This window comes from Dryas octopetala, chromosome 5 (assembly GCF_963921425.1).
Source record: "Dryas octopetala chromosome 5, drDryOcto1.1, whole genome shotgun sequence".
Taxonomy (NCBI): Eukaryota; Viridiplantae; Streptophyta; class Magnoliopsida; order Rosales; family Rosaceae; genus Dryas; species Dryas octopetala.
The window spans coordinates 2345898-2490076 of NC_141370.1; the positions used below are offsets into that span (position 1 = coordinate 2345898).

The 144179-nt window shown below is 40.5% G+C and overlaps 2 protein-coding genes and 1 non-coding gene across 3 annotated transcripts; 2 read left to right on the forward strand and 1 right to left on the reverse strand.

The window, feature by feature from the left end:
- Positions 1–7462: 7462 nt before the first annotated feature.
- Positions 7463–25258, forward strand: LOC147283542 (uncharacterized). Its single transcript, XM_086244013.1, has 5 exons — positions 7463–7559; positions 19423–19426; positions 19780–21631; positions 22556–24138; positions 24643–25258. The coding sequence occupies exons 1-5, from the start codon at positions 7463–7465 to the stop codon at positions 25256–25258; spliced, it is 4152 nt and encodes a 1383-aa protein (XP_086100139.1).
- Positions 25259–33950: 8692 nt separating this feature from the next.
- Positions 33951–104134, forward strand: LOC147283543 (uncharacterized). Its single transcript, XM_086244014.1, has 5 exons — positions 33951–34047; positions 34197–34419; positions 98656–100507; positions 101432–103014; positions 103519–104134. The coding sequence occupies exons 1-5, from the start codon at positions 33951–33953 to the stop codon at positions 104132–104134; spliced, it is 4371 nt and encodes a 1456-aa protein (XP_086100140.1).
- Positions 104135–142388: 38254 nt separating this feature from the next.
- LOC147283544 (small nucleolar RNA R71) lies at positions 142389–142495 on the reverse strand. The gene has a single exon (XR_015122716.1). It is a non-coding gene; the product is annotated as a small nucleolar RNA R71 (small nucleolar RNA).
- Between the last annotated feature and the right edge of the window lie 1684 nt (positions 142496–144179).

The following is a 144179-nucleotide window of genomic DNA, read 5'->3' on the forward strand; positions in this document are numbered from 1 at the left end:
CCTTCCATTCCCCAGGTGCATCTCCTGAGTATACCTCCTTTTTCTGTTGTATCTCTAGATCCCCTTCTTGTTCTTGAACTAATTCTTGCTCCAATTGAGGCTCAATCTGCATACTTGCAATCCTTCCATCATGGAGTACGTTGACTTTGTACTGATCCAAAGTCTGTAGGATCTCCCGTTCAGCCATCATTAAACTGGCTAGAGTGTTTTTCTTTCTGCTCAGTGCATCAGCTACTTTGTTGGCTTTTCCTGGATGATATTGTAATTCAAAATCATAATCTCTAAGATACTCCATCTAGCGTCGTTGTCGCAAATTCAGATCTCTCTGAGTGAATATATGCTTGAGGCTCTTGTGATCTGAGAAAACAGTGAATCGACCTCCATACAAGTAGCATCTCCAGATTTTTAGAGCGTGTACGACAGCGGCTAACTCCAAATCATGAGTTGGATAATTCTTTTCATATTCCTTCAACTGTCTTGATGCATAGGCTATCACTCGCCCATTCTGCATCAGTACACATCCGACTCCTATTATGGACGCGTCGGTGTAGACTTCATAAGGATCTTCATTGTTGGGTAAGACTAACACTGGGGCAGTTGTCAGTCGTTTCTTGAGCTCTTGGAATGCTTCTTCACACTTCTCGTTCCATTCAAACTTGAATCCTTTTCTGAGTAATCGAGTCATCGGGGTAGCAATCTTGGAAAAACCTTCTACGAACCTTCTGTAATAACCTGCTAATCCAAGAAAACTACGGACTTCTGTCATGCTCTTCGGTTGTTCCCAATTCAGAACTGCTTCGATCTTCTTGGGATCAGGAGATAATCCTTTTTCTAAGATGATGTGGCCAAGGAACTGTACCTCTTTCAGCCAAAATCCACATTTTGACTTCTTGGCGTAAAGTTGCTTTTGAAGTAATGTCTGTAGAACAATTCTCAGATGCTCTTCATGCTCTTCCTTACTCTTGGAGTAAATCAGGATGTCGTCGATGAAGACAATAACAAATTTGTCCAAGTATGGACGGAATGTTCGGTTCATCAGGTCCATGAATGCGGCAGGTGCATTTGTCAATCCAAAAGGCATCACAACGAACTCATAATGTCCGTATCCGGTACGAAAAGCAGTCTTTGGGACATCTTCGTCTCGAACTCTGAGTTGATGGTAGCCGGATCTGAGATCAATCTTTGAGAAGTACTTCGCTCCACTAAGTTGATCAAATAGCTCGTCAATCCTAGGCAATGGATACTTGTTCTTTATTGTGACTTGGTTCAACTTCCGGTAGTCTATGCAGAGTCGCAATGTTCCATCATGCTTTTTGGCAAATAGAACAGGGGCTCCCCATGGTGATATACTTTCTCTGATAAAGCCCTTCTCCTTCATGTCGTCTAATTGCTTCTTCAGCTCCACCATCTCGGCTGGTGCCATGCGGTAGGGCGGGATTGAAATAGGTTGAGTGCCTGGTACAAGTTCAATCTTGAATTCTACTTCTCTTGTTGGTGGGATTCCGGGAAGATCTTCTGGAAAAACGTCTGGGTATTCGTCTACCACTGGTATTGGTTTATCTTCCTTCTGCTTGGCTTGTGTGGAAATGATGAGTGAATAGCATAGCATAACTCTCTTGCTTTTGAAACAAACTCTCAGCAATGGGTTGATGGGTTGTAGCGGTTTGTGCAATCGGATGATCACCTCTTCTCTGTTACTCGTGACTACCTTCACTTTTCTTTTCTCACAATCGATCTGTGCCTGATTTTCTTGTAACCAATCCATTCCTAGAATAAGGTCGTAGTAATCCATGTTCAAAGGGTATAGGTTTGCTGTCAAGACTCGGCCTTGGACTACTAGTTGGCAAGATTGGTAAATTCTATCTACCTCGGTTGTTGTTCCAATGGGTGTACTCATGTGGATGGTTTCAGCTAAAGGTTCAGCATGCAATTCTAATTTCTCAGTAAAGCTAACAGAGACAAATGAATGTGAAGCACCCGTATCAAACAAAATTCTCACTTCAGTATTAAAGAGCAGTATAGTACCGTCAAGTGGGGCTTCTTCCTGGTTAGCTCTTACTGCAAAAACTCGTCCTCCTCTAGCTGGTTGTGGTCTTCCTCCGCCACCTCTTCCTTGTCCTCCACGATTGTTGGGTTGTGGTGGTGCATGTTGCAATGGTTGAGCTCTAAATGGTTGTGGTACAGCCTGTATCTGTGGTTGTGGCCTGGGGGCATTCTGCTGTGTTCTAGTAGGACAATCATTTCTGTAGTGGCCTTCACCTCCACACTGGAAACAAATTTGAAGTCTAGTCTTCTTCCAGTTTCTTTGGTTTCGGGAGGGTCCTCCCCTCTGAAAATTTCTTCTTTTTCCTAGTCTTGTTCCCTCAGACCTCGCAATTTCCCCTTTCTGTCTAGTTGCAAGGAAATCCTGCTCCTGAGCATAAGTAGCATCGACCACATCTTTGAAAACTGTAAACCTTTGACTTGCCAAGTATTGGCGAATCCCGTTCTTCAGACCTTGCAGAAATCTGACAGTCTTTGCCTTCTCATCATTCATGGTAGATGGGACGAAACGTCCAAGTTCAGTAAACTCTCCCACGTATTCAGAAACAGTCATGTTTCCCTGCTCTAGATCCATGAATTCCTTCATCTTTGTCCTCTGCAGTGGCTCGGGAAAATATCTGTCGTAGAACAATTCCCTAAATCCTTCCCAAGTCATAGTGTTAATATTTTCTCGGTGCCTAATGGATCTCCACCATCCGTCAGCTTCGCCTTCAAACACATGTGTAGGTAGCCAAATCTTGTACTCATCTGGTGCGTTAATCGACTCGAGCTTCTTCTCGATGTGCGTAACCCAATTCTCAGCTAAATCGGGTTCAGAACTTCCGTGAAACTTCATCGGCTTAGTCCTAAGGAAACGATCTAAGTACTCACCTCGTCGCTTATCTTCACGTTCAGAGGGAGTGAGACGGTTACCAGCTTGTTGAGCAAAGAAAGCCTGCATAAATTCAGCCATTTTTTGTGGGTCGAACCGATTATTGGCATTACTGTTAGTTCGATCGAAACGGGGCGGCATCTTGTCAGCAAGACTGAAAACAAATAAGGGAATGATTGACACAAATAATAGAAGGAACAAAAGTGTTTCAAGGGAAAGACTTATCGAAGAATGTGTTTGGGTGGAAACTTCAAAGGAATCTGCTGAATCGGCTCTGGGTTGGCATATCCTGCATATTAGTAAAAATAATCTACTAACAATCTTACAAAGTTATCTATTTATTTATTATTATTATAATTTTTTTTTTTTAGGTCGTACCGCTCTGATACAACTTTTTCTGTGACGCCCCGAAACTGGGAACACCACAGCGGCACCCGTCTTAAAGATCTTGAGACTATAATACCCCTTACCCCGAGTATTATATTCCCAAGCTCTCTAAAACGAGTTAAGCCCTTTTTATTGAAGAACCCGGGTTGGATCAGAGTAGTAAAAATACAACGGAAGAAATTACTGAAAATGCCTCATATTATAAATAACAGTAAAGAGAACCAACCCGTGAGGGTTATGTGTTTCAAATACACTAACCCTAATGCTACATAATAAAACAGTAGATAAACAGATATGTCAGGATAGTCCAACCCACGCTAGAGTGATTCAGTCTTCAACAAAGTGGTGCAACAAATTGGACTCATGGATAGCCATTGGGATATGCCACCTACGAGGATGAAAGAGAAACACCACCACGGATCCAAAGAAAGGATCTAAACCAGATAGCAAGACTGAAACTGACAAGCTGCAAGTGCCACACCCACGACCTCAATCTTGGTCTCCAATAACTGGATTATCTGCACTCACAAGAGTACAGTAGGGGGTAAGCGTCACATACGTTCATTGCTTCCCTCGAGGGAAAATCCTGGTTAGGTTTGAAGCAATACTCAAAAATATAGGATTTCAAGGAAAACAGTTTAAAAGCAATGCACACCCAAAAACAGGGTATCAATATCAATAATATTGTAACCAAAGCCAGTAATGATAAAGATAATTATGCCAATAATCAGTGAGTAAAGCCTTTGCATGCTCATACATCTTTTTCAGTGAAAATCCTTCTTGTCACGTGACATAGTTCAGAAACATACCTGCGACCGATCACATACAGGCCAACCGCCAGTATCGGAAATTCAACCACCACCTCGATACTGTGGTGAGAGTATCCATTTACCTGGTAATACCACATTGGTTAGCCTCCCCAGAAGGACATTCGACTAACCAGTCCGTACTTACCCCTCCGGAGGTTTAGGGGATCGAAACCCAAGGTCACAACACGTGCCCGTTACTCTCAGGTCGTCCAAGGTATCACACAGAAAATCACACAAATATGCCATACAAAAATCATGCACATTTTCTGTGAAAGACATTTTCATATACATATAGTACGAAAATAGGCAGGAAATCCAATAACCGGGATATGGTACCTTCCCCCTACCTGCTTTACCAAAGTGTGTCCCTTGCCTGATCTCTTTCCTGTGTCTGGGTCCCACTTGTACCTGTTGGGAAACTGGAGATCCGAATCCGACGACAGCTATTAGGAACGTACTAAACGTACTCTCGGCCTTGTCTGTTAAGACCAAGTAAAATTTAGAGGTTTGGCACTAGCGTAACTTGCTAGGCTTCTCTAAATTCTTGATTCGGCATGACCCTGCTCCCCGAGGCAGACAGTCATGTCAGACCGTGTGGTTTCTAAGTTTATTTTAATTTATTGTCGAGGAGGTTGATCAGATATGAACCTTACAACGTGACCAGGTCAGTGCATGGGGAAACTGAGGGAGCTCTGGCTCAGTACCCAACGCATGTATGCTCATGGACTGACCTTAGTCATCACGTTATTTGGTTACCACTGATATGTCCTCAATATTTATTAAGTTCATTTAATAACAACAGTTAAACGGCGTTTCGTCTATAACCACCACTTAAACAACATCAAATTAAATAAGCTTGGTTAAGGGTATACATGTTGAAGACTTCCCACGAGCAGAGTCTCGGTACTACTAGACTTGCTAAATAATAAGATTAAAATAGCCTAATTAACAAGAGATTTATTTAACAAAATTTTAGCAGAAATTCGACAGGGATCAAGAAATTACCTATGGAGCTCACAAATGATTTTTTTAAAACTTCATCAAAACATATCCTTCACACTACTAGAATTGAAGAGCTCGTCGCCACGATCGCGTAGGCGAAATCGGATCGTCGATCGGAGCTCCAGAACTCAAGATAAACTCAAAACAAGATTGAAGAAGAGAGAGAAAGGAGGAGAGAGGAGAGAGAAGCTCTCTCTTGAGAAGCGTGCGGCTGAAATGGGTGAAGAACCAGCAAGGGTGCGGCACTATTTATAGGAAGGCTTGACTGAGTCAACTCGGTCAACTCGGTCAACTCGTTGACTCAGTGGGTGGACTCACCACCAACCGTCGCCACGTGTCAAGTGGAGAGGCTGCCACGTGTCGCGGGCCATGCAGCTGGTTGCAAATGCAGCCGTCGGATCAGATGGGCCATGCGAGATCCAACGGCCCAGATCGTGCCACGTGGCGCGACCTTGTATTTCCTATTTTATTTTCTTTTTCCTATATTCCCCAACTTCAAAAATTAATTAAAAATAGCTCGGGACTCAGAAAAATACCCCGAAAAATACTACGGACTCGTATCGACTAGTACTAATTAACTATGAGGTCAAATTACCAATTTACCCTAAAAAAAATTTCGAAAATTTCAAGCTCCACAAACTAAGATAAAATGCTTTAAAGAAAAAGAAATTTTGGGAAATTTATAAAATAATCTCACGGACTCGGAATAATACGAGACGTGCTCCGTTGGGTTCGTGAATAAAAGTACCACCTTCTAAAGGTCTAACTTGGGTCAAAACTCTAGTTAAAGTTGGTCAAACAATTAAAGCTTAAGGTGAAAAATACGATTTTCCGCCAAACAAATTTCTAGAAAAATTCTAGAAATTAAAGAAAAATTCCAAAATAAATTTGGAAAATTTTGGGTCTCACATCTCCTAGTGTCATTAGGACTCCTTTCCCTAGTTGGGTCAGGTTTCCTAGTTCAACCAGGATTTCCTGCTTGAATCAGGATTTCACATTTCTGGCTCCGCAATGATGGTTCTGAACTTGATGTTTCCTAGTGTGACTAGGAATCCTCATTTGACTAGGATTTCTGTACTTTTCCTGGTTTGACCAGGATTTCACTCGTTTTCCTGGTTTGACCAGGAAATGTCCCAAAATGGCTCCATTTGCTTCTTTTTCTCATTTCTGCTTCATTTGACCTGAAAATACAAAAACAAGACAAGAAACACAAAATATCGAGTTCTAACACTCTAGGTTAAGGAATTAGTATCATAAAGTGATGCAAAATGCACACTCATCAATATCAGCTTCCAAGGATAAATTCAGTTCAGAGTTTGATTTACGGTTGAGGGGATTTAAAAATGGTTTTGAAAGACGAGATTTTTTAAAGTAGTTATAAAGCTGGAGGATTTCCAAGAAACGAAGTGTGTGAAATTAGATAGATGGTTGTTTGGTTGCTTGTATTGCATTTGTTTGCTAGGACTTAGTAAAGTTTAGGCTTGAATCGTGAGGACGGAAATGATAGTGCCTATGCTTTGAGGTTATTAGATTTAAGACGGGAATGATTTGAGGTTGAGGTTAATGGTTGACGTTTAGGCAATTGATTTGTCAGAGTATAATTATTATTATTGATGGAATATTTGGTGATTGAAGAATTTCGGACTTATGAAGATTAATTAGTTTCGCCTTGGATTTATTGCGAATATTTTGTGGATTGTAAATTGAGATAACTGACAAAAGTATTTTGAGGCCTTGTGATTTCTTATTAAGGGGTTATTTGTTTGAATGACCCGGTGCACCATAGATATGGTGCAGTGTGTTTAACTGTGTTTTTGCAGGTTAAGCAGGCTGAGGAGGCAGTGAGGAGAAGACGAAGCAGTGGGACCCACTTGATTTATGTAAACGATTTTAGACAGTGATTTAAACCGATTTTAGAAAGTGATTTTACATCAATATCTTTGGGTTCACACTCTGATTTAGTTAACGTATTTATTTATTATATTAAATGCATGGCTCATTCTTTGAAAAATGGTTCAAATAACAAGGTTTTCAAAATGTTTATGGGCCCGAGGTTCGGGGCGTTACAGATTGGTATCAGAGCGTGACCTGGCCGGAAGTGTGTGGATTGCAAGACCCAGGGACCAAGACCCTGAGTGGGCGGCTGCGCGAGGCAGTAGCGAGCTACCAGGTGAGGAGAAGTGAGTGATCCCACATTGCCCGGGTGAGGAATGGTGATGTTATAGAAAGTTTGAGAAAATCAGTTCAGAAAATGTTTGTGAAAGCCAGTTTGAGAAAGAAAATGATTTTCAAGTGATTTCAGAAAAGTATTTTATTTGAGCCATGAAAATGTTTGAGAATGTTTTGAGAAATGTCCCCTGCATTGCCATCGCCTCTCTCCTCAGCAAGTTCGGGAAAGTTAGAAGTTGGAGACTTAGTAAGAGGTTTGAATTTAGAAGAGTTGGAAGGTTTGAGTAAGATTATTTGTTAGAGAACAAAGGTTCAAGGGAAACAGTGGGAGTAGTATATTTTTGGTTGGTTGAAGGGTTAGTTGACCGTGTAAGTAGGGTTTTCGAGATTGTAGCTAGGTAGGACTTGGTTGTTGTTTGTTTGCTAGAACTCAGCGACTAAAGTTTTGCGATCTTAAGTGACAACGCTTCAGAAGTGGTTGAGCGATTCGCACATGAAGAGGAAAATTCTGAAGAAGGAGAATTCAGAGTCATCGAGAATTGTGGCAGGCTACTCGAGGAAATGAAGACTAAGTTGGTTGCACTCGAAGATCTTGGAAAACAGATGTGGATGGAACACGACAAGCTTTATACCTGCAGCTCTCAAGTGAAGTTTTCGATCGTCATCGTATTTTTTTATTTTTACCTTTTGCTTGCGTTATTCTCAATTTTCTTCTAAGTGAAGGAGTTTTTCTTTGACGTGTGATTTGTTGTTGCTTGTGCTTGTTGTGTTTGTGTGAAGTTATTTTCCGCTTTTACTTTCCCTTGGGAATTTCGAGGACGAAATTTTTTTAAGGGGGGTAGATTGTAAGACCCCGTATTTTTCAAGGAGTTATTTTAAATATTTTGTGAATTTATTTTAAAGATTTTGAGAATTTATTTGAAAATTTAAAAGGTTTTGGTTTAATTTTTTAATTTTTGTTTTAAATTGGGCTTGACCCAAAAGTTGACTTTTAAAACTAATGGACTTTCATCTTTGACTTTGGGCACGTTGGAAAGGTCACGGGTTCACGAGTTCGTATACACGCGGCACGCGTCAATCGGAGTTATGGTTTGAAAGTTACGGGAATTTGAAGTAAAGGGCAAACTTTTAAATTTTACAAAAGTGGGTTTTAAAACCAAAAAACCAGATTTTTATCTCATTCTCTCTCCTCTCTCCCCGATCCTTGATGAGTGTGCATTTTGCATCACTTTATGATACTAATTCCTTAACCTAGAGTGTTAGAACTCGATATTTTGTGTTTCTTGTCTTGTTTTTGTGTTTTCAGGTCAAATGAAGCAGAAATGAGAAAAAGAAGCAAATGGAGCCATTTTGGGACATTTCCTGGTCAAACCAGGAAAACGAGTGAAATCCTGGTCAAACAAGGAAAAGTGCAGAAATCCTAGTCAAATGAGGATTCCTAGTCACACTAGGAAACATCAAGTTCAGAACCATTATTGCGGAGCCAGAAATGTGTAATCCTGATTCGAACAGGAAATCCTGGTTGAACTAGGAAACCTAACCCAACTAGGGAAAGGAGTCCTAATGACAATAGGAGACCCCAGGGGCAATATGGTCATTACGAGAAGTCGAAATGGATAAGGAATCTCTCATTTTCAAGGAATCCTAGTTGCACCAGGAAATGTTGGTCAAGGTTCCAGAAGCTTCCAGAAGGTGGTGGACATCCATGGAAATGAATGGAGGGAAGAAATGAATTTGAATTCAAATGGAAAAGAGGGGCAAATGGGAAGTTAAAAGTGGAGGGCCCATGGGCCCTAGGGATGCCGAACCAAGATGGGCCATGCATGCACATGCATGGGCCCAAACCCTAGCAGCCCAAAGGCCATGTGCAAGGAGGAAGATGGCAGCCCATGCATGCGCATGCATGCCATGCAAACCCTAGCAGCCAAGGAGCCATGCGCAAGCCCAAGATGCAAGCCCAAGGTGGAAGCCCATGGAGTGAAACCCTAGCCCATCTTGTGCAAGCCACTTCAACCCAACACATGTGAGCCCAAAGCACATCAAGGTCCAAGACCAGCAGCCCATGCGCAAGGGAGAGGGCCCTAGCTGACTTGCATGCGCTACTTAAGCCCACAAGGACCAAGCCATGCCGCAAGCCCATATGCCTTAACCCTAGCTGATGCCGCAAGCAACAAGGACAAGGAACCCTAGCAGCCGCATGTTTCCTTCTCCTTGCCTCTCAAGGAATGCTTCCTCTATATATACCCCCTTCATTCAGAACCCTAGCATCACTTTTTTTCACTTCCTACTCCAGCCGAAATTCCCTTTTGTTCTCTAGTTTTATTTTTGCTGTTCTAGGTTAGTTTTAGTTTAATTCTTGTGAGGGCTAGCCGAAAGTAGAGAGAGAGAGAGGAGTGGCGTGGCTGCAAGGAAGGACACCCCTAAGCCGCAAGCCCTAGCTCACCATAGCCGTGAGCCAAATTGCTTGTGTAAGGTGCCTTCTCTTCCCTGTCTTGGCGCCCCTTCCCCTTGTTCCTTTTGATTTTCGTTCTAGTTTCTATTTTCATTGTTGGTTTATGCTACTGAAGTTAATTAGTTTATGATTCTGAATTTATTTAATGCATAGTTCGGCTTTTATTTAGTTGTTTATGTTTATGCAATTTAAATTATGCAAGTTAATTTAGTTGTTTAGTTGTGCCTTTAATTTTGCGTTTCTGATTTTCTTTAGCAAGCATGAATTGGGATTTCATTATTTATTGTTGTTTCTGTTTTTATTTATTTTATTTAATTATGTAGGTTAGTTATTCTATCTTGCATGTTAGTTGTAGGTTGATTAATGGATTTGCATGTTCTAACAAATCGTTTATCCGTCTCTTGGTCTGTTAGTTTGATGTTTGCATGTATTAAATTTCCACTATCTATTAGAACCCCCGTCACTAGTTGTTTGCAACCTTTGACTGGCCACCTTAGGGTAATTGCATCTAGTTTATCTGTTAGGTTTAGCTGTGAAATAGTCAAAGACACTAAACCACAAGTAACAAGGGAATAAGGGATTATTCTTGGGCGACCTCTATAAGGAAATAGTCAAAGCTTATATGTTGTGCATGTTTGACGTTCTCATAAAACTTAATGACTCCTGCATGGGTAACAACTGCCTTAGCTTGAACTAGGGAACATGTAGGTTAACTGGCTAAGGAAGGCCCAAGAAGCTCTTAGTTTATGCATTAGGAGAACAATGGCGAGAAAGTAACTAGCCAAACCTTTTTAGCTGTCAAACTTTAATATATTGTGTTCAAATTAACTGTCATTAGCCTTGGATGGTTATTGCATGCTTATCTGATTTGAAACTGAAAACTTAACATTGCAAGATAGAATAAAGTGTGTGTGCGTGTGGTGATGTGTGCGTGTGTTCCATCTTTCCAAAACCCCCCATTTAGTTATTCTAGTGATTAATTGCATTGATTTGTTGCTTATTAACCATTCCCTGTGGGATCGACCTCGTGCATGTACGCTTTGCTACTGATGCGATTCGTGCACTTGCGAGTAAACTTAGAATGAGGTAATTGCTTATTTTATTCTAAGAAAACACTTCAACAAGTTTTTGGCGCCGTTGCCGGGGAATGGTGTCTAATATCAATGAATTGGTGTAATTAGTCATTAGAATTAGGTTATATTAGCTAGATTTCAGTTTTTGTTAATTTTTAGTTTTTAATAAATGCCATGCCTTTATTTGCATTCTTTCTACTGATTGTGTGTTTTTCTCTTGATTAAGTGTGTTTTATGAACCCTGAACTTGTTGCAAGGTTGGAGAGGCTCAAGAACGAAGCTTTAGGTACATCACAAGTCAGCCCGCAACCTAGAGCATCAGATTCGAGTAGTGAAGAGACTGAGAGTGTCGACATGGCTGAAGCAAATGAGATGATGCCGCAGCCCCTGAGCCATTTTTCAGCACCCTCGCTGCCCACTCAACCATCGTGCATTCGGTATGCAACCATAGCCACTGATTTCGAAATCAAGAGTGGTCAGATACACTTGTTGCCGAGCTACCATGGGCTGAATGGGGAGGATCCGATCCACTTTTTGAAGGAGTTTTCCGGGGTTTGTGAAGCCGCACAGTTGAGGGGTCTGAATGCCGATCAGTACCGTTTGAGGATGTTCCCTTTTGCGCTTAAGGACAAGGCAAAGAGGTGGTTGTATTCGCTGCCCAGTGGTTCCATTTCGACATGGGATGATCTTTCGAGCAAGTTCCTGAACAAGTTTTATTCCATTTCCAAGACGAATTCTATTCGGAAGGAGATCCTTGGATTTGTGCAGAAAGCGGACGAGCCATTCCATGAGACTTGGGACAGATTTAATGAGTTACTTACTAGCTGCCCACACCATAACCTATCTCCTTGGTATGTGATTTGTTGTTTTTATCAGGGACTATTGGAGAGAGACCAAGCCAAGGTGGATTCGGCATGTGGTGGTGCATTCATGTCAAAAACGGAGGATGAGGCTACAGAATTGTTTGAGTCGCTTTCTTTGAGTTCTCAACAATGGGATTCTAATCGTGCAAGAGGAGGACCAAAGAGAGGGTTGTATGAGGTAGCTGATGTGCCAAACACCATGGAGGGACAGATTTTGGAAATCAAGACTATGGTGTAGAAGTTATCTTTGGCTCAAGAGAAGATGATGGGTATGCAAGAACAAGGAGGTGATGTGGAACACGTGAATCAGGTTGGGAGTTATCCTAGGGTGCCATATGATCCATTTTCTAACACTTATAACCCTGGATGGAAGAACAACCCTAATTTCAGGTGGAGCAACAACAATGGACAGCAAGCTAGTGGGAGCACCAACAAGCCATATATGCACCCTAATGCCGAGAGGTCTAGTTTGGAGGACAAGATTGCTCAGATTGCTCAAAGCACCACTTCCCTTGCTCAGAGTACCAATGCCTTCATGAACCGTACCGAGCAGCAGATGCAAGCCAATTCGAAGGCTATTGCACACTTGGAGAGTCAAATGGGTCAGATTGCCACTACTTTGGGTCAGAGAGAGAAGGGGAAATTGCCAAGCCAGCCCATCGTCAACCCGAAGAATGAGGAGCATGTAAATGCTATTTTGAGGACTACTCCAAGAAAGAGAGTTAGAGTGGTCAAGACTAAGGAGGTGATTGAGATCATGGATAGTGAGGAAGAGAAGGATCCGGAAATGATAGAGGAGAAAGCTGATACACGTGTGATTCCCCTCATTCCGGACATTGATATCACCAAATTTCCAGCAACCATGAGGGAGTTGAAGTCTATTGAGAAGAAGGTTGAGGAGCAGGGGCATAGTCACAACGTTCCTAGAGAGATTTGTGGTTATCTCTTTGCATCTTTTCCAAGCAAGAAGAGGGATCCGGGCTCGTTGGTCATACCATGCAGCATAGGGGAGTATAAGATCGCCAATGCCTTAGTTGACAATGGCTCAGCTATCAATGTCATGCCGCTGGTTGTGTTCGAGAGGCTTGGATTTGTGGAGGCTGATTTGCAACCATTTGATTTGGACATTCGCTTCGCCAACTCTTCAGTCGAGAAAGCCCGTGGTATGCTTGTGGATGTTTTGGTTAAATGTCGTAAATTACTAATCCCCTCTGATTTCATAGTGCTAGATGTGCCGAGACTTCCGGGCGACGTTTCGATTATTCTTGGGAGACCATTTTTGTGCACCTCTAACATGGAGTACAAAGCATTGGAGAGTACCATGAAGATTCGGCACTACACCAAGCAAGAGGTGTATTTGCTCACTTCCGAGATGCCAGAAAACGAGGAGATCACTTTTTATGGAGAGGAGAAGTCAGAGATGGAGAGCTTCTTCAGTTCGTTCTAAGGGAGTGCCGAGAGTAGCAATGGCAAGAGGAAGAGGAAAGGACGCAAGTAAAGGAGATGGCAATGTCAGGCTGAAGACAGAAAAACAAGCGCTTATTGGGAGGCAACCCAAGTTTTTGTTTCGAATAATGGACGAGGAGTCATCGAGGACCAAGGAGGCCGCGCCTACCCTTGGAGTGTCCACGCTTGCATACGCAAGTAAACAGTTTCTTTATTTCGCTTCATAAGACAATTTTTCATTTTGGTGTGTTTATTTGGTTTTGGATACTTGCAATTTCCCGTTTCGCTTAATTTGATCATTCTTACATTTATTTCATATACATTGAGGGCAATGTATCATTTAAGTGTGTGGGGAAGGGCAATTGTCATTTGTTAGTGTTTTTAGGTTAGAACAAGTGTTTAGGGTGTTTTAAGTGTTTTGGGTGTTTTCAGAAAAAGAAATTTTTTTTTTTTTTTCGTTTTTAGTGTTTTTAGGTTAGGAAAAAAAATTTTCTTTTGTTTTTAAACTTAGGGTGTCAAAACCCACATCAAAATGCACGTTTTCATTAGATCTCATTCACCTTAGTGATGGATGTGATTCTTTAGAAGTGTGCGACATTGTTTTAAAAACAAAAAGTTTTTGAGTCATTTTGGTTGTTTCAGGTCGTTTTGAGTCCCCAACTAATTGATTTGAGTGTGCATGATTGTTATGAGCATGTTTTAGTATTGTGTGTATATTTGGTGTTCTTTTCATTCTAATAGTGTTCCATAACATATCTTGCAATTCTATGTCATTTGGCCTTGTTGATATGAATTTAGGTTGTGATTAGCATTACTAATGATTATATGCATAATAGAGTAGACTTGCATGACCTAAGTGAGCTTTTGAGCCCTGTTCTTCAATTCTCGAGTGTTGCGCGCCACTCTGATTCTATCATTGTCATATAAGTCGTTGTTTTGATCTCATTGTCTTTCATTTGGCCATTTGCTTGGAATATGCATAATCTTGAATCAATAAGCTAGAACTCTTTTCTTGTGTACACAAAGCATGTTGTATTTGCATAACTCTTGAGAAATGAATTTAGGCCCTGTTTGTGTACCCCATAGCCTGAAAGCCTACCCATTACATGTTTTATCCTTAGTTACCCATTTTGAGCCTCTTAAGCCGTCTTCTTTGTTACCTTACACCAAACCCTAAGTTTGGGGGTGCTACACCCCTTTTATCCGTTTTACCCTCTTTATGGTATTGCAAGTTGTTTATATGTTGATTGAGGTGAAAAAGAAGTGAAAATGCATAGCTTATACAAAAGAAAAAGAAAAGAAATCAAAGAATAGAGATGGGACGGTTTCAAAAGAAAAAAAAAAATGAGCAAAAAGAGTTCAAATTAAGCTATGAAGTGCAAAGAAGCAAAGTGTACCTCAGAATGTTCTATTGATGCTTGCAATTCCATGAATTTAGCCTTTGTGTTTCCGTTTCATTACCATACCCTATCCTAGCCTAAGCCTTCATTATAACCCTATTAAAGCCCTAGCTGATATCAAGAGGTGTGTATTATACTTATGTGGAGTCTATTTAAGAAGGGAGCCTATGGTTATTGATTCTATTTCAAGCATTTGGATTCCTTTTCATGAGATCAGTATTCTTTCTAAAATGTGCCTTTATTTCATGTACATATGTGAGCTAATTGTTTTCGTTACATATTTCCTCTCACATATACTTTTGAGTGCACATATCAACCCAATTCTTGAGTATTTATCATTGAGAGTATGCCATAGTGAGGATTGGAGTTGAATCTATTATGTATGTATTGATTTAGTTTTGTTTGTCTAATACTTGGATTTGTGTCAAGGATGGCCTATATGACAATAGAGGAGCGAGGTATGTTATTTGAAATGTTATTAGAATTTGGAGAATACAATTTATATGCCTTGCTTTCCTATGTGATTAATGGTTGTGCGCATGAATTCAGTTGTTGGGATGTTGGAGTCAGTCTTGAGTCTTTTCTTTCTTTTATTTGCTCGAGGACTAGCAAAATCTAAGTTTGGGGGTGTGATGAGTGTGCATTTTGCATCACTTTATGATACTAATTCCTTAACCTAGAGTGTTAGAACTCGATATTTTGTGTTTCTTGTCTTGTTTTTGTGTTTTCAGGTCAAATGAAGCAGAAATGAGAAAAAGAAGCCAATGGAGCCATTTTGGGACATTTCCTGGTCAAACCAGGAAAACGAGTGAAATCCTGGTCAAACCAGGAAAAGTGCAGAAATCCTAGTCAAATAAGGATTCCTAGTCACACTAGGAAACATCAAGTTCATAACCATTATTGCGGAGCCCGAAATGTGAAATCCTGATTCGAACAGAAAATCCTGGTTGAACTAGGAAACCTAACCCAACTAGGGAAAGGAGTCCTAATGACACTAGGAGACCCCAGGGGCAATATGGTCATTACGAGAAGTCGAAATGGATAAGGAATCTCTCATTTTCAAGGAATCCTAGTTGCACCAGGAAATGTTGGTCAAGGTTCCAGAAGCTTCCAGAAGGTGGTGGACATCCATGGAAATGAATGGAGGGAAGAAATGAATTTGAATTCAAATGGAAAAGAGGGGCAAAATGGGAAGTTAAAAGTGGAGGGCCCATGGGCTCTAGGGATGCCGAACCAAGATGGGCCATGCATGCACATGCATGGGCCCAAACCCTGGCAGCCCAAAGGCCATGCGCAAGGAGGAAGATGGCAGCCCATGCATGCGCATGCATGCCATGCAAACCCTAGCAGCCAAGGAGCCATGCGCAAGCCCAAGATGCAAGCCCAAGGTGGAAGCCCATCTTGTGCAAGCCACTTCAGCCCAACACATGTGAGCCCAAAGCACATCAAGGTCCAAGACCAGCAGCCCATGCGCAAGGGAGAGGGCCATAGCTGACTTGCATGCGCCACTTAAGCCCACAAGGACAAGGCCATGCCGCAAGCCCATATGCCTTAACCCTAGCTGATGCCGCAAGCAACAAGGACAAGGAACCCTAGCAGCCGCATGTTTCCTTCTCCTTGCCTCGCAAGGAATGCTTCCTCTATATATACCCCCTTCATTCAAAACCCTAGCATCACTTTTTTTCACCTCCTACTCCAGCCGAAATTCCCTTTTGTTCTCTAGTTTTATTTTTGCTGTTCTAGGTTAGTTTTAGTTTAATTCTTGTGAGGGCTAGCCGAAGGTAGAGAGAGAGAGAGGAGTGGCGTGGCTGCAAGGAAGGACACCCCTAAGCCGCAAGCCCTAGCTCACCATAGCCGTGAGCCAAATTGCTTGTGCAAGGTGCCTTCTCTTCCTTGTCTTGCCGCAGCCCCTTCCCCTTGTTCCTTTTGATTTTCGTTCTAGTTTCTATTTTCATTGTTGGTTTATGCTACTGAAGTTAATTAGTTTATGATTCTGAATTTATTTAATGCATAGTTCGGCTTTTATTTAATTGTTTATGTTTATGCAATTTAAATTATGCAAGTTAATTTAGTTGTTTAGTTGTGCCTTTAATTTTGCGTTTCTGATTTTCTTTAGCAAGCATGAATTGGGATTTCATTATTTATTGTTGTTTCTGTTTTTATTTATTTTATTTAATTATGTAGGTTAGTTATTCTATCTTGCATGTTAGTTGTAGGTTGATTAATGGATTTGCATGTTCTAACAAATCGTTTATCCGTCTCTTGGTCTGTTAGTTTGATGTTTTCATGTATTAAATTTCCACTATCTATTAGAACCCCCGTCACTAGTTGTTTGCATCCTTTGACTGGCCACCTTAGGGTAATTGCATCTAGTTTATCTGTTAGGTTTAGCTGTGAAATAGTCAAAGACACTAAACCACAAGTAACAAGGGAATAAGGGATTATTCTTGGTAGTGGGGTTGGGCGACCTCTATAAGGAAATAGTCAAAGCTTATATGTTGTTGTTGATGTGTTTTCTTAGAATAAAATAAACAATTATCTCATTCTAAGTTTACTCGCAAGTGCACGAATCGCATCAGTAGCAAAGCGTACAAGCACGAGGTCGATCCCACAGGGAATGGTTAATATACAATAAATCAATGCAATTAATCACTAGAATAACTAAATGGGGGGTTTTGGAAGATGGAAACACACGCACACATCACCACACGCACACACACTTTATTCTATCTTGCAATGTTAAGTTTTCAGTTTCAAATCAGATAAGCATGCAATAACCATCCAAGGCTAATGACAGTTAATTTGAACACAACATATTAAAGTTTGACAGCTAAAAATGTTTGGCTAGTTACTTTCTCGCCATTGTTCTCCTAATGCATAAACTAAGAGCTTCTTGGGCCTTCCTTAGCTAGTTAACCTACATGTTCCCTAGTTCAAGCTAGGGCAGCTGTTACCCATGCAAGAGTCATTAAGTTTTATGAGAACGTCAAACATGCACAACATATAAGCTTTGACTATTTCCTTATAGAGGTCGCCCAACCCCACTACTGTTAGGTCCTTAAATGTTTGCATTTTAGGCCCTCTATCTTCATGTATTTAGTACTTAGTCCCTATATTTTATGTTATTTATTTGTGTTTTTCTCTTTTGTAGGTGGAAAGCCCATAGGAATTAAATGGATGCAAACCAGCCCATTTCGAGCTTAAATGAATATTTGTTGTTTAAAGGGAAGCCCAAGATCAAGAGAGGGTCCAAGAGCATGACGAAATGGAAGCCCAGCCCAAACCACATAGGAAGTGGCGTGTGTGCTAAGAGAGAAGGGCTGGCCGCACCTTGCAAGGCTTTCCCTTCCTAATTGGGCTCTAAAAATCAGATTTAATATAACCTGATTTATTTCATTTTAATTCCTGATTTATTGGAGGCCCATTAGGGGAGGAAATCAGCTGCACCATGCGCAAAAGAGAGAGAGAAACCCTAGGGCCTTGCGCAAGTCACTTAAGCCCAAGAAGCCAAGCCCTAGCAGCCGCATCTTCTTTCTCCAAACCCTAGCTGGCCGCACATTCTTCTTTCTCCAAACCCTAGCTGCTGCACACCCTTATATATACATCTCTTTCTATCATTTTAGGAGTGGAGACACTTGGAAAAAATCAGAAAATAGAGAGAGAGGGGCTGCTGGAGGCGTGAGCTCTCCTTGGGGTGTTTTTTCTTCTTCTTCTTCTTTTCTTGTAATTGTTAGATGATAAACATGATTTCGTGGCTGTTCTTGTTCTCTAGCATGAACTAATCACGTTTTCTAGGGCCTAGGATTAAGCCCTAGGCCGAATTTTCAATGGATTGGTGATGTAGTTGCTGTTTCTTTAATTCCATGGATTTGATGATTTTGATTTCACTTTTATCATTGTTCTCTATGTGTTTATAATCCTTGATTGATCACCTAGGGTTATTGCATCTAGAATTTAATCAATTTAGGGTGAGGACAACCAATCAGCCCTTAATACAAGTGATAAACAACTTAGGATTTAGTAATTGGCTGAATTCTAATTGTGTGAAATCAATACTAATGCACCTAAGGTAGACGCCATGCCTTAGGGTTTTATTTGCATTCATAATCTCACTTGTGTGTTAATGGACCTTGCTGCGTTCTTAGGTAGATGCCATGCCTAGGTTGCATTTAGGGTACCAAACTAGGGTAGACGCCATGCACTAGTTTGTACATTTGGGGAATCATGCATTTCATGCTATGCCATAGGTGAATATGCGAATGCATTCATCAATAGGAATTAAAGGTTTCAGAAATTGCACCATGACATTGGATATGAGGTCTAGTGGTAAAGTCCTAGAGTCCTAGTATCATCTATCAATCTATTTTCACAAGATAACTTGCTGTTTCTATACTCTTTGCTAGTTGCGCATTTTAGTCTTTAAAGTTAGGTTTAATTTGCTGTTTTCAAGTCATACAAACTCCCTCTCATTCGTGTGTGTGTGTACGTGTGTTTCATTTCAAGTGAGCAGCTGCCCTAGGCGTGACAACTTGGGCAGCCACTCGTGTCTTGTTTTCTTGTTTCCTTTTAGCATACGGATTATCATTTAAAGATCAATAATAGTCCTCGTGGGATCGACCTTGCTTGCCATCTATATTATATATAGATTCGTGCACTGCGAGTATTTAAATTTAAAACGAACAGTTTTTGGCGCCGTTGCCGGGGACTAGTTTTGATCTTTGTGACAATCTTAGTGCGTTATTTTAGTGTTTTTATTTAGTGATTAATTGCTGTTTTCTTTTTATTAATTTAGTTTCCTTTCTTTTTGTTCTTGTGTCGTGAGTCACAAGTTAGGTAGGATTGTGTCTTGTTTTTCCTTCTTAACTTGTTTTGGTTTCTGATTTGGTTTTAGTTGTGCATCTGATTAGGAAGGTAAGTTTAAATTTAAATTCCTTGCCTTATTTGCATGATCTGATTTGGTGATTGTTCCTAATTAGTTTGGGCTAATTAATTTCCAAGTTAGGTAGGATTGCATCCAATTAGGGAATTTGAATTTGAATTGATTCTTGTTTTAGTTTTCTGATTTGATAATTTCCCTTTTAGTTTTTTCACTTTGATTAATTGATTTTCCTTTTCTGTTTTTATTTTTCGTTTTATTTTCTGATTTTCGTATTTATTTAGTTACATAATTTACTTATTTCAAAAAAAAAAAATCCGAAAAAAAAATTACTTTTCTTTCTTATTGTTTAATTGTGGTTCTAACGTGTTTGTCTCTTATTTTGTAGGTACTTGTGCATGTCCCAGCCAGATCCTAACAAGTCAATTGAGGACACTTATTTGGATGAGAGATTAGCCGAAATCAGATTGTTTTGTGAAAGGAGTAAGGCAGAACTAGTTCGAGCAGCAACACGTCTACCTTTGCCATCCCCTACACCGTCTCCTACATCTTCATCAAGCTCTCACCAATTTGAAAAAGTTATGGCCGAGGAAGACAACGTGGAACACATGGGGGATCTAGACATCCCGACCATCCCTGCTTCCCCTTCGAGCATTGCCTTGCCACCTGCTGCAAGAAATTATGAGCTCAAATCTTCTCACTTTAATATGCTACCCTCTTTTCATGGTTTACCTAGTGAAGATCCGCTAACTCACCTTAAAGATATATTTAATGCTGTGAGCTTTTTGCCCTTGACAGGTGTGAATGAGAATCAACTCAAGATGAGGGTGTTTCCTTACACTTTGAAGGATAAAGCTAAGTTTTGGCTGAATTCTTTGAAACCTGGATCACTGAGGACTTGGGATGAAATTGAGAAGAAGTTCCTAGAAAAGTTCTTTTCATCTCAAAAGACGGATATGCTGCGAGATAAGATTATGCAGTTTTCTCAACAAGATGAGTCATTCTCAGAGGCTTGGGAGCGTTTTAATACATTGCTACTTCAATGTCCACATCATGGACTTCCTTTGAACTTATTGATGCGCATATTTTATAAAGGACTAACCCTTGCGAGTAGGAATGCTGTGATTAATTTTTCAGGTGGTTCTATCAGGAATAAGACAGCCCAGGAAGCCTCTGACCTCTATGAAGAGATGGCAAGAGAAACAATGCATTCAGATACTCGAGGTAAGTGCGCTGGTGTTAATGAGGTCAATACTTCTAATAATCTTGCATCTAATGCGCAGATCGCTCGGCTGGAACGTAAGATGGATGTCATACTTGCCCTAAATCAGAAAGCTCCATCATTGGAGGTTTGCGCCATTTGTGCTACACCTGGACATGAAACGATTTCTTGCCCTCATGGTGCCGATTTCCCTGAGTTTGTGCAAGAACAGGCCAACATGCTCAACTCATATAATCAGAGGCCCAGGAATGATCCATTCTCTCCTACTTACAATCCGGGGTGGCGGAATCATCCCAATTTCAGGTGGAGTAATAACCAGAATCAGCAGCAGCCTCAAGGTTCATTTCCACAACAACAGGCACATCAGGGCTATCAACAACAACAGCCTCAGAAAAAGTCCTTGGAAGATTTGATTGCATCCATGGCTCAGAGCACACAGTCTTTCATTCAGAAGTCAGAGACACATATGCAGAAGACTAATAGGGCCATTGCGAATCTTGAGCAACAGATGGGCCAGTTAGCTACCGCACTGAATCAAAGAGAGCCAGGGAGACTTCCAGGGCAAGTGATCATTAACCCCAAGAACAATGAGCAGGTGAATGCAATTACTCTCAGAGGGGGTAAGATAGTTGGGAAAGAGGAGAAAGAAGTTGTGGAGGAAGGTGTCGAGTCAGAAGATGCACCTGAGATCATAGCCGAACCTGTTAAGGGTACCTTAGACTCTTCTGTGCCATCTTCAGGCAACCATGTGGTAGTTCCCAAGGGGTTTCCCTTACCTCAGGTACAATCTGACCCTTCTAAGTTGATTTCTATACATGCTCCTTTTCCTAGCAGGTTGCAGAAGGCTAAGAAAGAGGACCCTCTGAAGGGTGTTATGGAGATATTCAGGAAGGTGGAGATCAATATTCCCCTTCTAGATGCGATTAAGCAAGTGCCAAGGTATGCAAAGTTCCTCAAGGACTTGTGCACGAACAAGAGAAGGTTCAAAGAGTTCGAGACAGTGAAGGTCTCTGAGGAGGTTTCAGCAGTGCTTCAGAGGAAGCTACCTCACAAGCTCAAGGACCCAGGCAGCTTCACTATCCCTTGTATCATTGGGGATTGTAGGTTTGAGAAAGCTCTCCTTGATTTAGGTGCTTCTGTGAATTTAATGCCATTTTCTGTGTATGAGACTCTGAATTTAGGTGAGCTAAAGGCGACCTCTGTGAGTATCCAGTTAGCTGATAGATCAGTTAAGTACCCCAGAGGAATTTTGGAAGATGTACTTGTGAGAGTAGATGGATTGATATTGCCGGCTGATTTCCTAGTTTTGGAAATGGAGGCCGTACCTATGTATGAGGCACAATTACCCTTGATACTTGGTCGTCCCTTTATGGCCACTGCAGGTACAAAAATTGATGTTCAACAGGGTACACTAACTATGAATGTGCAGGGACAGACCATTGAGTTCAGAGTGTTTGAGGCACTCAAACTACCCAGTGATGAGCACGAGTGCTTTAGGGTGGATGTTATGGATTTGGTTTGTCAACAGGTGTTTAATGTGACTTGTAGCAGTGATCCGTTGGATAGAGCTTTGATTCATAGCCCTATGGCTGTGCATGAGGATGAGCAGGTTGCGAGCATTTTGGCTCACTTAGAAGCCGTACCCCGCTGTTCAGGTATGTATATTTCTGCTTTTGAGCCTTTACCTGTATCTGATACAAAACTTGTACCCTCTGTGTTGCAGGCACCTAAGCTAGAGTTGAAGGATTTGCCTGAGCATCTGAAGTATGCTTATTTGGGTGAGGGAAGCACATTACCGGTGATCATTGCTTCCAACCTCAATGCAGAGGAAGAAGAGAAATTGTTGAGAGTGCTGAGAGAGCACAAAACAGCAATTGGGTGGAGTATTGCAGATATCAAGGGAATCAGTCCCTCGAGGTGTATGCACAGGATATTGTTGGAGGATGGAGCTAAGCCGACTAGAGAGGCTCAGCGTAGACTCAACCCAGTGATGAAGGAAGTTGTGCTGAAGGAGGTGCTGAAGTTGCTAGATGTGGGTATTATTTATCCCATATCAGATAGCAAATGGGTGAGTCCGGTGCAGGTGGTTCCTAAGAAGTCTGGCGTTACAGTGGTCAGAAATGATGCAAATGAGCTGGTACCAACTCGAGTACAGACAGGGTGGCGTGTCTGCATAGACTACAGGAAACTTAACTCAGGTACTCGGAAAGACCATTTCCCATTACCTTTTATTGATCAGATGTTGGAACGTCTTGCAGGTCATAGCCATTATTGCTTTCTAGATGGGTATTCAGGCTACAACCAGATAGCTATAGCCCCAGAGGACCAGGAGAAGACGACATTTACCTGTCCCTATGGCACTTTTGCCTACAGGCGCATGCCCTTTGGCTTGTGCAATGCTCCAGGTACTTTTCAGCGATGCATGATGAGCATCTTTTCGGATATGGTGGAGCATATAATAGAGGTATTTATGGATGACTTCAGTGTATTTGGTTCTTCTTATGATAAATGCCTACATAATCTTGCTTTGGTTTTAGAAAGATGCCAGGAATGCAATTTGGTTTTGAATTGGGAGAAGTGCCATTTTATGGTACAACAGGGTATTGTTCTTGGCCATGTCATATCCAGTAGAGGGATAGAGGTGGATAAGGCCAAGGTTGATCTGGTAAGTAATCTTCCACCACCTTTGACAGTTAAGGATGTGAGATCGTTTCTTGGTCATGCAGGTTTTTACAGGCGGTTCATTAAGGATTTTTCCCAGATAGCTCGGCCGTTGAGTAGATTGTTGGCCAAGGAGGTGCCGTTTGAATTCAATGAGGAATGTCTAGCCGCATTTAATAGATTGAAGACTCTTCTCACATCAGCTCCAGTCATTATGCCTCCTGATTGGAGTTTGCCATTTGAGCTGATGTGCGATGCTTCTGATTATGCTGTGGGAGCTGTGTTAGGGCAGAGAGTGAACAAGATACCACATGTTATCTACTATGCCAGTCGGACTCTCAACGATGCCCAGCTGAATTATTCCACCACAGAGAAGGAGCTTTTGGCTGTCATTTTTGCTTTAGAAAAATTCAGGTCATATCTGATTGGAACTAAAGTGATTGTGTTTTCTGATCATGCAGCGCTTAGGTACCTTCTACAGAAGAAAGATGCGAAGCCCAGGCTGATTAGATGGATTTTGTTGCTCCAGGAGTTTGACCTAGAGATCAAAGATAAGAAGGGCTCAGAGAATGTGGTGGCGGATCACCTTAGTCGATTGGTGCACAGTTCTACTGCAGAGGAGGACGTCCTCCCTCTGAATGAGCGATTCCCAGATGAGCAGTTGTTCTCATTGTCTGTTTATGTTCCTTGGTACTCTGATATTGTTAATTATATTGTTACAGGAGAACTTCCAGGTGACATACAGAGAGCTCAGAAGGAGAAGCTCATCAGCACGGCTAAGTATTATATATGGGATGATCCATATCTATTTAAGTGGTGCCCCGACCAGATCATCAGAAGGTGTGTGCCAGAATCTGAGTTTCAGTCTATACTAACTTTTTGCCATTCTGATGCATGTGGAGGACATGGTGGAGCAAAGAAGACGGCCCTAAAAGTGTTGCAGTGTGGTTTTTACTGGCCTAGTTTGTTCAAGGATGCTTATACATTCTGTACCACTTGTGATAGGTGCCAAAAGTTGGGTAACATTTCTTCACGAAATCAAATGCCTCTTAACCCCATTCTTATTGTTGAGATTTTTGATGTCTGGGGCATTGATTTCATGGGCCCATTTCCGTCTTCCAAGGGTTATTTGTATATCTTGCTTGCGGTTGATTATGTGTCGAAATGGGTGGAAGCAATTCCATCCAAGACTAATGATTCTAGAGTTGTCCTCAGATTTCTTAAGGATCATATTTTAGCAAGATTTGGCGCTCCCAGGGCTATTATTAGTGATGGAGGTTCTCACTTCAACAACAGGTTATTTGCGGCCTTGCTGAGCAAATATGGTATCAAGCATAAGGTTTCTACACCTTATCACCCCCAGACAAGTGGACAGGCTGAGATCTGTAATAGGGAAATTAAGCAAATTTTGGAGAAGACTGTGAGCCCCTCCCTGAAAGATTGGTCAGATCGCCTCTTAGATGCTCTATGGGCCTATCGTACAGCGTATAAGACTCCCATTGGTATGTCCCCGTACAGGTTGGTTTTTGGTAAGCCATGTCATTTACCTGTCGAATTAGAGCATAAAGCATATTGGGCTATTAAACATTTCAATTTTAAGATGAACGAGGCAGGTGACCATAGGAAGCTACAATTGAGTGAGTTGGAAGAACTCAGGAATGAGGCTTATGAGAGTTCTAGGATTTACAAAGACAAGACTAAGGCCTACCATGACAAGGCCATTTTGAGGAAACATTTCGAAGTGGGTCAGAAAGTCTTGCTTTACAATTCTCGCCTCAGACTCTTTCCAGGTAAACTTCGTTCTCGATGGTATGGTCCATTTACTGTTACTAATGTTTACCCTCATGGTGCAGTCGAGGTCTGCAATACAAAGACAAAGAATACATTCAAGGTGAATGGCCATCGACTTAAGCATTACTTGGAGCCTAATTTGGAGCGTTCAGAGGAGAACATGCTCTTGGAGGATCCTGTTCCATTAGCATGATGTACTACCAAGTCTGGCTGAAGACTCTAAACTTAGCGCTGATTGGGAGGCAACCCAACATTTGGAGAGAAGAAACATTGCCCTATGGCTGTTTGCATGGATATCAGGGAGTTCTTAACCTTGTGCTTTCCTTTAGTTTTTTTTGTTGGTTGTGGTCTGTTTTTAGGTCATTAGAGTATTTGTCTTCCTAACTTGAATGATTCATTGCATGCTTAGTTCGAAACATTGAGGACAATGTTTCATTTAAGTTTGGGGGAAGAGTTTTAGGTTTAGGTTTTGAAATTTTCGTTCAAATTTTTGAAAAATACCAAAAATATTTTTGTTTTTGTGTCTTTTAGGTTCCTGTCCACCACTATGATGAATTGCAAATGCTTTGATCTTGCATACTTTGGTCGAATTGGTGAAACCAGTTCTTTTGATTATTCATTTGACATATAACTCATTTTGAGCATATTTAAGCTATCTTTGTGTGGATTACAATGCTGGTATAGTTTAGACTGAAAATGATTGCATGCTTGTATGATCTAGGCTTCTAGTGAACTTATATACCCCTTGTGAGATTCGAGCCTTAATTCTTCTGTTTTGAGGGTTATATGCTAATACTCCATACGTTCATTGAATATCTAGAGTTTGCATGATCTCATTATCTTTCACTTGATCAAATGCTTGAAATGTGCATCATTTTAAATCATATGATAGAACTTCCATCTCAATTTAATTGAAGCATGTTGTAACTACATGGAACCTAGGAAATGATTTAGGCCTTCTTTGTCTCGTTTGTGCCATTCTAGCCATCCTTTTTGTGTTCATTTATACCCCTAGTTGCCCTGTTGAGCCTTGTCAGCCTTTTTGCTTCTTAACCATGTTACCCGTGCCAGCCCCTAGTTTGGGGGAAGTACCTTTCCGTTGTGTGTATCTACCCATACTTAAGGGATTGTAGAGAACTGGTTTAGGATAATTGTTCATTTGTGTGCAAGGCTTGGGAATAATGTGAAAAAGAAAAGAAAAGGAATTGAATATGTTGCCGTGCCCAAAAGAAAATAGAAAAAAAAAAAGAAAAAAAAAAAAGAAAGTGAAAAGGGTAGGCATGTGTATCACAAGTGTGCAAATTCAAGAATGCAAGCCTTGTTGCCAAAGTGTATAAGAATGAAATGACAACGTAAAACCTGATTCTCTATGGTTCCCTTAAGTCTTTGTGTTTTCCATACCTTTCTTGTTAAAACCCTTCACCGTTAGCCCCATTACAACCCATATGTAAAAGTCCTATATGATCTTAGGTGAAGTGTAGTCTTAATGTGGAGATTAGATGGGATGGAAGCATATTGTATTTTGATTTGATTTCGGGTATTTGGTATCTTTCATGAGATCATTATTCTTTCACTTGTGCTTTCGTTCTTACATATATGTGAGTAATTTGAATTTGTTTGCATAAACTCGCTCACATATGCTTTTTGAGTGAATCACTATTTAACCAAAATCTCAGTGCTTTATTTTGTGAGTGACTATCTTTGTGAGAATTGAAGTGACACTAGTTGCTTGTGATTACTCAAGTTGCTTGAAAGTTCAGATTGAAAACTATGTTGATATTGTCTTACGCACATGATGCTTAACCTTGTTGATTGTGAGTTAATGTTGGCATTTGGTAATCTCTGGAACTAGTATGTAATCTATTTGATTGAGTTATGAATGATCAAGCATACCCGAGATTTTTGGTGGACGGTTAGGTTGTTTTTGGAGTCTTAGTGTAGTTTTGTTTTGTTTTGCTAGGGACTAGCAAAGGTTAAGTTTGGGGGAATTTGTTAGGTCCTTAAATGTTTGCATTTTAGGCCCTCTATCTTCATGTATTTAGTACTTAGTCCCTATATTTTATGTTATTTATTTGTGTTTTTCTCTTTTGTAGGTGGAAAGCCCATAGGAATTAAATGGATGCAAACCAGCCCATTTCGAGCTTAAATGAATATTTGTTGTTTAAAGGGAAGCCCAAGATCAAGAGAGGGTCCAAGAGCATGACGAAATGGAAGCCCAGCCCAAACCACATAGGAAGTGGCGTGTGTGCTAAGAGAGAAGGGCTGGCCGCACCTTGCAAGGCTTTCCCTTCCTAATTGGGCTCTAAAAATCAGATTTAATATAACCTGATTTATTTCATTTTAATTCCTGATTTATTGGAGGCCCATTAGGGGAGGAAATCAGCTGCACCATGCGCAAAAGAGAGAGAGAAACCCTAGGGCCTTGCGCAAGTCACTTAAGCCCAAGAAGCCAAGCCCTAGCAGCCGCATCTTCTTTCTCCAAACCCTAGCTGGCCGCACATTCTTCTTTCTCCAAACCCTAGCTGCTGCACACCCTTATATATACATCTCTTTCTATCATTTTAGGAGTGGAGACACTTGGAAAAAATCAGAAAATAGAGAGAGAGGGGATGCTGGAGGCGTGAGCTCTCCTTGGGGTGTTTTCTCTTCTTCTTCTTCTTTTCTTGTAATTGTTAGATGATAAACATGATTTCGTGGCTGTTCTTGTTCTCTAGCATGAACTAATCACGTTTTCTAGGGCCTAGGATTAAGCCCTAGGCCGAATTTTCAATGGATTGGTGATGTAGTTGCTGTTTCTTTAATTCCATGGATTTGATGATTTTGATTTCACTTTTATCATTGTTCTCTATGTGTTTATAATCCTTGATTGATCACCTAGGGTTATTGCATCTAGAATTTAATCAATTTAGGGTGAGGACAACCAATCAGCCCTTAATACAAGTGATAAACAACTTAGGATTTAGTAATTGGCTGAATTCTAATTGTGTGAAATCAATACTAATGCACCTAAGGTAGACGCCATGCCTTAGGGTTTTATTTGCATTCATAATCTCACTTGTGTGTTAATGGACCTTGCTGCGTTCTTAGGTAGATGCCATGCCTAGGTTGCATTTAGGGTACCAAACTAGGGTAGACGCCATGCACTAGTTTGTACATTTGGGGAATCATGCATTTCATGCTATGCCATAGGTGAATATGCGAATGCATTCATCAATAGGAATTAAAGGTTTCAGAAATTGCACCATGACATTGGATATGAGGTCTAGTGGTAAAGTCCTAGAGTCCTAGTATCATCTATCAATCTATTTTCACAAGATAACTTGCTGTTTCTATACTCTTTGCTAGTTGCGCATTTTAGTCTTTAAAGTTAGGTTTAATTTGCTGTTTTCAAGTCATACAAACTCCCTCTCATTCGTGTGTGTGTGTACGTGTGTTTCATTTCAAGTGAGCAGCTGCCCTAGGCGTGACAACTTGGGCAGCCACTCGTGTCTTGTTTTCTTGTTTCCTTTTAGCATACGGATTATCATTTAAAGATCAATAATAGTCCTCGTGGGATCGACCTTGCTTGCCATCTATATTATATATAGATTCGTGCACTGCGAGTATTTAAATTTAAAACGAACAACTACCAAGAATAATCCCTTATTCCCTTGTTACTTGTTGTTTAGTGTCTTTGACTATTTCACAGCTAAACCTAACGGATAAACTAGATGCAATTACCCTAAGGTGGCCAGTCAAAGGATGCAAACAACTAGTGACGGGGGTTTTAATAGATAGTGGAAATTTAATATGCGCAAACATCAAACTAACAGACCAAGAGACGGATAAACGATTTGTTAGAACATGCAAATCCATTAATCGACCTACAACTAACATGCAAGATAGAATAACTAACCTACATAATTAAATAAAACAAATAAAAGAAACAAAACAGCAACAAATAAATAAAGTCCCAATTCATGATTGTTAACGGAAATCAGAAACACAAATTAAACAAACTTAGAAGCATAAACTAAATGAAATCAGAAATGCAAGACACACAAGATTAAACGCATGCACTAATTAAAAAATCAGAAACATAAAGCAACTAGAACAACTACACAAGTAAATGAGATCACATAAATTAAATTGCATAAACATAAATAGCTAAATAATTTCAGAACCAAAGCTATAAAGGAATTAAAGAGACAACTAAATAAAACAGCAAACTAATTAAATAAAATCAGTAACATGATCCAACAATAAGAATAGATACTAGAAGGAAAAGGAAAACAAAAATCAGAGGTGCAACAAATGGGGGCTGCGGCAAGGAGGGAGGAAGAAGGAAGCACCTAGCACAAGCAATTGGCTCACGGCAAGGTGAGCTTGGGCTTGCGGCAGCAGGTGGTCCTTCCCTCTCACTTGTCACGCCACCCTCTTCCTAAACCTCTCTCTGAATTCGGCTCACCTTACAAGAATAAAAGTCTGAAACTAAAACCCTAAAACAGCAAAATAAAACTAAGAGGGAGAGAGAGAGTGATTTCGGCTGGAGGAGGAGAGAAAATAATGTTCTCTAAAAGTCTGAATGAGGGGATTTAAATAGGAGAAGCCTTCCTTGAGAGGCAAGGAAGAGCAAGTTGCGGCTGGCTAGGGTTTGCTCTCCTAGTGCCTTGCGGCTTCAGCTAGGGCTAGCTGATCAGGCCTTGGCGTGATGGGCTGCTCCCTTTTGGGCTTGAGTGGCTCACGCCTAGCCTAGCTAGGGTCCCTCCTTGGTGTTTGGGCTGGTAGTCTTGGGCTTTGGGCTTGCATGTTGGGCTTCCATGTTGGGCTTCAGTAGCTTGCACAAGATGGGCTAGGGTTTCACTCCATGGGCTTCCACCTTGGGCTTGTCACTTTGGGCTTGCGCATGGCCCCTTGTCTTGCTAGGGTTTGCATGGCATGCATGCGCATGCATGGGCTGCCATCTTCCTCCTTGCGTGTGGCTTTTGGGCTGCTAGGGTTTGGGCCCATGCATGTGCATGCATGGCCCACTTGGTTCGGCATCCCTAGGGCCCATGGGCCCTCCACTTTTGACTTCCCATTTTGCCCCTCATTTCCATTTGAATTCAAATTCATTTCTTCCCTCCATTCATTTCCATGGATTTCCACCACCTTCTGGAAGCTTCTGGAACCTTGAAAAACATTTCCTGGTGCAACTAGGATTTCTTGAGAATGAGAGATTCCTTATCCATTTCGACTTCTCGTAATGACCATATTGCCCCTGGGGTCTCCTAGTGTCACTAGGACTCCTTTCCCTAGTTGGGTTAGGTTTCCTAGTTCAACCAGGATTTCCTGTTTGAATCAGGATTTCACATTTCTGGCTCCGCAATGATGGTTCTGGACTTGATGTTTCCTAGTGTGACTAGGAATCCTCATTTGACTAGGATTTCTGCACTTTTCCTGGTTTAACCAGGAAATGTCCCAAAATGGCTCCATTTGCTTCTTTTTCTCATTTCTGCTTCATTTGACCTGAAAACACAAAAACAAGACAAGAAATACAAAATAGCGAGTTCTAACACTCTAGGTTAAGGAATTAGTATCATAAAGTGATGCAAAATGCACACTCATCAGTTGTGCATGTTTGACGTTCTCATAAAACTTAATGACTCCTGCATGGGTAACAGCTGCCTTAGCTTGAACTAGGGAACATGTAGGTTAACTGGCTAAGGAAGGCCCAAGAAGCTCTTAGTTTATGCATTAGGAGAACAATGGCGAGAAAGTAACTAGCCAAACCTTTTTAGCTGTCAAACTTTAATATATTGTGTTCAAATTAACTGTCATTAGCCTTGGATGGTTATTGCATGCTTATCTGATTTGAAACTAAAAACTTAACATTGCAAGATAGAATAAAGTGTGTGTGCGTGTGGTGATGTGTGCGTGTGTTCCATCTTTCCAAAACCCCCCATTTAGTTATTCTAGTGATTAATTGCATTGATTTGTTGCTTATTAACCATTCCCTGTGGGATCGACCTCGTGCTTGTACGCTTTGCTACTGATGCGATTCGTGCACTTGCGAGTAAACTTAGAATGAGGTAATTGCTTATTTTATTCTAAGAAAACACTTCAACAATCCTCTCCCTCTCCCGCGTGTCTCTCCCTCTCTCACTCTCGCTGATCTGCCATCGGCGCGTGGCGGCGCGTCCGGCGGCGGATGGGCTGGGTTTTCGGCCCACCAGCCTCGCCGTCCCTCCCTCTTCCTCCCCCTGGCCGCCGATCATCCACCTGAGCCACCATCGCGACGGATCGACGCGAAAACCGAGAGAGGCCCTCGCCGGTGATCTCCTTTTTCCGGCAACGACGGGACGCCGGACCACCTGGGTTCTCTTGCCCAGGCCCCGGCGAGTCTAGCCATGTCCTCCCCTAGCTCCGACGACCCCTCACGGTGGCAGATCGAGAAATTTCAGGCCGGCGGCTTCTCCGGCCAGTTCGAGCTTTTCCGGCGAGATTTGGCCCTCGATCCAGTTATGAGAAATGATCCTCTAGGTATGGGCTTTCTTTCCCCCTTGTTCTTGCGTGTCAATTTTGAGAATTTGGAGATCGAAAATTTTAGGGCTTGTACCCATTTCGGGTTTACCTTGAATTGAGCATATTTGAATGAATGCTGAGTTGATTTTGGTCCAATTGAAGTGCCTAGGTTGATTGGGGTTGATTTTAGTTGAAAAACCAATTTTTTTTAAGGATCTGTCGCCGCTGCCACCACTAGCTCCGCCACTTGTGGCGGCGGGTCAGCGGTTATTTGTCTCTGTTTGCCCATATTGAACTTCTAGGAGACCCTCCGAGGTTATTTGGTGAATTCTGTGAAATTTCTGTTTATATTTAAGTTGGTTGTCTGGTCCTAACAGGTACACGGGCTCGGGAAATCTCATTCCCGATGTCGTTATGCTGCCGGATTTTGTATCCGAGCAATGACACTGTGAAGGGTATTTCGGTCTTTTACGTAGTTGAACTGTGAATGATACTTATCGAATTTTAATGTAGAGTACTGTTATTGAATGGTCTGTTTTGTGTGTTTGTTGCTTTATGTTAGGAAGGCGAAGGGTAGGATTTGGATCATGAGAATGAATTGATGAGGATCTGAGGTTAAGGAATTAATTTGGAATTTTAGAGTTTGTCCTGAGGATAATGGCTGAATTAGGAAAGAAATGTTTATTGTCGAAGTAAATAATGATGATTAGGCGATTATTATACCGATTTGATCGAATTGAGTATTGAGAAAGAATTGATCGATTTGATCGATTTGAGTGACAAACAAGTGAAGGGTCGTGAGTAGGAATCAATCTCGGAAAGGTTTCGGGGTAGTTCGGAGTAAACAATGAGTGGATTTTGGCTATGATTGATTATTTATACAATGTTGTTTAAGACGTTGTGATTTGAGGAGAGACACCTCCTTTTGATGAGTGGGTTTGATAAGGAGAATTTAGAAAAGAATATTTAAAGGATGCTGTGTAAATGCACGTGTTGACCGGTCGAGCCTGCCTGTGTAAAATGCACGGGATTGTGGCTAGGATGTGAGCCTGCTCGTGTGGAATGACCGTCCGTACGAGATTGTGGCCAGGATACGAGCCTGCTCGTGTGGAGTGACCCTCCGTACGAGATTGTGGCCAGGATACGAGCCTGCTCGTATGGAATGACCCTCTGTACGAGATTGTGGCCAGGATACGAGCCTGCTCGTGCGGGGTGACCCCTCCGTACGAGATTGTGGCCAGGATTTGAGCCTGCCCGAGTGCGGGATTGTGGCCAGGACATTGTCTACAGTACAGGTACGAGAATGATGTGAGTTTTAAGAATAAGTGTTTCGAGATATCAGCTTCCAAGGATAAATTCAGTTCAGAGTGTGATTTACGGTTGAGGGGATTTAAAAATGGTTTTCAAAGACGAGATTTTTGAAAGTAGTTATAAAGCTGGAGGATTTCCAAGAAACGAAGTGTGTGAAATTAGATAGATGGTTGTTTGGTTGCTTGTATTGCATTTGTTTGCTAGGACTTAGTAACGTTTAGGCTTGAATCGTGAGGACGGAAATGATAGTGCCTATGCTTTGAGGTTATTAGATTTAAGACGGGAATGATTTGAGGTTGAGGTTAATGGTTGACGTTTAGGCAATTGATTTGTCAGAGTATAATTATTATTATTGATGGAATATTAGGTGATTGAAGAATTTCGGACTTATGAAGATTAATTAGTTACGCCTTGGATTTATGCGAATATTTTGTGGATTGTAAATTGAGATAACTGACAAAAGTATTTTGAGGCCTGGTGATTTCTTATTAAGGGGTTATTTGTTTGAATGACCCGGTGTACCATAGATAAGGTGCAGTGTGTTTAACTGTATTTTTGCAGGTTAAGCAGGCTGAGGAGGCAGTGAGGAGAAGACGAAGCAGTGGGACCCACTTGATTTATGTAAACGATTTTAGACAGTGATTTAAACCAATTTTAGAAAGTGATTTTACATCAATATCTTTGGGCTCACACTCTGATTTAGTTAACGTATTTATTTATTATATTAAATGCATGGCTCATTCTTTGAAAAATGGTTCAAATAACAAGGTTTTCAGAATGTTTATGAGCCCGAGGTTCGGGGCGTTACAGATTGGTATCAGAGCGTGACCCGGCCGGAAGTGTGTGGATTGCAAGACCCAGGGACCAAGACTCTGAGTGGGCGGCTGCGCGAGGCAGTGGCGAGCTACCAGGTGAGGAGAAGTGAGTGATCCCACATTGCCCGGGTGAGGAATGGTGATGTTATAGAAAGTTTGAGAAAATCAGTTCAGAAAATGTTTGTGAAAGCCAGTTTGAGAAAGAAAATGATTTTCAAGTGATTTCAGAAAAGTATTTTATTTGAGCCATGAAAATGTTTGTGAATGTTTTGAGAAATGTCCCCTGCATTGCCATCGTCTCTCTCCTCAGCAAGTTCGGGAAAGTTAGAAGTTGGAGACTTAGTAAGAGGTTTGAATTTAGAAGAGTTGGAAGGTTTGAGTAAGATTATTTGTTAGAGAACAAAGGTTCAAGGGAAACAGTGGGAGTAGTATATTTTTGGTTGGTTGAAGGGTTAGTTCACCGTGTAAGTAGGGTTTTCGAGATTGTAGCTAGGTAGGACTTGGTTGTTGTTTGTTTGCTAGAACTCAGCGAATACAGTTTTGCGATCTTAAGTGACAACGCTTCAGAAGTGGTTGAGCGATTCGCACATGAAGAGGAAAATTCTGAAGAAGGAGAATTCAGAGTCATCGAGAATTGTGGCAGGCTACTCGAGGAAATGAAGACTAAGTTGGTTGCACTCGAAGATCTTGGAAAACAGATGTGGATGGAACACGACAAGCTTTATACCTGCAGCTCTCAAGTGAAGTTTTCGATCGTCATCGTATTTTTTTATTTTTACCTTTTGCTTGCGTTATTCTCAATTTTCTTCTAAGTGAAGGAGTTTTTCTTTGACGTGTTATTTGTTGTTGCTTGTGCTTGTTGTGTTTGTGTGAAGTTATTTTCCGCTTTTACTTTCCCTTGGGAATTTCGAGGACGAAATTTTTTTAAGGGGGGTAGATTGTAAGACCCCGTATTTTTCAAGGAGTTATTTTAAATATTTTGCGAATTTATTTTAAGGATTTTGAGAATTTATTTGGAAATTTAAAAGGTTTTGGTTTAATTTTTTAATTTTTGTTTTAAATTGGGCTGACCCAAAAGTTGACTTTTAAAACTAATGGACTTTCATCTTTGACTTTGGGCACGTTGGAAAGGTCTCGGGTTCACGAGTTCGTAGACACGCGGCACGCGTCAATCGGAGTTATGGTTTGAAAGTTACGGAAATTTGAAGTAAAGGGCAAACTTGTAAATTTTACAAAAGTGGGTTTTAAAACCCAAAAACCAGATTTTTATCTCATTCTCTCTCCTCTCTCCCCGATCCTCTCCCTCTCCCGCGTGTCTCTCCCTCTCTCACTCTCGCCGATCTGCCATCGGCGCGTGGCGGCGCGTCCGGCGGCGGATGGGCTGGGTTTTCGGTCCACCAGCCTCGCCGTCCCTCCCTCTTCCTCCCCCTGGCCGCCGATCATCCACCTGAGCCACCATCGCGACGGATCGACGCGAAAACCGAGAGAGGCCCTCACCGGCGATCTCCTTTTTCCGGCAACGACGGGACGCCGGACCACCTGGGTTCTCTTCCCCAGGCCCCGGCGAGTCCAGCCATGTCCTCCCCTAGCACCGACGACCCCTCACGGTGGCAGATCGAGAAATTTCAGGCCGGCGGCTTCTCCGGCCAGTTCGAGCTTTTCCGGCGAGATTTGGCCCTCGATCCAGTTATGAGAAATGATCCTCTAGGTATGGGCTTTCTTTCCCCCTTGTTCTTGCGTGTCAATTTTGAGAATTTGGAGATCGAAAATTTTAGGGCTTGTACCCATTTCGGGTTTACCTTGAATTGAGCATATTTGAATGAATGCTGAGTTGATTTTGGTCCAATTGAAGTGCCTAGGTTGATTGGGGTTGATTTTAGTTGAAAAACCAATTTTTTTAAGGATCTGTCGCCGCTGCCACCACTAGCTCCGCCACTTGTGGCGGCGGGTCAGCGGTTATTTGTTTCTGTTTGCCCAAATTGAACTTCTAGGAGACCCTCCGAGGTTATTTGGTGAATTCTGTGAAATTTCTGTTTATATTTAAGTTGGTTGTCTGGTCCTAACAGGTACACGGGCTTGGAAAATCTCATTCCCGATGTTGTTATGCTGCCGGATTTTGTATCCGAGCAATGACATTGTGAAGGGTATTTCGGTCTTTTACGTAGTTGAACTGTGAATGATACTTATCGAATTTTAATGTAGAGTACTGTTATTGAATGGTCTGTTTTGTGTGTTTGTTGCTTTATGTTAGGAAGGCGAAGGGTAGGATTTGGATCATGAGAATGAATTGATGAGGATCTGAGGTTAAGGAATTAATTTGGAATTTTAGAGTTTGTCCTGAGGATAATGGCTGAATTAGGAAAGAAATGTTTATTGTCGAAGTAAATAATGATGATTAGGCGATTATTATACCGATTTGATCGAATTGAGTATTGAGAAAGAATTGATCGATTTGATCGATTTGAGTGACAAACAAGTGAAGGGTCGTGAGTAGGAATCAATCTCGGAAAGGTTTCGGGGTAGTTCGGAGTAAACAATGAGTGGATTTTGGCTATGATTGATTATTTATACAATGTTGTTTAAGACGTTGTGATTTGAGGAGAGACACCTCCTTTTGATGAGTGGGTTTGATAAGGAGAATTTAGAAAAGAATATTTAAAGGATGCTGTGTAAATGCACGTGTTGACCGGTCGAGCCTGCCTGTGTAAAATCCACGGGATTGTGACTAGGATGTGAGCCTGCTCGTGTGTGTTGAATGTTTTCTTAGAACAAAATAAACATCTATTTTATTCCAAGTATACTCGCAAGTGCACGAATCGCATCAGTAGCAAAGCGTACAAGCACGAGGTCGATCCCACAGGGAATGGTTAATACACAACAAATCAGTGGAATTAATCACTAGCATAACTAAATGGGGGATTTTGGAAAGATGGAACACACGCACACATCACCACACGCACACACACTTTATTCTATCTTGCAATGTTAAGTTTTCGGTTTCAAATCAGATAAGCATGCAATAACCATCCAAGGCTAATGACAGTTAATTTGAACACAACATATTAAAGTTTGACAGCTAAAAAGGTTTGGCTAGTTACTTTCTCGCCATTGTTCTCCTAATGCATAAACTAAGAGCTTCTTGGGCCTTCCTTAGCCAGTTAACCTACATGTTCCCTAGTTCAAGCTAAGGCAGCTGTTACCCATGCAGGAGTCATTAAGTTTTATGAGAACGTCAAACATGCACAACATATAAGCTTTGACTATTTCCTTATAGAGGTCACCCAACCCCACTACCAAGAATAATCCCTTATTCCCTTGTTACTTGTGGTTTAGTGTCTTTGACTATTTCACAGCTAAACCTAACAGATAAACTAGATGCAATTACCCTAAGGTGGCCAGTCAAAGGATGCAAACAACTAGTGACGGGGGTTTTAATAGATAGTGGAAATTTAATACGCGCAAACATCAAACTAACAGACCAAGAGACGGATAAACGATTTGTTAGAACATGCAAATCCATTAATCAACCTACAACTAACATGCAAGATAGAATAACTAACCTACATAATTAAATAAAATAAATAAAAAAAAAACAGCAACAAATAAACAAAATCCCAATTCATGCTTGCAAAAGGAAATCAGAAACGCAAATTAAACAAACTTAAAAGCATAAACTAAACAACTAAATTAAATTGCATAAACTAAAGGAAATCAGAACCATGCACTAAATAAATTCAGAAACTTAATTAAATAAATTCAGAATCACGAGCTAATTAATTCAGAAACATGAACTAACATGGAATCAGAAAACTAGAAGAAAAATTAAAGAAACCAAGTGAGAGGGCTGCGGCAAGGCAAGAGAGAAGGCAACCTCCACAAGCAATTGGCTCACGGCTGGGGTGAGCTAGGGCTTGCGGCAAAGGGTCCTCTTTCCTTGCTTCCACGCCACTCTTCTGTCTCTCTCACCCTTCGGCTAATCATCACAAAAATAAAAGCTGAAACTAAAAACCTAAAACAGAAAAATAAAACTAGGAGAAGAGAGAATTTTCGGCTGGAGTGTGTAGGTGCAAAAAGTCATTATAGGGTTCTGAATGAAGGGGATTTATATAGAAGAGCATTCCTTGAGAGGCAAGGAGGAGAAAACTTGCGGCTGCTAGGGTTTCCCTCTCCTAGTTGCTTGCGGCTTCAGCTAAGGTTAGCTGCATCAGGGCCTTGCGGCATGGGCTGCTCCCTTTGGGCTTAAGTGGCTCACGCCTAGCCTAGCTAGGGTCCCTTCTTTGCGCATGGGCTGGTAGTCTTGGGCTTTGGGCTTGCATGTTGGGCTTCCATGTTGGGCTTCAGTTGCTTGCACAAGATGGGCTAGGGTTTCACTCCATGGGCTTCCATCTTGGCCTTGTCACCTTGGCTGCTAGGGTTTGCATGGCATGCATGCGCATGCATGGGCTGCCATCTTCCTCCTTGCGTATGGCCTTTGGGCTGCTAGGGTTTGGGCCCATGCATGTGCATGCATGGCCCATCTTGGTTCGGCATCCCTAGGGCCCATGGGCCCTCCACTTTTGACTTCCCATTTTGCCCCTCATTTCCATTTGAATTCAAATTCATTTCTTCCCTCCATTCATTTCCATGGATGTCCACCACCTTCTGGAAGCTTCTGGAACCTTGAACAACATTTCCTGGTGCAACTAGGATTCCTTGAAAATGAGAGATTCCTTATCCATTTCGACTTCTCGTAATGACCATATTGCCCCTGGGTCTCCTAGTGTCACTAGGACTCCTTTCCCTAGTTGGGTTAGGTTTCCTAGTTCAACCAGGATTTTCTGTTCGAATCAGGATTTCACATTTCTGGCTCCGCAATGATGGTTCTGGACTTGATGTTTCCTAGTGTGACTAGGAATCCTCATTTGACTAGGATTTCTGCACTTTTCCTGGTTTGACCAGGATTTCACTCGTTTTCCTGGTTTGACCAGGAAATGTCCCAAAATGGCTCCATTTGCTTCTTTTTCTCATTTCTGCTTCATTTGACCTGAAAACACAAAAACAAGACAAGAAACACAAAATATCGAGTTCTAACACTCTAGGTTAAGGAATTAGTATCATAAAGTGATGCAAAATGCACACTCATCAGTGTGGAGTGACCGTCCGTACGAGATTGTGGCCAGGATACGAGCCTGCTCGTGTGGAGTGACCCTCCGTACGAGATTGTGGCCAGGATACGAGCCTGCTCGTGCGGGGTGACCCCTCCGTACGAGATTGTGGCCAGGATTTGAGCCTGCCCGAGTGCGGAATTGTGGCCAGGACATTGTCTACAGTACAGGTACGAGAATGATGTGAGTTTTAAGAATAAGTGTTTCGAGATATCAGCTTCCAAGGATAAATTCAGTTCAGAGTGTGATTTACGGTTGAGGGGATTTAAAAATGGTTTTCAAAGACGAGATTTTTGAAAGTAGTTATAAAGCTGGAGGATTTCCAAGAAACGAAGTGTGTGAAATTAGATAGATGGTTGTTTGGTTGCTTGTATTGCATTTGTTTGCTAGGACTTAGTAAAGTTTAGGCTTGAATCGTGAGGACGGAAATGATAGTGCCTATGCTTTGAGGTTATTAGATTTAAGACGGGAATGATTTGAGGTTGTGGTTAATGGTTGACGTTTAGGCAATTGATTTGTCAGAGTATAATTATTATTATTGATGGAATATTAGGTGATTGAAGAATTTCGGACTTATGAAGATTAATTAGTTACGCCTTGGATTTATTGCGAATATTTTGTGGATTGTAAATTGAGATAACTGACAAAAGTATTTTGAGGCCTTGTGATTTCTTATTAAGGGGTTATTTGTTTGAATGACCCGGTGCACCATAGATATGGTGCAGTGTGTTTAACTGTGTTTTTTCAGGTTAAGCAGGCTGAGGAGGCAGTGAGGAGAAGACGAAGTAGTGGGACCCACTTGATTTATGTAAACGATTTTAGACAGTGATTTAAACCGATTTTAGAAAGTGATTTTACATCAATATCTTTGGGCTCACACTCTGATTTAGTTAACGTATTTATTATATTAAATGCATGGCTCATTCTTTGAAAAATGGTTCAAATAACAAGGTTTTCAGAATGTTTATGGGCCCGAGGTTCGGGGCGTTACAGACAAGCAAGAGAAAGAAGGAGTCCAGCCTTGCCGCAAGCCCTAGCTCACCTTGCCGTGGGTTCCTCCAGCTTGCTAGGTGTCTCCTTCAGCCCCTCTTCTTGCCGCAGCCACCTTAGTGATGTGTCTCTTGGTTTTTAATTTTCTTTTTGTTTAGAATTCTGATTTTCTTTTTAGTTTGTGTTTATGATTTTATTATAAGTATGGATTGGGATTTTGTTTATATATTTCAGATTTATTTTTATGCTTTAATTATGTATTTTATTATTCTATCTTGCATGTTAGTTGTAGGTTGATTTTCAGATATGCCATGCTTTAACAAATCGTTTATCTGTCTCTTGATGAATTAATTTGATGTTTGCATGTATTTAATTCTCATTATCTGATTGAATCCGTCACTAGTTGTTTGCGTCCTTTGACTGGCCACCTTAGGATAATTGCATCTAGTTTATTAGTTAGGTTTAGTTGTGGACTAATCAAAGACACTAAATCACAAGTAACAAGGGAATAAGAGATTATTCTTAGTAATGGTTTTGTGCGACCTCTATAAGGAAATAATCAAAGCTTGTATGTTGTGCATGTTTGACGTTCTCATAGATCTTAATGACTTTTATATGAATAACAGTTGCCTTAAGTCCGCTTAGGGAACAGGTAAGTTAACTGATTATGGGAGGCCTAAGAAGCTCTTAATATATGCCTTAGGAGAACAATTGCGAGAAAGTAACTAATCAAACCTTTTTAGCAGTCAAACTTTAATACATTGTGTTTGAATTGATTTGTCATTAGCCTTGGATGGTTAGAGTATGCATATATGATTTGAAGTTGAAAACTTAACATTGCAAGATAGGATAATGGGTGTGTGCGTGCGGTGTGGTGTGTGTGTTTCATCTTTCCAAAAACCCCCCATTTAGTTATTCTTTTGATTAATTGAATTGATTTGTTGTGTATTAACCATTCCTTGTGGGATCGACCTCGTGCTTGCATGCAACTACTGATGCGACTCGTGCACTTGCGAGTATACTTAGAATGAGATATGTTTTTATTTTGTTCTAAGAAAACAATCAACACAAACAAATGAGATTATGAATGCAAATAAAACCCTAAGGCATGGCGTCTACCTTAGGTGCTTTAGTATTGATTCCACACAATCAGAATTCAGCCAATTACTAAATCCTAAGTTATTTATCACTTGTATTAGGGGCTGATTGGTTGTCCTCACCCTAAATTGATTAAATTCTAGATGCAATAACCCTAGGTGATCAATCAAGGATAATAAACACATAGAGAACAATGATAAAAGTGAAATCAAAATCATCAAATCCATGGAATTAAACAAACAGAAACTACATCACCAATCCACTGAATATTCGGCCTAGGGCTGAACCCTAGGCCGTAGAAAACGTGATTAGTTCATGCTAGGAAACAAGAACATCAAAGAAATCATGTTTATCATCTCCAAAATTACAAGAAAAGAGAAGAAGAAAAGCCTAAACCCTAGGAGAGCTCACGCCTCCAAGCTGCCGCCCCTCTCTCTCTTTCTCTGATTTTTGTCCAAGTCTGGGAACCCTAGAACTCAGCAAGAGTTTGGTTTAAATAGGTAAGTGTGGCTGATCCCTATGGACTTGCATGTAGCTGATTTCCTCCCCTAATAAGCCTCCAATAAATCAGAAATTAAAAGGAGATAAATAAGGTAATTAAAAATCTGATTTTCAGAGCCAAATTAGGAAGGAAATTCTTTGCAAGGTGCGGCCAGCCATTCACTTAGCACACACGCCACTTCTCTTATAGTTTGGGCTGGGCTTTTACTTCTTTCATGCTCTTAGACCCTCTCTTGGTCTTGGGCTTCTCTTTAAATAGCAAATATTCATTTAAGCTCAAAATGGGCTGATTTGCATCCACTTGTTACCTATGGGCTTTCCACCTACAAAAGAGAGAAACACAAATAAATAACACAAAATATAGGGACTAAGTACTAAATACATTAAGAAAGAGGGCCTAAAATGCACACATTTAAGGACCCAACAATTCCCCCAAACTTATCCTTTGCTAGTCCCTAGCAAAACAAAACAAAAACTAAACTAAGACTCTAAAAACAAAACCACCTAACCTTCCACCAAAAATCTCAGGTATGCTTGATCATTCATAACTCAATCAAATAGACTACACAATAGTTCCAGAGATTACCAAAATGCCAACACTAACTCACAATTAACAAGGTTAAAACATCATGTGTGTAAGACAATATCAACAAAGTTTTCAATCTGAACTTTCAAGAAAACTTGAGTAATCACAAGCAACTAGTTTCACTTCAATTCTCACAAAGATAGTCACTCACAAATAAAGCACTGAGATATTGGCTAAATAGTGATTCACTCAAAATGCATATGTGAGAGAGTTTATGCATACAAATTCAAATTACTCACATATATGTAAGAACAAAAGCACAAGTGAAAGAATAATGATCTCATGAAAGATACCAAATACCTGAAATCAAATCAAAATACAATATGCTTCCATCTCATCTAATCTCCACATTAAGACTACACTTCACCTAAGATCATATAAGACTTTACATATGGGTTGTAATAGGGCTAACGGTGAAGGATTTAACAAGAAAGGTATGGAAAACACAAAGACTTAAGGGAACCATAGAGAATCAGGTTTTACGGTGTCATTTCATTCTTATACACTTTGGCGACTAGGCTTGCATTCTTGAATTTGCACACTTGTGATACACATGCCTAACCTTTTCACTTTCTTCTTTTTTTTTTTTTTTTTTTTTTTTTTTCTATTTTTCTTTGGGCACAGCAACATATTCTTTTCATTTTCTTTTCTTTTTCACATTGTTCTCAAGCCTTGCAAACAAATGAACAATTATATAGAAAAAACAATTCTCTACAATCCCTTAAGTAAGGGTAAGATACACACAATTGAAGGGTACTTGTGTTGTTGAATGTTTTCTTAGAACAAAATAAACAACTATTTCATTCCAAGTATACTCGCAAGTGCACGAATCGCATTAGTAGCAAAGTGTACAAGCACGAGGTCGATCCCACAGGGAATGGTTAATAAACAACAAATCAATGTAATTAATCACTAGAATAACTAAATGGGGGGTTTTGAAAGATGGAAACACACACACACATCACCACACGCACACACCCTTTATTCTATCTTGCAATGTTAAGTTTTCAGTTTCAAATCAGATAAGCATGCAATAACCATCAAAGGCTAATGACAGTTAATTTGAACACAATGTATTAAAGTTTGACTGCTAAAAAGGTTTGGCTAGTTACTTTCTCGCAATTGTTCTCCTAATGCATAAACTAAGAGCTTATTGGGCCTTCCTTAGCCAGTTAACCTACATGTTCCCTAGTTCAAGCTAGGGCAGCTGTTACCCATGCAGGAGTCATTAAGTTTTATGAGAACGTCAAACATGCACAACATATAAGCTTTGACTATTTCCTTATAGAGGTCGCCCAACCCCACTACCAAGAATAATCCCTTATTCCCTTGTTACTTGTGGTTTAGTGTCTTTGACTATTTCACAGCTAAACCTAACGGATAAACTAGATGCAATTACCCTAAGGTGGCCAGTCAAAGGATGCAAACAACTAGTGACGGGGGTTTTAATAGATAGTGGAAATTTAATACGTGCAAACATCAAACTAACAGACCAAGAGACGGATAAACGATTTGTTAAAGCATACGAATCCATTAATCAACCTACAACTAACATGCAAGATAGAATAACTAACCTACATAATTAAATAAAACAAATAAAAGAAACAAAACAGCAACAAATAAATAAAATCCCAATTCATGCTTGTTAACGGAAATCAGAAACGCAAAATTAAAGAAATTAAAAGCATAAACAAATGGAACTCAACAACATGAATTGAAAGCAATAAAGAGATAACTAAATGAAATCAGATTGCAAAGATTAAATAACAACTAACTAAAATCAGAACCAAAGCTATAAACTAATTAAATTCAGAAACTTAAATTAAATAAATTCAGAAACCAATATCCAACATTAAATCTGAAACTAGAAGGAAAAAGAAAGCAAAAATCAGAGGTGCAAGCACATGGGGGCTGCGGCAAGGAGAGAGGAAGAAGGAGGCACCTAACACAAGCAATTGGCTCACGGCAAGGTGAGCTTGGGCTTGCGGCAGCAGGTGGTACTTCCCTCTCACTTGTCACGCCACCCTCTCTCTAAATCTCTCTCTGAATTCGGCTCACCTTACAAGAAAATAAAAGTCTGAAACTAAAACCCTAAAACAGAAAAATAAAACTAAGAGGGGGAGAGGTTTCGGCTGAACTAGGAGGAGAAAAAGTTATCCTAAAAGTCTGAATGAGAGGGATTTATATAGGAGAAGCCTTCCTTGAGAGGCAAGGAAAAGCAACTTGCGGCTGCTAGGGTTTGCTTTCCTAGTTCCTTGCGGCATTAGCTAGGGCTGGCTGCACCTTGGGCTTGCGGCATGGGCTGCTCCCTTTGGGCTTAAATGGCTCACGCCTAACCTAGCTAGGGTCCCTCCTTGGCGCATGGGCTGGTAGTCTTGGGCTTTGGGCTTGCATGTTGGGCTTCCATGTTGGGCTTCAGTTGCTTGCACAAGATGGGCTAGGGTTTCACTCCATGGGCTTCCATCTTGGGCTTGTCACCTTGGGCTTGCGCATGGCCACTTGTCTTGCTAGGGTTTGCATGGCATGCATGCGCATGCATGGCTGCCATCTACCCCCTTGCGTATGGCTTTTGGGCTGCTAGGGTTTGGGCCCATGCATGTGCATGCATGGCCCACTTGGTTCGGCATCCCTAGGGCCCATGGGCCCTCCACTTTTGACTTCCCATTTTGCCCCTCATTTCCATTTGAATTCAAATTCATTTCTTCCCTCCATTCATTTCCATGGATGTCCACCACCTTCTGGAAGCTTCTGGAACCTTGAAAAACATTTCCTGGTGCAACTAGGATTTCTTGGAAATGAGAGATTCCTTATCCATTTCGACTTCTCGTAATGACCATATTGCCCCTGGGGTCTCCTAGTGTCACTAGGACTCCTTTCCCTAGTTGGGTTAGGTTTCCTAGTTCAACCAGGATTTCCTGTTCGAATCAGGATTTCACATTTCTGGCTCCGCAATGATGGTTCTGGACTTGATGTTTCCTAGTGTGACTAGGAATCCTCATTTGACTAGGATTTCTGCACTTTTCCTGGTTTGACCAGGAAATGTCCCAAAATGGCTCCATTTGCTTCTTTTTCTCATTTCTGCTTCATTTGACCTGAAAACACAAAAACAAGACAAGAAACACAAAATAGCGAGTTCTAACACTCTAGGTTAAGGAATTAGTATCATAAAGTGATGCAAAATGCACACTCATCACACCCCAAAACTTAGATTTTGCTAGTCCTCGAGCAAATAAAGGAAAGAAAAGACTCAAAACTGACTCCAACATCCCAACAACTGAATTCATGCGCACAACCATTAATCACATAAGAAAGCAAGGCATATAAATGGTATTCTCCAAATTCTAATAACATTTCAAATAACATACCTCGCTCCTCTATTGTCATATAGGCCATCCTTGACACAAATCCAAGTATTAGACAAACAAAACTAAATCAATACATACATAATAGATTCAACTCCAATCCTCACTATGGCATACTCTCAATGATAAAACACTCAAGAATTGGGTTGATATGTGCACTCAAAAGTATATGTGAGAGGAATTATGTAACAAAAACAATTAGCTCACATATGTACATGAAATAAAGGCACATTTTAGAAAGAATACTGATCTCATGAAAGGAATACAAATGCTTGAAATAGAATCAATAGCCATAGGCTCCCTTCTTAAATAGACTCCACGTAAGTATAATACACACTCTTGAGATCAGCTAGGGCTTTTAATAGGGTTATAATGAAGGCTTAGGCTAGGATAAGATACTGAAATGAAAGGGAAACACAAAGGGCTAATTTCATGGAATTGCAAGCATCAATAGAACATTTTGAGGTACACTTTGCTTCTTTGCACTTCATAGCTTACTTTGAACTCTTTTTGCACTTGCGAGTAAACAATTATCTTTTCTCAGTCTAACACTCTAAAACGATGGGCTGACTTGGCAACTTCCCCTTCTCTCTCTGACCCAAAGTAGTGGCAATCTGACCCATTTGACTCTCCAAGTGTGCATAATCCAACAATAAAAGAAGAAACTAGAAGGAAAAGAAAACAAAAATCAGAGGTGCAACAAATGGGGGCTACGGCAAGGAGAGAGGGAGAAGGAGGCACCTAGCACAAGCAATTGGCTCACGGCAAGGTGAGCTTGGGCTTGCGGCAGCAGGTGGTACTTCCCTCTCACTTGTCACGCCACCCTCTCTCTAAACCTCTCTCTGAATTCGGCTCACCTTACAAGAAAATAAAAGTCTCAAACTAAAACCCTAAAACAGAAAAATAAAACGAGGAGGGAAGAGAGTGATTTCGGCTGGAGGAGGAGAAAAAGTCTTCCTAAAAGTCTGAATGAGAGGGATTTATATAGGAGAAGCCTTCCTTGAGAGGCAAGCAAAAGCAACTTGCGGCTGGCTAGGGTTTGCTTTCCTAGTTCCTTGCGGCATCAGCTAGGGCTGGCTACACCTTGGGCTTGCGGCATGGGCTGCTCCCTTTGGGCTTAAGTGGCTCACGCCTAGCCTAGCTAGGGTCCCTCCTTGGCGCATGGGCTTGTAGTCTTGGGCTTTGGGCTTGCATGTTGGGCTTCCATGTTGGGCTTGTCACCTTGGGCTTGCGCATGGCCCCTTGTCTTGCTAGGGTTTGCATGGCATGCATGCGCATGCATGGCTGCCATCTACCCCCTTGCGTGTGGCTTTTGGGCTGCTAGGGTTTGGGCCCATGCATGTGCATGCATGGCCCACTTGGTTCGGCATCCCTAGGGCCCATGGGCCCTCCACTTTTGACTTCCCATTTTGCCCCTCATTTCCATTTGAATTCAAATTCATTTCTTCCCTCCATTCATTTCCATGGATGTCCACCACCTTCTGGAAGCTTCTGGAACCTTGAAAAACATTTCCTGGTGCAACTAGGATTTCTTGGAAATGAGAGATTCCTTATCCATTTCGACTTCTCGTAATGACCATATTGCCCCTGGGGTCTCCTAGTGTCACTAGGACTCCTTTCCCTAGTTGGGTTAGGTTTCCTAGTTCGACCAGGAATTCCTGTTCGAATCAGGATTTCACATTTCTGGCTCCGCAATGATGGTTCTGGACTTGATGTTTCCTAGTGTGACTAGGAATCCTCATTTGACTAGGATTTCTGCACTTTTCCTGGTTTGACCAGGATTTCACTCGCTTTCCTGGTTTGACCAGGAATTGTCCCAAAATGGCTCCATTTGCTTCTTTTTCTCATTTCTGCTTCATTTGACCTGAAAACACAAAAACAAGACAAGAAACACAAAATAGCGAGTTCTAACACTCTAGGTTAAGGAATTAGTATCATAAAGTGATGCAAAATGCACACTCATCAGGCAACAAGTGTATCTGACCACTCTTGATTTCGAAATCAGTGGCTATGGTTGCATACCGAATGCACGATGGTTGAGTGGGTAGCGAGGGTGCTGAAAAATGGCTCAGGGGCTGCGGCATCATCTCATCTGCTTCAGCCATGTCGACACTCTCAGTCTCTTCACTACTCGAATCTGATGCTCTAGGTTGCGGGCTGACTTGTGATGTACCTAAAGCTTCGTTCTTGAGCCTCTCCAACCTTGCAACAAGTTCAGGGTTCATAAAACACACCTAATCAAGAGAAAAACACACAATCAGTAGAAAGAATGCAAATAAAGGCATGGCATTTATTAAAAACTAAAAATTAACAAAAACTGAAATCTAGCTAACATAACCTAATTCTAATGACTAATTACACCAATTCATTGATATTAGACACCATTCCCCGGGAACGGCGCCAAAAACTTGTTGAAGTGTTTTCTTAGAATAAAATAAGCAATTACCTCATTCTAAGTTTACTCGCAAGTGCACGAATCGCATCAGTAGCAAAGCGTACAACCACGAGGTCGATCCCACAGGGAATGGTTAATAAGCAACAAATCAATGCAATTAATCACTAGAATAACTAAATGGGGGGTTTTGGAAAGATGGAACACACGCACACACACTTTATTCTATCTTGCAATGTTAAGTTTTCAGTTTCAAATCAGATAAGCATGCAATAACCATCCAAGGCTAATGACAGTTAATTTGAACACAATATATTAAAGTTTGACAGCTAAAAAGGTTTGGCTAGTTACTTTCTCGCCATTGTTCTCCTAATGCATAAACTAAGAGCTTCTTGGGCCTTCCTTAGCCAGTTAACCTACATGTTCCCTAGTTCAAGCTAAGGCAGCTGTTACCCATGCAGGAGTCATTAAGTTTTATGAGAACGTCAAACATGCACAACATATAAGCTTTGACTATTTCCTTATAGAGGTCGCCCAACCCCACTACCAAGAATAATCCCTTATTCCCTTGTTACTTGTGGTTTAGTGTCTTTGACTATTTCACAGCTAAACCTAACAGATAAACTAGATGCAATTACCCTAAGGTGGCCAGTCAAAGGATGCAAACAACTAGTAACGGGGCTTCTAATAGATAGTGGAAATTTAATACATGCAAACATCAAACTAACAGACCAAGAGACGGATAAACGATTTGTTAGAACATGCAAATCCATTAATCAACCTACAACTAACATGCAAGATAGAATAACTAACCTACATAATTAAATAAAATAAATAAAAACAGAAACAACAATAAATAATGAAATCCCAATTCATGCTAGGATTTCTGCACTTTTCCTGGTTTGACCAGGATTTCACTCGTTTTCCTGGTTTGACCAGGAAATGTCCCAAAATGGCTCAATTTGCTTCTTTTTCTCATTTCTGCTTCATTTGACCTGAAAACACAAAAACAAGACAAGAATTACAAAATATCGAGTTCTAACACTCTAGGTTAAGGAATTAGTATCATAAAGTGATGCAAAATGCACACTCATCATGCACACTCAAATCAATTAGTTGGGGACTCAAAACGACCTGAAACAACCAAAATGACTCAAAAACTTTTTGTTTTTAAAACAATGTCGCACACTTCTAAAGAATCACATCCATCACTAAGGTGAATGAGATCTAATGAAAACGTGCATTTTGATGTGGGTTTTGACACCCTAAGTTTAAAAACAAAAGAAAAAGTTTTTTACTAACCTAAAAACACCTAAAAACACTAAAAACGAAACTTTTTTTTTTCTTTTTCTGAAAACACCCAAAAACACTTAAAACACCCTAAACACTTGTTCTAACCTAAAAACACTAACAAATGACAATTGCCCTTCCCCCCACACTTAAATGATACATTGCCCTCAATGTATATGAAATAAATGCACGAATGATCAAATTAAGCGAAACGGGAAATTGCAAATATCCAAAACCACATAAACACACCACAATGAAAAATTGTCTTATGAAGCGAAATAAAGAAACTGTTTACTTGCGTACGCAAGCGTGGACACTTCAAGGGTAGGCGCGGCCTCCTTGCTCCTCGACGACTCCTCCTCCATTATTCGAAACAAAAACTTGGGTTGCCTCCCAACAAGCGCTTGTTTTTCTGTCTTCAGCTTGACATTGCCATCTCCTTTACTTGCGTCCTTTCCTCTTCCTCTTGCCATTGCTACTCTCGGCACTCCCTAAGAACGAACTGAAGAAGCTCTCCATCTCTGACTTCTCCTCTCCATAAAAAGTGATCTCCTCGTTTTCTGGCATCTCGGAAGTGAGCAAATACACCTCTTGCTTGGTGTAGTGCCGAATCTTCATGGTACTCTCCAATACTTTGTACTCCATGTTAGAGGTGCACAAAAATGGTCTCCCAAGAATAATAGAAACGTCGCCCGGAAGTCTCGGCACATCTAGCACTATGAAATCAGAGGGGATTAGTAATTTACGACATTTAACCAAAACATCCACAAGCATACCACGGGCTTTTTCGACTGAAGAGTTGGCGAAGCGAATGTCCAAATCAAATGGTTGCAAATCAGCCTCCACAAATCCAAGCCTCTCGAACACAACCAGCGGCATGACATTGATAGCTGAGCCATTGTCAACTAAGGCATTGGCGATCTTATACTCCCCTATGCTGCATGGTATGACCAACGAGCCCAGATCCCTCTTCTTGCTTGGAAAAGATGCAAAGAGATAACCACAAATCTCCCTAGGAACGTTGTGACTATGCCCCTGCTCCTCAACCTTCTTCTCAATAGACTTCAACTCCCTCATGGTTGCTGGAAATTTGGTGATGTCAATGTCCGGAATGAGGGGAATCACACGTGTATCAGCTTTCTCCTCTATCATTTCCGGATCCTCCTCTTCCTCACTATCCATGATCTCAATCACCTCCTTAGTCTTGACCACTCTAACTCTCTTTCTTGGAGTAGTCCTCAAAATAGCATTTACATGCTCCTCATTCTTCGGGTTGACGATGGGCTGGCTTGGCAATTTCCCCTTCTCTCTCTGACCCAAAGTAGTGGCAATCTGACCCATTTGACTCTCCAAGTGTGCAATAGCCTTCGAATTGGATTGCATCTGCTGCTCGGTACGGTTCATGAAGGCATTGGTACTCTGGGCAAGGGAAGTGGTGCTTTGAGCAATTTGAGCAATCTTGTCCTCCAAACTAGACCTCTCGGCATTAGGGTGCACATATGGCTTGTTGGTGCTCCCACTAGCTTGCTGTCCATTGTTGTTGCTCCACCTGAAATTAGGGTTGTTCTTCCATCCAGGGTTATAAGTGTTAGAAAATGGATCATATGGCAACCTAGGATAACTCCCAACCTGATTCACGTGTTCCACATCACCTCCTTGTTCTTGCATACCCATCATCTTCTCTTGAGCCAAAGATAACTTCTGCACCATAGTCTTGATTTCCAAAATCTGTCCCTCCATGGTGTTTGGCACATCAGCTACCTCATACAACCCTCTCTTTGGTCCTCCTCTTGCACGATTAGAATCCCATTGTTGAGAACTCAAAGAAAGCGACTCAAAAAATTCTGTAGCCTCATCCTCCGTTTTGGACATGAATGCACCACCACATGCCGAATCCACCTTGGCTTGGTCTCTCTCCAATAGTCCCTGATAAAAACAACAAATCACATACCAAGGAGATAGGTTATGGTGTGGGCAGCTAGTAAGTAACTCATTAAATCTGTCCCAAGTCTCATGGAATGGCTCGTCCGCTTTCTGCACAAATCCAAGGATCTCCTTACGAATAGAATTCGTCTTGGAAATGGAATAAAACTTGTTCAGGAACTTGCTCGAAAGATCATCCCATGTCGAAATGGAACCACTGGGCAGCGAATACAACCACCTCTTTGCCTTGTCCTTAAGCTCAAAAGGGAACATCCTCAAACGGTACTGATCGGCATTCAGACCCCTCAACTGTGTGGCTTCACAAAACCCGGAAAACTCCTTCAAAAAGTGGATCGGATCCTCCCCATTCAGCCCATGGTAGCTCGGCAACAAGTGTATCTGACCACTCTTGATTTCGAAATCAGTGGCTTGATGAGTGTTCATTTTACGTTATTTTATGATACTAACTCCCTAACCTAGAGTGTTAGAACTCGATACTTTTGTGTCTGTTGTCTTGTTTTTGTGTTTTTAGGTTAAATGAAGCAATGATGGAGAAAGAAGCTAAATGAGGCTATTTTGAGCTAAAAATGGAAGAAATGGGAAAAAGAATCTTGAGGGAATCTGCTAGAAGGATCTGGAATCTGAAAGGAATCTTTGGAGAATCTCAGACAGAATCTTTTGGGGAATCTTTTTTGTCAAGGTTGACTTTTGGTCAAAGTCAAAGGTCAAAGGTCAAAGGTCAAAGTCAATGGTCAACCGTGCCACATCATCACATGACATGGACCACACATGCAGCCCATGCACTATGGGCCATGCGCATAACCCTAGCCCAAAGGACCAAGGCCATGCGCCTAAGCCATGCAGCCCAAGTCCATCACACCATGCAAGGTGGTAGCCCATGCACTAAAACCCTAGGGCCTAGGTGCATCCCATTCAGCCCAAGTCATGCAGCCATGCGCAAGCTAGAAGGGAGCAAGCCCATCACGCCACTAGCAGCCCATTCCAAGCTTCCTTGCGCCAGCCCACTTGCAAGTCACTTAAGCCCATCACGCTTACAAGGTTGCAGCAGCCCACATGTGTGTTTGTAAACCCTAGCCCAAGTCGACACACAAGGAGTCCTTATCTTGCAAGGAAGTCAAAACCCTGAAATCTGAACATCAAATTTCGACAGCAATTCTGTACTTCTCCAGAACGAATCAGGTAGCATGCCATATATGGTTGGAAAGATACGGATGTTAGCTTCGCAGGGAATTTTACGGATTTCGATTCCGAGTTTTCTAGCTCAAGTTATGGTCATTTTAGTGGAGGTAGCGCAGCAGTTCCGCGAGCTGAAAAGGAGTTACGCCCAAAAAAGAGCCCAAATCAGCCCAAGGCCCACTTTTGGCCGAAAATTAGAAGTCTTAAGGAGCAAGAAATTCACTTAAGCCCAGGTTCTTTTAATGAAACCCTAGCCGCACCTTGTCTTCAGCTTGCCTCCCAAGGAATCCTCACCTCACCTCTATAAATATATCCTATTCTCTCATTGTTTGGGGTTCCCATATTTTTATATTTTCAGAATTCAAAGAGAGAGGGGGAGGCCGAAATTCAGAGGGAGAGAGTGAGAGGGTGGCGCCACTTGAGGGAGAATGAGAGACCATGTGCCGCAGCCCTAGCTCACCTTTGCCGTGAGCCTCCTTGCTGCTATGTCTCTCCTCTTCTTCTCTCTTGTGCCGCTGCCACCCTCTTGTGATGTTCTTTGTTTTTCTTTTGATGCTCTTCTTTTTCTTTAGTTAATTAGTTTGTTCTTGCTTTCATTGTGGATTTAATTTTTATAATGGAAGTTAGATATTTTATTTTCTTTATTATTATGTTTTGAGTTTTTTTCTTGCTTTGCTAAGTTGGATGATGAAACTTTAATTGTGAGTTATGCAATGGTGACACTTGTGATTTAATTTCATGCATGTAGTAAATCCTTGATCTCTATTTAAATTGACTCTATTTGTTTTGCATCTTTGACTGATCACCTTAGGTTGCATGCATCTAGATTTATGTTGTGAAACTAAACAAGCTCGAAAGGATGATAGTTTCAGTAGGCAACAAGTGGGTATCCTAAGATAATATTCATGAGAAAAGGGATCATAGATGACATATAGTACATTAATTTGGAGCCATGCGCTATGTGTTTGTCACTCTCACAGATCGTAACGACTCTTGCATGGGTAACAGCTGCCTTAGCTTAGAACTAGGGAACATGCAAGTTAACTGGCTAAGGAAGGCCCAAGAAGCTCTTAGTTTATGCACAGTAAGGGGAGTAATTGCTAAAAGTGACTAGCCAAACCTTTTAGTAGACGAACTTTATTATATGCATTATCTTGAATTGCTTGGTTGTATTTCCATGAATTGGTGTGGATTCTGAATTCTTAGCATTGCAATTGTGTGTGTGTGTGTGTATGTGGTGTGTGTGAGTTTAACAATCTACAAACCCCCCCCCTGCCGTGTGTGTGTGTTTGGTGATTCTAATTGGTAAGTTGAATTGGTTTGATGTGTATTTACCTATTCCTCGTGGGATCGACCTCGTACTTATACGCTATGCTTACATGAGCGATTCGTATACTTGCGAGCTACAACTTGGTATTCGTTTTTAAATTCCAAGTAAAACAAGTTGTACAAAAAGGAGCAACATGGCTATGGTTGCATACCGAATGCACGATGGTTGAGTGGGCAGCGAGGGTGCTGAAAAATGGCTCAGGGGCTGCGGCATCATCTCATTTGCTTCAGCCATGTCGACACTCTCAGTCTCTTCACTACTCGAATCTGATGCTCTAGGTTGCGGGCTGACTTGTGATGTACCTAAAGCTTCGTTCTTGAGCCTCTCCAACCTTGCAACAAGTTCAGGGTTCATAAAACACACCTAATCAAGAGAAAAACACACAATCAGTAGAAAGAATGCAAATAAAGGCATGGCATTTATTAAAAACTAAAAATTAACAAAACTGAAATCTAGCTAATATAACCTAATTCTAATGACTAATTACACCAATTCATTGATATTAGACACCATTCCCCGGCCACGGCGCCAAAAACTTGTTGATGTGTTTTCTTAGAACAAAATAAACATCTATTTCATTCCAAGTATACTCGCAAGTGCACGAATCGCATCAATAGCAAAGCGTACAAGCACGAGGTCGATCCCACAGGGAATGGTTAATAAGCAACAAATCAATGCAATTAATCACTAGAATAACTAAATGGGGGGTTTTGAAAAGATGGAACACACGCACACATCACCACACGCACACACACTTTATTCTATCTTGCAATGTTAAGTTTTCAGTTTCAAATCAGATAAGCATGCAATAACCATCCAAGGCTAATGACAGTTAATTTGAACACAATATATTAAAGTTTGACAGCTAAAAAGGTTTGGCTAGTTACTTTCTCGCCGTTGTTCTCCTAATGCATAAACTAAGAGCTTCTTGGGCCTTCCTTAGCCAGTTAACCTACATGTTCCCTAGTTCAAGCTAAGGCAGCTTTACCCATGCAGGAGTCATTTAGTTTTATGAGAACGTCAAACATGCACAACATATAAGCTTTGACTATTTTCTTATAGAGGTAGCCCAACCCCACTACCAAGAATAATCCCTTATTCCCTTGTTACTTGTGGTTTAGTGTCTTTGACTATTTCATAGCTAAACCTAACAGATAAACTAGATGCAATTACCCTAAGGTGGCCAGTCAAAGGATGCAAACAACTAGTGACGGGGGTTCTAATAGATAGTGGAAATTTAATACATGCAAACATCAAACTAACAGACCAAGAGACGGATAAACGATTTGTTAGAACATGCAAATCCATTAATCAACCTACAACTAACATGCAAGATAGAATAACTAACCTACATAATTAAATAAAATAAATAAAAACAGAAACAACAATAAATAATGAAATCCCAATTCATGCTTAACAATTGAAATCAGAAACGCAAAACTAAACTATATTGAAACATGCATTAAATATAACCAAAGCTTTAAACTAATTAGAATCAGCAACTCAATTAAATAAATTCAGAAATATAAACTAGATAAATTCAAAACATAAACCAACATAAAATCAGAATTCTAGAAGGAAAAAGAAAACAAAAATCAGAGGTGCAAACACATGGGGGCTGCGGCAAGGAGAGAGGAAGAAGGAGGCACCTAGCAAGCAGGAGGAACTCACGGCAAGGTGAGCTAGGGCTTGCGGCAGCAGGCTGGTCCTTCTCTCTCTCACTTGTCACGCCACCCTCTCTCTCTAGAACCCTCTGAATTCGGTTCCCCTTACAAGAATTAAACTAAAACTAACCTAGAACAGCAAAAATAAAACTAGAGAACAAAAGGGAATTTCGGCTGGAGTAGGAGGTGAAAAAAAAATGATGCTCGGGCTCTGAATGAAAGGGGTATATATAGAGGAAGCATTCCTTGAGAGGCAAGGAGAAGGAAACATGCGGCTGCTAGGGTTCCTTGTCCTTGTTGCTTGCGGCATCAGCTAGGGTTAAGGCATATGGGCTTGCGGCATGGCTTGGTCCTTGTGGGCTTAAGTGGCGCATGCAAGTCAGCTAGGGCCCTCTCCCTTGCGCATGGGCGGCTGGTCTTGGACCTTGATGTGCTTTGGGCTCACATGTGTTGGGCTGAAGTGGCTTGCACAAGATGGGCTAGGGTTTCACTCCATGGGCTTCCACCTTGGGCTTGCATCTTGGGCTTGCATCTTGGGCTTGCGCATGGCTCCTTGGCTTCTAGGGTTTGCATGGCATGCATGCGCATGCATGGGCTGCCATCTTCCTCCTTGCGCATGGCCTTTGGGCTGCTAGGGTTTGGGCCCATGCATGTGCATGCATGGCCCATCTTGGTTCTGCATCCCTAGGGCCCATGGGCCCTCCACTTTTGACTTCCCATTTTGCCCCTCATTTCCATTTGAATTCAAATTCATTTCTTCCCTCCATTCATTTCCATGGATGTCCACCACCTTCTGGAAGCTTCTGGAACCTTGACCAACATTTCCTGGTGCAACTAGGATTCCTTGAAAATGAGAGATTCCTTATCCATTTCGACTTCTCGTAATGACCATATTGCCTCTGGGGTCTCCTAGTGTCATTAGGACTCCTTTCCCTAGTTGGGTTAGGTTTCCTAGTTCAACCAGAATTTCCTGTTCGAATCAGGATTTCACATTTCTGGCTCCGCAATAATGGTTCTGAACTTGATTTTTCCTAGTGTGACTAGGAATCCTCATTTGACTAGGATTTCTGCACTTTTCCTGGTTTGACCAGGATTTCACTCGTTTTCCTGGTTTGACCAGGAAATGTCCCAAAATGGCTCCATTTGCTTCTTTTTCTCATTTCTGCTTCATTTGACCTGAAAACACAAAAACAAGACAAGAAACACAAAATATCGAGTTCTAACACTCTAGGTTAAGGAATTAGTATCATAAAGGGATGCAAAATGCACACTCATCACTAACACCTTGAAGTTATTTCAGGTTAAATTTTGTGACATTTGAAGACTTCTAAGGTATTCATTTTGAATTTTAAAGTCAGCCCAAAACTACACCCGAGATTAATTGAGTCAGCTACATTGTCTTGGGCATAACTTTTTGGCTCAAGCTTGGATTGAGGCATATGACCTATGGTTGGAAAAATGACATCTAGGGCTTTCATTTGATATATTAAACGCAATTTTCTGGGTTATTTTGGGCACTCAAATTGTATTGTAAATTCAGCTCAAGAATTATAGCGCAAGAAGACAAAAAGTTCAAAAAACATATTTTTCATTTTGGGAAGATGCTTTACATGTGTTTCTACCCTCCTCTTTGCTCGCCCATTTCTAGTAAAGGCTGAATTCCATTTGGTCAAGGCTCCAAATAAGGTAATTTAGGCATCCATCCATGTCCACAACTCTTAAGGATCATCCAAAAAAAAGATGAAATATTCCCATTTTTGAACTCACCTAACCTCATCACTTCATTTCCTCTCATCCTAGCCGCACATCCCACTCATCACCATACATCACATCTCCCTTACTCTCTAAAATTTCGAATTCCCCTCTCCATCCTCTTTAATTTCACTCATTTCATCATCCATTTCATCATCTCATCTAAAAAACACACATCTCATCTTTCATCTTCCAAAACCCTAGCATTTTCTCATCTCTCTCCATCATTTCTTTTCTTCATCTTCCCTCCATCAACTCTTCCTCTCCAAAAAGCCAAACACCATCACAACACCCATCCACCATATTCACCACTATTCTTACAAGAGGAGCTTAGAGGCACTTGGGACAAGAAGCTATTTTGGGCATCCTTGGAGGAGTGACACCCCTTGGGAGCTTGGCTTTAACATATAGAGTTTTCTATTTTCCCTCTTATTTCCATTTATGTTTCAATTTGTGTTGTTGTTTGTAACTTTTATAGCTAATGCGTAGTTTCTTGATTTGGGGCTCAGGATTTAGCTCTAGCCCAACTATGTGATGATTTTGTGATTTGTGAAATAATGCATATTTGGATATATATGCTCTTATGCTAGTTTAATGATCATGACTTATATGTATGGACTCATCACTTGTGCATATTAGAAATGTTGTTATGTAGAAATTGGAGATTGATGAACTTTAGTTTATAAAGCAAGTTGCATAAGAGTGTGGTAATTTAAAAGCATATTGGTTGGATTGTTTTAATTGCTTGAATTTCTCATCCTTAGAACTTTATGCACCTAGGGTTTGTTATGGAATTAATGTTGAATGTTTTCTTAGAACAAAATAAACATCTATTTCATTCCAAGTATACTCGCAAGTGCACGAATCGCATCAGTAGCAAAGCGTACAAGCACGAGGGCGATCCCACAGGGAATGGTTAATAAACAACAAATCAATTCAATTAATCAATAGAATAACTAAATGGGGGTTTTTGAAAAGATGGAAACACACACACACCACACCACACGCACACACCCTTTATTCTATCTTGCAATGTTAAGTTTTCAGTTTCAAATCAGACAAGCATGCAATAACCCTCCAACGCTAATGACAATTAATTCAAACACAATGTATTAAAGTTTGACTGCTAAAAAGGTTTGTGTTGATTGTTTTCTTAGAACAAAATAAACATCTATTTCATTCCAAGTATACTCGCAAGTGCACGAATCGCATCAGTAGCAAAGCGTACAAGCACGAGGTCGATCCCACAGGGAATGGTTAATACACAACAAATCAATTCAATTAATCAATAGAATAACTAAATGGGGGGTTTTGGAAGATGGAAACACACGCACACATCACCACACGCACACACCCTTTATTCTATCTTGCAATGTTAAGTTTTCAGTTTCAAATCAAATAAGCATGCAATAACCATCCAAGGCTAATGACAGTTAATTTGAACACAACATATTAAAGTTTGACTGCTAAAAAGGTTTGGCTAGTTACTTTCTCGCAATTGTTCTCCTAATGCATAAACTAAGAGCTTCTTGGGCCTTCCTTAGCCAGTTAACCTACATGTTCCCTAGTTCAAGCTAAGGCAGCTGTTACCCATGCAGGAGTCATTAAGTTTTATGAGAACGTCAAACATGCACAACATATAAGCTTTGACTATTTCCTTATAGAGGTCGCCCAACCCCACTACCAAGAATAATCCCTTATTCCCTTGTTACTTGTGGTTTAGTGTCTTTGACTATTTCACAGCTAAACCTAACAAATAAACTAGATGCAATTACCCTAAGGTGGCCAGTCAAAGGATGCAAACAACTAGTGACGGGTTCAAATAGATAGTGGAAATTTAATACGTGCAAACATCAAACTAACAGACCAAGAGACGGATAAACGATTTGTTAAAGCATGCAAATCCAATAATCAACCTACAACTAACATGCAAGATAGAATAAATAAACTTACATAATTAAAATAGAAAAGAAAATCAGAATAATATAAATAAATTCCCAATCCATGTTGGAAAGCAAACTAATTAAACAAAACAATTAAAAACTAGAATTCCAAAAGAAAAACAAAGAAAACATCACTAAGGTGGCAGCGGCGGCGGCACAAGGTGGCAGCAGCGGCGGCGGCACAAGTTGGCAGCGGCTTGACTCCTTCCTCCTCCTTCGGTTCAGCAGAAAAATAAAGAAAGAGAGATGATGGTGGCTGCGGCAAGGGAAGAGAAATAATGGGGGCTGCTAGGGTTCCTAGGGTGCGTGAGAAAAGAAAGAGAGAGAATGGAGGCTAGGTTGTGCGGCAAGAAAGAGAGAGAGACTAGGCTAGGGTTTCTGAAATTTCAGAGAGAGCTGCCTCTCCTTGAGTTATAAAGATATATTTATAGAGGAGAGTGGGGCTGAGATTTCTCTTTCTCTTCAATGTGGGATAAGTGCATTCCTTGCACACCAAGACTTATAATTTTCGGCCAAACATGGGCCTTGGGCTGATTTGGGCTCTTTTTGGGCGTAACTCCCTTTTCAGCTCGCGGAACTGCTGCGCTACCTCCACTAAAATGACCATATCTTGCGCTAGAAAACTCGGAATCGAAATCCGTAAAATTCCCTGCGAAGCTAACATCCGTATCTTTCCAACCATATATGGCATGCTACCTGATTCGTTCTGGAGAATTACAGAATTGCTGTCGAAATTGGTGCTCTATTTTCCAGGGTTTTGACTTCTTTTTCAGCTAGGATTTCTTGGGCTTTCTCTTTGTTGGCGTGATGGGCTAGGGTTTCCTTTAAAAGAACATGGGCTGGCTGCAACAAGCAAGTGGCGTGATGGGCTTTAGGGATGCATGGCTTGCATGGCTTGGGCTCTAGAGTTGGCGCATGGCTTGCATGGCATGCGCATGCATGCATGGGCTGCCACCTCACCATTCTTGTGGATTTTGACTTCACCTAGGCCCAAAGCCCAATTGACTTCATGACATGATATGGTTGACCCTTGACCATTGACTTTGACTTCCAATTTTACCCCTCTCTCCTTCTTGGATTCGAATTCATTTCTTCCCTCCATTTGATTCCATGGATGTCCACCACCTTCTAGAAGCTTCTGAAACCTTGACTTGATTGAGTTGACTTTGACCAACCTTTCCTAATCCAACTAGGATTTCTTGTAAATGAAAGATTCCTTATCCATTTTGACTTCTCGTAATGACCATATTGCCCCTGGAATCTCCTAGTGTCATTAGGACTCCTTCCCCTAGTAGGGTTAAGTTTCCTAGTTCAACCAGGAATTCATGTTCCAATCAGGATTTCTCATTTCTGACTCGACAATGATGGTTCTGGACTTGATGTTTCCTAGTGTGACTAGGAATCCTCATTTGATTAGGATTTCAGCTCTTTTCCTGGTTTGACCAGGAATTGACCCATTTTCCTAGTTTGACCAGGAAATGTCTCAAAACGGCTCCATTTGCTCATATTTCCTATTTATGCTTCATTTGACCTAAAAACACAAAAACAAGACAACAGACACAAAAGGATCGAGTTCTAACACTCTAGGTTAGGGAGTTAGTATCATAAAATAGCGTAAAATGAACACTCATCACACCCCCAAACTTAGATTTTGCTAGTCCTCGAGCAAAGAAAATAAAGAAAAAGACTCAAAGACTCAAAAACAAACTAACTTTCCCAACAACTGACATCATGAGTATGACCAACAATAACATAGTAAAGCAAGACATATATAACATTTATTCTTCAAATTCTAATACTGCTTCAAATAACTTACCTTACTCCTTCATTGTGCATATAGGTCATTCTCTTCATAACCCAAGTGTTGGACAAGCAAGAAATAAATCAACATATACAAAATAGATTCAACTCCAATCCTCACCAAGGCATACCCTCAACAATAAAGCACTCAAGAATTGGGTTGAATTTTACACTCAAAGGATATGTGAGAGAAGTTATGTAATCAAAGAGAAGTAGCTCACATATTAGCATGAAAGATAGGCACATTTGAAGGAAACAAGATCTCAAGGAAGGGAAAATCAAAACACTTGAAATAACATCAATAACCATAAGCTCCGTTCCCTCCTAGACTCCACATTAAGAACTGCACTTCTCTTAAAATCAATTAGGGCTTCATAGGGGTTATAATGAAGGCTTAGGGTAAGGTATGATATTGAAATGAAAGGGATAAACAAACGGCTATAAACTATGGAATTGCAAGAACAATAGAACATTCTGAGGCATACCTTGCTTCTTTGCACATCATAGCTTGAACTTGAACACTTTTGTTCACTTCTTCTTTTGAAACCGTCCCTACTATTTCTTACTTTCTTTTTATTTTTCTTTTTTTCTTTTTGGGCACGGTGTACATACAATCTCAGCACATTTTTGTATAAGCTATGCATTTTCATTTCTTTTCCACCTCAATCAATATGTAAAACACATTGCAATACCATAATAGGGTAAAACGGGTAAAAGGGGTATAGCACCCCCAAACTTAGGGTTTTGGTATATAGTATGGGTAAACAAAGAAAAAGCTATAAGGCTCAAAAGGGTTAGCTAGGGATAAAACACATAAGGGTTGGCTTTTTAGGCTATAGGTAAAACAAACATGGCCTAAAATCATCTTCTAAGATTCATGTAGTTATAAACATGCTTTGCCTAGAATAAGAAAGAAGTTCTAGTTCATTGATTCAAAAATATATACATTTCAAGCATTTGATCAAAAACAATGAGATCATACAACGACTTAAATAACAAGAAAAGAATAGAGTCATGTACAACACTCGCGAAATGAAGGACAAGGCTCAAAACTTCACATGGGTCACATAAGTCTACTCTAAGATGCATATGAATCACTAAATCAAGCAAATCGCAACTCAAGTTCATGAAAATAAGGCCCAATCACATAGAATCATAAAATAGGTTATGGAACAATATTAGAAAAAGAAGAATACATATCATAGACACGATGCTAAACATGTTTCTCAAAAGTCATAAACAATCAATCAACTTGTTGGGGACTCAAAAACTAACCAAAACACACAAAAGACTCAAATCACTTTAAAAACAATGTTGCAACAAGGTTCTAAAGATTCAATTCCATCATTAGGGTGGAATGAATTTTAGAAAATTGCATTTTGATGTGGGATTTGACTCCCTAAGTTTAAAAACAAAAGAAACAAAACCCCTTTTTTTTTTTTTTTTTTTAAATACCCTAGAGGACCAGACCTCTAAAGCCAAAACAAAATTTTTTTTTTTTTCAAAATTTAGAAACTAAAAACCTAATAAACAAGCTACGACACCATTGCTTTCCCCCCAAACTTAAATGATACATTGCCCTCAATGTATACAAATTAAATGCATGAATGCTCAAAATAAGCAATAGGGAAATTGCAACCAAATAAACACACAAATGAAATAAGATGGTCAAATGAAGCAAGAATAGAGGAATTGTTTACTTGCGGATGCAAGTTGGACACTCCAAGTGTAGGCGCGGCCTCCTTGGTCTATATTGATCTCTTGGATTCTTGAAAAAGCTTGGGTTGCCTCCCAATCAGCGCTTAGTTTACTGTCTTTCAGCCTGACATTGCCATTCCTCTACTTGCGTCTTCTCTTCCTCTTTCTCCCATTGTTGCTCTAGACATCTACAAAAGCAAACACCGAATCAGTAGAGAATATGCTTGTAAAGTCACGACATTTATTTAAACTAAAAACTAACCAAAAAACAAATCTAACTAATATATCCTAATTCTAATGATTAATCAAATCAATTCATTGATATTAGACACCATTCCCCGGCAACGGCGCCAAAAACTTGTTGATTGTTTTCTTAGAACAAAATAAACATCTATTTCATTCCAAGTATACTCGCAAGTGCACGAATCGCATCAGTAGCAAAGCGTACAAGCACGAGGTCGATCCCACAGGGAATGGTTAATACACAACAAATCAATTCAATTAATCAATAGAATAACTAAATGGGGGGTTTTGGAAGATGGAAACACACGCACACATCACCACACGCACACACCCTTTATTCTATCTTGCAATGTTAAGTTTTCAGTTTCAAATCAAATAAGCATGCAATAACCATCCAAGGCTAATGACAGTTAATTTGAACACAACATATTAAAGTTTGACTGCTAAAAAGGTTTGGCTAGTTACTTTCTCGCAATTGTTCTCCTAATGCATAAACTAAGAGCTTCTTGGGCCTTCCTTAGCCAGTTAACCTACATGTTCCCTAGTTCAAGCTAAGGCAGCTGTTACCCATGCAGGAGTCATTAAGTTTTATGAGAACGTCAAACATGCACAACATATAAGCTTTGACTATTTCCTTATAGAGGTCGCCCAACCCCACTACCAAGAATAATCCCTTATTCCCTTGTTACTTGTGGTTTAGTGTCTTTGACTATTTCATAGCTAAACCTAACAAATAAACTAGATGCAATTACCCTAAGGTGGCCAGTCAAAGGATGCAAACAACTAGTGACGGGTTCAAATAGATAGTGGAAATTTAATACGTGCAAACATCAAACTAACAGACCAAGAGACGGATAAACGATTTGTTAAAGCATGCAAATCCAATAATCAACCTACAACTAACATGCAAGATAGAATAAATAAACTTACATAATTAAAATAGAAAAGAAAATCAGAATAATATAAATAAATTCCCAATCCATGTTGGAAAGCAAACTAATTAAACAAAACAATTAAAAACTAGAATTCCAAAAGAAAAACAAAGAAAACATCACTAAGGTGGCAGCGGCGGCGGCACAAGGTGGCAGCAGCGGCGGCGGCACAAGTTGGCAGCGGCTTGACTCCTTCCTCCTCCTTCGGTTCAGCAGAAAAATAAAGAAAGAGAGATGATGGTGGCTGCGGCAAGGGAAGAGAAATAATGGGGGCTGCTAGGGTTCCTAGGGTGCGTGAGAAAAGAAAGAGAGAGAATGGAGGCTAGGTTGTGCGGCAAGAAAGAGAGAGAGAATAGGCTAGGGTTTCTGAAATTTCAGAGAGAGCTGCCTCTCCTTGAGTTATAAAGATATATTTATAGAGGAGAGTGGGGCTGAGATTTCTCTTTCTCTTCAATGTGGGATAAGTGCATTCCTTGCACACCAAGACTTATAATTTTCGGCCAAACATGGGCCTTGGGCTGATTTGGGCTCTTTTTGGGCGTAACTCCCTTTTCAGCTCGCGGAACTGCTGCGCTACCTCCACTAAAATGACCATATCTTGCGCTAGAAAACTCGGAATCGAAATCCGTAAAATTCCCTGCGAAGCTAACATCCGTATCTTTCCAACCATATATGGCATGCTACCTGATTCGTTCTGGAGAATTACAGAATTGCTGTCGAAATTGGTGCTCTATTTTCCAGGGTTTTGACTTCTTTTTCAGCTAGGATTTCTTGGGCTTTCTCCTTGTTGGCGTGATGGGCTAGGGTTTCCTTTAAAAGAACATGGGCTGGCTGCAACAAGCAAGTGGCGTGATGGGCTTTAGGGATGCATGGCTTGCATGGCTTGGGCTCTAGAGTTGGCGCATGGCTTGCATGGCATGCGCATGCATGCATGGGCTGCCACCTCACCATTCTTGTGGATTTTGACTTCACCTAGGCCCAAAGCCCAATTGACTTCATGACATGATATGGTTGACCCTTGACCATTGACTTTGACTTCCAATTTTACCCCTCTCTCCTTCTTGGATTCGAATTCATTTCTTCCCTCCATTTGATTCCATGGATGTCCACCACCTTCTAGAAGCTTCTGAAACCTTGACTTGATTGAGTTGACTTTGACCAACCTTTCCTAATCCAACTAGGATTTCTTGTAAATGAAAGATTCCTTATCCATTTTGACTTCTCGTAATGACCATATTGCCCCTGGAGTCTCCTAGTGTCATTAGGACTCCTTCCCCTAGTAGGGTTAGGTTTCCTAGTTCAACCAGGAATTCCTGTTCCAATCAGGATTTCTCATTTCTGGCTCGACAATGGTGGTTCTGGACTTGATGTTTCCTAATGTGACTAGGAATCCTCATTTGATTAGGATTTCAGCTCTTTTCCTGGTTTGACCAGGAATTGACCCATTTTCCTAGTTTGACCAGGAAATGTCTCAAAACGGCTCCATTTGCTCATATTTCCTATTTATGCTTCATTTGACCTAAAAACACAAAAACAAGACAACAGACACAAAAGGATCGAGTTCTAACACTCTAGGTTAGGGAGTTAGTATCATAAAATAGCGTAAAATGAACACTCATCAGTTTGGCTAGTTACTTTCTCGCAATTGTTCTCCTAAGGCATAAACTAAGAGCTTCTTGGGCCTTCCTTAATCAATTAACTTACATGTTCTCTAGTTCAAGCTAAGGCAGCTGTTACCCATGCAAGAGTCATTAAGATCCGTGAGAACGTCAAACATGCACAACATATAAGCTTTAACTATTTCCTTATAGAGGTCGCCCAACCCCATTACCAAGAATAATCCCTTATTCCCTTGTTACTTGTGCTTTAGTGTCTTTGACTATTTCACAGCTAAACCTAACAATAGATGCAATTACCCTAAGGTGGCCAGTCAAAGGATGCAAACAACTAGTGACGGATTCTAATAGATAATGGAAATTTAATACATGCAAACATCAAACTAACAGACCAAGAGACGGATAAACGATTTGTTAAAGCATGCAAATCCATTAATCAACCTACAACTAACATGCAAGATAGAATAAATAAACTCACATAATTAAATTAAATAAAATAAAACAGCAACAAATAATAAAATCCCAATCATATTGGTACACAATTCAGAAACACAGACTAATATTAATTCAAGAACATTAACTAAATAAATTCAGAAGCATAACTAAGCATGAAATCATAATTCTAGAAGAAAATTAAAGAAAATCAATGAGAGGGGCTACGGCAAGGCAAGGAAGAGAAGGCAACCTCACACAAGCAAGTGGCTCACGGCTAGGGTGAGCTAGGGCTTGTGGCAAATGGTCCTTCTTCTTTGCTGCCACACCACTCCCTTTCTCTCTCTAAGTTTTGGCTAGCTCTCTCTCTCACTTTCTGAAAAATAAACCTAATGAAAACTGAAAATAAAACTAAGAGAAGAGGTCTAGGGTTCTGAAGTATATGATATATATTATAGAGGTGCAATCCTTGAGAGGCAAGGAGAAGTGACTTGCGGCAGCAGCTAGGGTTAGAGACACCAAGGGCTTGCGGCAAGGCTAAGCCTTTTGGGCTTAAATGACTCACGCAAGGGCCAGCTAGGGTTCCTCTTCCATGCGCCTGGGCTGCTGGTCTTGGGCTATGGACTTGGCGCATTAGGCTTGCAAAATGTGGGCTAGGGTTTCACTCCATGGGCTATCACCTTAAGGCTTGCACATTGGGCTTGCATGTTGGGCTGAAGTGGCTTGCATGGCATGCATGCGCATGCATGGGCTGCCACCTCGGACCATGCGCATAGGGCTTGGGCTGCTAGGGTTTGGCGCATGCATGCATGCATGGCCCATCTTGACTTTGGCATGACCTAGGCCCAAGGCACATTTGACGTGTTGACTTGTCCTCTTTGACCCCTTACCATTGACTTTGACTTCCCATTTTGCCCCTCATTTCCATTTGAATTCAAATTCATTTCTTCCCTTTATTCATTTCCATGGATGTCCACTACCTTCTAGAAGCTTCTGGAACCTTGACTTTGTAGAGTTGACTTTGACCAACATTTCCTAGTGCAACTAGGATTCCTTGTAAATGAAGGATTCCTTATCCATTTCAACTTTTCGTAATGACCATATTGCCCTTGGGGTCTCCTAGTGTCATTAAGACTCCTTTCTCTAGTAGGGTTAGGTTTCCTAGTTCAACCAGGATTTCCTGTTCCAATCAGGATTTCTCATTTCTGGCTCCGCAATGATGGTTCTGGACTTGATGTTTCTTAGTGTGACTAGGAATTCTCATTTGACTAGGATTTCTGCACTTTTCCTGGTTTGACCAGGATTTCACTCGTTTTCCTAGTTTGACCAGGAAATGTCCCAAAATGACTCCATTTGCTTCCTTTTCTTATTTCTGCTTCATTTGACCTAAAAATACAAAAACAAGACAAGAAACACAAAATATCGAGTTCTAACAATCTAGGTTAAGGAATTAGTATCATAAAGTGATGCAAAATGCACACTCATCAATTAATCTTGGGTAGTTAGCTATCACATTGGGTGGGGTAGTTGATAACATGAAAGAGAATGTGCCCTAATTCACCTTGGCCTAGGTTAAGAGGGAATCTAATATATCCAATTTGGCATAATTATTAATTACATTATTTGTTAAATGGAAGAGTTAGTGTGAACTGTTGATTATCCTACCTCAAGTGCAAGGTTGTCAAGTTTTAGTATGGAAATGGAAGTAGGGGGTTGTCGTACCCAAGAGATTGGATTGAAATTTCAACCACAAGATAGATTGATTTTAAAAAAAACTAACAAACAACCTACTATGTATTATGCAAAGCCAAGACTAAACATAATAGTATGTGCAAATGTGTAGTGTTGAGTTGTTGTTTGGTTGATTGATATTAAGTAATACTAGAATTTGAAACTAACAAATGAAAATACAAGCAAATTCAAGTACAAATTAAATTCGATGATGATGAAGGATTTGAGGTTATCAGGGGTTTACACTAACCCTCCCATGTAATAAACAATGCAATTAGTGATTATGCCAAATTAGATAGATTAGATTCCCTCCTAACCCCCGATCAAGGTAAATTAGGGCGTATCCTCTTTCATGTTATCAACTACCCCAACCAAAGTGATAGCTAACTACCTAAGATTAATGTCATAGCAAACCCTAGGTGCATAAAGTTCTAAGGATGAGTAATCCAAGCAATTAAAACAATCCAACCAAGGTGTTTTTAAATTACCATGCTCTTATGCAACAAGCTTTAGAAACTAAAGGTTAGCAATCTCTAATTTCTACATGACAACATTTATCATATGCACAAGTGGTAAATTCACACATACAAGTCATAATCTTTAAACTAGCATAAGAGCATATATATATATCTAAAAGGGCATTTATATCACAAATCACAAAGTCATTACATAGTTGGGCTAGTGTTGTATGTTTTCCTAGAGCAATTATATTAAACCTTTTTAACAACTCTAGGTTAACTCGTGTTGTATGTTTTCCTAGAGCAATTATAATAAACCTTTTTAACAACTCTAGGTTAACTCGCAAGTGCACGAATCGCTAAATAGCAAAGCTTACAAATACGAGGTCGATCCCACAGGGAATTGTACTAGCGTATGATTACTAACTCAATTAAATTCAATTAACTCAACTCTAACTCACACACGCAAATGGGGGGTTTTGATTGGTTTTTAAGGCTAAACTAAACAAACAGAGAAATAATCAAACTTTAAAATAACAACTGAATGATTCAGATAAAACAATAATAAAGAAACACTAGGGGTCAGAATCCACCACTAGCATACCATTCACTCTACTATGGATATTAACAATCAATAGATAAACATGTTGACAAAGTTCGTCTACTAAAAGGTTTGGCTAGTCACTTTTAGCAATTACTCCCCTTACTGTGCATAAACTAAGAGCTTCTTGGGCCTTCCTTAGCCAGTTAACTTGCATGTTCCCTAGTTCTAAGCTAAGGCAGCTGTTACCCATGCAAGAGTCGTTATGATCTGTGAGAGTGACAAACACATAGCGCATGGCTCCAAATTAATGTACTGTATGTCATCTATGATCTCTTTTCTCATGAATATTATCTTAGGATACCCACTTGTTGCCTATTGAAACTATCATCCTTTCGAGCTTATTTAGTTTCACAACATATATCTAGATGCATGCAACCTAAGGTGATCAGTCAAAGATGCGAAACAAATAGATTCAATTTAAACAGAGATCCAAGATTTGTCAACATATAAACAATCAAAATATTAATAATCCATAGTAAAAGTGAACAGCAATGCTAGGGCTTCATCCTAGCCCTAGCCCAATATTCAGCTACACATAATTAAAATCATAAATAAACAACACATAATTAAACAATTAAAATAAAAGGAAGGGAAGAAGAAATCAAGCCACGGATGACGAGGTGGAAGCGGCTCCACCCTTGGACGGTGTGGCTGCAAGGTGGCGTGATGGCTGCTGCTCGGCTTTGGGCTCCACGGCAAAGAAGTGAAGATGCTCGGCAAGGTGGCAGGAGGTGGTGATGGCGTGGCTGCTGGAGGTGGCTGCGGCTGCGCTTGATTCCTCCTTCTTCAGATCGGCACACAATGAAAGAAAATTCAATAGGAGGGGACTGGGATGCTCGGCCACAAGAGAAAAGAAGAAAAATAAATAGAGAGAAGGTGGCTGCGGCTCAAGAAGAATAAAGAAAAAGATGGTGGCTGCTAGGGTTTGCTTCAGAAAAATAAAAGAAAGAGAAGGAGGCTAGCTAGGGTTTTTGAAAATTAAAGAGGAGAGAAGAGAACTTCAGAACCGACCCCCTTTTCTGATTTTTAGAGATATATTTATAGAGGGGAGTGGGGCTGAGGTTTCTCTTTCTCTTCAATGTGGGATAAGTGCATTCCTTGCACACCAAGGCTTATAATTTTCGGCCAAGCATGGGCCTTGGGCTGATTTGGGCTCTTTTTGGGCGTAACTCCCTTTTCAGCTCGCGGAACTGCTGCGCTACCTCCACTAAAATGGCCATATCTTGAGCTAGAAAACTCGGAATTGAAATCTGTAAAATTCCCTGCGAAGCTAACATCCGTATCTTTCCAACCATATATGGCATGCTACCTGATTCGTTCTGGAGAATTACAGAATTGCTGTCGAAATTGGTGCTCTATTTTCCAGGGTTTTGACTTCTTTTTCAGCTAGGATTTCTTGGGCTTTGGCATGTGGGCTGCATGACTTGGGCTTAAGTGACTCACACCAGCCCCCTAGGGTTTTGCGCATGGCTGATAGGCTTGGGCTGGCGTATGGACTTCCTCTTGGGCTGGCGCATGCATGCATGCATGGCCCCTTCAAATTTCGGCATTGCATAGGCCCATGGCCCATTTGACTTGTTGACCTTGTCATAGTTGACCCTTGACCATTAACTTTGACTTCCCATTTTGCCCCTCATCTCCATTTGAATTTGAATTCATTTCTTCCCTCCATTTATTTCCATGGATGTCCACCACCTTCTAGAAGCTTCAGAAACCTTGACTTTGTAGAGTTGACTTTGACCAACATTTCCTAGTGTGACTAGGATTTCTTGTAAATGAAGGATTCCTTATCCATTTCGACTTCTCGTAATGACCATATTGCCCCTGGGGTCTCCTAGTGTCATTAGGACTCCTTTCCCTAGTTGGGTTAAGTTTCCTAGTTCAACCAGGATTTCCTGTTCCAATCGGGATTTCTCATTTCTGGCTCCGCAATGATGGTTCTGAACTTGATGTTTCCTAGTTTGACTAGGAATCCTCATTCGACTCGGATTTCGGCCCCTTTCCTGGTTTGACCAGGATTTCTCTCGTTTTCCTAGTTTGACTAGGAAATGTCTAAAAATGGTCCTTTTGGCTCCTTTTCTCTTCTTTGCTCATTTTATCCTATAAGAACAAAAACAAACTAACAACACACAAAATATCGAGTTCTTGCACTCTGCGTTAGGGAGTTAGTATCATAAAGTAGTGTAAAATGAGCACTCAACACACCCCCAAACTTAGATTTTGCTAGTCCTCGAGCAAAAAGAACAAAGAAAAGACTCAAGACAGACTCAAAACATCCCAACACATGATTTCATAAGCACAGCCATAAATAGCATAGTCAAGCAAGATACATATAGAATTTATTCCTCAATCTCTAATAATGCTTCAATTAACATACCTTACTCCTCCATGAAATATATAGACCATCCTTGACATAAACTCAAGTGGTTAGACAAACAAGACTAAATCAGCATACACAAAATAGATTCAACTCCAATTCTCACTAAGGCATACTCTCAACAATAAAACGCTCAGATATTGGGTCAATACGTGCACTCAAGTATATGTGAGAGATGATATGATAAACAAATACAAAAAGCTCACATAATAATCATGAAAGAAAGGCACAATGAAACAAAAACATTGATCTCAATAGAAGGAATTAAAATACTTGGAACAGAATCAATAACCATAAGCTTCCCTTTTATCTAGACTCCACATAATGAACCACATTTCTCCCAAGATCAATTAGGACTTTTATGTGGGTTGTAATGGAGGCTTAGGTTAGGATAAGGTATTGAAATGAAAGGGAGAACAAAGGGCTACAGACTATGGATTTGCACAAGGAAATCAGTAGAGGCATTCTTTGCATAATTTGTATTCATAGCTCAAATTCGAACACCTTTCCACTTCCATCTTTTGAAATCGTCCCTTCCCTTTGATTTTTGATTCTTGATTTTTTTTTTTTTTCTTTTTGGAAAGGGAACGACAAACAATCTTAAACACAATTTCTTTTCCTTTTTCATCGAGCTATGCATAGACATTTCTTTTCAACCTCACATTTTCACCAACTCCATGCAAATTCATAGGTAAGGTAAACGGGTAGAGGAGTGAAACTCCCTTTAACTTAGGGTTTGGTATAGGGGTGAACAAAGAAAAGGTCATTAGGCTCAAAATGTTTGACTAGGGTTATAACATAGGGTAGGCTTTAGGCTATGGGTTAAAAAACAAACAAGGCCTAATATCATCTCCTAAGATTTATGTAGTTATATCCATGCTTTGAATAGAATAAGAGAGAAGTTCTAGCTCATTGATTCACAATTATATTCCAAGTACTTAATCAAAAGAAAGAATAATGAGATCACAACGACTTTATATGACAAGAAAATATTAGAGTAATGTTAACACTCAAGAATTGAAGTACAGGGCTCAAAAGCTCACTCAGGTCATACAAGTCTACTCTATTAAGTATATGCATCTCTAAGCATGCAAGTCATCACTTAAGCTCATGAAAACAAGGCCACAAGTCCATAGAGTTGTAAAGCATGTTACGAAACAATACTAGATAAAGAAGAATACATACTATATATACAAGCTAGACATGCTCAAAATAACCATACATAATGAAATCAATTAGTTGGGGACTCAAGACTTAAAACAAACAAAAACACTCAAAAACACTGTTGCATGCTTCTAAAGATTCGAATCCATCACTACGGTGAATGAAATCTTAAGAACAGATGCATTTTAATGTGGGTTTGATACCCTTAATTTACAACAAAAGTAAAATTTTTTTTTTTTTTTTTTTACACACTAAAAACGAAAAATGCGCTGCATTCCCCACCCCCAAACTTAAAAGAAACATTGTCCTCAATGTTAAATGAAAGACAAATGTAATGCACAATATAATAAACAGAGGAAGGGAAAAACAATAAATAAAACAAATCTATTTAAATGAGCGGACAGAGGGTGAAAACGTACCTTGGCTGGTGTGAAAAGGTTCGCCCATGCACAAGTACCAAATCACCTCCTCGTCGTCATCCATCCCTTGGGTTGCCTCCCAAGAAGCGCTAAGTTTCACGTCTTCAGCCAGACCTAGTCTTGTACTAGAAATCAATTTTCTCTTGGTTCAGCTCAAAATCAGGTTCAAGGAAAGGCTTCACACGATGACCGTTAACCTTAAATGTGTTCCCATTCTTCGGATTCTTGAGTTCAATTGTACCATAAGGAAACACTCTAATCACCTCATAAGGTCCGGTCCATCTCGAACACAACTTGCCTGGGAAGAGACGTAATCTTGTATCATATAATAACACCTTCCCTCCAACAAAGAATTCTCGCGGACGTAGCTTCTTATCATGGTATCTCTTGGTCCTTTCCTTGTACAACTTAGCATTCTCATATGCGAAATGTCGTATTTCCTCCAGCTCACTAAGTTGCAACTTCCTTTTCTCTCCAGCGGCATGAATATCAAAATTGAACTTCTTAATTGCCCAATATGCCTTATGCTCAAGCTCAACTGGTAAATGACAAGCTTTCCCATAGATCAGTCGAAACGGAGACATTCCAATGGGTGTCTTGTAAGCGGTGCGATAAGCCCACAATGCATCATTAAGCTTAGTAGACCAATCCTTCCTATTGGCGAGCACTGTTCTTTCCAAAATGAACTTGATCTCACGATTCGATATTTCCACTTGTCCACTTGTCTGAGGATGGTAGGGAGTCGCCACTTTATGCCTTATTCCATATTTCTTCATCACGGCCTCAAACAGCTTATTGCAAAAATGTGACCCCCCATCACTAATGATTGCTCTTGGGGTACCAAATCGTGCAAAGATATTAGTCTTAAGGAAATTCAAGACCACTCGAGCATCATTAGTCCTACAAGCGACAGCTTCCACCCACTTAGACACATAATCAACTCCCACCAGAATGTACTCGTATCCAAAGGAAGATGGAAATGGTCCCATGAAATCTATACCCCAAACATCAAAGATTTCGACTTCCAACATGAAGTTCAGTGGCATCTGATCACGAGCAGAAATATTTCCCATCTTCTGACATCTGTCACATGTGAGATAAAATTGATGACAATCATGAAAAATAGTGGGCCAAAAGAAACCTGCTTGAAGAATCTTGTAAGCGGTCTTAGTTCCTCCACCATGGCCTCCACATTCTTTAGAATGGCACATCTCAATGACATTCCTCTGCTCTATTTCCGGTACACATCGTCTTATCAACTGATCTGATCCATATTTGAACAAATAAGGATCATCCCACACATATTGTCTGACATCATGCAAAAACTTCTTCCTTTGGTAGTGTGTCAGATCATTGGGCAACACTCCACTTGCTAAATAATTAGCTATGTCAGCATACCATGGAGTAGTCAAGATGGCAAAAAGCTGCTCGTCCGGGAATGACTCTCGTAACGGTAGTGTGTCCTCTTCAGACTGTTCCTCATTGACGAGTCTACTCAAATGGTCTGCTACCACATTCTCACACCCTTTCTTATCCTTGATCTCAATATCAAATTCCTGTAGCAACAGAGTCCATCTAATCAACCTCGGCTTGGCATCTTTCTTATTCAGCAGATACTTGAGAGCGGCATGATCCGTGTAGATGGTGATCTTGGCCCCAATCAAATAACTTCTAAATTTCTCCAAGGCAAAGATCACAGCAAGCAACTCCTTCTCTGTAGTAGAATAGTTCAACTGTGCATCATTCAGAGTCCTGCTTGCATAATAAATCACATGTGGCAGCTTATCGACTCTCTGACCCAAAACAGCTCCAACAGCATAATCACTTGCATCACACATGAGCTCAAACGGCAAGTTCCAATCGGGTGGCATAATGATCGGAGCGGAGGTGAGTAGCTTCTTCAACTTGTTAAATGCAACCAAGCAATCCTCATCAAACTCAAAATTCACCTCTTTTTGCAATAAGGTGCACAAAGGCCTGGAGATCTTGGAAAAATCCTTGATGAATCTCCTATAAAACCCAGCATGGCCTAGGAAACTTCTTACTTCCTTAACACTCGATGGAGGCGGCAATCTCTGTATCACATCAATCTTGGCCTTATCAACTTGTATGCCCTCCTTCGAAATCACATGACCCAATACTATCCCTTGTTGAACCATGAAGTGACATTTCTCCCAATTAAGCACTAGATTGGCTTCTTGACATCTTTTCAGAACTAAAGACAAGTTATCCAGACATGCATCAAAAGACGAACCAAAAACAGAAAAATCATCCCTAAATACCTCAATGATTCGTTCCACCATATCCGAGAAAATAGACATCATGCATCTCTGAAATGTTTCGGGCGCATTGCACAATCCGAATGGCATCCTCCTATAAGCAAATGTACCAAATGGACATGTGAACGTGGTCTTCTCTTGATCCTCGGGCGCAATAGCAATCTGATTGTACCCACTGTACCCATCCAAAAAACAATAGTGACTATGGCCGGCCAACCTTTCCAACATCTGGTCGATAAATGGCAAAGGGAAATGATCCTTCCTTGTCGCGGTGTTAAGCTTTCGATAATCAATACAGACACGCCAACCGGTTTGCGTCCTTTGGGGAACCAACTCATTATGCTCATTCTTCACCACAGTAATACCACTTTTCTTCGGCACCACTTGAACAGGACTAACCCACTTCGAATCACTAATAGGATAAATAATACCAACATCCAACAATTTGATTACCTCATTACGCACAACTTCCTTCAGAGTTGGATTCAGTCTTCTTTGGGCATCACGAGTAGGCTTGGATTCCTCCTCAAGTAAAATTCTGTGCATACACACTGTGGGTGAGATCCCCTTGATATCGGCTATGGTCCATCCCAATGCTAACCGATTTTCCTTCAGAATTCTCAAGAGTCTTTCTTCCTCGCTTACACTCAAATTAGCTGCAATAATCACAGGCAAGGTCTCATTCTCTCCCAAAAATGCATATTTCAAACGCTCTGGTAACGGTTTCAGCTCCAACTTAGGTGCTTGCTCAGTAGAGGGAAGCGTCTTTTGATTAGTAGGCACTAGCATTTCAAACTGGTTGAACCACTTATTCCTGAGAGGTCGGTTGCCCTCCAAACGTGTAGGAGTTGTTTCCACGTTTTCTTCCAACTCACTAGACTCGAGTGCTCCCAAAGCAACCTCCAATGTATCTTCTGCAAGATTAGTTTCGCCCACTTCCTCAACCAATGGGTCCAAACTATCAATCCTCAAGCAATCATCCTCCTCCTTTGGATACCTCATTGCACCAAAAACATCAAACTCAACTGTTTCACCAAGAACAGACATTGTCAACTTCCCATTACTCACATCAATCTTGGTGTTCGCCGTGGCCATGAACGGTCTTCCCAATATGATCGGTAGCTCATTCCCTCTAATTGGGGTATCCTCCATTTCAAGAATGATAAAATCAGCGGGCATGATCAAATCTGCAACCCGAACCAGCACATCTTCAACCACACCTTTCGGAACCTTTACTGAACGATCTGCCAATTGAAGAGTAACACTAGTAGGTTTAAGATCTCCTATGCCCAACTGTGCGAAAACTGAATACGGCATCAAATTTATACTTGCTCCCAAATCTAGCAATGCCTTCTCAAACTTATGATCCCCAACCAAACAAGGAATCGTAAAACTGCCAGGGTCCTTCAACTTGGGCGGCAACTTTCTTTGCAAAACAGCACTGACTTCTTCACTTAGACACACCTGTTCATATTCTTTGAATTTTCTCTTGTGTGTGCACAATTCCTTCAAGAACTTGGCATACTTAGGAATCTGCTGAATAGCATCAAGCAAAGGAATGTTGATTTCTACTTTCTTAAACATCTCCAAAATTTCCTTAGCTTGCTCGTCCTTACTCTGCTTCCTTTGACGTTGAGGGAAAGGCAATGGAGCTCTTGGGATAGAGGAAGTAATCACGGCCTTCTTGCTAGCTCGCGTAGCATTGAGCCTTTCTTGTTTCTTTCTTTCCTCCTCTTCCTCATCCTTAATCTTAACTTTATCCCTCTTGTACTTTTCCACTTGTTCAGGCTCTAATATCTCAACTTCATCCTCATTGCCTGCATTATCATCTTGAGTAGTGCCCACTTTGTTGTCAATCACTTTCCCACTTCTCAAAGTAGTGATTGCTTCAGCCTTATCCTGAATTGGAGCACCCTTTACCACTTTGTCCAAAGTTAAAGTCACTTGTTCCAATTGGGCTTCCAAACTTGAAATAGCTTTAGCTGTGACATTCAACTGCTCCTCAGTTTTATTCATAAACGTCTTAGTATCATTAGACATCGAAGTTGTACTCTGGGCTAATGCAGCAATCATGTCCTCCAAATAAGTACTTCGCTGCTCAACAGGAGACTGTACACTCGGTCTAGCTTGAACTTTTTCAACCTCGAAACATGACTCTCTATGTGACGGCCTAGCTTCCTGATTTGCCATCAAAATCTGCATCATCTGCTTAAGCTCAGACATCTCAGCTTCCATAGCTGATTTCTTTTCCACTCTTTTCCGTCTATTCCACTGCTGTGAACTCAATGCCAATGTGTCAAAGAATGTCCATGCTTCCTCAAAAGTCTTCTTTTTCAGTGCTCCTCCACATGTCATATCCACCATATTACGATCTTGATCCAACAAACCCTCATAAAAATACTCAATCTGCATCCATGGGGCAAAATTATGGTGCGGACACGAAGTCAGAAGCTCTTGGTACCTTTCCCAACTCTCATGAAACACTTCATCCTCTGATTGTGTAAACCCCAAGATTTGCTTCCTCACAATGGTAGTCTTGCTAACTGGATAGAACCTCAACAGAAACTTAGATGCCAGTTCCTCCCATGTTGTAATTGAAGCGACCTGCAAGGAAAACAACCAATGTTTAGCTTTATCTTTAAGAGAGAATGGAAATAACCTTAACTTCCTTTGATCATCACTCAACCCCCTCAGCTTGCCAATCTCGCTTATTGCATGAAATTCCTTGATATGCACGTAGGGATCCTCTCCTTCTAACCCATGAAATGATGGAAGAAGTTTGATTGTCCCACTTGAAAGTTCAAAATCAGCTTCCACTTGAGAGTAAGCAATGCACGTAGGTTGAGCTAGAAGCGTTGGAGACGAATAATCACTCAAAGGTATTCTCCTTTGAGATGCATTCGGCTGCAAGGTCTCCTCGACTTCCTCTTCTGATTTCTCCTCTTCGTATGCTTCTTCAGATTCACTTCCTTTCGGCGACACAAGAGTCGATCTCATCCTTAATGGTGTCCAATTGAGTCTCGGCCTTCCCTTGTACGCACTCAACACCTTTTGGCCTTCTACGCGTGAAAGAGGAGTGATCTTCGAATTTGATTCTTCCATTGTACCTTAGAAACAAGAGAAATCAGTGAGAACCAAAAATAAAAACAGAAAATAAAACCTAACTAAAATGACTTAACTAAAGTTAATTAAACTAGCAATCAACACAAATAACAATTCCCCGGCAACGGCGCCAAAAACTTGTTGTATGTTTTCCTAGAGCAATTATAATAAACCTTTTTAACAACTCTAGGTTAACTCGCAAGTGCACGAATCGCTAAATAGCAAAGCTTACAAATACGAGGTCGATCCCACAGGGAATTGTACTAGCGTATGATTACTAACTCAATTAAATTCAATTAACTCAACTCTAACTCACACACGCAAATGGGGGGTTTTGATTGGTTTTTAAGGCTAAACTAAACAAACAGAGAAATAATCAAACTTTAAAATAACAACTGAATGATTCAGATAAAACAATAATAAAGAAACACTAGGGGTCAGAATCCACCACTAGCATACCATTCACTCTACTATGGATATTAACAATCAATAGATAAACATGTTGACAAAGTTCGTCTACTAAAAGGTTTGGCTAGTCACTTTTAGCAATTACTCCCCTTACTGTGCATAAACTAAGAGCTTCTTGGGCCTTCCTTAGCCAGTTAACTTGCATGTTCCCTAGTTCTAAGCTAAGGCAGCTGTTACCCATGCAAGAGTCGTTATGATCTGTGAGAGTGACAAACACATAGCGCATGGCTCCAAATTAATGTACTGTATGTCATCTATGATCTCTTTTCTCATGAATATTATCTTAGGATACCCACTTGTTGCCTATTGAAACTATCATCCTTTCGAGCTTATTTAGTTTCACAACATATATCTAGATGCATGCAACCTAAGGTGATCAGTCAAAGATGCGAAACAAATAGATTCAATTTAAACAGAGATCCAAGATTTGTCAACATATAAACAATCAAAATATTAATAATCCATAGTAAAAGTGAACAGCAATGCTAGGGCTTCATCCTAGCCCTAGCCCAATATTCAGCTACACATAATTAAAATCATAAATAAACAACACATAATTAAACAATTAAAATAAAAGGAAGGGAAGAAGAAATCAAGCCACGGATGACGAGGTGGAAGCGGCTCCACCCTTGGACGGTGTGGCTGCAAGGTGGCGTGATGGCTGCTGCTCGGCTTTGGGCTCCACGGCAAAGAAGTGAAGATGCTCGGCAAGGTGGCAGGAGGTGGTGATGGCGTGGCTGCTGGAGGTGGCTGCGGCTGCGCTTGATTCCTCCTTCTTCAGATCGGCACACAATGAAAGAAAATTCAATAGGAGGGGACTGGGATGCTCGGCCACAAGAGAAAAGAAGAAAAATAAATAGAGAGAAGGTGGCTGCGGCTCAAGAAGAATAAAGAGAAAGATGGTGGCTGCTAGGGTTTGCTTCAGAAAAATAAAAGAAAGAGAAGGAGGCTAGCTAGGGTTTTTGAAAATTAAAGAGGAGAGAAGAGAACTTCAGAACCGACCCCCTTTTCTGATTTTTAGAGATATATTTATAGAGGGGAGTGGGGCTGAGGTTTCTCTTTCTCTTCAATGTGGGATAAGTGCATTCCTTGCACACCAAGGCTTATAATTTTCGGCCAAGCATGGGCCTTGGGCTGATTTGGGCTCTTTTTGGGCGTAACTCCCTTTTCAGCTCGCGGAACTGCTGCGCTACCTCCACTAAAATGGCCATATCTTGAGCTAGAAAACTCGGAATTGAAATCCGTAAAATTCCCTGCGAAGCTAACATCCGTATCTTTCCAACCATATATGGCATGCTACCTGATTCGTTCTGGAGAATTACAGAATTGCTGTCGAAATTGGTGCTCTATTTTCCAGGGTTTTGACTTCTTTTTCAGCTAGGATTTCTTGGGCTTTGGCATGTGGGCTGCATGACTTGGGCTTAAGTGACTCACACCAGCCCCCTAGGGTTTTGCGCATGGCTGATAGGCTTGGGCTGGCGTATGGACTTCCTCTTGGGCTGGCGCATGCATGCATGCATGGCCCCTTCAAATTTCGGCATTGCATAGGCCCATGGCCCATTTGACTTGTTGACCTTGTCATAGTTGACCCTTGACCATTAACTTTGACTTCCCATTTTGCCCCTCATCTCCATTTGAATTTGAATTCATTTCTTCCCTCCATTTATTTCCATGGATGTCCACCACCTTCTAGAAGCTTCAGAAACCTTGACTTTGTAGAGTTGACTTTGACCAACATTTCCTAGTGTGACTAGGATTTCTTGTAAATGAAGGATTCCTTATCCATTTCGACTTCTCGTAATGACCATATTGCCCCTGGGGTCTCCTAGTGTCATTAGGACTCCTTTCCCTAGTTGGGTTAAGTTTCCTAGTTCAACCAGGATTTCCTGTTCCAATCGGGATTTCTCATTTCTGGCTCCGCAATGATGGTTCTGAACTTGATGTTTCCTAGTTTGACTAGGAATCCTCATTCGACTCGGATTTCGGCCCCTTTCCTGGTTTGACCAGGATTTCTCTCGTTTTCTTAGTTTGACTAGGAAATGTCTAAAAATGGTCCTTTTGGCTCCTTTTCTCTTCTTTGCTCATTTTATCCTATAAGAACAAAAACAAACTAACAACACACAAAATATCGAGTTCTTGCACTCTGCGTTAGGGAGTTAGTATCATAAAGTAGTGTAAAATGAGCACTCAACAACTCGCAAGTGCACGAATCGCGGAGTAGCAAAGCTTACAAATACGAGGTCGATCCCACAGGGAATTGTACTAGTGTGACAATTACTAACTCAATTAAATTCAATTAAATCAACTCTAACTCACACACGCAAATGGGGGTTTTGATTGGGTTATGAGACTAGACTAAACTCACAAATAAGTAACAAAACTTTAAAATGACAAACTGAATTAATTTAGAAAAAAACAATGATAAAGAAACACTAGTGGTCAGAATCCACTACTAGCATACCATTCACCTTACTATGGATACTAACAACCAATATATAAACATGTCAACAAAGTTCGTCTATTAAAAGGTTTGGCTAGTTCCTTTTAGCAATTACTCTCCTTACTGTGCATAACTAAGAGCTTCTTAGGCCTCCCTTAGCCAGTTAACTTACATGTTCCCTAAGTGTACTTAAGGCAACTGTTATCCATGCAAGAGTTATTACAATTTGTGAGAGTGACAAACATATAGAGCATAGACCCATTCGAAGTGTAACCTATGATAATCTATAATCCCTTTTCTCATGAATATTATCTTAGGATATCCACTTGTTGCCTATTGAAACTCTCATCCTTTTGAGCTTGTTTATTCCACAACATAAATCTAGATGCATGCAACCTAAAGTGATCAGTCAAAGATGCGAAGCAAATAGAGTGAATTTAAACAGAGATCCAAGATTTGTCAACATGTAAACAATTAAAATATCAATAATCCATAATAGAGGTAAATAGCATACTAGGGCTTCATCCCAGCCCTAGCCCAATATTTAGCTACACATAATTAAATCCACAAATAAATAAAACATAATTAAAACTACGAAAATAAAGAAGAAGGGAAGAGAGATCAAGCCACGGCAATGGGATGGAGGTGGCTCCACCCTTGGACGGTGTGAAGGGCTGCTGCTCGGCCTTGGGCTCCACGGCAAGGCTGCTGGGTTGCTCGGCAAGGTGGCAGCAAGGTGGTGGCGTTGGCTTCGGCAACAAGGTGGTGATGGCAACAAATGTAGTTATATTCATGCTTTGTATAGAATAAGAAAGAAATTCTAGCTCTTTGGCACATCTCAATGATATTCCTCTGCTGCATTTCCGGTACACATCGTCTTATCAACTGATCTGATCCATATTTGAACAAATAAGGATCATCCCACACATACTGTCTGACATCATGCAAAAACTTCTTCCTTTGGTAGTGTGTCAAATCATTAGGCAACACTCCACTTGCTAGATAATTTGCTATGTCAGCATACCATGGAGTAGTTAAGATGGCAAGAAGTTGCTCATCCGGGAATGATTCTCGTAATGGTAATGTGTCTTCTTCAGATTGTTCCTCATTGACGAGTCTACTCAAATGGTCTGCCCCCACATTTTCACAACCTTTCTTGTCTTTGATCACAATATCAAATTCTTATAGAAACAGAGTCCATCTAATCAACCTTGGTTTTGCATCTTTCTTATTCAGCAAATACTTGGGAGCAGCATGATCTGTGTAGATGGTGATCTTAGACCCACCCAATCAAATAACTTTCAAATTTCTCCAAAGTAAAGATCACAGCAAGCAACTCCTTCTCGGTAGTAGAATAATTCAATTGAGCATCATTCAGAGTCCTACTTGCATAATAAATCACATGTGGCAGCTTCTCAACTCTTTGCCCCAAAACAGCTCCAACAGCATAATCACTTGCATCACACATGAGCTCAAAAGGCAAATTCCAATCAGGTGGCATAATGATCGGAGCGGAAGTGAGAAGCTTCTTCAACTTGTTAAATGCAACCAAGCAATCTTCATTAAACTCGAAATTCACCTCTTTTTGCAATAAGTTGCACAAAGGCCTAGAAATCTTAGAAAAGTCCTTAATGAATCTCCTATAGAACCCAGCATGGCCTAGAAAACTGAAAATATTTCATCTTATCTCTCTTTGGATGATCCTTGAGGGTTGTGGAGATAGATGGATGCCCGAATTACCTTATTTAGAGCCTTGACCATATTGAATTCAGCCTTTGTTTTTGAACTTTTTGTCTTCTTGCGCTAGAATTTTTTAGCTGACTTTGCAATGCGATTTGAGTGCCCAAAACAACTCAGAAAATTTCGTTTAATATATCAAATTAAAGCCTTGAATGACTTCTTTCCAACCATATATGATATGCCTCAATTCAAGGTCGGACCAAAGTGTTATGCCCCACACAATGCAGCTGAATCAGTTCTCCTCGGATGCAATTTTGGGCTGACTTTGAAATTCAAAATAAACATCTTAAAAGTCTTTAAATGTCACAAAATTTAACCTGGAATAACTTCAAGGTGTTAGCTTGCATCTCCAATTGGATTCATGTCCAAATCTATTAAGGAGAATAAATGGTGTAATTTCTCATTTTATTGCTCATAAGCCAAAAACACAAAACTAAATAAAATTTAAAACTTTTAATCAAATGAACTCACAAAAACTAAGTAAGAGGAATATAAAAGGATGTGAATTTATAAACATATCAAATACTCCCAAACTTAGATAGGGCTATGAATTTCATAAGTACAAAATATTTCTTAGATTTTCCTTTAGTACTAATAACAAGGCATGGAACAAATGCTTAAGTGAGTGTGTGCACTATAAACTATATGTCAATTCAATGCATTCACAAGATATGCAATTGAAACTTGGATAGCCAACACTCATTGAAATGCTCTCTATTTTCACACAAGTGTTTAATGTTTAGTATATGCACTCAAAGCAATATTGTGCACATGCCTCCATATGCTTGCTACTCAATCTTATCTCCACTAGTTATACACAAAATATCTTGGATCAAAAAGACTTTTATTAAGTTGTAATGGGGCTTAGGGTGAGGGGTTAAAGAAATTAAATGAAATGTTATCACAAATTCCAAGCAAACATAATGAACAATTCTCTTGTTGAGATTTAAGAACTTTAAGGACTCTAAGATGCTTGTCAAAACTCAACTCTCAAACCATTCCCCCAAACTTAAACTAAATACACTTTTTATTTCTTGAATGAAACTTTCTTTTTGGTATTTTTTTTCTTTTCCTTCTTTTGTTTTTAATTTAATTTTATTTTTTGCATACATAGACCAAAAACTTGTTGAATGTTTTCTTAGAACAAAATAAACATCTATTTCATTCCAAGTATACTCGCAAGTGCACGAATCGCATCAGTAGCAAAGCGTACAAGCACGAGGTCGATCCCACAGGGAATGGTTAATACACAACAAATCAATTCAATTAATCAATAGAATAACTAAATGGGGGGTTTTGGACAGATGGAAACACATGCACACATCACCACACGCACACACCCTTTATTCTATCTTGCAATGTTAATTTTCAGTTTCAAATCAGATAAGCATACAATAACCATCCAAGGCTAATGCCAATTAATTTAAACACAATGTATTAAAGTTTGACTGCTAAAAAGGTTTGGCTAGTTACTTTCTTGCAATTGTTCTCCTAAGGCATATACTAAGAGCTTCTTGGGCCTTCCTTAATCAGTTAACTTACATGTTCCCTAGTTCAAGCTAAGGCAGCTGTTACCCATGTAAGAGTCATTAAGATCAGTGAGAACGTCAAACATGCACAACATATAAGCTTTTACTATTTCCTTATAGAGGTCGCTCAACCCCATTACCAAGAATAATCCCTTATTCCCTTGATACTTGTGGTTTAGTGTCTTTGACTATTTCACAGCTAAACCTAACAAATAAACTAGATGCAATTACCCTAAGGTGGCCAGTCAAAGGATGCAAACAACTAGTGACAGATTCAAATAGATAATGAAAATTTAATACATGCAAACATCAAACTAATCGATCAAGAGACGGATAAACGATTTGTTAAAGCATGCAAATCCATTAATCAACCGACAACTAACATGCAAGATAGAATAAATAAACTTACATAATTAAATTAAATAAAAGAAAACAGCAACTAATAACAAAATCCCAATTCATATTAATGCAAAATTCAGAAACACAAACTAATATAAAATCAGTGTTGTATGTTTTCCTAGAACAAATTAAATAACTTTTTCTGAGCTCTAGGTTAACTCGCAAGTGCACGAATCGCGGAGTAGCAAAGCTTACAAATACGAGGTCGATCCCACAGGGAATTGTACTAGTGTTAAGATTACTAACTTAATTAAATTCAATTAACTCAACTCTAACTCACACACGCAAATTGGGGTTTTGATTGGTTTTTGAAATTGGACTAAACTAATAAATAAATAACAAAACTTTAAAATAACAAACTGAATGAATTTGGATAAAACAATAATAAACAAACGCTAGGGGTCAGAATCCACCACTAGCATGCCAATCACTCTACAATGGATATTAACAATCAATATATAAACATGCCAACAAAGTTCGTCTACTAAAAGGTTTGACTAGTTACTTTTAGCAATTACTCCCCTTACTGTGCATATACTAAGAGCTTCTTGGGCCTTCCTTAGCCAGTTAACTTGCATGTTCCCTAGTGCTAAGCTAAGACAGCTGTTACCCATGCAAGAGTCATTACAATCTGTGAGAGTGACAAACACATAGCGCATAGCTCCAAATTAATGTACCCTATGTCCTCTATGATCACTTTTCTCATGAATATTATCTTAGGATATCCACTTGTTGCCTATTGAAACTATCATCCTTTCGAGCTTATTTAGTTTCACAACATAAATCTAGATGCATGCAACCTAAGGTGATCAGTCAAAGATGCGAAACAAATAGAGTCAATTTAAACAGAGATCCAAGATTTGTCAACATGTAAATAATTAAAATATCAATAATCCATAGTGAGAGTAAACAGCATAGCTAGGGCTTCATCCTAGCCCTAGCCCAATATTCAGTTACACATAATTAATTCTGTTGTATGTTTTCCTAGAGCAAATTAAATAACCTTTTCTGAGCTCTAGGTTAACTCGCAAGTGCACGAATCGCTAAGTAGCAAAGCTTACAAATACGAGGTCGATCCCACAGGGAATTGTACTAGCGTACGATTACTAACTCAATTAAATTCAATTAACTCAACTCTAACTCACACACGCAAATGGGGGGTTTTGATTGGTTTTTAAGGCTAAACTAAACAAACAGAGAAATCACAAACTTTAAAATGACAAACTGAAAGATTTTGGATAAAATAATATTAAAGAAACACTAGGGGTCAGAATCCACCACTAGCATACCATTCACTTCACTATGGGTATTAACAATCAATAAGTAAACATGTTGACAAAGTTCGTCTACTAAAAGGTTTGGCTAGTCACTTTTAGCAATTACTCCCCTTACTGTGCATAAACTAAGAGCTTCTTGGGCCTTCCTTAGCCAGTTAACTTGCATGTTCCCTAGTTCTAAGATAAGGCAGCTGTTACCCATGCAAGAGTCGTTACGATCTGTGAGAGTGACAAACACATAGCGCATAGCTCCAAATTAATGTACCCTATGTCCTCTATGATCTCTTTTCTCATGAATATTATCGTAGGATACCCACTTGTTGCCTATTGAAACTATCATTCTTTCGAGCTTATTTAGTTTCACAACATAATTCTAGATGCATGCAACCTAAGGTGATCAGTCAAAGATGCAAAACAAATAGATTCAATTTAAACAGAGATCCAAGATTTGTCAACATATAAACAATTAAATTATTGATAATCCATAGTGACAATGAACAGCAATGCTAGGGCTTCATCCTAGCCCTAGCCCAATATTTAACTATGCATAATTAAATCCACAAGTAAACGATGCATAATTAAAACCATGGAAATAAAAAAATAAAAGTGAGAGAGATCAAGCCGGGGCAGCAAGGTGGAGGTGCGGCTGCAATTGTGGTGTGCAATGGGGCTGCTCGGCCTTGGGCTCCACGGCAAGGAGGCTGGGGTGCTCGGCAAGGTGGCAGCAAGATGGTGATGGCGTGGCTGCTGGAAGTGGCTGCTGCTAGGCGGCTTCACTTGATCTTCCTCCTTCAGTTCAGCACAAAATAAAAGAAAACACAATAGAAGGGGGGGCTGCTGGAGTTCGGCCACAAAAGAAAAGGAGGAAAAATAAAGAGAAGGGAAATGGTGGCTGCGGCACAAGAAAAACAGGAGAGAGGGTGGCTGCTAGGGTTTGCGGCAAGAGGAAAGGAGAGGGGCTGCTAGGGCTGCGAAAATTTAAAAGAAGATAGAAGAAAACTTCAGAACAGAACCCCTTTTCTGATTTTTAAAGATATATTTATAGAGAGGAGTGGGGCTGCATTTTCTATTCCTCTCCAATGTGGGATTGATGTAACTTGACCTAATGGACCAAGGCCATACTCACTTAAGCCCAATGCACATACAGCAGCCCTTTGCGCAAGTCAGTTGAGTCCATCTCCTTCAGCCCATGCGCCAATTGCATGGCCCATCACCTAAGTCCATGCGCCAGCCCCTAGGTGTTGTATGTTTTTCTAGAGCAATTATAATAAACCTTTTTAACAACTCTAGGTTAACTCGCAAGTGTACGAATCGCGGAGTAGCAAAGCTTACAAATACGAGGTCGATCCCACAGGGAATTGTACCAGTGTTATGATCACTAACTTAATTAAATTCGATTAAATCAACTCTGACTCACACACGCAAATGGGGGTTTTGATTGGTTTTAAGGCTAAACTAAACAAACAGAGAAATAATCAAACTTTAAAATGAAAACTGAAAGATTCAGATAAAACAATAATAAAGAAACACTAGGGGTCAGAATCCACCGCTAGCATACCATTCACTCTACTATGGATATTAACAATCAATAGATAAACATGTTGACAAAGTTCGTCTACTAAAAGGTTTGGCTAGTCACTTTTAGCAATTACTCCCCTTACTGTGCATAAACTAAGAGCTTCTTGGGCCTTCCTTAACCAGTTAACTTGCATGTTCCCTAGTTCTAAGCTAAGGCAGCTGTTACCCATGCAAGAGTCGTTACGATCTGTGAGAGTGACAAACACATAGCGCATGGCTCCAAATTAATGTACTGTATGTCATCTATGATCTCTTTTCTCATGAATATTATCTTAGGATACCCACTTGTTGCCTATTGAAACTATCATCCTTTCGAGCTTATTTAGTTTCACAACATATATCTAGATGCATGCAACCTAAGGTGATCAGTCAAAGATGCGAAACAAATAGATTCAATTTAAACAGAGATCCAAGATTTGTCAACATATAAACAATCAAAATATTAATAATCCATAGTAAAAGTGAACAGCAATGCTAGGGCTTCATCCTAGCCCTAGCCCAATATTCAGCTACACATAATTAAATTCACAAATAAATAATGTATGATTAAAATAATGAAAATAAAAGAAAGGGAGAGAGATCAAGCCGGGGCAGCAAGGTGGAGGTGCGGCTGCAATGGTGGTGCGTAATGGGGCTGCTCGGCCTTGGGCTCCACGGCGAGGAGGCTGAGGTGCTCGGCAAGGTGGCAGCAAGGTGGTGATGGCGTGGCTGCTGGAGGTGGCTGCGGCTTGGTGGCGCAACTTGGTGGTGGTGGCTGCGGCTTCACTTGATCCTCCTTCTTCAGTTCAGCACAAAATAAAAGAAAGCACACAAGAAAAGGTGGCTGCTAGGTTCGGCCACAAAAGAAAAGAAGAAGAATAAAAAGGAAGGGAGAGAAGGTGGCTGCGGCACAAGAAAAATAAAAGAAAGAGAAGGAGGCTAGCTAGGGTTTCTGAAAATTAAAGAGGATAGAAGAGAACTTCAGAACAGAACCCCTTTTCTGATTTTTAGAGATATATTTATAGAGGGAAGTGGGGCTGAGATTTCTCTTTCTCTTCAATGTGGGATAAGTGCATTCCTTGCACACCAAGGCTTATAATTTTCGGCCAAGCATGGGCCTTGGGTGACAGGACCGCCCCCAGATTTCACCCTGAAACCCGGAGAGGTCCTGCGGGAATCCAAAATCAAGGAAAATCCTACCGAAAATTCGGCAGAACCTCCCCTGAAAATGGACTAACCCAAAATTTCAAAACCTGTCAAAAGCACTTCTAAGTCTTTCAGCCACCTCTACCACAAGCACATAAGGGTCTCAGACCCGTCCAAAGATAAGTACAAGTAATTTTCATAGGTTATCAGAGCCATTCTAGATTTTATCTTTATACAAATAGCATTAAAAGGAAACTCTAAAAGCCTACAAGGTCTTCACACGCTTTCAAAGTGCCTCGACGTTCTTCTTGGCTCGACCGCTCGTACCTGGGGAAATTTTTAAAATAAATAAGACGTGAGAGAAAAATCTCAGTGAGTGGACATAGAAGTTTTAATAGCATGTAGTTTTTCGTAAATTCTAAATTTGATTTTTCCTCTAGAATTCCCCAATTTTAAAACATTTTCACAAATCCCTTTTTAAATCATCTCAAAACTGTAAATCAAACTCTGAAAAACACATAATACTTTGAAGCTGTAAAATTATTAAAACCTCTAAAATAAAATACACTGCCTTAATGAAATTGTCATTTAAAACGTTTACTGGTGTAATATATTTTCTCAAAACACTTCCCAACTGAAAACTCACGCCACACTAGTACCCGGGAAACTGCTGGTCATACACTGCCGAGTCATCTCTAGGCAAGTGCAGAGCAAATATACACCTGTGCTGGTCATACACCGCCGAGTCATCTCTAGGCGAGTGCAGAGCAATTGTATACCTGTGCTGGTCATACACCGCCGAGTCATCTCTAGGCGAGTGCAGAGCAATTATGTACCTGTGCTGGTCATACACCGCCGAGTCATCTCTAGGCGAGTGCAGAGCAATTATTTACCTGCTGAAGGGGGTACTAATATGACGGTTTAAAACTACTCATTTATCTTCATAAAATTCGTAACTCAAAACCATATTTCTATTTTCAAGACTCGTGATAACCAAATAATAAAATCATAATTTAAGAAAACACTTCCAAATCAAAGATCCAATTCAACTGCTATTATCTCTCAAACAAATTCAATAACCAGATGAAGAAATCATGAATTTAGAAAAGCATTTGCAAATTAAAGTCCACTCACAGTGAAAAGTCCTAGCTTTGATCCTCCATCGGATCGTCACGAGTCACAGCCGTGTCGCCTATAAAATAAGCAATCAAATAAATACAATTAGTTCCGACTCGAGACACTTAAATATAAATATGTTCTCAACTTACACCCGACTCTCGATCTAACTCGACGATTCCCAACATCTACTCGTAGATCCAAACCTCCTCCATAAACACTTCAAAAGCTCCTCGGCTCAGCCTAACCACAAACAACATAACCTAGATCGATAACCCACTCCACAAAGTAGTCCCAAATACTCATGAAATCATGGAATATTCACAGGGGTTCGAAATCACAATTGTTGCTGCGCTAAGGTGGCTGTTTCCAGCCCAAAATTAATCGAAATACAAAAACTTCTCAAAAATTTCTCATTCGTTCAAATCTAGTATTAAATTTTTGGGTTTCCTAAAGATGGGATTGTCCAAACCACACCAAAGTTACCCCAAGCTTCAGCCAACCCTCAGCAAACCCGAAATGGGTTCCAACTTGTAAATCAAACTTCCCAAAACTCAAATTTCTCTAAATTTATTCTAAATTTCTGGTTCTACACATCATATGAGGTTCTTAGAGATGTAATTGTATAAGAAACAACAATAATGGCCTCTAATTCTGAGATTCAAAGAGAACCCGAACAAGATTTTTCATTTCCACTAAAATTCAAAATTTAACAACCAACTCAGAAGAAAAAGGGAGGCCCATACCTAAATGAGAAAACCCACTAAAAATCCTCTAAGATTCGTGGTGAAAACTGGCCGAAAATTTGAAGAATTAAGGCCGGCGTCTCTGTGAGAGTTCTCTGAGCAGGGGTCGCACAGGGGGGGGCTGGGCTAACTGGAGGAGGAGCTGACGAGCTGGCCGGCGTCGGGGAGGCACGCCGGTGACCTCAGGTGACTGGAGATAGCTGGGCGAAGAGAGAGGCAACGGCTGAGGGTTTTCTGGCTTGTTCCCTGCGCGAGTGTTGGCTGATGAAGGGAGTGGCGGGGAGTGGTGGTTGGCTTGTGAGGGTCACGCCGGTGAGGTCGGGTCGGTGAGGGGTGGTCGACGGCGAGGTGGTGGTGCTGGTGGTCGACTGGTGCAGGGGTGGTTGCGGGGGAGAGAAGACCGAGCGAGAGAGTGTGCGGGGAGAGAGAAATAAAAAGAGAGAGAGAGAGAGAGAGAGAGAGAGAGAGAGAGAGAGAGAGAGAGAGAGAGAATATACCAGAAAATTCTAGAGAGAGAGATCAGAAAAAATTTTCTGATTTTTGGTTATTTAAAATCCCACTTTTATAAATTTACAAAATTGCCCCTCACTTCACACGTCCGTATCTTCCAAACCGTAACTCGGATCGACGCGTGCTACGTGTCTATGAAATCGTGGGCTCAAAACCTATCTAACGGACCCAAGGTCAAAATCAAAAGCCCATTTATTTTAAAAGTCAACTTTGGGTCAAACTCAAATTAAAAATGAAAATTAACAATTAAATCGAAACCTTTTTATTTTCCAAATAAATCTCAAAATCTTTAAAATACATTTCAACATCCTTTAAAACTTCTTAAAACCATAATTGAACAAAATTTAAATTTTCTAGTGAAAATTTGGGTCGGGTCGTTACATTGGGCTGATTTGGGCTCTTTTTGGGCGTAACTCCTTTTTCAGCTCGCGGAACTGCTGCGCTACCTCCACTAAAATGGCCATATCTTGAGCTAGAAAACTCGGAATCGAAATCCGTAAAATTCCCTGCGAAGCTAACATCCGTAGCTTTCCAACCATATATGGCATGACATCTGATTCGATCTGTAGAAATACAGAATCACTGTCGAAATTTAGTGTCTACTTTCTAGGGTTTTGACTTTTTCTTCAACTAGGACTCCTTGTGATCTTTGACTAAATCTTGTGAGATTTTTCTTGAGCATGAAGGATTCCTTTCATTTGGGCCTTGGATCAGCTGAGTGGGTGCGAATTCCTTGGGCTTGCGGACTCTTGGATAAAACAACTTGGGCTTCCACCATTTGGGCTAGCAATAGGCGTATGGCCTTGGTCCTTTGGGCTAGGGTTATGTGCATGGCCCATAGTGCATGGGCTGCATGGGTGGTCCATGTCATGAGATGATGTGGCACGGTTGACCATTGACTTTGACCTTTGACTTTGACCAAAAGTCAACCTTGACCAAAAAGATTCCCCAAAAGATTCTGTCTAAGATTCCTCAAAGATTCCTTCCAGATTCCAGATCCTTCTAGAAGATTCCCTCAAGATTCTTTTTCTCATTTTTTTCATTTTTAGCTCAAAATAGCTTCATTTAGCTTCTTTCTCCATCATTGCTTCATTTAACCTGCAAAACACTAAAACAAACTAACAAGACCTAAAATATCGAGTTCTTGCACTCTAGGTTAGGGAATTAATATCATAAAATGATGTAAATTGGACACTCAACACACCCCCAAACTTAGACTTTGCTAGACCTCGAGCAAACAAAATAAAGAAAAGACTTTAACTGACCCAACAAACTTTCCCAACAAATAATTTCATGAGTTTAGCCACCAATAATCATAGCAAAGCAAGGCATATAGGTTATGTAATCTTCTAATTCTAATACTGCTTCAACAACATACCTCACTCCTCTATTGTACATATAGACCATCCTTAACATAAACCCAAATGTTAGATAAACAAGACTGAATGAACATAAACAACATAGATTGAACTCCAATCCTCACTAAGGCATACTCTCAACAATAAAGCACTCAGAAATTGGGTTGAATTGTGCACTCAAAATTATATGTGAGAGAATTTATGTAAACAAAAACAAATAGCTCACATATTGGCATTAAGTAAAGGCACATTTGAAAGGAAGCAATGATCTCATGAAAGGAATATCAAAAACTTGAAATATAATCAATCACCATAGGCTTTTCTTTCATCTAGACTCCACATTTTATACTACATTTCCCTTAAAATCAAATAGGGCTTTTCTCAAGGTTGTAACGTAGGCTTGTGGTAGGGATATGATATTGAAATGAAAGGATAATACAAAGGCTACAACTATGGTTTTGCAACACAGAATAACACTTTAGAGGCATACCTTGCATACTTGCACTTCATAGCTTGATATTTGAGCACCTTTCATCATCATTTTTCTTTTCTTTTGAAACCGTCCCTTCTTTCTTTTTTTTTTTTTTTTTTTTTTTTTTTTCGAAACTCTTCTTTTCCAATTTCTCTTGGGTACGGCATACATTCTTTTCAACACATTTCTCTTTCTTTTTGCTTTCAAGCTATACTTCAACATTTATTTTCAACCTCAAAGCCATACAATCAATGCAAAACCATAGATAAAAGGTAAACAGGGTAGGGGTGTAACTCCCCCAAACTTAGGGTTAGGTATATACTGTGGTTAACAAAGAAAAGGCTATAAGGCTCAAAAGGGGTAACTAGGGATAAAACACAAAAGGTTGGTTTTTTTGCTCTAGGTAACACAAACAAGGCCTAAAATCATCTCCTAAGATCCATGTAGTTATAGACATGTTTTGCATAGAGTAAGAGAGAAGTTCTAGTTCAATGATTCAAATTAGGTGCATTTCAAGCATTTGAACAGAAGAATGATAATGAGATCAAACAACGACTTAAATGACAAGAAAGGATTGGAGTAAGTATAAACACACTCAAGAATTGAAGTACAAGGCTCAATAGCTCACTTAGGTCATATAAGTCTCCTCTATCATGTATATGTATCTCTAGTCATGCAAATCACAACTTAAGCTTATGAAAACAAGGCTTAACTACAAAGAATCATGAAATAGGTTATGAAACAACATTAGAAAAACAAGAACACATAACCTATATAATGAATGCTAAACATGCTTTTCAATAGCTATAAACAATTCATCGACTTGTTGGGGACTCTAAAACTAAAAGACTCAAAAACTTTGTTTTAAAAACAATGTTGCAATAAAGTTCTAAGGATCAATGACCTTACCAAGATGTAATGACACTTAGATGATTGCATTTTGATATGGGTGTGTCACCCTAATTGAAAACAAAATTTTTTTTTTTTTTTACACTAAAAACGAAAAATGTGTTGCATTCCCCACCCCCAAACTGAAAAGAAACATTGTCCTCAATGTTTAAATGAATGACAAATGTAATGCACAATGTAATGAAAAGAGGAAGGGAAAAACATCAAATAAAACAAAACTAATGAACGGAGCAAAGAGAGGGTGGAAACGTACCTTGGCTGATGTGAAAATGGCTCGCCCAAGCATATGTACAAAATCACCTCCTCGTCGTCATCCATCCCTTGGGTTGCCTCCCAAGAAGCGCTAAGTTTATGTCTTCAGCCAGACCTAGTCTTGTACTAGAAATCAATTTTTTCTTGGTTCAGCTCAAAATCAGGTTCAAGGAAAGGTTTCACACGATGACCATTGACCTTAAATATGTTCCCATTCTTCGGATTCTTTATTTCAACTGTACCATAGGGAAACACTCTAATCACCTCATAAGGTCCGGTCCATCTTGAACGCAACTTGCCTGGGAAGAGACGTAATCTTGTATCATATAATAACACCTTCCCTCCAACAAAGAATTCTCTTGGGCGTAGCTTCTTATCATGGTACCTCTTGGTCCTTTCCTTGTACAACTTAGCATTCTCATATGCGAAATGTCGTATTTCCTCCAGCTCACTAAGTTGCAACTTCCTTTTCTCACCAGCGGCATGAATATCAAAATTGAACTTCTTAATCGCCCAATATGCCTTATGCTCAAGCTCAACTGGTAAATGACAAGCTTTCCCATAGATCAGTCGAAACGGAGACATTCCAATGGGTGTCTTGTAAGCGGTGCGATAAGCCCACAATGCATCATTAAGCTTGGTAGACCAATCCTTCCTATTGGCGAGCACTGTTCTTTCCAAAATGAACTTGATCTCATGATTCGAAATTTCCACTTGCCCACTCGTCTGAGGATGGTAGGGAGTAGCCACTTTATGCCTTATTCCATATTTCTTCATCACGGCCTCAAACAGCTTATTGCAAAAATGCGACCCCCCATCACTAATGATTGCTCTTGGGGTACCAAATCGTGCAAAGATATTGGTCTTAAGGAAATTCAAGACCACTCGAGCATCATTAGTCCTACAAGCGACAGCTTCCACCCACTTAGACACATAATCAACTCCAACCAGAATGTACTCGTATCCAAAAGAAGATGGAAATGGCCCCATGAAATCTATACCCTAAACATCAAAGATCTCAACTTCCAACATAAAGTTCAGCGGCATCTGATCACGAGCAGAAATATTTCCCATCTTCTGACATCTATCGCATGTGAGGTAAAACTGATGACAGTCATGAAAAATAGTAGGCCAAAAGAAACCTGCTTGAAGAATCTTGTAAGCAGTCTTAGTTCCTCCTCCATGGCCTCCACACTTTTTAGAATGGCACATCTCAATGACATTCCTCTGCTCCATTTCCGGTACACATCGTCTTATCAACTGATCTGACCCATATTTGAACAAATAAGGATCATCCCACACATACTGTCTGACATCATGCAAAAACTTCTTCCTTTGGTAGTGTGTCAGATCATTGGGCAACACTCCACTTGCTAAATAATTCGCTATGTCAGCATACCATGGAGTAGTCAAGATGGCAAAAAGCTGCTCGTCCGGGAATGACTCTCGTAACGGTAGTGTGTCCTCTTCAGACTGTTCCTCATTGACAAGTCTACTCAAATGGTCTGCTACCACATTTTCACAACCTTTCTTATCCTTGATCTCAATATCAAATTCCTGTAGCAACAGAGTCCATCTAATCAACCTCGGCTTGGCGTCTTTCTTGTTCAGCAAATACTTGAGAGCAGCATGATCCGTGTAGATGGTGATCTTAGACCCAATCAAATAACTTCTAAATTTCTCCAAGGCAAAGATCACAGCAAGCAACTCCTTCTCTGTAGTAGAATATTTCAACTGTGCATCATTCAGAGTCCTGCTTGCATAATAAATCACATGTGGCAGCTTCTCAACTCTCTGACCCAAAACAGCTCCAACAGCATAATCACTTGCATCACACATGAGCTCAAATGGCAAGTTCCAATCAGGTGGCATAATGATCGGAGCAGAAGTGAGTAGCTTCTTCAACTTGTTAAATGCAACCAAGCAATCCTCATTAAACTCGAAATTCACCTCTTTTTGCAATAAGGTGCACAAAGGCCTAGAAATCTTAGAAAAGTCCTTAATAAACCTCCTATAGAACCCAGCATGGCCTAGAAAACTCCTTACTTCTTTAACACTCAATGGAGGCGGCAATCTTTGTATCACATCAATCTTAGCTTTATCAACTTGTATGCCCTCCTTCGAAATCACATGACCCAATACTATCCCTTGTTGGACCATAAAATGACATTTCTCCCAATTAAGCACTAGATTGGCCTCTTGACATCTTTTCAGAACTAAAGACAGATTATCCAGACATGCATCAAAAGACGAACCAAAAACAGAAAAATCATCCATAAATACCTCAATGATTCGTTCCACCATGTCAGAGAAAATAGACATCATGCATCTCTGAAATGTTGCAGGCGCATTGCACAATCCGAATGGCATCCTCCTATAAGCAAATGTACCAAATGGACATGTGAACGTGGTCTTCTCTTGATCCTCGGGTGCAATAGCAATCTGATTGTACCCACTGTACCCATCCAAAAAACAATAGTGACTATGGCCGGCCAACCTTTCCAACATCTGGTCGATAAATGGCAAAGGAAAATGATCCTTTCTTGTCGCGGTGTTTAGCTTCCGATAGTCAATACAAACACGCCAACCGGTTTGTGTCCTTTGGGGAACCAACTCATTATGCTCATTCTTCACCACAGTAATACTACTTTTCTTCGGCACCACTTGAACAGGACTAACCCACTTCGAATCACTGATAGGATAAATAATACCAACATCCAACAATTTGATTACCTCATTACGCACAACTTCCTTCAAAGTTGGATTCAGTCTTCTTTGGGCATCACGGGTAGGCTTGGATTCCTCCTCAAGTAAAATTCTGTGCATACACACTGTGGGTGAGATTCCCTTGATATCGGCTATGGTCCACCCCAATGCTAACCGATTTTCCTTCAGAACTCTCAAAAGCCTTTCTTCCTCGCCTGCACTCAAATTAGCTGCAATAATCACAGGCAAGGTCTCATTCTCTCCCAAAAATGCATATTTCAAGTGCTCCGGTAACGGTTTCAGCTCCAACTTAGGTGCTTGCTCAATAGATGGAAGTGTCTTCTGATTAGTGGGTGTTGGGTCCTTAAATGTTTACATTTTAGGCCCTCTATCTTCATGTATTTAGTACTTAGTCCCTATATTTTATGTTATTTATTTGTGTTTTTCTCTTTTGTAGGTGGAAAGCCCATAGGAATTAAATGGATGCAAATCAGCCCATTTTGAGCTTAAATGAATATTTGCTGTTTAAATGGAAGCCCAAGATCAAGAGAGGCTCCAAGAGCATGAAGAAATGAAAGCCCAACCCAAACCACATAGGAAGTGGCGTGTGTGCTAAGAGAGAAGGGCTGGCCGCACCTTGCAAGGCTTTCCTTTCCTAATTGGGCTCTAAAAATCAGATTTGATATAACCTGATTTATTTCATTTTAATTCCTGATTTATTGGAGGCCCATTAGGGGAGGAAATCAGCTACATGCAAGCCCATAGGGGTCAGCTACACCATGTGCAAGAGAGGGAAACCCTAGGGCCTTGCGCAAGTCACTTAAGCCCAAGAAGCCAAGCCCATGCCGCATTTTCCTAGCTTGGAAACCCTAGCTGGCCGCACATCCTTGCTCCCCAAAACCCTAGCTGCTGCACATCCTTATATATACATCTCTTTCTATCATTTTAGGGGTTCAGACACTTGGAAAAAATCAGAAAATAGAGGGAGAGAGGCTGCTGGAGGCGTGAGCTCTCCTTTGGGGTGTTTTCTCTTCTTCTTTTCTTTTCTTGTAATTGTTAGATGAAAAACATGATTTCGTGGCTGTTCTTGTTCTCTAGCATGAACTAATCACGTTTTCTAGGGCCTAGGATTCAGCCCTAGGCCGAATTTTCAATGGATTGGTGATGTAGTTGCTGTTTCTTTAATTTCATGGATTGATGATTTTGATTTCATTGTTATCATTGTTCTCTAGTTGTTTCTAATCCTTGATTGATCACCTAGGATTATTGCATCTAGAATTTAATCAATTTAGGGTGAGGACAACCAATCAGCCCCTAATACAAGTGATAAACAACTTAGGATTTAGTAATTGGCTGAATACTAATTGTGTGAAATCAATTTTAAATCACCTAGGGTAGACGCCATGCACTAGGGGTTTAATTGCATTTATTTTCTCATATAAGCTTAATGAATTCTGTTTGTGTGTTCCTATGTAGATGCCATGCATAGGTCACATATAGAGTACAAGAACTAGGGTAGACGCCATGCACTAGTTTGTACATTTGGGGAATCATGCATTTCATGCTATGCCATAGGTGAATATGTGAATGCATTCATCAATAGGAATTAAAGGTTTCAGAAATTGCACCATGACATTGGATATGAGGTCTAGTGGTAAAGTCCTAGAGTCCTAGTATCATCTATCAATCTATTTTCACAAGATAATTTGCTGTTTTCATACTCTTTGCTAGTTGCGCATTTTAGTCTTTAAAGTTAGGTTTAAATTGCTGTTTTCAAGACATACAAACTCCCTCTCATTCGTGTGTGTGTGCGTGTGTTTCAGTTCAAGTGAGCAGCTGCCCTAGGCGTGACAACTTGGGCAGCCACTCGTGTCTTGTTTCCTTGTTTCTTTTTAGCATATGGATTATCATTTAAAGATCAATAATAGTCCTCGTGGGATCGACCTTGCTTGCCATCTATATTATATATAGATTCGTGCACTGCGAGTATTTAAATTTAAAACGAACAGTTTTTGGCGCCGTTGCCGGGGACTAGATTTGATCTTTGTGACAATCTTAGTGCGTTCTTTTAGTGTTTTTATTTAGTGATTATTTGCTGTTTTCTTTTTTTTAATTTGTTTTCCCTTTGTCCTTGTTCGTGTGCCGTGAGTCATAGTTGTAGGATTGTGTTTAGTTTTTCGTTTTTAACTTGTTTTAGTTTTCTGGTTTTCATATTTATTTAATTACATAGTTTATTTATTTCAAAAAAAAAAAAAAAATTCCGAAAAAAATTACTTTTCTTTCTTATTGTTTAATTGTGGTTCTAACGTGTTTGTCTCTTATTTTGTAGGTACTTGTGCATGTCCCAGCCAGATCCTAACAAGTCAATTGAGGACACTTATTTGGATGAGAGATTAGCCGAAATCAGGTTGTTTTGTGAAAGGAGTAAGGCGGAGTTAGTTCGAGCAGCAACACGTCTACCTTTGCCATCCCCTACACCGTCTCTTACATCTTCATCAAGCTCTCACCAATTTGAAAAAGTTATGGCCGAGGAAGACAACGTGGAACACATGGGGGATCTAGACATCCCGACCATCCCTGCTTCCCCTTCAAGCATTGCCTTGCCACCTGCTGCAAGAAATTATGAGCTCAAATCTTCTCACTTTAATATGCTACCCTCTTTTCATGGTTTACCTAGTGAAGATCCGCTAACTCACCTTAAAGATATATTTAATGCTGTGAGCTTTTTGCCCTTGACAGGTGTGAATGAGAATCAACTCAAGATGAGGGTGTTTCCTTACACTTTGAAGGATAAAGCTAAGTTTTGGCTGAATTCTTTGAAACCTGGATCATTGAGGACTTGGGATGAAATTGAGAAGAAGTTCCTAGAAAAGTTCTTTTCATCTCAAAAGACGGATATGCTGCGAGATAAGATTATGCAGTTTTCTCAACAAGATGAGTCATTCTCAGAGGCTTGGGAGCGTTTTAATACATTGCTACTTCAATGTCCACATCATGGACTTCCTTTGAACTTATTGATGCGCATATTTTATAAAGGACTAACCCTTGCGAGTAGGAATGCTGTGATTAATTTTTCAGGTGGTTCTATCAGGAATAAGACAGCCCAGGAAGCCTCTGACCTCTATGAAGAGATGGCAAGAGAAACAATGCATTCAGATACTCGAGGTAAGTGCGCTGGTGTTAATGAGGTCAATACTTCTAATAATCTTGCATCTAATGCGCAGATCGCTCGGCTGGAACGTAAGATGGATGTCATACTTGCCCTAAATCAGAAAGCTCCATCATTGGAGGTTTGCGCCATTTGTGCTACACCTGGACATGAAACGATTTCTTGCCCTCATGGTGCCGATTTCCCTGAGTTTGTGCAAGAACAGGCCAACATGCTCAACTCATATAATCAGAGGCCCAGGAATGATCCATTCTCTCCTACTTACAATCCGGGGTGGCGGAATCATCCCAATTTCAGGTGGAGTAATAACCAGAATCAGCAGCAGCCTCAAGGTTCATTTCCACAACAACAGGCACATCAGGGCTATCAACAACAACAGCCTCAGAAGAAGTCCTTGGAAGATTTGATTGCATCCATGGCTCAGAGCACACAGTCTTTCATTCAGAAGTCAGAGACACATATGCAGAAGACTGATAGGGCCATTGCAAATCTTGAGCAACAAATGGGCCAGTTAGCTACCGCACTGAATCAAAGAGAGCCAGGGAGACTTCCAGGGCAAGTGATCATTAACCCCAAGAACAATGAGCAGGTGAATGCAATTACTCTCAGAGGGGGTAAGATAGTTGGGAAAGAGGAGAAAGAAGTTATTCAGGAAGGTGTCGAGTCAGAAGATGCACCTGAGATCATAGCCGAACCTGTTAAGGGTACCTTAGACTCTTCTGTGCCATCTTCAGGCAACCATGTGGTAGTTCCCAAGGGTTTTCCCTTACCTCAGGTACAATCTGACCCCTCTAAGTTAATTTCTATACATGCTCCTTTTCCTAGCAGGTTGCAGAAGGCTAAGAAAGAGGACCCTCTGAAGGGTGTTATGGAGATATTCAGGAAGGTGGAGATCAATATTCCCCTTCTAGATGCGATTAAGCAAGTGCCAAGGTATGCAAAGTTCCTCAAGGACTTGTGCACGAATAAGAGAAGGTTCAAAGAGTTCGAGACAGTGAAGGTCTCAGAGGAGGTTTCAGCAGTGCTTCAGAGGAAGCTACCTCCCAAGCTCAAGGACCCAGGCAGCTTCACTATCCCTTGTATCATTGGGGATTGTAGGTTTGAGAAAGCTCTCCTTGATTTAGGTGCTTCTGTGAATTTAATGCCATTTTCTGTGTATGAGACTCTGAATTTAGGTGAGCTGAAGGCGACCTCTGTGAGTATCCAGTTAGCTGATAGATCAGTTAAGTACCCCAGAGGAATTTTGGAAGATGTACTTGTGCGAGTAGATGGATTGATATTGCCGGCTGATTTCCTAGTTTTGGAAATGGAGGCCGTACCTATGTATGAGGCACAATTACCCTTGATACTTGGTCGTCCCTTTATGGCCACTGCAGGTACAAAAATTGATGTTCAACAGGGTACACTAACTATGAATGTGCAGGGACAGACCATTGAGTTCAGAGTGTTTGAGGCACTCAAACTACCCAGTGATGAGCACGAGTGCTTTAGGGTGGATGTTATGGATTTGGTTTGTCAACAGGTGTTTAATGTGACTTGTAGCAGTGATCCGTTGGATAGAGCTTTGATTCATAGCCCTATGGCTGTGCATGAGGATGAGCAGGTTGCGAGCATTTTGGCTCACTTAGAGGCCGTACCCCGCTGTTCAGGTATGTATATTTCTGCTTTTGAGCCTTTACCTGTTTCTGATACAAAACTTGTACCCTCTGTGTTGCAGGCACCTAAGCTAGAGTTGAAGGATTTGCCCGAGCATCTGAAGTATGCCTATTTGGGTGAGGGAAGCACATTACCTGTGATCATTGCTTCCAACCTCAATGCAGAGGAAGAAGAGAAATTGTTGAGAGTGCTAAGAGAGCACAAAACAGCAATTGGGTGGAGTATTGCAGATATCAAGGGAATCAGTCCCTCGAGGTGTATGCACAGGATATTGTTGGAGGATGGAGCTAAGCCGACTAGAGAGGCTCAGCGTAGACTCAACCCAGTGATGAAGGAAGTTGTGCTGAAGGAGGTGCTGAAGTTGCTAGATGTGGGTATTATTTATCCCATATCAGATAGCAAATGGGTGAGTCCGGTGCAAGTGGTTCCTAAGAAGTCTGGTGTTACAGTGGTCAGAAATGATGCAAATGAGCTGGTGCCAACTCGAGTACAGACAGGGTGGCGTGTCTGCATAGACTACAGGAAACTTAACTCAGGTACTCGGAAAGACCATTTCCCATTACCTTTTATTGATCAGATGTTGGAACGTCTTGCAGGTCATAGCCATTATTGCTTTCTAGATGGGTATTCAGGCTACAACCAGATAGCTATAGCCCCAGAGGACCAGGAGAAGACGACATTTACCTGTCCCTATGGCACTTTTGCCTACAGGCGCATGCCCTTTGGCTTGTGCAATGCTCCAGGTACTTTTCAGCGATGCATGATGAGCATCTTTTCGGATATGGTGGAGCATATAATAGAGGTATTTATGGATGACTTCAGTGTATTTGGTTCTTCTTATGATAAATGCCTACATAATCTTGCTTTGGTTTTAGAAAGATGCCAGGAATGCAATTTGGTTTTGAATTGGGAGAAGTGCCATTTTATGGTACAACAGGGTATTGTTCTTGGCCATGTCATATCCAGTAGAGGGATAGAGGTGGATAAGGCCAAGGTTGATCTGGTAAGTAATCTTCCACCACCTTTGACAGTTAAGGATGTGAGATCGTTTCTTGGTCATGCAGGTTTTTACAGGCGGTTCATTAAGGATTTTTCCCAGATAGCTCGGCCGTTGAGTAGATTGTTGGCCAAGGAGGTGCCGTTTGAATTCAATGAGGAATGTCTAGCCGCATTTAATAGATTGAAGACTCTTCTCACATCAGCTCCAGTCATTATGCCTCCTGATTGGAGTTTGCCATTTGAGCTGATGTGCGATGCTTCTGATTATGCTGTGGGAGCTGTGTTAGGGCAGAGAGTGAACAAGATACCACATGTTATCTACTATGCCAGTCGGACTCTCAACGATGCCCAGCTGAATTATTCCACCACAGAGAAGGAGCTTTTGGCTGTCATTTTTGCTTTAGAAAAATTCAGGTCATATCTGATTGGAACTAAAGTGATTGTGTTTTCTGATCATGCAGCGCTTAGGTACCTTCTACAGAAGAAAGATGCGAAGCCCAGGCTGATTAGATGGATTTTGTTGCTCCAGGAGTTTGACCTGGAGATCAAAGATAAGAAGGGCTCAGAGAATGTGGTGGCGGATCACCTTAGTCGATTGGTGCACAGTTCTACTGCAGAGGAGGACATCCTCCCTCTGAATGAGCGATTCCCAGATGAGCAGTTGTTCTCATTGTCTGTTTATGTTCCTTGGTACTCTGATATTGTTAATTATATTGTTACAGGAGAACTTCCAGGTGATATACAGAGAGCTCAGAAGGAGAAGCTCATTAGCACGGCTAAGTATTATATATGGGATGATCCATATCTATTTAAGTGGTGCCCCGACCAGATCATCAGAAGGTGTGTGCCAGAATCTGAGTTTCAGTCTATACTAACTTTTTGCCATTCTGATGCATGTGGAGGACATGGTGGAGCAAAGAAGACGGCCCTAAAAGTGTTGCAGTGTGGCTTTTACTGGCCTAGTTTGTTCAAGGATGCTTATACATTCTGCACCACTTGTGATAGGTGCCAAAAGTTGGGTAACATTTCTTCACGAAATCAAATGCCTCTTAACCCCATTCTTATTGTTGAGATTTTTGATGTCTGGGGCATTGATTTCATGGGCCCATTTCCGTCTTCCAAGGGTTATTTGTATATCTTGCTTGCGGTTGATTATGTGTCGAAATGGGTGGAAGCAATTCCATCCAAGACTAATGATTCTAGAGTTGTCCTCAGATTTCTTAAGGATCACATTTTTGCAAGATTTGGCGCTCCCAGAGCTATTATTAGTGATGGAGGATCTCACTTCAACAACAGGTTATTTGCGGCCTTGCTGAGCAAATATGGTATCAAGCATAAGGTTTCTACACCTTATCACCCCCAGACAAGTGGACAGGCTGAGATCTGTAATAGGGAAATTAAGCAAATTTTGGAGAAGACTGTGAGCCCCTCCCTGAAAGATTGGTCAGATCGCCTCTTAGATGCTCTATGGGCTTATCGTACAGCGTATAAGACTCCCATTGGTATGTCCCCGTACAGGTTGGTTTTTGGTAAGCCATGTCATTTACCTGTTGAATTAGAGCATAAAGCATATTGGGCTATTAAACATTTCAATTTTAAGATGAACGAGGCAGGTGACCATAGGAAGCTACAATTGAGTGAGTTGGAAGAACTCAGGAATGAGGCTTATGAGAGTTCTAGGATTTACAAAGACAAGACTAAGGCCTACCATGACAAGGCCATTTTGAGGAAACATTTCGAAGTGGGTCAGAAAGTCTTGCTTTACAATTCTCGCCTCAGACTCTTTCCAGGTAAACTTCGTTCTCGATGGTATGGTCCATTTACTGTTACTAATGTTTACCCTCATGGTGCAGTCGAGGTCTGCAATACAAAGACAAAGAATACATTCAAGGTGAATGGCCATCGACTTAAGCCTTACTTGGAGGCTAATATGGAGCGTTCGGAGGAGAACATGCTCTTGGAGGATCCTGTTCCATTAGCGTGATGTCCTGCCAAGTCTGGCTGAAGACTCTAAACTTAGCGCTGATTGGGAGGCAACCCAACATTTGGAGAGAAGAAACATTGCCCTATGGCTGTTTGCATGGATATCAGGGAGTTCTTAACCTTGTGCTTTCCTTTAGTTGTGGTCTGTTTTTAGGCCATTAGAGTTTTTGTCTTCCTAGCTTGAATGATTCATTGCATGCTTAGTTCGAAACATTGAGGACAATGTTTCATTTAAGTTTGGAGGAAGAGTTTTAGGTTTAAGTTTTGAGATTTTCGTTCAAATTTTTGAAAAATACCAAAAATATTTTTTTGTTTTTATGGCCTTTAGGTTCCTGTCCACCACTATGATGAATTGCAAATGCTTTGATCTTGCATACTTTGGTCGAATTGGTGAAACTAGTTCTTTTGATTATTCTTTTGACATTTAACTCATTTTGAGCATGTTTGAGCTATCTTTGTGTGGATTACAAATGCTGGCATAGTTTAGACTGAAAATGATTGCATGCTTGTATGATCTAGGCTTCTAGTGAACTTATATACCCCTTGTGAGATTCGAGCTTTAATTCTTCTGTTTTGAGGGTTATATGCTAATACTCCATACGTTCATTGAATATCTAGAGTTTGCATGATCTCATTATCTTTCACTTGATCAAATGCTTGAAATGTGCATCATTTTAAATCAAATGATAGAACTTCCATCTCAATTTAATTGAAGCATGTTGTAACTACATGGAACCTAGGAAATGATGTAGGCCTTCTTTGTCTCGTTTGTGCCATTCTAGCCATCCTTTTTGTGTTCATTTATACCCCTAGTTGCCTTGTTGAGCCTTGTCAGCCTTTTTTGTTTCTTAACCATGTTACCCGTGCCAACCCCTAGTTTGGGGGAAGTACCCTTCCATTGTGCGTATCTACCCAAACTTAAGGGATTGTGGAGAACTGGTTTATGATAATTGTTCATTTGTGTGCAAGGCTTGGGAATAATGTGGAAAAGAAAAGAAAAAGAATTGAATATGTTGCCGTGCCCAAAAGAAAATAGAAAAAGAAAAAAAAAAAAAAAAAAAAAGAAAAGAAAGTGAAAAGGGTAGGCATGTGTATCACAAGTGTGCAAATTCAAGAATGCAAGCCTTGTTGCCAAAGTGTATAAGAATGAAATGACAACGTAAAACCTGATTCTCTATGGTTCCCTTAAGTCTTTGTGTTTTCCATACCTTTCTTGTTAAAACCCTTCACCGTTAGCCTCATTACAACCCATATGTAAAAGTCCTATATGATCTTAGGTGAAGTGTAGTCTTAATGTGGAGATTAGATGGGATGGAAGCATATTGTATTTTGATTTGATTTCGGGTATTTGGTATCTTTCATGAGATCATTATTCTTTCACTTGTGCTTTCGTTCTTACATATATGTGAGTAATTTGAATTTGTATGCATAAACTCGCTCACATATGCTTTTTGAGTGAATCACTATTTAACCAATATCTCAGTGCTTTATTTGAGAGTGACTATCTTTGTGAGAATTGAAGTGACACTAGCTGCTTATGATTACTCAAGTTGCTTGAAAGTTCAGATTGAAAACTATGTTGATATTGTCTTACGCACATGATGCTTTAATCTTGTTGACTGTGAGTTAGTGTTGGCATTTGGTAATCTCTGGAACTAGTGTGAAATCTATTTGACTGAGTTATGAATGATCAAGCATACCTGAGATTTTTGGTGGACGGTTAGGTTGTTTTTGGAGTCTTAGTGTAGTTTTGTTTTGTTTTGCTAGGGACTAGCAAATGTTAAGTTTGGGGGAATTTGTTGGGTCCTTAAATGTTTACATTTTAGGCCCTCTATCTTCATGTATTTAGTACTTAGTCCCTATATTTTATGTTATTTATTTGTGTTTTTCTCTTTTGTAGGTGGAAAGCCCATAGGAATTAAATGGATGCAAATCAGCCCATTTTGAGCTTAAATGAATATTTGCTGTTTAAATGGAAGCCCAAGATCAAGAGAGGCTCCAAGAGCATGAAGAAATGAAAGCCCAACCCAAACCACATAGGAAGTGGCGTGTGTGCTAAGAGAGAAGGGCTGGCCGCACCTTGCAAGGCTTTCCTTTCCTAATTGGGCTCTAAAAATCAGATTTGATATAACCTGATTTATTTCATTTTAATTCCTGATTTATTGGAGGCCCATTAGGGGAGGAAATCAGCTACATGCAAGCCCATAGGGGTCAGCTACACCATGTGCAAGAGAGGGAAACCCTAGGGCCTTGCGCAAGTCACTTAAGCCCAAGAAGCCAAGCCCATGCCGCATTTTCCTAGCTTGGAAACCCTAGCTGGCCGCACATCCTTGCTCCCCAAAACCCTAGCTGCTGCACATCCTTATATATATCTCTTTCTATCATTTTAGGGGTTCAGACACTTGGAAAAAATCAGAAAATAGAGGGAGAGAGGCTGCTGGAGGCGTGAGCTCTCCTTTGGGGTGTTTTCTCTTCTTCTTTTCTTTTCTTGTAATTGTTAGATGAAAAACATGATTTCGTGGCTGTTCTTGTTCTCTAGCATGAACTAATCACGTTTTCTAGGGCCTAGGATTCAGCCCTAGGCCGAATTTTCAATGGATTGGTGATGTAGTTGCTGTTTCTTTAATTTCATGGATTGATGATTTTGATTTCATTGTTATCATTGTTCTCTAGTTGTTTCTAATCCTTGATTGATCACCTAGGATTATTGCATCTAGAATTTAATCAATTTAGGGTGAGGACAACCAATCAGCCCCTAATACAAGTGATAAACAACTTAGGATTTAGTAATTGGCTGAATACTAATTGTGTGAAATCAATTTTAAATCACCTAGGGTAGACGCCATGCACTAAGGGTTTAATTGCATTTATTTTCTCATATAAGCTTAATGAATTCTGTTTGTGTGTTCCTATGTAGATGCCATGCATAGGTCACATATAGAGTACAAGAACTAGGGTAGACGCCATGCACTAGTTTGTACATTTGGGGAATCATGCATTTCATGCTATGCCATAGGTGAATATGTGAATGCATTCATCAATAGGAATTAAAGGTTTCAGAAATTGCACCATGACATTGGATATGAGGTCTAGTGGTAAAGTCCTAGAGTCCTAGTATCATCTATCAATCTATTTTCACAAGATAATTTGCTGTTTTCATACTCTTTGCTAGTTGCGCATTTTAGTCTTTAAAGTTAGGTTTAAATTGCTGTTTTCAAGACATACAAACTCCCTCTCATTCGTGTGTGTGTGCGTGTGTTTCAGTTCAAGTGAGCAGCTGCCCTAGGCGTGACAACTTGGGCAGCCACTCGTGTCTTGTTTCCTTGTTTCTTTTTAGCATATGGATTATCATTTAAAGATCAATAATAGTCCTCGTGGGATCGACCTTGCTTGCCATCTATATTATATATAGATTCGTGCACTGCGAGTATTTAAATTTAAAACGAACAGTGGGTACTAGCATTTCAAACTGGTTAAACCACTTATTTCTGAGAGGTCGGTTGCCCTCCAAACGTGTAGGAGTTGTTTCCACGATTTCATCTAATTCACTGGACTCTGGTGTTCCCAAAGCAACCTCCAATGTATCCTCTGCAAGATTAGTCTCGCCCACTTCCTCAACCAATGGGTCCAAACTATCAATCCTCAAGCAATCATCCTCCTCCTTTGGATATTTCATTGCACCAAAAACATCAAACTCAACTGTTTCACCAAGAACAGACATTGTCAACTTCCCATTACTCACATCAATCTTGGTGTTTGCTGTGGCCATGAACGGTCTTCCCAATATGATCGGTAGCTCATTCCCTCTAATTGGGGTGTCCTCCATTTCAAGAATGATAAAATCAGCGGGCATGATCAAATCTGCAACCCGAACCAGCACATCTTCAACCACACCTTTCGGAACCTTTACTGAACGATCTGCCAATTGAAGAGTAACACTAGTAGGTTTAAGATCTCCTATGCCCAACTGTGCGAAAACTGAATACGGCATCAAATTTATACTTGCTCCCAAATCCAGCAATGCCTTCTCAAACTTATGATCCCCAACCAAACATGGAATCGTAAAACTGCCAGGGTCCTTCAACTTGGGCGGCAACTTTCTTTGCAAAACAGCACTGACTTCTTCACTTAGACACACCTGCTCATGTTCTTTGAATTTCCTCTTGTGTGTGCACAATTCCTTCAAGAACTTGGCATACTTAGGAATCTGCTGAATGGCATCAAGCAAAGGAATGTTGATTTCCACCTTCTTAAACATCTCCAAAATTTCCTTAGCTTGCTCGTCCTTATTCTGCTTCCATTGACGTTGAGGGAAAGGCAATGGAGCTCTTGGGATAGAGGAGGTAGTCACGGCCTTCTTGCTAGCACGTGTAGCAATGTGCTTTTCTTGTTTCTTTCTTTCCTCCTCTTCCTCATCCTTAACCTTAACTTTATCCCTCTTGTACTTTTCCACTTGTTCAGGATCTAGCATCTCAACTTCATCCTCATTGCCTGCATTATCACCTTGAGTAGTGCCCACTTTGTTGTCAATCACTTTCCCACTTCTCAAAGTAGTGATTGCTTCAGCCTTATCCTGAATTGGTGCACCCTTTACCACTTTGTCCAAGGTCAAAGTCACTTGTTCCAATTGGGCTTCCAAATTCGTGATAGCTTTAGCTGTGACACTCAACTGCTCCTCAGTCCTATTCATAAACGTCTTAGTATCATTAGACATCGAAGTTGTACTCTGAGCTAATGCAGCCATCATGTCCTCCAAATAAGTACTTCGCTGCTCAACAGGGGACTGCACACTCGGTCTAGCTTGAACTCTTTCAACCTCGAAACATGCCTCTCCATGTGATGGCCTAGCTTCCTGATTTGCCATCAGAACCTGCATCATCTGCTTAAGTTCAGACATCTCAGCTTCCATAGCTGATTTCTTTTCCACTCTTTTCCGTCTATTCCACTGCTGTGAACTCAACGCCAATGTGTCAAAGAGTGTCCATGCTTCCTCAAAAGTCTTATTTTTCAGTGCTCCTCCACATGTCATATCCACCATATTACGATCTTGATCCAACAGACCCTCATAAAAATACTCAATCTGCATCCACGGGGCAAAATTATGGTGCGGACACGAAGTCAGAAGCTCTTGATACCTTTCCCAACTCTCATGAAACACTTCGTCCTCTGATTGTGTAAACCCTAAGATCTGCTTCCTCATAATGATAGTCTTGCTAACTGGATAGAACCTCAGAAGAAACTTAGATGCCAGTTCCTCCCATGTTGTAATTGAAGCGACCTGCAAGGAAAACAACCACTGTTTAGCTTTATCTTTAAGAGAAAATGGAAATAACCTTAACTTCCTTTGATCATCGCTCAACCCCCTCAGCTTGCCAATCTCGCATATTGCATGAAATTCCTTGATATGCACGTAGGGATCCTCTCCTTCTGACCCATGAAATGATGGAAGAAGTTTGATTGTCCCACTTGAAAGTTCAAAATCAGCTTCCACTTGAGAGTAAGCAATGCACGTTGGTTGAGCTAGAAGCGTTGGAGACGAATAATCACTCAAAGGTATTCTCATTTGAGAGGCTTTCGACTGCAGGGTCTCCTCGACTTCCTCTTCTGATTTCTCTTCTTCGTATGCTTCTTCAGATTCACTCCCTCTCGGCGACACAAGAGTCGACCTCATCCTTAATGGTGTCCGATTGAGTCTCGGCCTTCCCTTGTACGCACTCAACACCTTTTGGCCTTCTACGCGTGAAAGAGGAGTGATCTTCGAATTTGATTCTTCCATTGTACCTTAGAAACAAGAGAAATCAGTGAGAACCAAAAATGAAAACAGAAAATAAAACCTAACTAAAATGACTTAACTAAAGATAATTAAACTAGCAATCAACACAAATAACAATTCCCCGGCAACGGCGCCAAAAACTTGTTGTATGTTTTCCTAGAGCAATTATAATAAACCTTTTTAACAACTCTAGGTTAACTCGCAAGTGTACGAATCGCGGAGTAGCAAAGCTTACAAATACGAGGTCGATCCCACAGGGAATTGTACCAGTGTTATGATCACTAACTTAATTAAATTCGATTAAATCAACTCTGACTCACACACGCAAATGGGGGTTTTGTTTGGTTTTAAGGCTAAACTAAACAAACAGAGAAATAATCAAACTTTAAAATGAAAACTGAAAGATTCAGATAAAACAATAATAAAGAAACACTAGGGGTCAGAATCCACCGCTAGCATACCATTCACTCTACTATGGATATTAACAATCAATGGATAAACATGTTGACAAAGTTCGTCTACTAAAAGGTTTGGCTAGTCACTTTTAGCAATTACTCCCCTTACTGTGCATAAACTAAGAGCTTCTTGGGCCTTCCTTAACCAGTTAACTTGCATGTTCCCTAGTTCTAAGCTAAGGCAGCTGTTACCCATGCAAGAGTCGTTACGATTTGTGAGAGTGACAAACACATAGCGCATGGCTCCAAATTAATGTACTGTATGTCATCTATGATCTCTTTTCTCATGAATATTATCTTAGGATACCCACTTGTTGCCTATTGAAACTATCATCCTTTCGAGCTTATTTAGTTTCACAACATATATCTAGATGCATGCAACCTAAGGTGATCAGTCAAAGATGCGAAACAAATAGATTCAATTTAAACAGAGATCCAAGATTTGTCAACATATAAACAATCAAAATATTAATAATCCATAGTAAAAGTGAACAGCAATGCTAGGGCTTCATCCTAGCCCTAGCCCAATATTCAGCTACACATAATTAAATTCACAAATAAATAATGTATGATTAAAATAATGAAAATAAAAGAAAGGGAGAGAGATCAAGCCGGGGCAGCAAGGTGGAGGTGCGGCTGCAATGGTGGTGCGTAATGGGGCTGCTCGGCCTTGGGCTCCACGGCGAGGAGGCTGAGGTGCTCGGCAAGGTGGCAGCAAGGTGGTGATGGCGTGGCTGCTGGAGGTGGCTGCGGCTTGGTGGCGCAACTTGGTGGTGGTGGCTGCGGCTTCACTTGATCCTCCTTCTTCAGTTCAGCACAAAATAAAAGAAAGCACACAAGAAAAGGTGGCTGCTAGGTTCGGCCACAAAAGAAAAGAAGAAGAATAAAAAGGAAGGGAGAGAAGGTGGCTGCGGCACAAGAAAAATAAAAGAAAGAGAAGGAGGCTAGCTAGGGTTTCTGAAAATTAAAGAGGAGAGAAGAGAACTTCAGAACAGAACCCCTTTTCTGATTTTTAGAGATATATTTATAGAGGGAAGTGGGGCTGAGATTTCTCTTACTCTTCAATGTGGGATAAGTGCATTCCTTGCACACCAAGGCTTATAATTTTCGGCCAAGCATGGGCCTTGGGCTGATTTGGGCTCTTTTTGGGCGTAACTCCTTTTTCAGCTCGCGGAACTGCTGCGCTACCTCCACTAAAATGGCCATATCTTGAGCTAGAAAACTCGGAATCGAAATCCGTAAAATTCCCTGCGAAGCTAACATCCGTAGCTTTCCAACCATATATGGCATGACATCTGATTCGATCTGTAGAAATACAGAATCACTGTCGAAATTTAGTGTCTACTTTCCAGGGTTTTGACTTTTTCTTCAACTAGGACTCCTTGTGATCTTTGACTGAATCTTGTGAGATTTTTCTTGAGCATGAAGGATTCCTTTCATTTGGGCCTTGGATCAGCTGAGTGGGTGCGAATTCCTTGGGCTTGCGGACTCTTGGATAAAACAACTTGGGCTTCCACCATTTGGGCTAGCAATAGGCGTATGGCCTTGGTCCTTTGGGCTAGGGTTATGTGCATGGCCCATAGTGCATGGGCTGCATGGGTGGTCCATGTCATGAGATGATGTGGCACGGTTGACCATTGACTTTGACCTTTGACTTTGACCAAAAGTCAACCTTGACCAAAAAGATTCCCCAAAAGATTCTGTCTAAGATTCCTCAAAGATTCCTTCCAGATTCCAGATCCTTCTAGAAGATTCCCTCAAGATTCTTTTTCTCATTTTTTTCATTTTTAGCTCAAAATAGCTTCATTTAGCTTCTTTCTCCATCATTGCTTCATTTAACCTGCAAAACACTAAAACAAACTAACAAGACCTAAAATATCGAGTTCTTGCACTCTAGGTTAGGGAATTAATATCATAAAATGATGTAAATTGGACACTCAACACTAGGGTTTTACTTAAGCCCATGCCGCACCCTCCTTAGGGTTTCACGCCTGGCCCAAGCCCAATCCCTTGGCTGAAATTCATCTCATCTATTTGTGCTTTGGCCCAATATCTTCCAGAAGCTTCTAGAACCTTTGACTTGTTGACTTTGACTTTTGACCACTTCTCCTTGTCCACCTAGGAATCCTTGTTGACTTAGGATTTCTATCTCATTTGGAATTTCACAATTACCATTTTACCCCTCATGATTCCTATCTTCATTAGGACTCCATTTCCTACTTGGATTAGGTTTCCTAGTTGAAACAGAATTTCCTGCTCCAACTAGGATTTCTCATTTCTGGCTTCTGATCATCATGATTCCTTTTTATTCAAGCTTGATCTTTCCTTGTGAGACTAGGAATCCTAGTTTGACTGGGATTCGGCATTTCCTGGTGTGACCAGGATTTCTCCACTTTTCCTAGTTTGACTAGGAAACGTCTAAAAATGGCTCTTCGGCTCCTTTTATCTTCTTTGCTCATTTTATCCTATAAAAACAAAAACAAACTAACAACACACAAAATATCGAGTTCTTGCACTCTGAGTTAGGGAGTTAGTATCATAAAATAGTGTAAAATGAGCACTCAACAAACTCCCTAAATAAAGAATGCATAATTAAAACAATAAAATAAAAGGAGGGGAAAAGAAATCAAGCCAAGGCAACAAGGTGGACGCGAGATGGCAGCATGAGATGGTGTGGCTGCAAGGGTGGTGGCGCGATGGTGCTGCTCGGCCTTGGGCTCCACGGAAAGGTGGCTGAGGTGCTCAGCAAGGTGGCAGCAAGGTGGTGATGGCGTGGCTGTGGCAAGGCTTCCTCCTCCTTCTTCGGTTCAGCCCACAAATAAAAAAAAAAAACAAAGGTGCATAAAGAGAGGGCTGTAGCAGAAAAATAAAGAGGAGCAAAGGAGATGATGGGGGCTGCGGCAAGAAAAGGGGAGAAATGGTGATGGCTGCTAGGGTTTTGCTTCAGAAAAATAAAAGAGGAGAGAACAGAGAGCAAGGGTGTGCGGCAAGGAAAAAGGAAACTAGCTAGGGCTTCTGAAAAATAAAAGACGAGAGAACCCTTTTTCGGAATTGTAGAGATGTATTTATAGAGATCAGTAGGAGAGGAATCCTTGGGAGGCAAGGAAAAGACAAGGTGCGGCAGCAGCTAGGGTTAGGAGAAGCATTGGGCTTGCGGCAAGGGCTTTGGCTTTGGGCTTAAGTGTCACACGCCAGCCTCCTAGTGTTTCAGTGCATGCGCATGGCTGCTGGTCTTTGGGCTGGCGCATGCATGCATGCATGGCCCCTCAGATTTCGGCATTGCATAGGCCCATGGCCCATTTGACTTGTTGACTTGTCATAGTTGACCCTTGACCATTAACTTTGACTTCCCATTTTGTCCTTCATTTCCATTCGAATTTGAATTCATTTCTTCCCTCCATTTATTTCCATGGATATCCACCACCTTCTAGAAGCTTCTGGAACCTTGACTTTGTAGAGTTGACTTTGACCAACATTTCCTAGTCCAACTAGGATTTCTTGTAAATGAAGGATTTCTTATCCATTTCGACTTCTTGTAATGACCATATTGCCCCTGGGGTCTCCTAGTGTCATTAGGATTCCTTTCCCTAGTAGGGTTAGGTTTCCTAGTTCAATCAGAATTTCCTGTTCCAATCAGGATTTCTCATTTCTAGCTCTGCAATGATGGTTCTAGACTTGATGTTTCCTAGTGTGACTAGGAATCCTCATTTGACTAGGATTCTGCACTTTTCCTAGTTTGACTTGGATTTCACTAGTTTTCCTAGTTTGACTAGGAAACGTCTAAAAATGGCTCTTTCGGCTCCTTTTCTCTTCTTTGCTCATTCTATCCTATAAGAACAGAAACAAACTAACAACACACAAAATATCGAGTTCTTACACTCTGAGTTAGGGAGTTAGTATCATAAAGTAGTGTAAAATGAGCACTCAACACACCCCCCAAACTTAGATTTTGCTAGTCCTCGAGCAAAAAGAACAAAGAAAAGACTCACGAAAGACTCAAAACATCCCAACACATGACTTCATAAGCACAGCCATAAATAGCATAATCAAGCAGAATACATATAGAATTTATTCTTCAACCTCTAATAATGCTCCAATTAACATACCTTACTCCTCCATGACATATATGGACCATCCTTAACACAAACTCAAGTGTTTAGACAAACAAGACTAAATCAGCATATCCAAAATAGCATCAACTCCAATTCTCACTAAGGCATATTCTCAATAATAAAATGCTCAGAGATTGGGTCAACACGTGCACTCAAGTATATGTGAGAAATGATATGATGAACAAATGCAAAAAACTCACATATTAATCATGAAAGACAGGCACAATGAACAAAAACACTGATCTCAATAGAAGGAATTAAAATACTTGGAACAGAATCAATAATCATAAGCTTCCCTTTTATCTAGACTCCACATAATGAACTACAACTCTCCCAAGATCAATTAGGGCTTTTATAAGGGTTGTAACGGAGGCTTAGGTTAGGATAAGGTATTGAAATGAAATGGATAACAAGGGTACAGACTATGGATTTGCACAAAGAAAACAATAGGGGTATTCCTTGCATAATTTGCACTCATAGCTCGAGTTCGAACACTTTTCTTCTTCAATCTTTTGAAATCGTCCCTTCCCTTTAATGCTCTTTTTTTTTTTTCAAGGGAACGACAATCAATTTTAAGCACAATTCCTTCTCTTTCAAGCTACGCATAAAATTTCTTTTCAATCTCACAGCTCACCAACTCAATGCAAATCCATAAGTAAGGTAAATAGGTAGAGGAGTGAAACTCCCCCAAACTTAGGGTTTGGTATAGGGGTAAACAAAGAAAAGGTCATTAGGCTCAAAATGTTTGACTAGGGTTATAACATAGGGTAGGCCTTAGGCTATGGGTTAAAAACAAACAAGGCCTAATATCATCACGTAAGATACATGTAGTTATATCCATGCTTTGTATAGAATAAGAGAGAAGTTCTAGCTCATTGATTCACAATTATATTCCAAGTACTTAATCAAAAGAAAGAATAATGAGATCACAACGACTTTATATGACACAAAAATATTAGAGTAATGTTAACACTCAAGAATTGAAGTACAGTGCTCAAAAGCTCACTTAGGTCATACAAGTCTACTCTATTAAGTATATGCATCTCTAGTCATGCAAGTTATCACTTAAGTTCATGAAAACAAGGCCGCAAGTCCATAGAGTCGTAAAGCATGTTATGAAACAATACTAGAGATAGAAGAATACATACTATATATACAGGCTAGACATGCTCATAATAACCATACACATAATGAAATCAATAAGTATCCTCATAATAACCATACATACTATATATACAGGCTAGACATGCTTGTCCGGGAATGACTCTCGTAACGGTAGTGTATCCTCTTCAGATTGTTCCTCATTGACGAGTCTACTCAAATGGTCTGCTACCACATTTTCACAACTTTTCTTGTCTTTGATCTCAATATTGTTGAGTGCTCATTTTACACTATTTTATGATACTAACTCCCTAACTCAGAGTGCAAGAACTCGATATTTTGTGTGTTGTTAGTTTGTTTTTGTTTTTATAGGATAAAATGAGCAAAGAAGAGAAAAGGAGCCGAAAGAGCCATTTTTAGACGTTTCCTAGTCAAACTAGGAAAAGTGGAGAAATCCTGGTCACACCAGGAAATGCCGAATCCCAGTCAAACTAGGATTCCTAGTCTCACAAGGAAAGATCAAGCTTGAATAAGAAGGAATCATGATGATCAGAAGCCAGAAATGAGAAATCCTAGTTAGAGCAGGAAATCCTGTTTCAACTAGGAAACCTAATCCAAGTAGGAAATGGAGTCCTACTGAAGATAGGAATCATGAGGGGCAAAATGGTAATTGTGAAATTCCAAGTGAGATAGAAATCCTAAGTCAACAAGGACTCCTAGGTGGACAAGGAGAAGTGGTCAAAAGTCAAAGTCAACAAGTCAAAGGTTCTAGAAGCTTCTGGAAGACATGGGGCCAAAGCACAAATGGATGAGATGAATTTCAGCCAAGGGATTGGGTTTGGGCCAGGCGTGAAACCCTAAGGAGGGTGCGGCATGGGCTTAAGTGGAACCCTAGGGGCTGGCGCATGGGCTGAAGGAGATGGAATCAAGTGACTTGCGCATAGGGCTGCTGTATGTGCATCGGGCTTAAGTGAGTATGGCCTTGGTCCATTAGGTTAAGTTACATCAATCCCAAATTGGAGAAGAATAGAAAATGCAGCCCCACTCCCCTCTATAAATGTATCTCTAAAAATCAGAAAAAGGGTTCTGAAGTTCTCTTCTATCTTCTTTTAATTTTCGCAGCCCTAGCAGCCCCTCTCTTTTCCTCTTGCCGCAAACCCTAGCAGCCACCCTCTCTCATGTTTTTCTTGTGCCGCAGCCATCATCTCCCTTTTCTTTATTTTTCCTTCTTTTCTTTTGGTGGCCGAACCCTAGCAGCCACATTCTATTGTGTTTTCTTTTATTTTGTGCTGAACTGAAGAAGGGAGACCAAGTGAAGCCGCCGAGCCGCAGCCACCTCTAGCAGCCACGCCATCACCACCTTGCTGCCACCTTGCCGAGCACCTCAGCCTCCTTGCCGTGGAGCCCAAGGCCGAGCAGCCCCATTGCACACCACCATTGCAGCCGCACCTCCACCTTGCTGCCCCGGCTTGATCTCTCTCCCTTTTATTTTTATTTCCATGGTTTTAATTATGCATCGTTTACTTGTGGATTTAATTATGCATAGTTAAATATTGGGCTAGGGCTAGGATGAAGCCCTAGCATTGCTGTTCACTTTCACTATGGATTATCAATAATTTAATTGTTTATATGTTGACAAATCTTGGATCTCTGTTTAAATTGAATCTATTTGTTTTGCATCTTTGATTGATCACCTTAGGTTGCATGCCCAGCCAAAGAGATAGCTCTCGTACCAAGAGAGATCCCCGCTTTTGAAAGCAAGGCATGATCTAGATTTATGTTGTGAAACTAAACAAGCTCGAAAGGATGATAGTTTCAATAGGCAACAAGTGGGTATCCTAAGATAATATTCATGAGAAAAGAGATCATAGAGGACATAGGGTACATTAATTTGGAGCTATGCGCTATGCGTTTGTCACTCTCACAGATCGTAACGACTCTTCCATGGGTAACAGCTGCCTTAGCTTAGAACTAGGGAACATGCAAGTTAACTGGCTAAGGAAGGCCCAAGAAGCTCTTAGTTTATGCACAGTAAGGGGAGTAATTGCTAAAAGTGACTAGCCAAACCTTTTAGTAGATGAACTTTGTCAAAATGTTTACTTATTGATTGTTAATACCCATAGTGAAGTGAATGGTATGCTAGTGGTGGATTCTGACCCCTAGTGTTCTTTATTATTGTTTTACCCGAAATCTTTCAGTTGTCATTTTATAGTTTATTATTTCTCTGTTTGTTTAGTTTAGCCTTAAAAACCAATCAAAACCCCCCCATTTGCGTGTGTGAGTTAGAGTTGAGTTAATTGAATTTAATTGAGTTAGTAATCGTACACTAGTACAATTCCCTGTGGGATCGACCTCGTATTTGTAAACTTTGCTACTTAGCGATTCGTGCACTTGCGAGTTAACCTAGAGCTCAGAAAACGTTATTTAATTTGCTCTAGGAAAACATACAACAAATATCAAATTCTTGTAGCAACAGAGTCCATCTAATCAATCTCGGCTTTGCATCTTTCTTATTCAGCAAATACTTGAGAGCGGCATGATCCGTGTAAATGGTGATCTTAGACCCAATCAAATAACTTCTGAATTTCTCCAAGGCAAAGTTCACAGCAAGCAACTCCTTCTCGGTAGTAGAATAATTCAATTGAGCATCATTCAGAGTCCTACTTTCATAATAAATCACATGCGGCAACTTCTCAACTCTCTGACCCAAAACAGCTCCAACAGCATAATCACTGGCATCACATATAAGCTCAAACGGCAAATTCCAATCAGGTGGCATAATGATCGGAGTGGAGGTGAGTAGCTTCTTCAACTTGTTAAATGCAACCAAGCAATCCTCATTAAACTCGAAATTCACTTCTTTTTGCAATAAGGTGCACAAAGGCCTAGAAATCTTAGAAAAGTCCTTAATGAACCTCCTATAAAACCCAGCATGGCCTAGAAAACTTCTTACTTCTTGAACACTCGACGCAGGCGGCAATCTTTGTATCACATCAATCTTGGCCTTATCAACTTGTATGCCCTCCTTTGAAATCACATGACCCAATACTATCCCTTGTTGGACCATGAAGTGACATTTCTCCCAATTAAGCACTAGATTGGCTTCTTGACATCATTTCAGAACTAAAGACAAATTATCCAGACATGCATCAAAAGACGAACCAAAAACAAAAAATCATCGATAAATGCAATAGCAATCTGATTGTACCCACTATTGATGAGTGTGCATTTTGCATCACTTTATGATACTAATTCATTAACCTAGAGTGTTAGAACTCGATATTTTGTGTTTCTTGTCTTGTTTTTGTGTTTTCAGGTCAAATGAAGCAGAAATGAGAAAAAGAAGCAAATGGAGCCATTTTGGGACATTTCCTGGTCAAACCAAGAAAACGAGTGAAATCCTGGTCAAACCAGGAAAAGTGCAGAAATCCTAGTCGAATGAGGATTCCTAGTAACACTAGAAAACATCAAGTTCAGAACCATCATTGCAGAGCCAGAAATGTGAAATCCTGATTCGAACAGGAAATCCTGGTTGAACTAGGAAACCTAACCCAACTAGGGAAAGGAGTCCTAATGACACTAGGAGACCCTAGGGGCAATATGGTCATTATGATGAGTGTGCATTTTGCATCACTTTATGATACTAATTCCTTAACCTAGAGTGTTAGAACTCGATATTTTGTGTTTCTTGTCTTGTTTTTGTGTTTTCAGGTCAAATGAAGTAGAAATGAGAAAAAGAAGCAAATGGAGCCATTTTGGGACATTTCCTAGTCAAACCAGGAAAACGAGTGAAATCCTGGTCAAACCAGGAAAAGTGCAGAAATTCTAGTCAAATGAGGATTTCTAGTCACACTAGGAAACATCAAGTTCAGAACCATTATTGCGGAGCCAGAAATGTGAAATCCTGATTCGAACAGGAAATCCTGGTTGAACTAGGAAACCTAACCCAACTAGGGAAAGGAGTCCTAATGACACTAGGAGACCCCAGGGGCAATATGGTCATTACGAGAAGTCGAAATGGATAAGGAATCTCTCATTTTCAAGGAATCCTAGGTTCACCAGGAAATGTTGGTCAAGGTTCCAGAAGCTTCCAGAAGGTGGTGGACATCCATGGAAATGAATGGAGGGAAGAAATGAATTTGAATTCAAATGGAAATGAGGGGCAGAATGGGAAGTCAAAAGTGGAGGGCCCATGGGCCCTAGGGATGCCGAACCAAGATGGGCCATGCATGCACATGCATGGGCCCAAACCCTAGCAGCCCAAAGGCCATGCGCAAGGAGGAAGATGGCAGCCCATGCATGCGCATGCATGCCATGCAAACCCTAGCAGCCAAGGAGCCATGCGCAAGCCCAAGATGCAAGCCCATGGAGTGAAACCCTAGCCCATCTTGTGCAAGCCACTTCAGCCCAACACATGTGAGCCCAAAGCACATCAAGGTCCAAGACCAGCAGCCCATGCGCAAGGGAGAGGGCCCTAGCTGACTTGCATGCGCCACTTAAGCCCACAAGGACCAAGCCATGCCGCAAGCCCATATGCCTTAACCCTTGCTGATGCCGCAAGCAACAAGGACAAGGAACCCTAGCAGCCGCATGTTTCCTTCTCCTTGCCTCTCAAGGAATGCTTCCTCTATATATATCCCCTTCATTCAGAACCCTAGGATAATTTTTTTTCACCTCCTACTCCAGACGAAATTCCCTTTTGTTCTCTAGTTTTATTTTTGCTGTTCTAGGTTAGTTTTAGTTTAATTCTTGTAAGGGGAGCCGAATTCAGAGGGTTCTAGAGAGAGAGGGTGGCGTGACAAGTGAGAGAGAGAAGGACCAGCCTGCTGCCGCAAGCCCTAGCTCACCTTGCCGTGAGTTCCTCCTGCTTGCTAGGTGCCTCATTCTTCCTCTCTCCTTGCCGCAGCCCCCATGTGTTTGCACCTCTGATTTTTGTTTTCTTTTTCCTTCTAGAATTCTGATTTTATGTTGGTTTATGTTTTGAATTTATCTAGTTTATATTTCTGAATTTATTTAATTGAGTTGCTGATTCTAATTAGTTTAAAGCTTTGGTTATATTTAATGCATGTTTCAATATAGTTTAGTTTTACGTTTCTGATTTCAATTGTTAAGCATGAATTGGGATTTCATTATTTATTGTTGTTTCTGTTTTTATTTATTTTATTTAATTATGTAGGTTAGTTATTCTATCTTGCATGTTAGTTGTAGGTTGATTAATGGATTTGCACGTTCTAACAAATCGTTTATCCGTCTCTTGGTCTGTTAGTTTGATGTTTGCATGTATTAAATTTCCACTATCTATTAGAACCCCCGTCACTAGTTGTTTGCATCCTTTGACTGGCCACCTTAGGGTAATTGCATCTAGTTTATCTGTTAGGTTTAGCTGTGAAATAGTCAAAGACACTAAACCACAAGTAACAAGGGAATAAGGGATTATTCTTGGTAGTGGGGGTGGGCGACCTCTATAAGGAAATAGTCAAAGCTTATATGTTGTGCATGTTTGACGTTCTCATAAAACTTAATGACTCCTGCATGGGTAACAGCTGCCTTAGCTTGAACTAGGGAACATGTAGGTTAACTGGCTAAGGAAGGCCCAAGAAGCTCTTAGTATAAAGCATTAGGAGAACAACGGCGAGAAAGTAACTAGCCAAACCTTTTTAGCTGTCAAACTTTAATATATTGTGTTCAAATTAACTGTCATTAGCCTTGGATGGTTATTGCATGCTTATCTTATTTGAAACTGAAAACTTAACATTGCAAGATAGAATAAAGTGTGTGTGCGTGTGGTGATGTGTGCGTGTGTTCCATCTTTTCAAAACCCCCCATTTAGTTATTCTAGTGATTAATTGCATTGATTTGTTGCTTATTAACCATTCCCTGTGGGATCGACCTCGTGCTTGTACGCTTTGCTATTGATGCGATTCGTGCACTTGCGAGTAAACTTAGAATGAGGTAATTGCTTATTTTATTCTAAGAAAACACATCAACACATTACGAGAAGTCGAAATGGATAAGGAATCTCGCATTGTCAAAATGTTTACTTATTGATTGTTAATACCCATAGTGAAGTGAATGGTATGCTAGTGGTGGATTCTGACCCCTAGTGTTCTTTATTATTGTTTTACCCGAAATCTTTCAGTTGTCATTTTAAAGTTTGTTATTTCTCTGTTTGTTTAGTTTAGCCTTAAAAACCAATCAAAACCCCCCCATTTGCGTGTGTGAGTTAGAGTTGAGTTAATTGAATTTAATTGAGTTAGTAATCGTACACTAGTACAATTCCCTGTGGGATCGACCTCGTATTTGTAAACTTTGCTACTTAGCGATTCGTGCACTTACAAGTTAACCTAGAGCTCAGAAAAGGTTATTTAATTTGCTCTAGGAAAACATACAACAAATATCAAATTCTTGTAGCAACAGAGTCCATCTAATCAATCTCGGCTTTGCATCTTTCTTATTCAGCAAATACTTGAGAGCGGCATGATCCGTGTAAATGGTGATCTTAGACCCAATCAAATAACTTCTGAATTTCTCCAAGGCAAAGATCACAGCAAGCAACTCCTTCTCGGTAGTAGAATAATTCAATTGAGCATCATTCAGAGTCCTACTTGCATAATAAATCACATGCGGCAACTTCTCAACTCTCTGACCCAAAACAGCTCCAACAGCATAATCACTGGCATCACATATAAGCTCAAACGGCAAATTCCAATCAGGTGGCATAATGATCGGAGTGGAGGTGAGTAGCTTCTTCAACTTGTTAAATGCAACCAAGCAATCCTCATTAAACTCGAAATTCACCTCTTTTTGCAATAAGGTGCACAAAGGCCTAGAAATCTTAGAAAAGTCCTTAATGAACCTCCTATAAAACCCAGCATGGCCTAGAAAACTTCTTACTTCTTTAACACTCGACGCAGGCGGCAATCTTTGTATCACATCAATCTTGGCCTTATCAACTTGTATGCCCTCCTTTGAAATCACATGACCTAATACTATCCCTTGTTGGACCATGAAGTGACATTTCTCCCAATTAAGCACTAGATTGGCTTCTTGACATCATTTCAGAACTAAAGACAAATTATACAGACATGCATCAAAAGACGAACCAAAAACAAAAAAATCATCGATAAATGCAATAGCAATCTGATTGTACCCACTATTGATGAGTGTGCATTTTGCATCACTTTATGATACTAATTCCTTAACCTAGAGTGTTAGAACTCGATATTTTGTGTTTCTTGTCTTGTTTTTGTGTTTTCAGGTCAAATGAAGCAGAAATGAGAAAAAGAAGCAAATGGAGCCATTTTGGGACATTTCCTGGTCAAACCAGGAAAACGAGTGAAATCCTGGTCAAACCAGGAAAAGTGCAGAAATCCTAGTCGAATGAGGATTCCTAGTCACACTAGGAAACATCAAGTTCAGAACCATCATTGCAGAGCCAGAAATGTGAAATCCTGATTCGAACAGGAAATCCTGGTTGAACTAGGAAACCTAACCCAACTAGGGAAAAGAGTCCTAATGACACTAGGAGACCCCAGGGGCAATATGGTCATTACGAGAAGTCGAAATGGATAAGGAATCTCTCATTTTCAAGGAATCCTAGTTGCACCAGGAAATGTTGGTTAAAGTCAACTCTACAAAGTCAAGGTTCCAAAAGCTTCTAGAAGGTGGTGGACATCCATGGAAATGAATGGAGGGAAGAAATGAATTTGAATTCAAATGGAAATGAGGGGCAAAATGGGAAGTCAAAAGTCAAGGGCCCATGGGCCCTAGGGATGCCGAACCAAGATGGGCCATGCATGCACATGCATGGGCCCAAACCCTAGCAGCCCAAAGTCCATGCGTAAGGAGCAAGATGGCAGCCCAAGGTGGAAGCCCATGGAGTGAAACCCTAGCCCATCTTGTGCAAGCCACTTCAGCCCAACACATGCGAGCCCAATGCACATCAAGGGCCAAGACCAGCAGCCCATGCGCAAGGGAGGGAGGCCTAGCTGACTTGCATGCGCCACTTAAGCCCAAAGGACTAAGCCCTTGCCGCAAGCCCACAAGCTCTAACCCTAGCTGATGCCGCAAGCTACAAGGAGAACAAACCCTAGCAGCCGCATGTTTTCTCTTCCTTGCCTCTCAAGGATTGCACCTCTATATATATCCCCTTAATTCAGAACCCTAGGGACCTCACTTCATACTTCTTGCACCAGCCGAATTCTCCTTGCCTCTAGTTTATTTTTCTGTTTTAGGTTTTTTTAGTTTCAGCTTTTAATTTGATTATTGTGAGGGTTAGCCGAAGGGTGAGAGAGAGAGAAGAGTGGCGTGGCTGCAAGGAAGAGCAACCCTAAGCCGCAAGCCCTAGCTCACCATAGCCGTGAGCCAATTGCTTGTGCAGGTGCCTCTCTCCCTTGTCTTGCCGCAGCTCCTCTTGTTGTTTTCCTTCACTTTTCGTTCTAGTTCTCTAGTTTATTATTGGATATTGGTTTCTGAATTTATTTAATTTATGATTCTGATTTTCTTTAGTGCATGGTTCTGATTTCAATTAGTTTATGCAATTTAATTTAGTTGTTTAGTTTATGCCTTTAGTTTTGTGTACTTTGCATTTCTGATTTCTTTAGCAAGCATGAATTGGGACTTTGTTTATTGTTGCTGTTTTTATTTATTTAATTTAATTATGTAGGTTAGTTATTCTATCTTGCATGTTAGTCGTAGGTCGATTAATGGATTTGCATGTTCTAACAAATCGTTTATCCGTCTCTTGGTCTGTTAGTTTGATGTTTGTGTTGTATGTTTTCCTAGAGCAAATTAAGTAACCTTTCCTGAGCTCTAGGTTAACTCGCAAGTGCACGAATCGCTAAGTAGCAAAGCTTACAAATACGAGATCGATCCCACAGGGAATTGTACTAGTGTACGACTACTAACTCAATTAAATTCAATTAACCCAACTCTGACTCACACACGCAAATGGGGGGTTTTGATTGGTTTTTGAGACTAGACAAACTAACAGATAAATGACAGAACTTTAAAATAACAACTGAATGAATTTGGATTAAACAATAATAAAGAAACACTAGGGGTCAGAATCCACCACTAGCATACCATTCACTCTACTATGGATATTAACAATCAATATATAAACATGTCAACAAAGTTCGTCTACTAAAAGGTTTGGCTAGTTACTTTTAGCAATTACTCCCCTTACTGTGCATAAACTAAGAGCTTCTTGGGCCTTCCTTAGCCAGTTAACTTGCATGTTCCCTAGTGCTAAGCTAAGGCAGCTGTTACCCATGCAAGAGTCATTACGATCTGTGAGAGTGACAAACACATAGCGCATAGCTCCAAATTAATGTACCCTATGTCCTCTATGATCCCTTTTCCCATGAATATTATCTTAGGATATCCACTTCTTGCCTATTGAAACTATCATCCTTTCGAGCTTATTTAGTTTCACAACATATATCTAGATGCATGCAACCTAAGGTGATCAGTCAAAGATGCGAAACAAATAGATTCAATTTAAACAGAGATCCAAGATTTGTCAACATGTAAATAATTAAAAATCAATAATCCATAGTGAGAGTAAGCAGCATCGCTAGGGCTTCATCCTAGCCCTAGCCCAATATTCAGCTACACATAATTAAATTCACAAATAAATAATGCATGATTAAAATAATGAAAATAAAAGAAAGGGAGAGAGATCAAGCCGGGGCAGCAAGGTGGAGGTGCGGCTGCAATGGTGGTGCGCAATGGGGCTGCTCGGCCTTGGGCTCCACGGCGAGGAGGCTGAGGTGCTCGGCAAGGTGGCAGCAAGGTGGTGATGGCGTGGCTGCTGGAGGTGGCTGCGGCTTGGTGACTCCTCCTTCTTCGGTTCAGCACACAATAAAAGAAACACAATGAGAGGGGCTGGGGTGCTCGGCCACAAGAGAGAAGAAGAAAAATAAAGAGAGAGAAGGAGATGGTGGCTGCGGCTAGGACAAGGAAGAGACACTAGCTAGGGTTTTCGAAAATAAAAGAGAAGAAAACAAACTTCAGAACAGAACCCTTTTCTGATTTTCAGAGATATATTTATAGAGGGAAGTGGGGCTGAGATTTCTCTTTCTCTCCAATGTGGGATAAGTGCATTCCTTGCACACCAAGGCTTATAATTTTCGGCCAAGCATGGGCCTTGGGCTGATTTGGGCTCTTTTTGGGCGTAACTCCTTTTTCAGCTCGCGGAACTGCTGCGCTACCTCCACTAAAATGGCCATATCTTGAGCTAGAAAACTCGGAATCAAAATCCGTAAAATTCCCTGCGAAGCTAACATCCGTATCTTTCCAACCATATATGGCATGCTACCTGATTCGTTCTGGAGAATTACAGAATTGCTGTCGAAATTATTGGTGCTCTATTTTCCAGGGTTTTGACTTCTTTTTTCAGCTAGGATTCCTTGGGAGGCAAGGACAAGAAAGATGCGGCTGCTGCTAGGGTTAGGGAAGGCTTTGGGCTTGCGGCAAGGCTTTGGCTTTGGGCTTAAGTGACACACGCCAGCCCCCTAGGGTTTAGTGCATGCGCATTGGGCTTCATCTTGGGCTGGTGCATGCATGCATGCATGGCCCCTCAGATTTCGGCATTTGCATAGGCCCATGGCCCATTTGACTTGTTGACTTTTCATAGTTGACCCTTGACCATTAACTTTGACTTCCCATTTTGCCCCTCATTTCCATTTGAATTCGAATTCATTTCTTCCCTCCATTTATTCCCATGGATGTCCACCACCTTCTAGAAGCTTCTGGAACCTTGACTTTGTAGAGTTGACTTTGACCAACATTTCCTAGTGTGACTAGGATTTCTTGTAAATGAAGGATTCCTTATCCATTTCGACTTCTCGTAATGACCATATTGCCCCTGGGGTCTCCTAGTGTGACTAGGGCTCCTTTCCCTAGTTGGGTTAGGTTTCCTAGTTCAACCAGGATTTCATGTTCCAATCAGGATTTCTCATTTCTGGCTCCGCAATGATGGTTCTGAACTTGATGTTTCCTAGTGTGACTAGGAATCTTCATTCGACTAGGATTTCGGCCCCTTTCCTGGTTTGACCAGGATTTCTCTTGTTTTCCTAGTTTGACTAGGAAATGTCTAAAAATGGCTCTTTTGGCTCCTTTTCTCTTCTTTGCTCATTTTATCCTATAAGAACAAAAACAAACTAACAACACACAAAATATCGAGTTCTTGCACTCTGAGTTAGGGAGTTAGTATCATAAAATAGTGTAAAATGAGCACTCAACAGTTTGCATGTATTAAATTTCCACTATCTATTAGAACCCGTCACTAGTTGTTTGCATCCTTTGACTGGCCACCTTAGGGTAATTGCATCTAGTTTATTTGTTAGGTTTAGCTGTGAAATAGTCAAAGACACTAAACCACAAGTAACAAGGGACTAAAGGATTATTCTTGGTGGTGGGGTTGGGCGACCTCTATAAGGAAATAGTCAAAGCTTATATGTTGTGCATGTTTGACGTTCTCATAAAACTTAATGACTCCTGCATGGGTAACAACTGCCTTAGCTTGAACTAGGGAACATGTAGGTTAACTGGCTAAGGAAGGCCCAAGAAGCTCTTAGTTTATGCATTAGGAGAACAATTGCGAGAAAGTAACTAGCCAAACCTTTTTAGCAGTCAAACATTAATATGTTGTGTTCAAATTAACTGTCATTAGCCTTGGATGGTTATTGCATGCTTATCTAATTTGAAACTAAAAACTAGACATTGCAAGATAGAATAAAGGGTGTGTGCGTGTGGTGATGTGTGCGTGTGTTTCCATCTTCCAAAACCCCCCATTTAGTTATTCTAGTGATTAATTGCATTGATTTGTTGTTTATTAACCATTCCCTGTGGGATCGATCTCGTGCTTGTACGCTTTGCTACTGATGCGATTCGTGCACTTGCGAGTATACTTAGAATGAGATAATTGTTTATTTTGTTCTAAGAAAACACATCAACAACTATAACCATTCAAAAAGAATTAGTGACTATGGCCAGCCAACCTTTCCAACATCTAGTCAATAAATGGCAAAGGAAAATGATCCTTCCTTGTCGCGGTGTTAAGCTTCCAATAGTCAATACAAACACGCCAACCGGTTTGTGTCCTTTGGGGAACCAACTCATTATGCTCATTCTTCACCACAGTAATACCACTTTTCTTTGGCACCACTTGAACAGGACTAACCCACTTCGAATCACTGATAGGATAAATAATACCAACATCCAACAGTTTGATTACCTCATTACGCACAACTTCCTTCAAAGTTGGATTCAGTCTTCTTTGGGCATCATGAGTAGGCCTAGATTCCTCCTCAAGTAAAATTCTATGCATACACATTGTGGGTGAGATCCCCTTGATATCGGCTATGGTCCATCCCAATGCCAACCGAGTTTCCTTCAAAACTCTCAAGAGTCTTTCTTCCTCGCTTGCACTCAAATTAGCTGCAATAATCACAGGCAAGGTCTCATTTTCTCCCAAAAATGCATATTCAAGTGCTCCGGTAACGGTTTCAGCTCCAACTTAGGTGCTTGCTCAATAGAAGGAAGCGTCTTATGATTAGTAGATACTAACATTTCAAACTGGTTGAACCACTTATTTCTGAGAGGTCGGGTGCCTTCCAAACGTGTAGGAGTTGTTTCCACATTTTCATCTAATTCACTGGACTCTGGTGTTCCCAAAGCAACCTCCAATGTATCTTCTGCAAGGCTAGTTTCGCACACTTCCTCAACCAATGGGTCCAAACTATCTATCCTCAAGCAATTATCCTCCTCCTTTGGATACTTCATTGCACCGAAAACATCAAACTCAACTGTTTCACCAAGTACAAACATTGTCAACTTCCCATTACTCACATCAATCTTGGTGTTCGCTGTGGCCATGAATGGTCTTCCCAATATGATCGGTAGCTCATTTCCTCTAATTGGGGTATCCTCCATTTCAAGAATGATAAAATCAGCGGGCATGATCAAATCTGCAACCCAAACCAGCACATCTTCAACCACACCTTTCGGAACCTTTACTGAACAATCTGCCAATTGAAGAGTAACACTAGTAGTTTAAGATCTCCTATGCCCAACTGTGCGAAAACTGAATACGGCATCAAGTTGATACTTGCTCCCAAATCCAGCAATGCCTTCTTAAACTTATGATCCCCAACCAAACATGGAATCGTAAAACTGCCAGGGTCTTTCAACTTTGGTGGCAGCTTTCTCTGCAAAACAGCACTGACTTCTTCACTTAGACACACCTGCTCATGTTCTTTGAATTTCCTCTTGTGTGTGCACAATTCCTTCAAGAAATTGGCATACTTAGGAATCTGCTGAATGGCATCAAGCAAAGGAATGTTGATTTCCACTTTCTTAAACATCTTCAAAATTTCCTTAGCTTGCTCATCCTTATTCTGCTTCCTTTGACGTTGATGGAAAGGCAATGGAGCTCTTGGGATAGAGGAATTAATCACGGCCTTCTTGCTAGCACGCGTAGCAATGTGCTTTTCTTGTTTCTTTCTTTCCTCTTCTTCTTCATCTTTAACCTTAACTTATCCCTCTTGTACTTTTCCACTTGTTCAGGCTCTAACATCTCAATTTCATCCTCATTGCCTGGATTATCATCTTGAGTAGTGCCCACTTTGTTGTCAATCACTTTCCCACTTCTCAAAGTAGTGATTGCTTCGGCCTTATTCTGAATTGGTGCACCCTTTACCACTTTGTCTAAGGTTAACGTCACTTGTTCCAATTGGGCTTCCAAGTTCGAGATAGCTTTAGCTGTGACACTCAACTGCTCTTCAGTCTTATTCATAAACGACTTGGTATCATTAGACATCGAAGTTGTACTCTGAGCTAATGCAGCAATCATATCCTGCAAATAAGTACTTCGTTGCTCAATAGGGGACTGTACACTCGGTCTAGCTTGAACTTTTTCAACCTCAAAACATGACTCTCCTTGTGATGACCTAACTTCTTGATTTGCCATCAGAACCTGCATCATTGATGAGTCTGCATTTTGCATCACTTTATGATACTAATTCCTTAACCTAGAGTGTTAGAACTCGATATTTTGTGTTTCTTGTCTTGTTTTTGTATTTTCAGGTCAAATGAAGCAGAAATGAGAAAAAGAAGCAAATGGAGCCATTTTGGGACATTTTCTGGTCAAACCAGGAAAACGAGTGAAATCCTGGTCAAACCAGGAAAAGTGCAGAAATCCTAGTCGAATGAGGATTCCTAGTCACACTAGGAAACATCAAGTTCATAACCATCATTGCGGAGCCAGAAATATGAAATCCTGATTCGAACAGGAAATCCTGGTTGAACTAGGAAACCTAACCCAACTAGGGAAAAGAGTCCTAATGACACTAGGAGACCCCAGGGGCAATATGGTCATTACGAGAAGTCGAAATGGATAAGGAATCTCTCATTTTCAAGGAATCCTAGTTGCACCAGGAAATGTTGGTCACAGTCAATTCTACAAAGTCAAGGTTCCAGAAGCTTCTAGAAGGTGGTGGACATCCATGGAAATGAATGGAGGGAAGAAATGAATTTGAATTCAAATGGAAATGAGGGGCAAAATGGGAAGTCAAAAGTCAAGGGCCCATGGGCCTAAGGGATGCCGAACCAAGATGGGCCGTGCATGCACATGCATGGGCCCAAACCCTAACAGCCCAAAGTCCATGCGTAGGAGCAAGATGGCAGCCTATGCATGCGCATGCATGCCATGCAAACCCTAGCAGCCAAGGAGCCCATGCGCAAGCCCAAGATGCAAGCCCAAGGTGGAAGCCCATGGAGTGAAACCTTAGCCCATCTTGTGCAAGCCACTTCAGCCCAACATGCAAGCCCAAAGCCCAAGACCAGCAGCCCATGCGCAAGGAAGGAACCCTAGCTAGGCTAGGCGTGAATCACTTAAGTCCAAGGAGCAGCCCATGTCGCAAGGCCTGATGCACCCTAACCCTAGCTGCTGCCGCAAGTTACCTTCTCCTTGCCTCTCAAGGATTGCACCTCTATAAATATATCATATACTTCAGAACCCGAGAGCCTCTTGCCTCCTGCTAGTTTTATTTTCAGTTTTAGGTTTTTATTTCCAGAAGTTAGAAAAAGTGAGAGAGAGCCGAATTCAGAGGGATTTAGAGAGAGAAGGTGGCGTGACAAGTGAGAGAGAGAAGGACCAGCCTGCTGCCACAAGCCCTAGCTCACCTTGCCGTGAGTTCCTCCTGCTTGCTAGGTGACTCCTTCTTCCCCTCTCCTTGCCGCAGCCACCCTAGTGTTTGCATCTCTGATTTTGTTTCTTTTTCCTTCTAGTTTTCTATTTTATCGTTGGTTTATGCTACTGAAATTAATTAGTTTATGATTCTGATTTTATTTAGTGCATGGTTCTGATTTAATTTAGTTTATGCAATTTAATTTAGTTGTTTAGTTTATGTTTTTAAGTTTGTTTACTTTGTGTTTCTGATTTCTTTTGCAAGCATGAATTGAGACTTTGTTTATTGTTTCTGTTTTGTTTTATTTCATTTAATTATGTAGGTTAGTTATTCTATCTTGCATGTTAGTCGTAGGTCGATTAATGGATTTGCATGTTCTAACAAATCGTTTATCCGTCTCTTGGTCTGTTAGTTTGATGTTTGCACGTATTAAATTTTCACTATCTATTAGAACCCGTCACTAGTTGTTTGCATCCTTTGACTGGCCACCTTAGGGTAATTGCATCTAGTTTATTTGTTAGGTTTAGCTGTGAAATAGTCAAAGACACTAAACCACAAGTAACAAGGGAATAAGGGATTATTCTTGGTAGTGGGGTTGGGCGACCTCTATAAGAAAATAGTCAAAGCTTATATGTTGTGCATGTTTGACGTTCTCATAAAACTTAATGACTCCTGCATGGGTAACAGCTGCCTTAGCTTGAACTAGGGAACATGTAGGTTAACTGGCTAAGGAAGGCCCAAGAAGCTCTTAGTTTATGCATTAGGGGAACAATTGCGAGAAAGTAACTAGCCAAACCTTTTTAGCAGTCAAACTTTAATATTTGTGTTCAAATTAACTGTCATTAGCCTTGGATGGTTATTGCATGCTTATCTGATTTGAAACCGAAAACTTAACATTGCAAGATAGAATAAAGGGTGTGTGTGATAGGACCGCCCCCGGATTTCCACCTTGAAACCCGGAGAGGTCCTGTAGGATCCAAAATCAAGGAAAATCCTACCGAAAATTCGGCAGAACCTCCCCTGAAAATGGACTAACCCAAAAATTATAAATCTGTAAAAACACTTCTAAAAACTTCAACCACCTCTACCACAACCAAAAAAAAGTTCTTATTCACTAAGGCACATGATAATCAGAGCAAAACTAAACTTCCATTACAAAATAAAAGTTAACTCCACAACTTAAGGGAAATGACACTGAAGAGCTGAAAGTCCTGCCTCGACGTGGTACGGCCCAACCTCAGCGATCTATAACACCTCGGGGGAAAATGTTATAAACAAAATAAAGAAAATGTGAGATAACTCTCAGTGAGTGGACAAAATATTAAAACAAAACGTTAAGTTATTCATCCATTCAAATTCCTTTAAAAATCAAATCTCCTCTAAGACCTCACATCACCCTTTGAAATCCCCCAGTTTAAAACCATTCACAAGTCTATTTCAAAATCTCCTTGTAAACCATGATCATGCTTAGAGTATGAGAAAAACATATGAACATGAAACTATTTCAAATCCTCAGAATGCCCAATGCATTAGAAAACTCGTAGCATAATAAATGTGTGAGAACCTTAAAAGAAAGTCATGCAGTAACAAAAAGCAACTCAGTATATGCAAATCTTTTATGTAAATCAATTAACTGTAAATACAAACTTTGAAAAGATATTATGCTCAAACAAAACAAGTCCCAAACTAAAAATCATTTCCCAGTAAAATAATAAAATCTGAAGCTGAAAATCAGTCTTTGAAAATAATAAGTTCTTAAACTGAAATCGATACGGTCAATTTATAAATAAATAATTTAAGCTGAAAACTTTCTTCTCAAACATTCTCAATATATAGAAAATCAATAAAACTGCTAAACTAAAACCGTCATACTTAAAACCTTTGTTGCCATAAACTCATCACTTAAAATACTTAGCAAACTGAAAACACACACCAGTCAGTTACCCATAAAATCTGTCATACACGCAGAGCCAAGAATCTGTCATACGCATGCAGAGCCACAAATTCTGTCTTACGTGCACGCAGAGCCAACCCCCAAAGGGTCAAACATCACGACACACGGTCCAAAGCCTATGTGTGTGTCGCAATGGGTCCCAAAGTCCTATCCAATCTGATAACTTGGAGGGTACTGCAAAGGTGGTTTGAAAACCATTTTTCCATAACCCCATCATAAATATATAAAAAATAAAACTCAGTCCTTTCATATCCTTTTAAACTTTCTTTAGCAAAACCAAATTCATAAATCCATGAAACTTTGAGTATGCATTTGTTCAACTCACAATATCTAAATTCATAAATTTAAGAAACTTTGAATACAAAAACCATATATATCAATATAAACTTAGGAGATAAGATTTTTTTTAAAAACCCAAATTCTAACTCAAAATCTTTTAGCTTAAAATTCAAACTCATTATAGCCAAGAAATAGAATTTAGTCATCAACTTATAAAACAATTCAGAAAAATTAAAAGTTAGTCCACTCACAGATTAACCAAGCTATGTACAATCCTTTCCGAGATTGTTTCCATCTCACAATTCAACACTTGTTCGCCACTAACGGTAATTAAGAGACGAAGCTCCATCGACCTAAATCTCTCTTTCAATTTGATTCCACGTTTGGTAACCAACTGATCATATATTCGAGCTTTTCAAACCTCCTTTCTCGTGTTCCAGAACCTTCGCGACTCGGTCACCTTAGCCGGTGCTTATTCGGGAGTCAGTTTCATATCACTAAGACGTCCGTTCGAGGTTCGATTTCCAATTCGAGTTCTCCATCAGCTTTCAATCCACCCTGGGTCGACCTCAAAAGGAGGCTCAAAATGGCCTGAACACACTTGGGATTCGCGGCACCTATGGTGGCTTTAATGGCAACTATCAAAATACTCAATTAAAACATGAATGGTGACCTGGAACTGGAAGCCCATGAAGAGAGAAGAAGATCCATGCCAAGAACTCCATGAATGGTGGCCGGAGTCGTCGGAAATCGGCGAAAAACCGTCATTAGCGGCGTCACCTTTCGAGCTTCGATTAGCTCAGTACAGTGTGAGATAGGGTGCGTGTGATATACCAAAAGAAAGAGGAAGTCGGTACGAAGCCATAGCCACCAAGATTGCATCAATCGGACATCAGACGAAGAAGTTATGGCCGGTCAAAGTTGAGAGGGTGGTGGTCAAAACGGGAAGAATTTTCTTGAAAATGGGGAGGGGCTGCCTATGCAGGAGAGAAGAAAGGGTCAGCTGGTTTTTAAAATGGCTGATCCACGAAATTACCATAATGCCCTCCAACGTCAAATGCCCATAATTTTGTCTATGTAATCTCGAATCGCGATCCGTTTTCGCCTACACGTTCGTGAGTACGAGCACTTTCCAACCATACCAAGATTGTAATTTTTTAAAATTACTTTTAAATTAAACCCCTTTGGAAACCCAAACTTTTTTTTTGTTAAGGGCATAACCGTCCACACTTCAATTAATTCACCAATAATGGATCTGAGGTCTGAAAAATGTTCCGTAAATTCCTATGGCTTCCTCTTGCCTTGTACTATTTTCCTACCCCACAACTTCAAACTTTGAGTCCACGAAAATTATTCAACTTAATTTAAATGCTTCCAAATATTTCTCAATAAATCTTTCATGACTTAAATTTAATCACCAAAAATCATTTTAATTACAATTAGGTCTCTATAACTCCAAAACTTATTATTGTCTCCCAATTAATTTACTAAAAAAAAAAAAAAAATTTCTTGGGTCCCACAACTTAACTTTTCTTCTTGCTTCTTAGGTTCACAACCAATAAAATTTTAAATTCATAATGAAATTTGGGTCGGGTTATTACAGTGTGTGTGTGGTGATGTGTGCGTGTGTTTCCATCTTCCAAAACCCCCCATTTAGTTATTCTAGTGATTAATTACATTGATTTATTGTGTATTAACCATTCCCTGTGGGATCGACCTCGTGCTTGTACGCTTTGCTACTGATGCGATTCGTGCACTTGCGAGTATACTTGGAATGAGATAATTGCTTATTTTGTTCTAAGAAAAAATTCAACAATCATCTGCTTAAGTTAAGACATCTCAGCTTCTATAGCTGATTTCTTTTCTACTCTTTTCCGTCTATTCCACTGTTGTGAATTCAACGCCAATGTGTCAAATAGTGTCCATACTTCTTCAAAAGTCTTCTTTTTCAGTGCTCCTCCACATGTCATGTCCACCATACTACGATCTTGATCCAACAAACCCTCATAAAAGTACTCATTCTGCATCCATAGAGCAAAATTATGGTGTGGACACGAAGTCAGAAGCTCTTGGTACCTTTCCCAACTCTCATGAAACACTTCGTCCTCTGATTGTGTAAACCCTAAGATCTACTTCCTCACAATGGTAGTCTTGCTAACTAGATAGAACCTCAACAGAAACTTAGATGCCAGTTCTTCCCATGTTTTAATAGAAGCAACCTGCAAGGAAAACAACCAATGTTTAGCTTTATCTTTAAGAGAGAATGGAAATAACCTTAACTTCCTTTGATCATCGCTCAACCCCCTCAGCTTGCCAATCTCGCATATCGCATGAAATTCCTTAATATGCATGTAGGGATCCTCTCCTTCTAACCCATGAAATGATGGAAGATGTTTGATTGTCCCACTTGAAAGTTCAAAATCAGCTTCCACTTGAGAGTAAGCAATGCACGTAGGTTGAGCTAGAAGCGTTGGAGACGAATAATCACTCAAAGGTACTCTCATTTGAGAGGCATTCGGCTGCAAGGTCTCCTCGACTTCCTCTTTTGATTTCTCTTCTTCGTATGCTTCTTCAGATTCACTCCCTCTTGGCGACACAAGAGTTGACCTCATCCTTAATGGTGTCCAATTGAGTATGCACTCAACACCTTTTGGCCTTCTGCACGGGAAAGATGAGTGATCTTCGAATTTGATTCTTCCATTGTACCTTACAAACAAGAGAAATCAGCAAGAACCACAAATAAAAACAGAAAATAAAACCTAACTAAAATGACTTAACTAAAGTTAATTAAACTAGCAATCAACACAAATAACAATTGCCCGGGAACGGCGCCAAAAACTTGTTGTATGTTCTCCTAGAACAAATTAAATAACTTTTTATGAGCTCTAGGTTAACTCACAAGTGCACGAATCGCGGAGTAGCAAAGCTTACAAATACGAGGTCGATCCCACAGGGAATTGTACTAGTGTTATGATTACTAACTTAATTAAATTAAATTAACTCAACTCTAACTCACACACGCAAATGGGGGTTTAGATTGGTTTTTGAAACTGGACTAAACTAATAAATAAATAACAAAACTTTAAAATAACAAACTGAATGAATTTGGATAAAACAATAATAAACAAACGCTAGGGGTCAGAATCCACCACTAGCATGCCAATCACTCTACTATGGATATTAACAATCAATATATAAACATGCCAACAAAGTTCGTCTACAAAAAGGTTTGACTAGTTACTTTTAGCAATTACTTCCCTTACTGTGCATAAACTAAGGGCTTCTTGAGCCTTCCTTAGCCAGTTAACTTGCATGTTCCCTAGTGCTAACCTAAGGCAGCTGTTACCCATGCAAGAGTCATTACAATCCGTGAGAGTGACAAACACATAGCGCATAGCTCCAAATTAATGTACCCTATGTCCTCTATGATCCCTTTTCTCATGAATATTATCTTAGGATATCCACTTGTTGCCTATTGAAACAATCATCCTTTCGAGTTTATTTAGTTTCACAACATAAATCTAGATGCATGCAACCTAAGGTGATCAGTCAAAGATGCGAAACAAATAGAGTCAATTTAAACAGAGATCCAAGATTTGTCAACATGTAAATAATTAAAATATCAATAATCCATAGTGAGAGTAAACAGCATAACTAGGGCTTCATCCTAGCCCTAGCCCAATATTCAGTTACACATAATTAACTCCCTAAATAAAGAATGCATAATTAAAACAATAAAATAAAAGGAGGGGAAAAGAAATCAAGCCAAGGCAACAAGGTGGAGGCGAGATGGCAGCATGAGATGGTGCGGCTGCAAGGGTGTGCAGCAAGGAAAAAGGAGACTAGCTAGGGCTTCTGAAAAATAAAAGAGGAGAGAACTAACTCTCCCAACAAATGATATCATGAGTATGACCAACAATAACATAGTAGAGCAAGGCATATATAACATTTATTCTTCGATTTCTAATAATGCTTCAAATAACATACCTTACTCCTCCATTGTGTATATAGGTCATTCTCTTCATAACCCAAGTGTTAGAAAAGCAAGGAATAGATCAACATATACAAAATAGATTCAACTCCAATCCTCACAAAGGCATACTCTCAACAATAAAGCACTCAAGAATTAGGTTGATTCGTGCACTCATAAGTATATGTGAGAGAGGTTATGTAATCAAAGGCAAATAGCTCACATATTAGCATGAAACAAGGGCACATTTGAAAGGAAACATGATCTCATGAAAGGAATATCAAAATACTTGAAATAAAATCAAAAACCATATGCTTCTCTCTCATCTACACTCCACATCAAGAACCACATTTCTCCTAAGATCAAATAGGGCTTTCAAAAGGGTTAGCTTGGGTTAGGTGAGATATAAACAATGAAAAAGGTATACAACAAAGGGCTAGATCTATGGAATTGTAACCAACACAACTCTTAGAGGTATACCTTGCACAATTGTACTACATAGCTTGAACATTTCAATTTTTTTTCCCATACACTTCACTTTTTTTTTTTTTTTTTTTTTTTTCTTTTAGGGTACGGCATACACACTTTTGTAGCACTTTTCATTTTCTTTTGTTTCAAGCTATGCATAAACACTTTTCTTCAACCTCCAAAGCCACAAATCAATGCAACACCGTAGATAAAAGAATAATTAGGTCAAGGGATGTAACTCCCCCAAACTTAGGGTTAAACTAGGGTTAGAAGGTAAAGGGTTAACTAAAGGTTAAAAATACAATAAACATGGCCTAAAATCATTTCCTAGGTTCCATGTAGTTATAAACATGCTTTGCATAGAATAAGAGAGAAGTTCTAGTTCATTGATTCAAATCATGTGTATTTCAAGCATTTGATCAAAAGAATGAATAATGAGATCACAGAACGACTTAAATGACAAGAAAAGAATGGAGTGATGTATAACACTCAACAAATGAAGGATAAGGCTCAAAAGCTCACTTAGGTCATATAAGTCTACTCTAAAATGCATATGAATCACTAAATCATGCAAATCACAACTCAAGTTCATGAAAACAAGAACTAATCACATAGAATTGCAAAATAAGTTATGGAACACTATTAGAAAAAAGAAGAACACATATCATATACACAATGCTAAACATGCTTCTCAATGTCCATAAACAATCAATCAACTTGTTGGGGACTCTAAAAACACAATTAAAACAAGAAGACTCAAAATTTTGTTTTTATTTAAAAACAATGTTGCAACAAGGTTCTAAGGATTCAACTCCATCATTAGGGTGAAATGAATCTTAGAGAATTGCATTTTGTTGTGGGTTTTGACCCCTAATTGAAAACAAACAAAAAGATTTTTTTTTTTTTTTTTAGAAAAACCTAGAAACCTAAAAACAAAGAAATTGCCTTTCCCCCCAAACTTAAATGACACATTGTCCTCAATGTGAAAGAAATACTAACCACACATGCTCATTAGAGTCAAGGAATCAAAACAATTATCCAACAAAACCAAAAATACAAAAGACTAAAAATTGGTTCAATGAAGCAAAGATAAAAGAAATTGTGTACTTGGATTGCAAGCATGGCTCAATGAATGCACAGCCACCATGATCCTCAAAGCATAGGCGCAGCTTCTTTGATCTTCTCGGCTCACTAGCTCCTTTGATTTCTTCAAAAACTTTGGGTTACCTCCCAAACAGCGCTAAGTTTGTACGTCTTCAGCCAGACGTTGCCAATTGTCTACTCAAATGTTCTCTTCTTCCCTTTCTTGCTCTCGGCCTTGGAAAGCTCGCCATCCTTCATGGACTCTTTGAACCTTCCAAAAACTCTCAAAAACAATAATTGGTTAGAATAAGAATTAAAGTAGAAAATAGCATTATTAAAACCTAAGAAAAAAAAAACACGAAAGAAAAATAAATAACCTAAACTAATTCTAATGATAAGTAAAACCAATTCAATGATATTTAGCACCATTCCCCGGCAACGGCGCCAAAAACTTGTTGCTCCTTTTTGTACAACTTGTTTTACTTGGAATTTAGAAACGAATACCAAGTTGTAGCTCGCACGTATACGAATCGCTCATGCAAGCATAGCGTAAAAGTACGAGGTCGATCCCACGAGGAATAGGTAAATACACATCAAACCAATTCAACTTACCAATTAGAATCACCAAACACACACACACGACAGGGGGGGTTTGTAGATTGTTAAACTCACGCACACCACATACACACATGATGAGTGTGCATTTTGCATCACTTTATGATACTAATTCCTTAACCTAGAGTGTTAGAACTCGCTATTTTGTGTTTCTTGTCTTGTTTTTGTGTTTTCAGGTCAAATGAAGCAGAAATGAGAAAAAGAAGCAAATGGAGCCATTTTGGGACAATTCCTGGTCAAACCAGGAAAAGTGCAGAAATCCTAGTCAAATGAGGATTCCTAGTCACACTAGGAAACATCAAGTCCAGAACCATCATTGCGGAGCCAGAAATGTGAAATCCTGATCCGAACAGGAAATCCTGGTTGAACTAGGAAACCTAACCCAACTAGGGAAAGGAGTCCTAGTGACACTAGGAGACCCCAGGGGCAATATGGTCATTACGAGAAGTCGAAATGGATAAGGAATCTCTCATTTTCAAGAAATCCTAGTTGCACCAGGAAATGTTTTTCAAGGTTCCAGAAGCTTCCAGAAGGTGGTGGACATCCATGGAAATGAATGGAGGGAAGAAATGAATTTGAATTCAAATGGAAATGAGGGGCAAAATGGGAAGTCAAAAGTGGAGGGCCCATGGGCCCTAGGGATGCCGAACCAAGTGGGCCATGCATGCACATGCATGGGCCCAAACCCTAGCAGCCCAAAAGCCACACGCAAGGAGGAAGATGGCAGCCCATGCATGCGCATGCATGCCATGCAAACCCTAGCAAGACAAGGGGCCATGCACAAGCCCAAGGTGACAAGCCCAAGATGGAAGCCCATGGAGTGAAACCCTAGCCCATCTTGTGCAAGCAGCTGAAGCCCAACATGGAAGCCCAAGACTATCAGCCCATGCGCCAAGGAGGGACCCTAGCTAGGCTAGGCGTGAGCCACTCAAGCCCAAAGGGACCAGCCCATGCCGCAAGCCCAAGGGTCAGCCAACCCTAGCTGATGCCGCAAGGAACTAGGAAAGGGAAACCTAGCAGCCGCATGTTTCCTCTTCCTTGCCTCTCAAGGAAGGCTTCTCCTATTTAAACCCCCTCATTCAGACTTTTAGGGAGACCTTTTTAATCATTATTTTCTCTCCTCCTCCAGCCGAAATCACTCTCTTTCTCCCTCCTAGTTTTATTTTGTTGTTTTAGGGTTTTAGTTTCAGACTTTTATTCTTGTAAGGTGAGCCGAATTCAGAGAGAGGTTTAGGAAGAGGGTGGCGTGACAAGTGAGAGGGAAGGACCACCTGCTGCCGCAAGCCCAAGCTCACCTTGCCGTGAGCCAATTGCTTGTGCTAGGTGCCTCCTTCTTCCTCCCTCCTTGCCGCAGCCCCCATTTGTTGCACCTCTGATTTTTGTTTTCCTTTTCCTTCTAGTATCTATTCTTATTGTTGGATCATGTTACTGATTTTATTTAATTAGTTTGCTGTTTTATTTAGTTGTCTCTTTAATTCCTTTATAGCTTTGGTTCTGAAATTATTTAGCTATTTATGTTTATGCAATTTAATTTATGTGATCTCATTTAATTGTGTAGTTGTTCTAGTTGCTTTATGTTTCTGATTTTTAATTAGTGCATGCGTTTAATCTTGTGTGTCTTGCGTTTCTGATTTCATTTAGTTTATGCTTCTAAGTTTGTTTAATTTGTGTTTCTGATTTCCGTTAACAATCATGAATTGGGATTTCATTTATTTGTTGCTGTTTTGTTTCTTTTATTTTTTTTATTTAATTATGTAGGTTAGTTATTCTATCTTGCATGTTAGTCGTAGGTTGATTAATGGACTCGTATGCTTTAACAAATCGTTTATCCGTCTCTTGGTCTGTTAGTTTGATGTTTGCACTTATTAAATTTCCACTATCTATTAAAACCCCCGTCACTAGTTGTTTGCATCCTTTGACTGGCCACCTTAGGGTAATTGCATCTAGTTTATCTGTTAGGTTTAGCTGTGAAATAGTCAAAGACACTAAACCACAAGTAACAAGGGAATAAGGGATTATTCTTGGTAGTGGGGTTGGGCGACCTCTATAAGGAAATAGTCAAGCTTATATGTTGTGCATGTTTGACGTTCTCATAAAACTTAATGACTCCTGCATGGGTAACAGCTGCCCTAGCTTGAACTAGGGAACATGTAGGTTAACTAGCTAAGGAAGGCCCAAGAAGCTCTTAGTTTATGCATTAGGAGAACAATGGCGAGAAAGTAACTAGCCAAACCTTTTTAGCTGTCAAACTTTAATATGTTGTGTTCAAATTAACTGTCATTAGCCTTGGATGGTTATTGCATGCTTATCTGATTTGAAACTGAAAATTAACATTGCAAGATAGAATAAGGTGTGTGTGTGTGTGGTGATGTGTGCGTGTGTTCCATCTTTCAAAACCCCCCATTTAGTTATTCTAGTGATTAATTGCATTGATTTGTTGTTTATTAACCATTCCCTGTGGGATCGACCTCGTGCTTGTACGCTTTGCTACTGATGCGATTCGTGCACTTGCGAGTAAACTTAGAATGAGATAATTGTTTATTTTGTTCTAAGAAAACACATCAACAAGTTTTTGGCGCCGTTGCCGGGGAATGGTGTCTAATATCAATGAATTGGTGTAATTAGTCATTAGAATTAGGTTATATTAGTTAGATTTCAGTTTTTGCTAATTTTTAGTTTTTAATAAATGCCATGCCTTTATATGCATTCTTTCTACTGATTGTGTGTTTTCTCTTGATTAGGTGTGTTTTATGAACCCTGAACTTGTTGCTAGGTTGGAGAGGCTCAAGGACGAAGCTTTAGGTGCATCACAAGTCAGCCCGCAACCTAGTGCATCAGATTCGAGTAGTGAAGAGACTGAGAGTGTCGACATGGTTGAAGCAAATGAGATAGTGCCGCAGCCCCTGAGCCATTTTTCAGCACCTTCGCTGCCCACTCAACCATCGTGCATTCGGTATGCCACCATAGCCACTGATTTCGAAATCAAGAGTGGTCAGATTCATTTGTTGCCGAGTTACCATGGGCTGAATGGGGAGGATCCGATCCATTTCTTGAAGGAGTTTTCCGGGGTTTGTGAAGCCGCACAATTGAGGGGCCTGAATGCCGATCAGTACCGTTTGAGGATGTTCCCTTTTGCGCTTAAGGACAAGGCAAAGAGGTGGTTGTATTCGCTGCCCAGTGGTTCCATTTCGACATGGGATGATCTTTCGAGCAAGTTTTTGAACAAGTTCTATTCCATTTCCAAGACTAATTCGATTCGGAAGGAGATCCTTGGATTTGTGCAAAAGGCGGACGAACCATTCCATGAGACTTGGGACAGATTCAATGAGTTACTTACTAGCTGCCCACACCATAACTTATCTCCTTGGTATGTGATTTGCTGTTTTTATCAGGGATTATTGGAGAGAGACCAAGCCAAGGTGGATTCGGCATGTGGTGGTGCATTCATGTCCAAAACGGAGGATGAGGCTACAGAATTGTTTGAGTCGCTTTCTTTGAGTTCTCAACAATGGGATTCCAATCGTGCAAGAGGAGGACCAAAGAGAGGGTTATATGAGGTGGCTGATGTGCCAAACACCATGGAGGGACAGATTATGGAAATCAAGACTATGGTGCAGAAGTTATCTTTGGCTCAAGAGAAGATGATGAGTGTGCAAGGACAAGGGGGTGACGTGGAACAAGTGAACCAGGTTGGGAGCTATCCTAGGGTGCCGTATGACCCATATTCCAACACTTACAACCCTGGATGGAAGAACAACCCGAATTTCAGATGGAGCAACAACAATGGACAGCAAGCTAGTGGGAGCACCAACAAGCCGTATGTGCACCCTAATGCCGAGAGGTCTAGTTTGGAGGACAAGATTGCTCAGATTGCTCAAAGCACCACTTCCCTTGCCCAAAGCACCAATGCCTTCATGAACCGTACCGAGCAGCAGATGCAAGCCAATTCGAAGGCTATTGCACACTTGGAGAGTCAAATGGGTCAGATTGCCACTACTTTGGGTCAGAGAGAGAAGGGGAAGTTGCCAAGTCAGCCCATCGTCAACCCGAAGAATGAGGAGCATGTAAATGCTATTTTGAGGACTACTGCAAGAAAAAGAGTTAGAGTGGTCAAGACTAAGGAGGTGAAGGAAGTGATTGAGATCAGTGATAGTGAGGAAGAGGAGGATCCAGAAATGATTGAAGAGGAAGCTGATACACGTGTGATTCCCCTCATTCCGGACATTGACATCACCAAATTTCCAGCAACCATGAGGGAATTGAAGTCTATTGAGAAGAAGGTTGAGGAGCAAGGGCATAGTCACAATGTTCCTAGGGAGATTTGTGGTTATCTCTTTGCATCTTTTCCAAGCAAGAAGAAGGATCCAGGCTCGTTGGTCATATCATGCAGCATAGGGGAGCATAAGATCACCAATGCCTTAGTTGACAGTGGTTCAGCTATCAATGTCATGCCGCTGGTTGTGTTCGAGAGGCTTGGATTTAAGGAGGCTGATTTGCAACCATTTGATGTGGACATTCGTTTCGCCAACTCTTCAGCCCAAAAAGCTTGTGGTATGCTTGTGGATGTTTTGGTTAAATGTCGTAAATTACTAATCCCCTCTGATTTCATAGTGCTAGATGTGCCGACAATTCCGGGCGATGTCTCTATTATTCTTGGAAGACCATTTTTGTGCACCTCTAACATGGAGTACAAAGCATTGGAGAGCGCCATGACAATTCGGCACTACACCAAGCGAGAGCTGTATGTGCTCACTTCCGAGATGCCAGAAAACGAGGAGGTCACTTTTTATGGAGAGGAGAAGTCCGAGATGGAGAGCTTCCTCAGTTCGTTCCTAGGGAATGCCGAGAGTAGCAATGGCAAGAGGAAGAGGAAAGGACGTAAGTAAAGGAGATGGCAATGTCAGGCTGAAGACAGAAAAACAAGCGCTTATTGGGAGGCAACCCAAGTTTTTGTTTCGAATAATGGAGGAGAAGTCATTGAGGACCAAGGAGGCCGCGCCTACCCTTGGAGTGTCCACGCTTGCATACGCAAGTAAACAGTT

Excerpts from the sequence above, each read along its gene's own strand:
- LOC147283542 (XM_086244013.1), top strand. The coding sequence starts at position 7,463 with ATGTCCCCTGCATTGCCATCGCCTCTCTCCTCAGCAAGTTCGGGAAAG. Across the intron at positions 21,632-22,555 it reads CAGTGAAGGTCTCTGAGGAG|GATGGAGCTAAGCCGACTAG; the intron begins GTTTCAGCAGTG and ends ATATTGTTGGAG. Across the intron at positions 24,139-24,642 it reads GTGCCAGAATCTGAGTTTCA|TGGACAGGCTGAGATCTGTA; the intron begins GTCTATACTAAC and ends CCCCCAGACAAG.
- LOC147283543 (XM_086244014.1), top strand. The coding sequence starts at position 33,951 with ATGTCCCCTGCATTGCCATCGTCTCTCTCCTCAGCAAGTTCGGGAAAG. Across the intron at positions 100,508-101,431 it reads CAGTGAAGGTCTCAGAGGAG|GATGGAGCTAAGCCGACTAG; the intron begins GTTTCAGCAGTG and ends ATATTGTTGGAG. Across the intron at positions 103,015-103,518 it reads GTGCCAGAATCTGAGTTTCA|TGGACAGGCTGAGATCTGTA; the intron begins GTCTATACTAAC and ends CCCCCAGACAAG.